The sequence below is a fragment of the Rousettus aegyptiacus genome, unplaced genomic scaffold (genome assembly GCF_014176215.1).
Source record: "Rousettus aegyptiacus isolate mRouAeg1 unplaced genomic scaffold, mRouAeg1.p scaffold_m13_p_12, whole genome shotgun sequence".
Classification (NCBI taxonomy): domain Eukaryota; kingdom Metazoa; phylum Chordata; class Mammalia; order Chiroptera; family Pteropodidae; genus Rousettus; species Rousettus aegyptiacus.
Window position 1 is genome coordinate 21728710 of NW_023416287.1, and position 142238 is coordinate 21870947.

The 142238-nt window shown below is 44.9% G+C and overlaps 5 protein-coding genes and 1 pseudogene across 17 annotated transcripts in view; 2 read left to right on the forward strand and 4 right to left on the reverse strand.

Moving 5' to 3' along the window:
• Window positions 1-238: 238 nt before the first annotated feature.
• On the forward strand, window positions 239-20576 carry RAD21L1 (RAD21 cohesin complex component like 1). 4 transcript variants are annotated; one of them, XM_016148801.2, is made up of 13 exons: window positions 239-382; window positions 1623-1752; window positions 3298-3391; window positions 4760-4866; window positions 6615-6785; window positions 7514-7609; window positions 8555-8665; window positions 10052-10278; window positions 10514-10613; window positions 11447-11571; window positions 13553-13648; window positions 15913-15990; window positions 20140-20576. In XM_016148801.2, exons 1-13 carry the CDS (start codon window positions 239-241, stop codon window positions 20326-20328), a joined length of 1668 nt encoding a protein of 555 aa, XP_016004287.1. In that variant the 3' UTR covers window positions 20329-20576. The 4 variants fall into 4 exon arrangements, with proteins under 4 accessions (XP_016004287.1, XP_036084991.1, XP_016004286.1 ...); XM_036229098.1 differs by lacking the exon at window positions 239-382 and having other exon boundaries at window positions 1620-1752; XM_016148800.2 differs by lacking the exon at window positions 239-382 and having other exon boundaries at window positions 1702-1752; window positions 10166-10278.
• A 6447-nt stretch (window positions 20577-27023) lies between these two features.
• On the forward strand, window positions 27024-64903 carry SNPH (syntaphilin). Of its 5 annotated transcripts, none has more exons than XM_016148909.2 (6): window positions 27024-27146; window positions 27403-27509; window positions 53076-53172; window positions 53795-54001; window positions 57297-57446; window positions 60529-64903. In XM_016148909.2, exons 3-6 carry the CDS (start codon window positions 53123-53125, stop codon window positions 61697-61699), a joined length of 1578 nt encoding a protein of 525 aa, XP_016004395.2. In that variant the 5' UTR covers window positions 27024-27146; window positions 27403-27509; window positions 53076-53122; the 3' UTR covers window positions 61700-64903. The 5 variants fall into 5 exon arrangements, with proteins under 5 accessions (XP_016004395.2, XP_016004396.2, XP_016004392.2 ...); XM_016148910.2 differs by having other exon boundaries at window positions 53894-54001; XM_016148906.2 differs by lacking the exon at window positions 27024-27146 and having other exon boundaries at window positions 27439-27509; window positions 52527-53172.
• Window positions 64904-65442: 539 nt separating this feature from the next.
• SDCBP2 (syndecan binding protein 2) lies at window positions 65443-83407 on the reverse strand. 4 transcript variants are annotated; one of them, XM_016148912.2, is made up of 9 exons: window positions 82834-83407; window positions 74349-74419; window positions 73656-73725; window positions 72816-72916; window positions 69457-69615; window positions 68660-68835; window positions 68410-68581; window positions 66319-66410; window positions 65479-66014 (listed from the first exon to the last, which is right to left on the reverse strand). In XM_016148912.2, the coding sequence occupies exons 2-9, from the start codon at window positions 74400-74402 to the stop codon at window positions 65960-65962; spliced, it is 879 nt and encodes a 292-aa protein (XP_016004398.2). In that variant the 5' UTR covers window positions 74403-74419; window positions 82834-83407; the 3' UTR covers window positions 65479-65959. The 4 variants fall into 4 exon arrangements, with proteins under 4 accessions (XP_016004397.2, XP_016004398.2, XP_036085456.1 ...); XM_016148911.2 differs by lacking the exon at window positions 82834-83407 and having other exon boundaries at window positions 65443-66014; window positions 74349-75799; XM_036229563.1 differs by lacking the exons at window positions 72816-72916; window positions 74349-74419; window positions 82834-83407 and having other exon boundaries at window positions 65481-66014; window positions 73656-73724.
• An 18397-nt stretch (window positions 83408-101804) lies between these two features.
• On the reverse strand, window positions 101805-101920 carry LOC118610554 (annotated as a pseudogene).
• Window positions 101921-104311: 2391 nt separating this feature from the next.
• FKBP1A (FKBP prolyl isomerase 1A) lies at window positions 104312-127940 on the reverse strand. Its single transcript, XM_016148915.2, has 5 exons — window positions 127783-127940; window positions 127659-127706; window positions 110304-110416; window positions 107223-107387; window positions 104312-105403 (listed from the first exon to the last, which is right to left on the reverse strand). The coding sequence occupies exons 1-4, from the start codon at window positions 127817-127819 to the stop codon at window positions 107259-107261; spliced, it is 327 nt and encodes a 108-aa protein (XP_016004401.1). The 5' UTR covers window positions 127820-127940; the 3' UTR covers window positions 104312-105403; window positions 107223-107258.
• Window positions 127941-138198: 10258 nt separating this feature from the next.
• The window catches only part of NSFL1C (NSFL1 cofactor), a 23229-nt gene continuing 19189 nt past the window's right edge, over window positions 138199-142238 (reverse strand). For all 3 annotated transcript variants that reach the window (XM_016148918.2, XM_016148917.2, XM_036229564.1), the window contains 2 exons: window positions 141658-141822; window positions 138199-139876 (listed from right to left, as the gene is read on the reverse strand). In XM_016148918.2, the coding sequence (XP_016004404.1) occupies window positions 139714-139876; window positions 141658-141822 (328 nt within the window). In that variant the 3' untranslated portion in view covers window positions 138199-139713. The remainder of the gene's footprint in view (window positions 139877-141657; window positions 141823-142238) is intronic.

Consider the following 142238-nt stretch of genomic DNA (forward strand, 5'->3'; position numbering starts at 1 on the left):
GGATCTATCATTAGTCTATCATTTTGTATTTTAAATAAGGGTTTCTTCTGTATAAGAAAATAATTTGAATTGATTCATACATTGAATTAGAAGATAATCTGAGTGTTATTTTCATAGAAATAATGAAGAATGTTTTTGCTTACTATAAAATCACACTAAATAGTTTTTGTAATCAAATTTTAAATATCTTTTAAAGTTCTCTCTAGTTCATTAAATACAACTAAGGAATACAGGCAACATGTTCTACACACATGTGCTTATGAGTAAGCGAGGGCCATTGGCCAAAATCTGGCTTGCAGCTCACTGGGAGAAGAAACTCACGAAAGCCCATGTATTTGAATGTAATCTAGAGATAACCATTGAAAAAATTATTTCACCTAAGGTATGTTATTAAAATTATAGTATGTATTTGCCATGACTTGTGGAGAGAAAAGAGATTAAAATACATTACATCATGAAATACATTTCCAAGGAAGTTTTACTTCTCAAATGGTCTCACTTTTAATTCCTATACCATTTATTGCCTGAGCATATACACATATTGGTTTCTGTTGGTAATTGTTTTATATGTTTATCATAAGTAGATTGGACCCTGAAGGATAAATGGCATGTTTTATACATATTTTGTACTCCTTTATATATCCTAACAAAATATTGTATACATAGTAATTACCAAATAAGTATTTCTTAGAAAAATAATGAGCGAATGAATGGAGGGAGGAGAAAGGAGGATTAAGTATAAATCAAAATATATATGAAAACATTTCATAAACAATATAGTATTATGTTCATTATGAAAAATGTAACAAGCTATTAGGATTTATATTAATATATTATTTTAACATTTTTATAGATTAAGTATTTTTCTGCTTGAGAGAGGATGAATTATAATTGAAAACCTACCATGGTTCAGGCAGTGGACTAGACTTTATGTTCATTAGTTTACTTAATCTTCACAACAACCCTATGAGATAGGCTTAATTAAGAATATGAACTTGTGAGTTGGTCAAATTTAATTCCTGCTTCATTACTTAATAGTTGTATTACTTTGGGCATATGTGAGTCTTTTTTTTTCTTCTGTAAGTAGAGGTTGCTGTCAAAATTAATTTAATGTATCAGAAATCCCTAGGACAATGCCTGACACAAAATAAATATATAATAAATTGTAGCCATTATTAATTAATTAAACTTCAGGAAGGTTAAATGACTCAGCAACTGAGCAAGGTTTGAGTCCAGGTCTATCTGACTAGTTTATATTCTTCCTGTGAAACCAATAATAGCAGACTTCACCCAAATTCAACATTAGATTATCTTCATTGAATAAAAAACATAAGTTAACTATTTTACATGGTGAGGTAAAAGTTAAGTGATTTACTTTAAATAAGACTACAAAATATCTGCTTTTTAAAAAAATATTTATTTATTTATTTTTAACATTTTATTTTTTTCCCCCTCTCCCCTTCCCGCTGGTAACCACTAGTCAATTGTCCATGTCCATGAGTCTCTGTTTGCAAAATGTCTGTTTTTTTAAAGAGAAGAAATTCTTATTATTTTGTAATTTTCAAAGATCAGGGTTTATGAATCTAATTTTTAATATTCTAATACTTTTAAATTATTGAAAGGTAAAAATTGCACTTCGAACTTCAGGACACCTTCTTTTAGGAGTTGTTCGAATCTATAATAGGAAGGCAAAATATCTTTTGGCAGATTGCAGTGAAGCATTGCTTAAAATGAAGATGACATTTCGCCCAGGTATATGTGCAATATTGCTTTGTGTTACTACCTTGGTTTCTTTTTGCATTTTTGTTTTGGGGGGACTTTTTAAATTGGCGGCAATCCATAATTCGAGGGTGAGTATAATGAATGCAACTTTCTTTTGACTGAATCTAATTTTCCGTGGTTAAGGAAAAATTGTATTCTTTTAGTTGCTCTTTTTCGAGTTTGTAGGAAAAAGTTATGCTTTCAAAAACTTGTAGTTTCTGTGTATTTACATAAGAAACATACTTAAAGCTACCAAACTTGTGTAAGAAACTCTAATACTCAGTTTTAATGGGTCATTTAGTTTGCCATATCTATTTTTGTCTTTCTGAGATCACTTAGAAATAATGTTATTGACAAAACCCAAATTTCAACCAGTTATTGTTTTCAGAATTCTCAAGACTCTAAGTAGCATGCTCTTTAGAAACATTATAGAACATATTCAGGCATTTGAAAGTGCTAGAGGTTTACATATATCATAGATAAAATGCCTTCAAATTTTAATTTTAAGACATTCATCATTTTCCATCTTGTATTATGGTTATTTAGGTATATGCTTTGCCTCTCGCACTAGTCAGCAGTCTCCTGAAGGCAACATCTTTGTCATATTTAGTTTTTGAATTTCTTAAAGTACTTTTCTCAGTGCCTTGCACATACTGTTCCCTCAGTTAATATTTGTTTAATTGAGGTTGAAAGAGTTTTTTCTTTATTTCAAATATTTGTGGAATCTCTAGGTAGATTTATGATATCAAATATGGTTCATTTGTCCATTATTTCATTTATATATTCCACAAATATTTACTGACCCCGCGTTTTTTGTGAAACACTATGTAAGGTTCTGGGATGTAAAAACAAACAAGACAAATAAGGTCCCTTTTAGTCTGGTGAGGAAATCAGATAAGGAAAAAGATTTTTTAAATTATTACAATAATTATAGATCGTGATTATGCTATGAAAGAATATAAAGAGGACTACAACAGAAAAGAACAGCAAAATTTATTTTAGTTAGGCTAGTCAGGAAAAACCTTTCTGAGAGGACAGAATTTAAGCTCCAACTTGAAGAATGAGAAATACCCAGCCATGTAAAAAGTCCCTGAGGGAATAGCATTCTGGGCAGAGGGAACTGCAAGAGCAAAGGTCTTAAGGTAGAAAAGTGCTTGACTTGTTTGGAGAACAAAAAGGCCAGTATGGTTGGAGTATAGTGAGTGAGTGAGAGAGTGTCATTAGATGGTGCCAATAGGTTTGTAGGGCTGCAGAGACCCTGATTAGAAATTGGGATTTTTTTAAATGTACTGGGGAAGTCACTGAATCATTTTAAGCATGGGAGTGATCTGATCTGATTTTGTATTTAAAATATCACTGGCTGCTTTGTGGAAAATGGACTGAGGAGTGGCAAGAGTGGATACAGAGAAACCAGTTAGAAGACTAAACAGTAGTCCCGTGAGAGAAAGTCTCACTTAAATAAAAGAGATTTAATTGGAAATTTCTTATTTTGTATAGCATCATTGCTTACTGGATATGGTTTTTTATTCTTTTCAGGACTAGTTGACCTTCCAAAAGAGAATTTTGAAGCAGCTTACAGTGCTATCACACTGCCAGAAGAATTTCATGATTTTGACACCCAGAACGTGAAGTAAATTATTTTATTTTCCTTTAGTTTGATTTTCTTGATATTTTCACCTTCAGATTCCATGAACACAAATGGAATGTGATTAACAACCAAATAAACATGTAGTTGATAAAAGCTTAAATTTAGTGTGAAATTTCAAAATATAATACCAAAAATGTATCATATTTGCTGAATGTAGTTTACAGTTTTGACAGTATATGCATTTATTCATTCACTAAATATTTTTTGGATGCCTTCCATATGCCAATGAATAAAACAAAGCTCCTGGCCTCATGAACCTTACATTTTAGTTGGAGTGGACAGACAATAAACAGATAGAGTAGACAGAAATTAAAATAAATAATAGAATGGTTAGGAAAGGCTTTTCTATTAAGTTTCAAACAGAAACCTGAAGGAGGTAAAGGAATAAATCACTCAGTAATGTGGGGAAGAATGTTCCAGGTAGAGCAGATAGAAAGGCCCTAAAGGAGAGCACACTGACATTTTCAAGGAACAATGAGGCAAGTGAGACTTGTATGGAGTAAATGAGCGTCCTAGATCAGAGAGGTAGCTGGGGATGCAGATGATATAGGGTGTTGGGGGCTATAATAAGGACTTTTATTTTACTCAGGGAGCACAGGAAAGTATTGATCAGGAGATTGACTAGATTTGACTTGATTTCAATATGCTCTCCCTGGCTACTTACTATGAGAGGGAAAGGGAAGAAGCAGAGAGCCAGTGAGAAGATCATTACAGTAAGAAGTGCAGGTGAGAATGACAGTGTCCATAATTAGTTCTCAGCCTTCATTTTATCAAGGTGGTAGCAGTCAAATTATGGATATATTTTGAAGGCAAAGCCAACAGGATTGGCCGATTTTATATAGCTTTAAGAGAGAGGAGTGAAGGATGACTATATGATTTTTGCCATGAAAATGGAGTTACCACTTAATGATAATAGTCTAACTAGGGAATGACAAGTTTAAGAGTGGCAGGGTGAAGGAAGTAAATTAGGTTTTGAACATAAGTTTTGAGATGACTGTTATACATCCAAAGGGAGTTAAGTAGGTAGTTGAATATGTGGGTCTGGGTGGGATATATAAATTTGGGAGCTGTCAGTATACAGATGGAACTTCAACCATGAGGCATAAGAGATTCCCAAGGGAATGAGTGTAGATTTAAGAGAGAGTGAGAGGGTGGTGGGGTGTGGGGGGAGGAAGGAAGAGAGAAGAAGAGGAGGAGGAGGAGATGGGGAAACAATTCTATTGAAAAAAGTAAAAAATTTCCTTTATTCTTATAATAAAACCTATTTTGTTGTTGTTGTCATATTACAGTATACTACAAAATCATTGTGTTCTGTTCACAAGTTTTCCCCAATCTTATATTTCTCCATAGTGCTATTGATGTTTCAGAACAATTTACTCAGAACCAAAGCAGACCAGAAGAAATCACACTTAAAGAAGATTATGGTAATGATCTACTTTTCCAAGCTGGGAGCTTTGGTGAGGATATTTGAGAAATTAAAATTACAAGTCATAATCAGTTATATTTGCATTTTTATGGAAATAATTCCAATAGAAATAGCTGTTGCTATGTCAGTAGAAATACCTTCAGAATGAATTTTTCAGTATACAAAGGTAACCCTCAATAATTTTGTCCTTGCCTTTTTCTATTATATGTAGGAAGAACAAGTTCTTAGTAGACCAACAGACCTGAATTTGAATCTGGGTTTTCTCTATTGATGTCCTATGTGATTTTGAGCAAATTATCTAATTTTTCTAAGCCTTAATGCCCTATCTGTAAAATTGGGATACTACTAGCAATAATAGGGCTATTTCCCTTATTCTTTCCTTTAATCCTTCCCATCAGTAAGTAATTTTTTTCTCTCCTTAAAAAACAAACTCAAATCTCGTGTCCTCTAAGAAATGCTTAATATTAGTTCATCCTATTCTGGATTACAATATAAGATTGAAGGCAATGATTATTTCACTAATTTTTTTGTGTGTAAGCTCGTGTTCTTGTGATGCTCAGTGCTAAGAATATAGTGTCTGTTCATAAATGTTATTATCTTATTGACCAAGGATTTTTCTTTTGGGAGCTATGAAGCTGCACCTAGAAAATGTGAACATATCTTTAGTTCTTTTTTAAAAAGTCAATCTTTCCTATTGAGCAAATCTTTAGTCCAGTGCAATGAAGGCTGCTTTTTCAACTCTTTCTGGAAGATGTGTGTCTATAGAAGAATTTTCAATATAAAAAATACTTCATGACTTCCTTTACTGACTAGCACTAATGTGGGTTGTTAAAGGGTGGGAATAGAAGATCAATCTCTGACCCTTTGAAGTTTCAGACTACTGGACCTAGAGATTCAAACCCAAGGAAAGGAAAGAATATGGATTTGTTAAGTGCCAATCTGAAAGCAGGCCAGTTTGAAGCAGGGAGTTTATTTTATTTGCTGCTGTCAGTGTTTTAGGATTTTTCTCCCATTTCTCCATTAGGCAAAATATTTTACCAGTCAGAATTCTAATATTTATACTACCACTCTCTCTCCTGGGTTCAGACCCTGACTCTTGTCATTTATTAGGATATGACTGTGTACATGTTACAAAACCTTTCTGTAGATGTATTTCCTTGTCTGTATAATATTATCTTCTATTGCATAATATAATCAACATAATAAGCACTCAGTTAATGTTAGCTAACCAACTTTTATCTTTTTTTACTGCTGTATCTCTAACCCCTACTATACTGACTAATACCCAGTCATTCAATAAACATTTATTGAATTAATGTTTTAAGCCCATTCTTTACTATTTTACCTACCTTTCCATTCCTAAGGTGGCAGATATGCTCATTATTTTATGTACTCCCATTATGGATAAATTACACAAGCAATTATCCTTAAAATAATATGAAATAATACTTGACCAAGCTGAACATGACCTACCTCCCACTGCCAATAATAATCTTCTGGGAAATTATTAAAATATACCACAACTAAAAACTCTGTTCTGATGTTTTGGTATTATTAGTATTAGTATTAGTATTATTTTGGAAGAAGCGTTAGACTACAAATCCAACTTCCACTGATTAAGCAGCTTTAGTTTAATAATTCAAATAAGTTTGTTAGCTCTCATTTTCCTTATTGGTAAAATGAGGGAGGCTATACAAGATGATATCTGAATTTCCTTCTAACCCTAAAATTCTGTGTTTCCCTGACTAATTCAGGATTAATGATTATATATTTATGTAGGGGAGGAATCTGAAATTCTCAGAAGACACAGCTTCTTTGATGACAACATATTGCTGAATTCCAGTGGTCCTTTAATTGAACATAGTCCTGGAAGTGTCATTGGAGAAAAAACTCTCTTCTATGACAGTGGAGATGGATTTGGAGATGAAGGGGCTGCAGGAGAAATGATTGGTATGCTGTCTGGGTCTATAGAAATTGTATATTTATTTTATCAAATTACTATAGTGTATTAGTGGATTTATTAGATCAAACTGAAATTTCAAATATGCTTCTATGTCTTATAAACCAACACATTTTTTACACAAGTTTTCAAAGTTTATGGTGTATTTAAACATTTAGGCTAGGTCTAAGTAAGTAGCCAACTGTTTAAACACATTTTCTATAAAGGGTGTGAAATACTGCTTGTTTTTATTTTTTAAAATTCCTCATTTTAGAGGGGAAAGAGTAAGTTAGTGTATTCCTCACAAAATTTACTAGATCATATACTAAAAAACATTGTTTTCCTTAACGAATTGTAGGAAAACTATTCTAAAGGATCTGCCAGCATTTATATTATTATTTTGTTTTTATATTAATATTATAAAATAAAAATTGAAATAGAGTAGACAATCCAGGCAGCTTTGTAACAAGGCTATTACCTTGACATAAGTTTAGTAAATATTTCTTGAAATTAAACATCTAAAACAGATTTTTAATAAAGGAAAGGAAAGTAAATATATAAAATTCTATGTCATCCTGCATGAAATGTGATAGTCTCTGTAACCAATCAAATTTAAGTACTTAAGATTCATTCATTTTTGTATCCATTTACAACTCCTTGCATACAATCATGTCAATAAAATTTTAGTGAATAAATGATAGGTTCAACTCTGTATGACGAAAGTATTGTGTTTTTTAAGACAATCTATTGCAACATGCTGAGAATATCCTGTTAGAAGACATGCAATTGAACAGAGAAATTTCCCTGCCTCCTGAGCCTCCTGATACTATAATGGGTATGTTGAAATTTTCCTTTGTATAAAAAGTGAACAGATGCTAATATTCAAATTAAGCCTCAAAACTTCTGAGTTTAAATAGCAGTATACTATAGCAAAAAATAATAAAAAACATTGTTTCTCAAACTCTCTTAATCTGACTTTAGACAATGTAGAGTAGAAAACTGGGTTCTGAGAAAGGTACTATAATGGTTATTTAACCAGGCATTGGTTTATTTGTTATGAGAGCACATTTAAATACTCTGCCAAAATACTGTTCTTTTAAATCATTAAAAAAGTATTAATGTTTGACATTAATATGGCTATTAATTATTAATAGTAATATGGTTTGACAATCTAGATACAACCTGAGAGAAATTATAAAGGGGGGGATATTTTCTACTGGAAATTCATGTGAAGGTACCTCAAATGATTTGAGGTCTTTTAGTCTGATTATTTTAAGAAGTAAAAGTACAATTGGCCTCATTTTGATTTTTCACTCTTTTTGATGTTACGTTTGCTTTCTAACACAATAGTAGAGCTTTAAAAGATGAATAGAGATAGGCAATAAAAAATTAGTTATGGTTTTTTATGGGTCAACTAATAATTAAGAGGTTTAATAGATTAAAAATATTTTAGCAAATGCAATCAAATTTATTATGGTTGGTACCACTGTTTTCACTTTCACTGTGACTACGGTCATATTTAAGTCCAGCCTCATATGTCACGTATGCAAAAGAAAGTAATGATATTCAACTCACCTAAACACTGTGGGTCCCAGATCATATAATATCTGAATCTCTTCAGTTCTATTATATACATAATTCTAAGAATTCAGATGGGCTTTAGTTAGCAATATATAAGTCTTCAATTAGTTTATCTTATACTTGAATTCTCATATAGTCCTCTAGCTTGTAACATAACTATTTTTTTTTAAATAATTCCTTTTATGGTGGTGTTGCTTAGTAGAACCAGAAAATCCAGAGTGTATATGTCTACCTGAAAATGAAAAAATAGATGCAACCACATTATCAAATGAAGAGGAAAGATTTATCCTTGATCCAATTGATGCTTCAGGTCAGTCATTCATGTATTTATTTTTATTTTTGATATCTGCTATGTTATTTACTGTTAGATATTTGAATAACCTATGAAATATTTAGGAGGTAGTCTAATAATAACACTTGTCAGATAATAGAGGAAGAGTGTGATATAAATTTGAGATGATCCTTTCATTATATTTACTCCTGGTCAAATCATATTTCTAGTTTGGAAATCTGGAAAATTTAAGACTGAGTTCAATTCCAGTAGTTTTGAGCCATTACTCTGTGTTGGGAACAGAGATGAAGAAGATATAGTCCCTGCTTTTAAGAAGCTTACGGTCTGTCTAATCAAGAAATAAATAAACATGCAAATGAATATAAAATAAGACATAATAAAAGTTTCAGAAGAGAGAAACTATCTCCTCTAACATTTAACCTCAATCATGTTTTTAGGAATAAACAATAAATATGAATCTAATATATAACTAGATCTTTTAGGAACATCCTAATTTTAAGTAGTATGATAAGGATCTTAGTTTATGAACTCAGATTTGCAAGAAATAAGGGATTCCATTTTTTTTTCTTTACTAAATTCAACTCTGAGTCTCTCTTCCACTTGGCCGACAAGAATTTTAGTCTGCATAGCTGTTTTATCTGCCCTAATCCATTAACATCGAAATTTGGGAGAGGTGTGTAGCACGTGAAAGGGAACCTCTCTGGTCATCAGCCACACCAGTTTGTGGTACCCACTGTCCCAGCCTACATAGCCTCTGGGGTCATTACACAGCCCACCCTCCTGGGATCTTGTTACGTTCTCAGGATTTTACTGAGGCACATCAGCAATCAGTTTCCTGTTCCTTCAGGCTCCATCCGATCACGGATCTTTACTCATTCTGGGAAATCTAATGCTTCCTTCCCTTTTGCATCTTTACTAAGGAAAAGCTTGACATCTGCTTTTTAACTGGTAAAATTACCTATAAGAATGAAATACCATGGGTCTAGCTACCCACTTGGACTTCTGTATGAATTTTAGTGGTTGAGGGAAAAATACACTGGACAAATACAAATTAGTGTTTCAAAAAGTTATGCTGTTATGTAGATATTTTAAAGTACCTCAGAATTGAGTGACTTGCTGATCTATATATCCTCTGCTCAGTTGTCCACTGAGTAGGTGAACAGATTCCCTCCTCAGCATCTTTGAAGAACACCTTACAAAATGTGTCAACTGTTGGCTGCTTAGACACTCTAGTTGAACAAAAGCTTTGTAAAGCATAATTTTCAGTAGGGAGAAGGGAATTTTCTTTCCTATACAACTCCGTAGGTTGTATTGTGGTAGACATTTCTTAGATATGCAGTACCTAGAATATCATTTTACAGAGCTATACAACCAATAACATTTGTGCCTATTTCTTATATTTAGACATTGCTTGGAAAAAGAAAGGCAAAAAGAGGAAGTTGCTCATAGATCCAGTCAAGGAGATTAGTAGCAAAATTATGCATAAACAACTTACTTCATTTACTGACACACTCACAGTTTTGGAACTTGCACCTCCTACCCAAAGACTGATGATGTGGAAGAAGAGGGGAGGAGTTGATACACTTCTGTCGACTGCTGCCCAGGATTTGATTCATACTGAACTGAAAGTGGTAATAGTTTCTATCCTTTTATATGGGTGCAATGTTTGGTTATAAATAAATAAATGCATATTTACACTCATACAGCAGAATTTAACTTGTGAAAAAATACCTCCTTATTTTGAATTAACTTACTGGATGTGTATACATGGATTATAATTTTGACTTTTTAGCATATGGTTGCTTGTATTTTATTGAATTGCTTTACTTGTTCAAAAATGAGAAACAAAAATGTATATTTTTACAGTTGTTTACAAAATGCTTTCTGTCCTCTGGCTTTAAACTTGGAAGAAAAGTGATACAGAAGGAGTCAGTAAGGGAAGAAATTGGAAGCAGAAACATAGTAGGTGAGACATCCTAATTCTGTTGATGTTGAGGGTAATGTTGTAGAAACAAAAATTTCATTTTACACTTCAAAATGAAGATGGGATCCAATTCTATATTCCTAAGTATAAATGCTGTCTCTAGAAGCATATTTGAACTTAAAAAAAAATTGTTACATCAGCATTGTATTTTTCTGCTTTGCAGATTAATTTTTGTTCAAAAAGCTAATAAAAAGATCAAATATATGTACTATGCATACTAATTTTAATCTTACTCTTTCTCACCTCCTCCATCCCCAAAGGTAATACGTATAAACTAACAAAGAAAATTTTTGTATTTAGTAGGATAATGTTTCACTTTTAAGACAACTAACATGAAAAGTCACCTAGCAATAAGACTAACATTTAAATAATACAATTAGCCTGAGTCATAAAAATTTCCACACACCCAGAGGATACATGGAATGTTAATATTGCTGATTATTATTATGGCTAATATAAAGGAATAATAAAAATGAACTTATGTGGTGAGTGAAACTCTGCTTCCTTTTTAAAATCATTAAAACGTGCTGAACAATATACCAAGATGGGCTTGAACTATCCATTTTGTCTTGTGAGTGAATGTATGAGGGTGAGTGCCAAGGGAGTAGTTGATGGAGGATAGGGAGTCTAGGTGATAAAGAGGCTTATGTGAAAGGGGAGGTAAATGTCAGACTTTGGAGCCATAAAGAGTTTATGCACCCTTTGCTTAAGTTCTTGGATTCCAATGTCAAAAGTTTTCTTTTGTAACAATCATATTGCAATTTAAGTTTGAAATATATTTTGGTGAAATCTTGTTTACTTCCTTAATAATTCAGAGGCCTCCAAGATGGAAGAACTAAATTGTCAGCAAGAGTTAAGTCAACCCAAAACTTGGAAAGATTTGACTGGTGGATCTAATTGTAGCTCTCATGAGGCTAGCAATAAAAACATTAACTCTGAGGTAAGTTAACCAGAGAATCATAAAATATTATTATTTTTCTGACACAGATATAGTGAAGGAACATTGAGACTCTGGTATATCTTCTTAACATTTATAGGTTTCATTTCATCTATTATCCTATAGTTTCTTTAGTAAGTAGCAGTACTACAAAATAAAACATGATTTTCATCTGCTGAACAGTGTTTTCTTGAAGTTTAGGATCATAAATCACAAGATAAGTAGTTTCATCCTGAAATAGTATTTTGCATGGTACATTAAATAAATGATTGTACTTGATTCTGGTTATATGCTGAGAATCCTACTAGTCTCACATTCAATATGTCATGGAATCTTTTAGAACTCTAGACAATACACCTATGTTTTAGCTCTGATCATAAATTCATCATTCCTACCTCTAAGAGTAATATGTTTTAGATCCACCAGTTACCTTAGCCTTGAACCTGAAAAATTATCTAAAGATCCAAGACCAAAATAAAATTTTAAATTTTTTTTATTTGAAGACATAATTTTTATTTGAAAAACATAGTTATTCAAAAAACATTTATTTGAAAACATATTTGGAAACAACATACTTTAAAATATTTTATCAGTCATCAGTTTTTTGAATGTACAATTTTAAATATTGTAGTCACACCAGATAAAAATAAACCAGTGCTTTCCTGGTCTGTTCTATCATCACTGTGCTTTGATAACCACTCAGGGAATTCAAAGTCAATCTACAATGAAACTAAATGCCCTTGGAAAGAAAGGCAATTTCATAATGCATTAAAAGAGAATGTGCTTTACTAAATATTTGACAACATACTGGATATTAAAATGTTGGCTTGCCAATACTACTCTCTTCCTTATATGGACTTGGGCACACCCACTGAAAATTCTGATTAGGCAATCTGGTTTAGTCCATCACCTTTTAACATATTAATAAAATAGATTTTCCAGAGTACTTAAAGTGAAGAGATTGATTCATTGGTTCTTCTGAACCTTTTACTCCTTCATCCTACCCTTTTGCTTTAACCTCCAATTTCATTCTTATTCTGCTACCAAAAATGATGAACAGATGTGAATTATAGTCAGAAAAGGGAGCACAGTTAGTTTGAAGGTACAAGGAAATATTGATTCTGATTAATAATTTTCAAATCTTCATAAAATAGAATTTTTATGTAAAGTAACTACAAAATATGGTATCTAAAATGTAGACTAGTCATAGAAATTAAAATAGAAAAACATAATAAGTCTCCACGAATAAGTATATTAAAAAACAAAATGTTACCTCTTATAATCACTAAAATTTTAAAAAGCTGAAGTGAAAAATCAAGTTAACTATTGTAGGAAGCTCTTGAGTTAATCAAGATCATAGATAACAGCTGGGGAATGAAGTTTGGTGACCGGCTGAAGATGAAAAAGGGGCTGACAGCTTCTGTAGCAATGAAAAGGGGAGATGATAGAGAATGGAGAATTCCTGGCTTTCTCTTTTTCCTTCCTCCTTTGTGTCTTCACTCTCCTTCCACTTATAGTTTTTCTTCCCTTTTGCCAGTGGTGGCAAGAATCCTGTCATGGCCCCATTCTTCCTCAGTTTGTAGATCTTCCTCTGCCACTTGGTACTGGCATGAGAATAGAGGTAGAAGACTGGGGCTAGATAAATTTTTCAAAGGAAAGTGGCCTCAGCTAAACAGCAGCAGAGACTTTTGATAAGAAATCTGCAGTGGCAAGAGAAATAGGAGGAACAAGGATAGGAAGCAAGGGGGGATGGAGCGTGCAAGTTCTTCATTCGTAGGAGGCATATGGAAAAACAGGAATATTTAAGCCAGGCTGCCAATCTGTGATATTTCAGAAATAATATTTTAAGAATGTGGGTAGTACTTTAAATTAGTTTTATAAATGAACATTCATGTGATTAAAGCATTTAACAAAATGGGATTGTTCCTGTGATGACTGCTACTATTGTGATGACTTACCTATTTTTTTTTCTGATTTGCTTTAGCAGGATATTGTTGAAATGGTTTCCTCAGCTGTTGAGGAATCCTCTTTACTGAGTGCCATCTTGGCACAAGAAATTGAAAATTGTCCAGTTGAACCGGTAAATATATATATAATCTTGGAAAAGGTCTTTAAAACTTTGTTCCTAAATGTTTAATACCTTCTTTACCTAAAAATTGGTTTTTAGAGCTGTCATGTTATTTCTAAAATTATAATTTAAATTAGTGTGTGAGTGGTTTGATAAAATATATTCAGAACTGCTTTGATTTTTTTTGTCTTTATTTTGAAACTTCAAATAACTTTAAAGGAAAGTGTGAGATTTTTATGCTTATCAAAGGTAGTCACAGATTTAAAATGTTGAGAATCACTTTTTTAAAGTTACTTTTATAACCTCTCTAAAGGAATAGCTATATTAGAGACTTGGACTAGGACATTTGAAAATTTTACTTCATTTAACAAAATATATATGGGCATTTTTTTCGAAAACATCATATGGCTCAAGGCCTATATCTATCCTATATCTATATAAGACTTCTGGAGATCAGAAAAAGAAAATAGTCTGCTCAAAGGGCCACAAGTCAATATCAAAGCCAGATGTAATATCTGACTCGCTTGACTCCATATATGTTACTGTCTTATTTTCTTCTTTCGTCCCAGAGTGCCGAAGGCATTTTCAAGAATTTAATGAATTTTAGCAGAAGTTTCTTCCTAAGTAATATCAAAATGCTTAATCCCTTATGTTAATTTTATTTTTAAATAAATTATCATTATGGTACGTTCTAAGACTATTAGATTGTTTTTTAATATGTGGAAAACAGACTGAATTATCTGGGTAATCTAGGACAAGAATACCTTTTTACCTGAAACATTAAACAGCTGAGCCAGAAGTGGGTTGATTTCTTTTTGCCTTTCTCTTTGCCTCTATAGACACAGGTTATTTCCATACATGGTCAAGCAAACCACAACACAGCACAAATTCAGCTGTTTTAATAATCCACTGGGTTTTACACACAATGGATTCAGCTGAGTGTGTCCAGATAGATCAAGTGGACAGGCTTCAGCAAAGCACACAGACTATTTCTTCTGAGCCTTTTCCCAGTTAGTTTAGTTGTACAATATAGGTGAAGCTGCGGTCTCATGGGTCTTTAACAAAGAGTTCGACCATTGCTTTTTACATTTGAAAACCAGCATTTTCTGTATTTAACAATAAAAAATAACAATAATTGGATGAGCTTATTTATCCCACACAGACCAGAAAGGAATAAACATAAATTGTAGCTAGAGGGATTTGGGAAACTCTTCAGAATAGTGACTATATTTTCAAATTGTCTCTTTGGAATGGAAGAAAGGATACAGCAGAGATAGGACCAGGAAGCTGGTACAGCTGGCGGGAATGGGGACTCAGTAGTCCACTTAGCCTCAAATAATTTAAAATGTCATACAGAATATTCTGGAGCTTTCTGAAATCATCTTGGGGTCCACAAAATTGAAAGCACTTTTAAGTAGTGGCTGGGCTCTAGAGGTATATATGAAAGCTTGACAGTGAATCTGTGATAAGGGTGATACAAATGCTGTTGGGTTGCATGGTCAGAGCTAGCCTAGGAAAAATTATAAAGTAGGTCAGATTTGTGTCACTTTCCTTCCCCCAATCCTTTGTAGGCCTGCTCTTTCATCAGACTCATTGGCACCTTTCCTCTGCCCAGTGTCTGTTCTCAGTTTATAAAGTGTTATTTGGAAAGTGCTGAGAGTGAGTTCCTGTGAAGGGATTTCAACTTTATAATTTTTAAATGTTGAGGTGTTTCTGAAGGTAGTTAAGTTTTAAAGACTATAGAGAATGGATCTTTTCAGATTATATGACGGGCAGTAGGTTGATCATTTTTGGACAAGGCACCCTCAAAATCTAAAATGGGGTTTCTAACCCAATCGTACACAAACTACTAAACTTCAGTTATTGTTAGAGCTCCTGTATCACCAAGTAAGTTCAAATAAAGGCCTTTACAAGGCAGTTTTTCTATAGCTTTATATTTACTCCTATTAACTGAGTTAAGATTGACAAAGGTTGAGATAAATTATAGCCAAAAGTGACAGTCTTTGCTGACTTTACTTTTGAAAGTAAGGACCCAATATCTAGGGTGCTTACTCTGAAGCTCCTTATCAGAAGATAGCTTGGGGAATATAGATGTAATCCTGCAAGAGTTGACCTCTATCTGTATGCTAGTCGTGTTCTATTATCAGCCTATAAGCTCCTTATTTGGCAGGACCCAGTATTACAGTTGTGTTCCTTATAGAAGTTAACACTATACCTGACAAATAGTAAACATTCAGTAAAACTTAAGTGAAATATTTTGTCGATTATTCAAACAGGAGTCATTGGGAAATGAACAAAATATTGAGACAGAGATATGGAATCGAAGAATACTTCAGATGTTAAATAGTTTACGGGTAAGATGGTAGGGTTTATCAACCCTATTTGTTATTTTTCAAGTAAGTAAAACATGATTTCAGTCTTCTAGTTATTAATAAAAAATGAAACTTTTTCATCATGTGTTTGCTGAGGCTAAATTCTACTAGAGTGTAATGGTTTTGAGTGGTATACCCAAGGCTAAATAATGGGAGTTTGTTTTCGGTGCCTACATGTTCTATCAGCTTCTTGCCTATATTCATGCCCCTAGACATCTATTCTATGTCCAATTCTTGTTTTTAGCAGGCTATCAATAAATTTTAACTAGGAACCTTAGTTTATAACAGTTTAAGAGTGAAACAGATAATTTTAAAATTTAACTTAAATTTTTATCAAAATAATACCTGTATATAATTTTAGAAGTGTAATAGTACTATCCTATATTGCTCAAAAGGAAACACAGAAGTCTTTTGTTTTACCTCTTCTTGTCCCCAAGTCCTGCTCACAAGAAACAACTATATTAAGCTATTTCTTTTAATATTTATATCCATATTTCTAATTACATGTTTTTATTTTCTTGATATTTCAGCTTTAAATTTTATCTATTTACTTCATTCAACAGAAAATGAAAATGAGAATTTAGTTAAGTTACATCTCCCCCTTCACCAGTGTATTTTTAGCACATTATTCAGTGCTTATAGTGTCATATTTGTAATAATTTTGATGCAAGTTTGATTATGACAGAGAACCAAAATATCAATGGCTTAAAAAGATAGAAGTTTATATCTCTTTCAGGTAAAAGTACAATTTGGTTTGGCATCTACACTCACAAAGTTGTCAGAGACGGAGTTTCCCTTTACCTCATTTTCTTTATTCTCAGGATCCAAAAGGGCTGACTATCCACTATGTCCACATTCCATTCAGCAGCAAAGTTTCCTTTACAACCAGTAACTGCATGTATCACTTTTCTCCCTTCATTGACCAGTGCTGAGTCACCTTGCCACGTCTAGCTGGGAAATGTAGTCCTTATCTGGCAACCTTGGGCCCAGCTAATAATTCTTTTACTATGGAAGGAGAGGAGAATGGATATTAAGTGACAAAGACTATATAAAAATTACTTCAGATTGAAATGTCATAGTGGAATTACATTTATTTTCTTGTCAACTTTATGGGGATTTTGGTGATGGGGCAGTTAATCATTACCTCATTTTTTCCCTTAGCTTAGTGTCTATATACTCATCCTTAATTCTTTTTCCAAACTCTCTAGCAACATAATAAAACCCCTTTTAGTATGGTCAAATATATCATTGGTTTCATTTTTTTTTTTTTCTTGAAGGTATCCCTCCTGAAGCTCAACATCCTCTTGTTCTAATCGGAATTAGTTGTTCCATAGGTCTACTCCACAGTTTTTATCTTGGGAAATTCCTTTACCATAACATGAGAATTCCTTTGTCTCTTTCCTATATTAGTTCCTTTATATCTTGGTACTTTTATCTTCCTTTTGGTTAACATCCTCTCTTAACTTCCTGAAATAAAGAATGCATAGGAGATACAGACCCTACACACAAGTCTGAAATATTCTTTACCTTTAATTTGTTTGGTTGTCTTTGAACATTGTTTGAAAATAATCTCTCTCAGGTATTGAAGGCTTCATAACCTTTCTGTTTCTTGTATTGTTACTGAAAAAGTCAGATGCTGCTTGGTTGGTCATCATTTGTAGGTGACCTTTATTTTCTCTCTGGAAACTTTTATATTTTTTCTTTATCCTTAGTGGTCCTAAATTTCATGATGATGTGCTTTGGTATAGGTCTTTTTTCATTATTGTGCTGAGCCTGTAGTGGGTTCTTTATTCTCAAAGTTCAATGTCCTTGAGTTCTAGGAAATGTATTGTATTTCTTGGATTTCCTCTTTGTTGTTAATCTGTCTCTTTTTCTGCTCTAGCAAGTGGGACCTGGTGGGTCAGATATTTGATCTTGTAAATTATGCCTTTAATTTTTAAAAAATATTTTATTCCCCACATTAATTTCCTATTTTCCCCCTACTCTCTAGAAGATTTATTCAGCTTTATGTTCTAGTCTATTGAATTTTATCTCTGTTTTCACCTTTTCTGTTTTCCAGTTTTTTTAGTTTTTAATTATTCTTTTGTTTTATAGCACCTTAATCTTTTTATTTAGTTAGCTTCTTAATAGCTTTATTGAAATACGATTAACATACAATACACTGTACCTAATTTAAAGTATACAGTTAGATAAGTTTTGACATCTGTATATACCTGTGAAATCATCACCACAATCAAGATAGTGAACATATGTACAACCCTACAAATTTTCCTTGTACCTCTTGATAATCCCTTGTTAAATCTCTTCCATCCCCGAGCAGACCACTGATCTGCTTTCTCTCAATATTATCCTAAGCATTTTTTATGGATGCAGTGTTTTTTCCTTAAATTTTTAGAAGTTATAGTTTTCTTCTGTTCTCTATATTATCTGTTTCCTTGGCTATTCTCTTGAATGCATTCTCTTTTGTTCTTGAATGTTAGAAATTTTACTCAAATGTTTTGAGTTGTCTGTTTTTATTTAAGAGTAAGACACCAAAAATCTGATTAGAAGTTACATAAGCATGGCTGAGGCTTGTAGACTTGTGGTCATTGTAGTGAGGTAATTGGGTGGTGCCCCGCACACACACACACACACACACACACACACACACACACACACAGATGTCATTCTCCGTAAGTGTTTTCTACTCAGAATGGTCAGTTTCCTGAGCTTAATCTGCAGCTCTACTGATTATGATATCTGGTCATGATACTCATGTTTTGGGAACCAAACACTGGTAAGGGAGAGGCTGACTGTCTTACTGTTTAGAGTATAGAACTTAAATTCCCCACTCCTCCTCCCCAGTTTGTGGTATAACAGTTCTCTACCATCCACAGTGCCTAGTGTCCCAAGGCTAGAGTTTCAACGGTTGGTATCTCTACAAAGGCAACTTCCTGCCTCCTTCGTTTTAGAGGGGTTTCTGGAGGGAACAGAAGAAGCACGTGTGTTCAATCTTGCACATTTGTCCCCTCAGGGTATTTTTCAAAAGAAATCTTGAAGTTGAAAAGGCCATTTGTGCTCTTCTCCAGGGGAAAAAGCTAGGGTATGGGAGTAGTGGTCTCTTGGTTCAGTAAAGTGTTGGAGTAGACCTGAGGTGTCTAACTGCTCCCATGTAGACTTTCAAGGAAGTCACCCCACATCTCCAGCTTATACTTTTTCCCAGGAGAAAAAGTCACCCAATCCATATCATATCTCCTCAAGAGAAAGAGTAAATGAAGGCTTATCATGCCATCTCTGAAAGGTTGCTGAATCTGGGCCACTCCTTTGGTTGAGATGAAGTATGATAAAGTATTTAACTTATTAATTTGTTAAATGTTATAGACTGGCAAAAAACTTGTATATGATATTTCTAACAATGCTTTACAACTATCCAAGGAGTACATTATAGGGATACTGACCAGAGTTTACCACAGTATTTCTAACTAAAAAAACTATGCTTGTATTCAAGGAATCTAATTCCAAGTACTAGTCTTCATAAAAGCAGTTATCTTCATCCATAATTAAACACTTCGCTGTACCTCAATTTGTTCTAGTAGGTTCACAGTTACCATAGTTATCCTGTGGTAAATCCAACATCTTCTTAACCTGTGCAAAGAAACTGGGAGATGTTTACATAGTCATATTACCTTGCCACTGAGATGTTACAAATATGATTCTACATTTACTACTAGAGTTTTATTGTCACCCTCACTCCTCAGTACCTTGAAGGAAAAGAAACCTGTTAGGCTCATATTTTTCATTATTGGGAGACTCCCAAAGTCCTGTGGATTTTTCTCTCCCTGAAAGTCTAAATTGCAATTTCCATGGAAGCCATTTATGTTAACATTCATTTTGTAAAAGACCTAACATTTGTATAACATGTTAGAAATTTGTATAATACTTCAGTTATTTTGCATGCATTTTCTCAATGAACTAAGCTTGTGCTCAATGACCTATATGGCTTTTAAGCTTACTAATGAGTCATTTGCATTTCTCCATTTAAGGATTTCAAAAATATCAATAATTTTGTTGTTAATTATGCATCCACAGCCTGCTCTACTTTTAATCTTCTTGTTTTCTTTTCCTTTTCTTTTTTTCTAATTATTTTCCCAGGAATCCAACAAGATGGGAATGCAGCAGTTTAGTCTGATGACTCTCTGCAGAAATAGTGACCGAAAACAAGCTGCCGCCAAATTTTATACCTTTCTTGCCCTAAAAAAACAGCGGGCTATTGAGTTGAGCCAGAGTGCCCCCTATGCAGATATTATAGCTATGGTGGGACCAATGTTCCATAAAATGTGAAGGAAATCCAGAACATGTAGATTTGTGTCATCACAGGAATTTTTGTATAGATTGTTCAATTTAATGCAGTACCCATCTGGAAGCAGCTGAAAGTCTGATCCATTTCATAGACAGGCCAACTTTCCAATTCTTCTTTGTAAGTTCAGAATAATCTTAGCCAGAACTGGAAACCTGTATGCTTACAGAGATACTGAATTATAGCTAAGTGCCATTTTAACTTAGCTGACTTTAATGTATAGCATTTACCATTATTCTGACTTAAATGTTGTATTTAGAATACATTTTTAAAATACTGTATGCTTTCAAGAAACATTCATGGATGTTTTTTAAAAGTCTGTTTTACATTGAATTATTTATTTAAAATTTATGAGATTAATTCATAATTAACACTTTCTTATTTCCCCACAGACAATAATTTATTTGATTCTAATGTATACCATCCTTGATTTGACCTAGTGTCATGGTTTTTAATCTAATATCTCAATTGAAGGGTTATAAAATTCATCTTTGTTTTAAGCTGTCTGAGTGACTTTTAATCTATGTATAGATTATTTAATTTTTATTCACTATTTAATGATTATTATAACTACCATTCATGTGTCAGCAAAACTGAGTCTACTTCTATGTTTAAAAAAATGAGCATGTTAGCTGTAGCTACAGTTGAAGTAAAGGTCACTAAAATAAATGTTCTTTTACTTAGCGCTTACTGAGCATTTTTTATATTAAAATCATTGTTTTTCTTTTTTCTTAGTTGAAGTTTGTTAGGAAATTTTTATATAATGCTCCGTGGGCTCCAGAGTGTACTGTAAAATGAAGCCTATGATATTCTAAAATACTGTTGTGTCTAGAATTGTGCTATAAACTAAATTCCAAATGGCCTCTTTGAATGTATAACTATAAGATTTAAATATCAAATTGCCCTTTTAAATATTTCTTTTATTTTTTAAGTTAACATACAGAAAAATTGACTTTTTTGTTTTGGTGCACAGTTCTATTATTTTTAATACATACGTATATTCCTGTAACCGCCATAAGCAGGATACCAACAGTAACACCACCCCAAAAAACTCCCTTTTTAGTCACACCCTTCCCTCATTCTAATTCTTGGCAAAGACTCTTCTACATGACTATAGTTTTCTCTTTTTGAGAATGTCCTATAAATGGAGTCATATAGTATGTAACCTTTTGGAGGCTGGCTTCTTTCACTCAGTATGTCTTTGAGATTAATCTGATTTGTTGCATGTTATCAGTGGTTCTATCCTATTTATTGCTGAGTAGTATTCTGTTGTCTAGATATACCAGTTTATTTATCCATTTATCTCTTGAAGGACATCTAAGTTGTTTCCAGTTTTTGACAATTATAAACAGAGTTGCTGCATTTACCTGTGCACAGTTTTTGTGTGAATATAGTCTTTATTTCTCTAGAGTAAATATCTAGGAGTGAGATTGCTGGGTAATATGGTAAATGCATGTTTAACGTTATAAGAGATTACCAAATTATTTTCCAGAGTGGATGTACTTTTTTGCACTCCCACTAGCAATGTATGAGAGTTCCAATTGATATTTTGTTTACTTTATATTTTGAGATAATTGTAGGTTCTCATGCAGTTGTAAAAAAGTAATAGAAAGATCCTGTATACCCTTCAACCATTTTCCCCCAAAGGTAACATCTTACATAATTATAATACACATCACAGGAAATGGATGTTAATACAATGTACTCACTTTATTTGTATTTCACCAGTTTTACATGCACTTATTTGTGTGCATTTAGTTTTATACAATTATATGTAGCTTCATGTGACAGCCACCACATTCAAGAAACAGAACAGTTCCATCACAAGGATTGCTTGTGCTACCCTTTTGTAGCCACAGCCACCTCCCTTTCTACCCTCTTCCATAGTCCCTGACAACCACTAATTGTTCCCCAACGCTGTAATTTTGTCATTAATACAATTGACTTTTGTGAGTTAACTTTGAATCCTGTGACCTTGCTAACCTCACAAATTAGTTCTAGGAATTTGTTTTTTGTAGATTCCTTGGGATTTTCTACTCAATCATGTTGTCTGCAAATAGGGACAGTTTCATTTCCTTCTTTGCAGTCTGTTCCAAATCAAGGATAGCATTTACTCTTTAACCATGAAGTAAGATGTTAGTTATAGCTGGTTCGTGTGTGTGCGTGTGCGCACGCGCGCATGCACATACACATGTAATTTTTATCAGGTTGGGGATATTCCTTTCTATTCCTAGTTTGTTGAGAGGTTTGTGGTTTGTTTATTTGCTTTTTATCATGAATGTATATTGAATTTAGTTAACTGCTTTTTCTGAATTTATCGATTGAATCATGAGGTTTTTCTTCTTTAGACTATTAATATGGTGGATTACACCAATTGATTTTTGATTTTTTAACCCGTTTTGCATTTCCAGAAAAAATTCCAATTTGTCATGACGTATTATTTCTTTTATGTATCACTGGATTCAATTTTCTAATATATTTTAACAGCTTTATTGAGATAAAATTCACATAACATAAAATTCACCCTTTTTAACATACTCAATTCATGGTTTTTAATATAGTCACAGTGTTATACAATCATAAGCATTATCTAATTTTAGTACGTTTTCATCATCCCAAAAGAAACCTCACAGTCTTTAGCAATCACTCCTCATCTCCTCCCTTCCTACAACTCCTAGCAATCACTAATTCACTTTCTGTTTCTCATATAGTATATGGCCTTTTCTGCCTGGCTTTTTCTCACTTAGCATAATTTTGTTAAGGTTATCCATGTTTTAGAATGTATTTGTACTTCATTCTTTTAATGGCTAAATTGATATTCCATTATACATTTTGTTGATCAATTCATCAGTTGATAGACACATAGGTTATTTTCAACTTTTTGACAATTATGAACAATGTTGTTATGAACATTAGTGTTTCAGCTTTTGTGTATACATATTTTCATTTTTCTTGACTATATACCTAGGAGTAGAATTGCTGAGTTATCATGATACCATATCTCTATAATATAGAGATATCATATTATAATTCTATGTTTAACCTTTTGAGGAACTGTCACGTTGTTTCCCAAAGTAACTGCACCATTTTACATTTCCACCAGCAATATATGAGAGTTCCAATTTCTCTATACTCTTGCCAATACTTTGTTATTGTCACTTTTTTCAATTATAGCAATCCTAGTGAGTGCAAAGTGATATCTCGTTGTTTTGACTTGCACTTCCCTAATAACTAATGATGTTAAGCATCTTTTCATATGGATTGACTAATATTTTGTTTAGGATTTTTGCATCTGTGTTCATGAGGAATATTGGTCTGTATTTGTCTTTTACTCTCTTTTACTGGTTTTGGTACCAGGATAATATTGGTTTCATAAGATAACTTGGAAAGCATTTTCTCCCATTTTATTTTTCTGGAAGAGACTGCAGAATTGGTGTTATTTCTTCTTTAAATGTTTCGTAGAATTCACCCATGAAACCATCTGGATCTGGAGATTTATATTTTGGAAGGTTTTAAACTATAAATTCAATTTTTAAATAGTTGTAGGGCTGTTCAGTTACCTATTTCATTTGCCGTGAGTTTTGGTAGTTTGTGGTTTGCAAGGAATTGTTCCACTTAATCTAAACAGGTGATTATGTATATAAGGTTGTTTGGAGTATTCTCTTACCCTTTCAATGTCTGTAGGGTCTATAGTAATAACCCTTTTTTCATTCTAGATACTGTTAATTTATGTCTTCTCTCTTTTTTCTTTTCAGTAGTATTAGAGATTTTGTTTGAGAGATCCACAGTTACTCAAATAATTTTTCCCATGTAATTAGCACATCATTTTTCTCTGATTGCTTTTAAAAGCTTTTCTTTGTTTTTACTTTTCAATAGTAACTGAAAGTTATTATTTTTCTATATTATCTTTATTATTTAGTTTATCCTCTTTGGAATTCGCTAGAGAGCAGGAGCCAGGAGCCTTATTTACTCTGCTCTGTTTTGTTGCCTTTTTTCCATGATTGAACCCAAATCTGGAGTCAAATGGTGGGAGGACAGAAAGAGATGAAAAACAGCAGAGGCTCATCCTTTCTCAGGACCACAGCTGTTCTGATTGGAGAAGTTTCTCCTCAGAGTTTTAGGCACCTGTGTGTTCCTACTGTCACAGCCATCACTGCAGGATTGCTTAGAGGCTGGGTCATGAGATAATGGAGAAAAGACTAAAAAAGAAAAGAAAAATTATTTCCCCACTTACCCGGAGCATTAGGGTTCTCCTTTCCTTATTTTCAAGACAGAACTAGGGAGATTCTCTGGGAGCTCTCACTGTGTCAATTCCCCATTTCTGGAGTTTGGGCTGCCTTGAGACCAGACCAGGGGATACCAGAGGAAACGAAAAGGGTAAATTCACTAGTTTAGTGGTACATCAAATTCTGGCCTTCTTCCCCAACTTGTCTGCTAGCATTCTGTCTTCAGAGTTTTCACGTAGTTGCTCCATGCATTTTGTTCAGGTTTTATTGTGACATTCAATGTGAAGAGTGTGCTTAACCAGAGTTGGGACCAAAATTGCTTTGAAACTGAACAAATAGGAGTATTTCCCAATTAGTACAAAACAAAACAAAACAAAACTACTGATTTCTTTAGAATAGTTTTATGTTATGCTTAAAATTCTCATTTGTTGCAATTTATATTATAATTAAACACTGGTTCTCTTTGCAATCACATGCTTTATGATGCTGAGAAAAAAATTCTTTACTAGCTGAAACCATTCCAAATGAGAGTATTGTCGGTAGAGGTGCTCTCTAGCTTTGGGGAAGCTCCTTGTGGAGATTACTGGGAAATGTAGTCTCTAAGTACCAAGCGGTGGGGGGGGGGAGGGGGCGGGAAATGGGGGACAAAAAAATCTCTTTTTAATGAGGACCTCAGAAATTATCTCCTCATAAACAATAATTACATGGCTTCCTATCGTTTTGCTTTAAGTGTAAAGAAATCACTTATATAATTTAGGTGGGCCTTAGGGCAAATCAAACATTTCATCAATTAACTTGCTAATACAGCATCGGTTTTTTTAAACAGCGGAACTTATTTTATATGGCTTTTTCAACCATAGTTTCTTATCCTGCTACAACTGCTGTACCATTTTTTCCACAAAGTGTGATATAATGATGGTCATCTGATAGGAGAATTCAATGTAATTGAATAGAGGGGAAAATATAACCAATACCAAAAAAATTTATTGCAAAATTATAGGTATTGTTATAGAGTAATGGGTTTACCACAAATCAGAGCTACAGAAAAAGATTCAGCTTTGAAAAGTAACAGTTAATTTAAAATAATTATTTCTTTTTGTACTTTATAAATACTGTTTCTCACCAGGACAGTGTTGCAGGGTCATGATACAAAGTTGGTGAAGTCACTTTATAAATTCTTCTCTTGGAAAAGTCAGCTTAGGGTAGATAGTAGAGGGTACCAAATTCTGCCTTGCCAAGAGTAAACAGAAACTTAAAGACTTAAGAGTCTTAAGAGACCAGGATGGCATCTGGTCTAGTGTTATAGAGACTAGGGCCAGGTACAATGTGTGCTTGCTCTCTCACTCGCTCTGTCAATATTTATTGAGCACCTGATATGTATTAGGCACTATTCTAGGGACTAGGGATCTAGTAGAGGACAAAACAAAGTTCCTTCCCTCGTGGACCATACATTCTCGTGGGGATGATCATGACGGCTAACAAATAGTAAATATACAACACATCAACTGGTGGCGAAATACAGCAAAACTATGGCAGAGGGAGTGGGAGAGGAGGGAGTTATGGTTTTATGTAGGGTGGTCAAGGAAGTTCTCCCTGAAGCAGTGACATTTGAGCAAAGATGAGTGATGGTTTTGAGCAGAGGAATGACTGATCAGATAGTTAGGGCTGGTTAAGAAGGAGGTAGCACCTTCCTTCTGCACCCTGCTTCCCACACGTGAACTATATAAAAAACGGGTCCACAGAGTGAGTTAACATCTCTTGTGGAGAGATCTCTTGTTACATGACTAGAAGTAGGAGGGCTAGGCAGAGAATACAATTTTCTGGACTTTCCCCCCTTGATCTTCCCTTGTTTTCCCTGTGACAGTGATGGAAGACAGAGGGAAAAGGTGTTTCATGAACATTTACGTTAGGTTGTGATTGTTTAGCTTTCCACCTTTCCAATGATTCACCACCATTTTAACTTCAAAGAACAACACCTTCGTTTTCAGATATTTTAAATTCTTGCTATCATTTTTCTTAGTAGCCAAGTGCAGTTTGCATTAAACAACCCTGGTACTCAGAGATACTTGGTTTGGGGAGTGACAAATGTTCCTAAAGGAATTGGGTTCAAATTTCTGTTTAACGTAAGCCGACTGTGTGCCAGGAAGCGAGATTAGTAGCATCATCCGGCGTTAAGGACCAGAAAGCTGAGGCCCAAAGAGGTAAAGGGACTAGCCCAGGTTCACACAGCCTTTCAGTAGACCAACTCGCTTTCGGCGATGCCCTACCGCCCATCTCTAAGCACAGGCTGGTGTTTAGGTGGGAGGGGACGCCACTCTGCGCGCTCACGTCTCTGCTCCCACGCCCTCGGGAACAAGATGCCAACTATCTCTTTAAGAAGGAAAGTGAAGACCAGTCGCTTACGCAGCTGCCGGCGAGCCGCCGACTGGCTCATCCCTTCCATCCACCTCACTTTCCCCCCTCCCCTCCGGCAGCCCCAGCCCCGGCGAGCACCCAGTTAGCCTTCTCCAGCAGGGGCTCCGGAGAGCTGTTCGGCAGCCCCGGCAGGGCAGCCGAAGCCATGGAAGCCTCCGCAGGTAATGACAGGGACCCCGGGGACCTCCGGGCCCACCGCCCAGCCGCGCGGGCCTCGGCCCAGAGTGCCAAGTACGGGATGGGGGGAGGGGAGGCGCGGACAGCGAGGAGGAGCGGACGGAGCGCTCGGCAGGCAGCCTGACCCGCAGGCTTTCTGGCTGCGGCGGCCCAGCTGTCAGCGGCCGCGGGCTCGGCTGCCTGGGAGTCCCCGCCCGCGTTCACCCGCACCTGTCTGCCTTTTTCCCCCCACCACTGCAGGTTGCTGATCAGGGCCAGGCAGCTGCAGCAGCGACTGCAGAGGCGCTGCGCCAAGCCGGGGCGGAGTGGTGCGAGCCGGCGGGGCTGCGGAGGGCCAGTGGGCTCAGGTGAGGAGGCCGTGGCGAGCGGGGAGCGGGCCCTGCGCCGCACCGCGGCGGCGGGCGGGGGCCGTTCGCTGCGGTAGAATCCTCAGAGGGCAGCGGCCGACGAAGGGTTAACTGTGACTCATTCTTACCCTCCCTTCATTCCCCTAAATCCTTCTAATTGCACCCCCCACACCACCACTACCGCGTGTAATTCACAATTAGAGAGCTTATTGCAACAGGGAAGATGCCCAAGGTGGGCGATTAGGAGGTTTTTAGGGACCAGCCCATTCCTATTTGTCTTTCTCTTTCAGCATTTGGCAAACATTTAAGCTTTTTTTCTCATAGAGGAGCAAGGGTACCTGGGGGTGTGAGAATGATGGAACCCCACACCCAACCCAAGGTCAAGTGCCAGTGACTGCCTCTTTCCCATATTCACCCGAGAAGCATTGGGGCTCTGCAGTAGATATGGAAAAAATGTCCATAACCTCTAGAGTGGGAGATCTGAGTCTCAGTCTTCCTGAAGCTTCCATGGGATACATATGGTGCTTTCTCCTTCCACTCCTTAGCAGGGAACTGGGTTGTTTGGAACACCTACTAGCCGGAGAAGCCCCATATTCCCTTCCTCAGCCCTGCAGGTGAGGAGAGGCCTGGTTACACACTGCCTGTTTCCTCTGCCTTCTCTGCCCACCTGGTGGTGTGGGTTAAGCTGGAGTTGCTTCTCAGAAAAGGTGGTCTCTGCAGGTAGGATGGTGTAGGGAAAGTGCCAGAGATTGGGGTTCTAGTCCCTTAGTTTGCTAGTAGGCCACAGTAGCCATTTTAAAATTCTTTAGGCGTGGGTGTCTGTCTGCTCATCTGTTAAATGCAAGAGTTGGATTAGATGGTCTGTACAATTTTAATATGCCACTCAAGTAGCTCTTACATGTCAGGGGGACTGCTCTATTAAAGAAACCCAGAATTTAAACTTGAGTAGATGAAATCATTGGGATTTCCTCAGTTGATCTCTTTTAACTATGGGCTTCTCAAGTGAAACATTGACCTTGTGGGCCTCATGGAACTGGAGGCATCAGACAGTCCAATACTGGCATTCCTGTGCCAACACTACGGTGACCTTTGTCAAGTAACTTCCCTTCCCCAAGCTTCAGTTTCCTTATCTGTAAATATGGGAAGAAAGGTACATGTCTCAGAGGATATGAGGATTAAATGAGATGTATATGGTAACACCTAAAATCATGCCTAGACTTGGCACAAGGGTTCTCAGGGACTTGGGAAATAGACTGGAGAAAGAGAGGAGGGGTAGCTTCTTTGAGCTTTCTCTCCCCACTCCCCCACCCCTCCAGGCTCTTCCATATCCCTGCAGACGGCATCCCTGCCAGAGGATAATGAATGCTGGAGTGTGTTGGGCTGCCTGGCTGAGGGTCTAGGAAGCAACCAGGAGGTACAAACATTTCCACTGCAAGAGCCGTGACATCATTCTAGCAAATGATGGTCCCAAGGAGGTATATATAGCCCAGTACTGGGTTTGGAAAATCTAGGCATCTGAGGGCAGAGTGAGTCCCTAAGGAAACAGAAGCCTCAGAATCTTGTGTGCTTGCAGGGGGCAGGAACCAAGGCTTCCTGATTTTACCTGGTTCCCACTGCTGCTCCCTTGCCCTCTCTGGAGTCTCTCACTAGAATCTCCCTGAGATGAGGCAGTCAAATTTTTGGTGTCCATATATTCTATTCTTTATCTTCCCTCTTGCTCTCATTTTCAGCCTCAGATTTACCCTTTCTTGCTCTGATTTATTCCAGATACATTCTTCCTCTTGACAGCATGATAAAGAAGGCACCCCACAGGATGGGGCAGGGCATTTTGCTGCTGCATCATTTGGGCCAAAAGAAGTTGTGATGTCCCCACCTTCCCTAAATCCCCATTAGATTGGGAGCTTCTCCCAGCAGAGGCCCTGCCTTTCTCCTGAGTCTCCAACCTCTAGTCTGTGGCTAGGCACAAAGAAAGTCCTCAGTAAGTTTGAGCAAATTATATTTCTAAGCCAAGGTTAGGGAGAAACTACAGAAATGTGTTGATGGTATAGGTGAAATCACTTTGAAGTAAGGGCACTGTGCAGGTTGTTGGTTGTCGTTATTATTGCTTTTACTAATTCCGTTATTACTATTGTCAGTGGCCATTAGTGGTTTTACCTTGTCCTCAAGTCAGACTTGAGGGGCCTAGGTGTGCCTGGGAGAGTAGTGACATTGGCAAACAGATGATGCTAAGATGAACATGAAGGGAAGAGGATTTGAAAGAGAGTGATTCCAGCCACTTGCTGTGTTTGGGGGGAGGGGGACAGATAAGGAGAATCAAGTGGGACAAAAGGATGCTCAGTAAAAAATTCAGGAGACCCGGGTCCCAGGTTTCATTCCGCCACTGCCTCATGTGTGACCTTGGGCCAATCATGCATGCCTCCTCTCAAGATCTCTAGGTCTCTAGCTATAAAATGAGTGGGCTGGACTACATGATCCCTAAAGTCCCTTTCGGTTCTGACATTTTGTCAAGTGGATTTTGTTAAAGGAAAATAGGACAATTATTACTTTCAGTATCTTTTATGGAGTACCCAACCATTACTTATCTCAGGTAATCCTCATAACAAATTATACCTATTTGAAAGATGATGAGACTGAGGCATAGAGAGATCGATTTGCCTAAGATTGCACAGCTAGAAGTGGCCGAACTGTTACCTGACACCAGGTCTATCTGACTCGAAGGATCATGCTCTTGCAAAAGTTTTGCTGCCTTTTCATGCAGACTTGCTGTCACAGCTGTGAGTTGTGTGTGTGTTGCATGTGTGCGTAGGGGTTTAGAGAAGGGAAAGCTGTGAAGGATGTGTGACAAGAGATCAGGCCTTTCCCCAGAGTGATTACTGCAGGGGACTTGCTGGGTTGAAAAGTGTGTAAGTCAGTGCTGAAAAGTCTTCCTTTCACCATGAGCTCTGATTTGCTGGTGGGCAATGCGTACCCCTTTACCAAGGAGAATGGCCAGGAATGAATGACAATCATTCATTTTTTGAGCATTTCTTATGTGCCATGCTGTTTTACACAGGTTCACTTATTTATTTCTCAGACGATCCCATTATGTAGGCACTATCATTTACCCAGTTTATAAGTGAGAAAGCTAGGGTATAGAAGCAAAGAGTCTTGCCCGGAGTTACACAGCTAATGTGCTATAGAACCTGAGAAAGTTTAGCTGGGAGGCAAAAAGGTTTCTTTTAGTCTGAGCCTTCTCTCATTGATGGAGTAGCTTTGGGTAAACCAGTTCTAAATGTCAGTGTTCCCATTCCCCAGATGGACTGGATGCATCTACTGACTCGAATAAGGCCCAAATGCCACCTTGTCCCAGAATAGGAGTGGAGGGGATTCCTTGTCTAGCTAATTAATCAGCATTTGTTTATTATTTATTAACCAGGCCTTGGGATAAGTGCACAGGATACAGGAAAGAGTAAGAAAGAATTGATCTTTAGTTCGAGAAGCTCATAACTGACAGTGGGAGACAAATGTCTAAACGTGTAGGGATGATAAACCATCTAGGATCTGTGATAATACTGATATGGGGTATAATGGGACAGGGAAAGGGAGATGGTCTTTCCTACTCAGGGGTCAAGAAGCTTTAGAGAGATGATACTATTGCCATCTCCTTATTTTTGGCACTGAGTTTGTGCGTGGTGGTGGTGGTGGTGGTGATCATGATAAACGTTCTACTCAGCTTAGGACATTTCTGAACAGTTTTAAAGACTTGTTGGCTCTTGACCCCAGCAACCCAAAAAGTGGCCACAGAGGTTGAGGGGCCATTCCAGCTCACTCTGTGGCACAGTTCCAATGGAACTATTCATTTGTCCCAGGTGGGCCAGAACCTTTCCTGTCCTTAGAGGTTTTTAGAGGCAAGACTCTTAAATTCCTCTTAGAAAACCTGTCTAGTGCTTACAGCCATCCAGTAGGCTTCAGGAATTCTTTCTCATATCTGTTCTCAGCATTCCTTCTGTCAGGAGCACCTAATACCTGGAGGGGTGAAGGCATTTACCCAAGATTGCTCAGCAAAGCTGCGATCATAACTCTGGTCTAATGGGGATTGCATTTCTCAGCTGCATGCAGTCTTTCTACATCCAGGTCACAAGGGGACTGAGGTGCCATTTCTTCATTTGATGGGCAGCTCACACTGAGTGGAGGTTTGATGCAGGTGATATGAAGCTCAAGCTGAGGGTCCTTGGAGAGAAGGAGGCTTGTGTTCCCTAGGCTGCTTTGCATCTCTTAATAGACAGATATTTATGAAGTGTTTGTCACATGCTCGGCACTGTCCTCTGAGTAGAGGTGCTGAGTCAACCAAAAAGGGGTATCTGGGAAGCAGCCTGGTGCAGTGGAAAGAGCCAGCACTGAGGAGGAGGGAGACTCCCTGGGTGGCCCAAGGCGAGGCCCTTTGCTTTTCTACACCTGCAAGATGAGAGTCAGAGGTGGTGATTTCTAAGGGCTTTCAAAGCTCTGATTGGCTGACAATTCAGCAACTCTTTCTTCTGTTCTGTAACCACTTTAGTGGGTACAAGAGTGGATAGGATGCAGATAACTGTAACTTGAGGAAGAATGAGATAAATATAACAAGAGGCATGAACAAATGCTCTGTGGGTTTGCTGGAGGGAGAGGGCTTGGGAAAGGCTCAGTTCTAAAGCCACCTCTTCAAAGGTAGGATGAGATGCTGATAGAGGTGGTTTGGGTTTTTTGAACCAGGAGCAGCAGCAGAAGCATGCTGTCATTCTGGGACAGGAAGGCTGGATAGCAGAGCAGTGGTCCTCAGATTTAGATTTCAAAGATCAGTATATTTGGGAATCTATCCTAGGTCAGCCAGCTTTTTATTTTGCCAGATAAAGACATTCAAGAGATACGTAGAGTTCTGTCTACTATCACTATCATATCATTTTAACACCTCTAACCCCAAAGAAAAAAGGATATATATCATCGAGGGGGAAAAAAAAAGGTACTCCTTCAAATTGAATGCATTTTGCTTTATTAAAAACTCACTGCATTGTCCATATTTTGCTCATTTTGTCACAGAACAGTCTCTGGTGTTTGGCTCTGAAGTCAAGCTGCTTGGGTTCGAATCTTGACCAAGATACTTTTTCTCTCAGAGCCTCTGTTTCCTCTTCTGTAAAATGGATAAATGATACTATCTATCTTATAGGGTCATTAAAAGATGTGTATGACATAATACAGCATGTAAATAAAGCAAAGGACCTCAAACCTAGTTGTCTGCAGAAGCAGAACAGGTTGGGCCATTTGGGGATTTATAGCAAATGGCTGGCTTGAAAGAGACAGCTGCTAGCCTACACCCGCCATCCTGGCCGTGCAAGAACGTGGGCCCGATGTTGTCAGATCTTCTGGTTTATGAGACAGTGGTCCGGATGTTTGTTGGTGACATCTCTTGATTTTTTAAATGTGGTCAACTAGGCAACATTTTAAAATATACATTAAAATGCGTCTGTGGCAGGCCATCAGTCTGATGTAAAGTTCTAGATGCCAGGCACGTAGTGCTCAGTAGTTGTCGGCTGAGCATGAGTGCGGAGGAGAAACGAGGCTGGAGAGGTGCTCCTGGGCCAGCGCACGCTTCGTCTGCAAGGCTAGGTAACACGTTACTGTGGCAGCTTGAGAGCTTCTGCTTCTGCCCACCCCCTCCCCTTCCAGCTTCAAAGGCCCTGTTTGTATCCCTTCCCTTTAGCGGCACTGTCAAGATTGAGCCTCTAGGCCCCCAGACACCTCTGTGCCCCACTGAAGTTGGCACTAGCTGGGCCTCCCTACCTCAGGGTCTCTGGAAGCTTGGGCGGCAGCCCTCAGATGAGGGAACTTGGCCGATGGCCTGTGAGGCCTGACACAGAAGCCACCCTTGAGAGACAGGCATGAAGAGAGGCTCTGGCAGCTCCTCAGTGGCAAGGGCGGTTCCTGTTCTTTGGAAGCCATGCTGGCCTTGCAGCTGAGGTTCTGCCACCTTCTGCTTGGGTCGTGATGAGGTCCAGACAGTCAGCTGTCTGTCCATGTACAGCTCTGCCACACGACCACCTCAGAGCAAAAGTCGGGATCTGGTGATGGAGGAAGCCTAGAGCATTCTCAGAGAAGGACCTCGGAGGAGTTCCCAGCTAGGAGGGGGAGCCCCACTGACATGGTTTCAGGGCCTTCTGGGATTCAGACTAAAGCCACTCATGACAGGTTACATTTTTGTGGCTCCAGTTAATGAAATGTTGATCGAGCACCTACTGTGGTAGTGCTTTATCCTGGCCACTGTGGGGGAATGCAGAGCATTTACACCTGTTCATTCAACCAGTATGTATGGAGTGTCTGCTCTGGGGCAGACACCAAGATGTGGTCCCTACAGTCAGGGAGCTTTTTAGCCTGATAAATATATATGGATGGTGCTCACGGCCCGGTTCACAGAAACATTACTCATAGCTGCCGTTAGATTACGTGCCTTTGGAGTATTAGGTGCTAGTAATGTAGCACCTGTTTTAGAGAGTGGATATGGGGATTGAGTGAAGCAGTCAGCCCTGTGCCCACCACACAATGATGCTCAGTAAAAGGGTAGCTGCATTATTGTTAACTTGGAAAACTGGGCAGATCCAGAAGAAAGGCCAAGATGCAGATACATCAGAAAGAACAAGAAGCAAAATGATTCAAGCCCACTTAGTGTATGTTACCCTCACATTACAGAGGAGGACACTGAGGCTCAGAGAGGGGACATGGTTTGTTCAAGGTTACACAGCTGCTATGTAGCAGAGTCTGCACTTAAATGCTTGGCATCGAAGCTGTATTCTTCTAAGCCACATTGCTTCTAAATAAGTGATTAATGAACAAAATAATAAAACCACCACATACGACCGGTGAGGCACAGTGCTACCTGGTGAGGTAGGGACTTTTTACAGTTGAGGAAACCACGACTGTTAGAAAGAAGAAACTGGCCGGAGTTGTATATGAAATGGTGGGGTCAGGTCACCAACCCAGGTATATGGGACGAGGCTTCCCACGCTGTTGGGACAGAATAGTAGTCTTCAGGGCTTAAAGGTAATTATCTGCAGATACTCAAAGTACAATCACAGGAAAGACCCAGGCTTTCGCATGCCCTGAGAGGCAGACCCCAGATAAGCACTTACAAGTGCCATCCAGGGAGGCGAATTTTGGCTGAGTTCCAAGAAGAACATTCTAAACTGAAAAACCATCTAACAATGAAACAGTATGTGTTGAAAGCTAGCTCCTCATCTTTGGGCTATTCACATAGGTCCAGACATTTTAGAAGGAATTTTTGCAATGGGATGGAGTTCGGAATGACTGTACTTGACAGTCCTTCAATCCAGAGGACCTGGAATTCTAGTAGGACTGGTCACAGGTGATACAAGCAGTGGGTGCCGCTGGCATTCCAAGGTGGAAGAATAACTATAGGCTATCTGGGAAGACTTCCTGGAGGAGGAAGAACGAGCACAGAATCTAAAGGGTTGGCAGAATAAGAACTGGGGAAATGGAGAGGAGTGGGACTGTGTAAGGTAAACAAGTTCTGGAGCAGTGAGCTCACCAACATGGTTGGTGGCCCTCAGCAAAGGGCACTCCCCAGTTCTCTTGGGCTTTTTAAATGGTGGAAATGGAGACACAGTGAATCCTGGGTCTTTCCTAAAGCCTCATAAGGAGGCCAGTTTGATAAACACTTCTACCTCTTACCTCCCAGCCAACCCCTCCTCTCTTTATTGTACCACTCACCTCCCTCCCATCCTCCCTTTCAGAAGTGGGAGACTTTGGACATTGAGTCCAACTGGGAGAGAGTCATGCCAAGCTTAGGCTTTGCAGTGAAATGAAAGCTATGGGGCAGCCATGGGGTATCCAACTGAGGCCCTCTTCCTCTTTGGGGCACAGAGCCAGAGAGGCAGGAGCCTCAGCTCCTTCCACTGAAGCATCCTGAGCCTCCTAGGAGCTACTTGCTGCTCAGGGTGAGCACCGGCTTCATTTGGGCCTGGCTCATCTCCAGTTCTGCTGCAAACTAGCCCAGGGCCTCAGACAAATTGCCTTACCCCCGGGCCATGTTCTCATCTACCAAAGAGGGATCAATTGTTCCTGCCTGAAAGGAAGTGGGATGGTCTGCGGACATCCTCTGTTTGGAAGGGCCTTGTATAAAGCAGCCATGGCCCTCCTCTCTATGGTCCTCAGGTGCTTCTCTGCCCCTCTGAGACCCAGTTCTTGTCCAGGTTAATGATAACAGCTACACTACATATCAGGAGCAGGGATGTGTGACCTTATAGTACCCTCCTACCACTTTTGAGGAAAATATTATAGAAGAGAAAATTGAGTCACAGGGAATTTAAGCAAGTTGTCCAAGTTCTCACAGCTGTTATGTGTAGCTGAGCTACCAAATATCTGATACCACTTTCTGTCCACATTCTCCCCTTTTTCTCTCTTTGCCTTCTTGTTTTTTCTCTTTATGTTCTCTGAGGCCTGTGAATGCCCATTCCTCCCTCCTCAGCCCTTAGCTGGACTCTTAAGAGCAAGCTTAGCAACCCTGGGCCTGGTTGGAGCGAGCTGGCCTAAGAACTATACAGAAGGGCATTTTAAAGCTTTGTTACTTCAGAAATGTCTCTAGGGGACCCTTGGATGCATTCTACCCCAGGTCTGCAGTATTCCATCCACAGGTCATTCTTTTCCACCTCAATTACTTGGACTTGCCCCGTTCCCTCTGCCTGAAATTGTTTTGCTACCACTACTGCTATCTCCCCATGTTCCTGTCTCAAAGCCTAGATCAAATGCCATCTTTCAGGAGTCCCTCTTCTGACTTCCACAGCTCCTTCACAGAGCCAGGGCTCTTAGTCACCATGCCAAGCTCTGTGCTCTCAGAGAATGGAGAATACCTGACCTCTCCACACCCTCCTATTCCATGTCCTGCAAAGACCAGGCCATGCTGGATGGTAACTGGGCCCCAGATTGGAGCTGTAGGACAACTTGAGCCAACTCCCTGTTTTGTGGCTTCCTTCTGGAAAGCCCTTCTCCACCCCTGCAGGAAGGGGCTCCTCACTCTGAGAGCTCCGTGCCAGGGAGAGGATGAGCCTCAGGATTCAGTAGGACTGGCAGGAGACAGAATCCCAGAGGCCAACATCCAGATGAAGAAGACTGGGATGTGAGCCCTTCTCCCTGCTCTCTGAGTGGTTGAGAACTGAGAGCACAGACTTTGGAGTTGAACACACTAGGACTGCCATCTCAGTCTCTACCATAGACTTACTTTGTGACCATGGGCAAGTCACCTGATTTCCTGACCCTTTGTATCCTCAGTGATAAAAACAGGCATCATAATCCCAGCCTCATAGGAGCAAAGCCAGCATGACAATTAAGCTAGATTAGAGATTTCACATGTGTAAAACCCCCTGCACAGACTTTGACACACAGTAGGCGCTTAATAAATGCCAGTACCGTTCCATCCATAGTTAGAAAGAAAGAACTTTATAATGCCTCTAGTCTTCCAAAGATCCAATGCCTCTTCAGTCGGTAGTGAGCACCCTTCTCACGGGAGGTATTCAAACTGGGCCTGAGTGACTGCAAAACAGGAATGTTATTCAGAGAAATGGAGCTTCAAACAAATGGATGTTGGGCTTTGAAACCTTCAGATTCTTTCCTGTCCTAAATTCCTTTGATTCTGTGAAGACTTGACTCAGATCTCATTAATCAATTATTAGAAATCAGTTGGGGTTCGGCTTGGATGTCTGTTTAGCACAGATGAAAGAATTCTACTGGAGTTGTGTGCTAATTGAAAGCTTTCTCCCAAGAGATGTCAAGGCTAGAAACAAAATCGGGTCCAAGAAGAGCTCTAATAGATCTCGTGAAGGGAGCCTGACTGAGAGTGTTTGGCATGTGGCTAAGTTCAGGTGAAATTTTGGGAAGGTGACACCATACCTGATAGAACGAACTTTCTAGGGCATGAACTGTGTTTGATTTACCTCTGAACCCCTAGTGCCCAGCGCGAGCCAGGCACACAGGAAAAATAAAACGAGCAAATGAAAAGTAGCCTCTGTGTCCCTAGCAGATAGAAGCCTGGGCCGAGAAATTCTTAGAGAGCCCCCAGAGGCCAGCTGGCAGTTTCGTAAGTGTGCGCGCGTGCGCGCGCGCCTGGCTTCCTGAGAAAGACTCGTCCTGGTGCTGCTGCTCCTTCTCTGTCTCTCCCCTCCCTTCTTCCAGCTTTATTGAACTATAGTCAGCATGCAACAAGCTGCACATATTTAAAGTGTACAGTGGGTAAGTTTTGACATAGTGTATAACCCATGAAACCATCACAGGGAGCTTGAGTCCCTCCCTGAGATCCCATGGGGTGTAGTGTCAGAGCCTGCATAGACTAGAGCCTCTAACCCTAGATTAAGCAGGCCCATGGCTGGGTGCCTTGATTCTTTTATTCCTGTGACCCTAGCAGATTAGGTAACTTTTGCGAGCTTCTCTCACCTTGTCTGTGAGATGGGCACGGCAGCGCCTTCCCGTGGGTGAGAGGCCGGAGCAGAGCTCTCTAGCCAACCACCTCAACTTCAAGGACGAATAGTGCGTGTCAGCACGACCTATTGCCATCAAAAGGCCTTTGGGAGGCAGAAGAAGGGGAGCCACTTTCTATTAAGGAAGGTTTGTCGAGCTCCACACTGGGCTGGGTCTGGGAACGCGCCAGCTGGAGCAGAGCTGGGCAACATTTTCTACTTTGCTCCAGGCTGTGCGGAGCCTGGTTAGGGGCATCGTCTCTTCTGCCAGAGCCCTTCACAGCTCACCAGCAGCACACCTGCTGCTTAAGCCAAATGCCTGTGTATGTGGGGAAACCCTCAAAACATGAGACTTGGGTCCACAGGGGGAGACGTGTGTAAACAGCTTGTGTTCTGTTGGTGTAAGGAGTGCTCCAGAAGGGTCACGTGCAGTTGGGCCGCCATGGAGGGAGCCATGAACTCTGTCTTCTATGAAGCTGTGCACAGGCGTCCATGCTTGAGTTGCAGCTGCGAGATAAGTAGGTGGAAAGAGCTCGGAAGGGCTTTCTAGTCAGAAGGCACCGCGTAGGCAAAAACATGGTGAGTCCACAAAGGGAGCTCAGTGAAGATGGTTGGGAAGAAGATGTCATGGGAGACAAAGCGGACAAGGAAGGCAGAGGTCAGGTTGTCACAACAGCTCTGTGAGGTGGGGGGTGTTATCTCCATTTTATAGATGAAGACATTGAGGTAACAAAAGACCAAGAGCGAGTGCCCTTAGGCCTGTGGGTGGGTCAGTGGCAGAGCTGTGTCCTGGCCCCCACCGCTGTACTCGCTCTCCTGTGTCCCAGGAGAGATGGACGGTGGTTCTCTCTCGGGGCCTCTTTTCCTGGTCCCTGGATAGGATGTGGGTTCTCAGGACTCCCAGATCATCTGGGGCCACCTGACGTCCTTCAGCAGGTGTTTGCTAGGCCTCAGTTCTCAATCCAGCCCTTTCCTGGCACCAGGGAAGACTCTGAGCTGCTGAAGGCATGGTGCCCACCTCTCCTGTGGCCCTTGCAGGCTAAACGACAATTAGCCAGATTCTCAAGCCCAGGTGTTTCTGCCCAGAGCTCACAGGCCAGAACTGCCGCTGCCACTCTGGGTACTTGTGTGTTTTAAGCTGGCTGTATTGCCACACTTGAACAAAAATGGGGTTCCGTTATTAAGGGAGAAGGGTAGACTGACCATTGAGTGAGTGGTGATTTGTGTCCATCACCCCTGACCTACCCAGAGGCCTGGGCACCATCACGATTCTTCCCTTTCCCATGTTCCCCACAGCCCAACTCTTTGGGACCTGGAAGAGTCTATGTCCTAAATTTTTCTCGAATCTATCTTTGCTTCTCTCATTTCCTCTGCTCCCATCTTAGCTCTCCGGGTGCTTCTCATCTCTTCTCAGTCCATTCTCAGCAGAGCTGATACAGGGTTATCTTCTATAATGTGAACCTGGCCTCGTCATTCCTCTGCCCAGAACTTTTTCCTGTAGGCTCAAATGGCACTCCCCCAGCACCCAGCCTTCCTCCCTACTTTCGCTCTACCCCCCATGTTGTCTGGTCTGGCAGCACCCAGCCCCCTGTCGTCCTCCTCCTTTCCCTGCCGTGAATCTGGAGCGTTCTTCTGTTGACAGCTCTGCAGTCCATCCTTCAGAACCCTGCTCAAGGGAACCTCCTCCTGAGTTCTGTAGAGATTCACTCCTTCCTCTGCCCAACCCCTCCCTGACCTATGCTTCAGTTACCCGGAGGACCCAGTGTGATAGATACTTGGTAAATATTGACTGAAATGGCCCTGCCAGAGCTGCCACACGGATAAGAAGTGCTGTAATTAAGAGAGGGGAAAAAGCTTTGGGGGACTTGGTTTCAAGCTTGGAGCTAGGCCGCTTTAGAGCCAGGTCTCTCCAAGAGGCCTCAGTTTCCCCATTTGCCACAAGTCCAAAGGGACACGAAAAGATCACCTTGGATAATTCCTGTGCTTGAGCTTGAACTCTTGCCTTTTAGGAGGCAAGGCTAAGTGTCCATGTTTTCATCGAGTGGAAACACAGCTTATGCACATATGTTATGTACCAGTCAACTGGCAACTCAGCTCTTTAGGAAAGCAGTTTGGTAGCATCTTCATACTTTTTGACCCTATAGATCTACCGGGGACCCATCCTAAGGAAATAGTTCTAAATAAAAAAAATAATAACTATGCATCAAAATATCTGTTATAGCATTCTTTGTGATAGGGAGAAAGTCTAAATGTTCATTGGAGGGCCGATGTTAACTTAACTGTGATGAATGGATTCATGAAATGCAATATTATGCAGCCCATAAAATACTTTTCATAAAGAATATGCTATATTATGGGCAATTCTTAAACCAAGTTAAATTTTTTAAAAGATATAAAGTTGCATATATGCCAATAATTATATAAAACTAACAACCCTTCCCCCAAAAAAGTTTTGTCTATGCTTAGAAGAAAACTAGAAGGGGAAGCAATAAATTTAAGCAGTGGTGTATCTTTGAGTTACAAAACTGGAGTTTTTTTTTTCTTTAAATGGTGTGTGCTACTTCAGGTTATAATAACTACTTCCATAAATATATTTAACGCTTAAAAAAATACCCAGTCAGAGCTAAGGGAGCCTGTTTTAATTCATGACTTGCTTGGGATGAATTATTCACTTCTCTCTGGGCCTTGGTTTATAAAATATGGTAGAGAAGCTAATGTTCATTGGGTAGTGCGTACCAGGCTTTCCACGTACATTATCTAATTAAATCTTCACAATTGAAACACTGTCTTTCAGATGAAGTTCATGGTCAGTCTGCTTAGAACTAGGTTTCCAGCTGTTTCCTGCCCTGGTACAAAGCCCCTGCTCTGCACGCCACCCCAGTGCCCCTTATGATTATGCAGATCTATGCCTGCTCAGGGGAAAAGGCCTGTGGGAGGGACACCTGAGAGCAGTGTGTCAACAGAGCCCATGCAGGAGTTTATCTTACAGGGTGGGGGAGGTCAGTGTTTGCCAGCGGATGGGAAGAAGAGAGCTTTTTGCCGACCGAAGCCAGAGCTGGGTGCTCTCTGCTATACCTCTTCAGCCTGGCAGCCTTTTCCTGAAGAGAATGTCCCCTAGAGCCCAAGTCCCCCATTCTCTGTTACCAGGCTCCTTGTACATCCCAGCACCCTGGATTTAGAGCTAGAAGCCTATAGCTTGAGTCCCAGCTTGACCGCTGATTTGCCACTCATCCCTAGCCTCAGGCTCTCTCCCTATAAAATGGAATTCACTAGACTAGAGATTCCAAACTCCAATATTAGGCAGCTGACAAAACAGCCCAGGTGTAAAAGCAAGAGTGCAGGTGAAGACTCTGGTGAAAAGGAGCCACTTCTCACCCCATCATTGTCACACAGGAATGCAGACACAGAGCTGCAGGATCTTTTGGGTTGTTTAGGATAAGTTAGAAATCTGGGTTTATTAGAATATGAAATCTCTTAATTTATGAATGTTAACTGAAATGAATACACACACACACATACACATGCAGGCCAAAGGAAAGTGATCTACAGGCATGGTAGGGCCTTTGAGCTGCCAATTTGGGACCTCTAGAGTTGCCTGCCTCTAAGTACCTTCTGGCTTTGACCTGTGGTTCCTGGACTCCTGATCTACAAACGCTGTTGGAGATTGCACTGGGCAGAATGAGGCTCAGGCCTGCCAGAGCAGGAAGGTTAGTCTGCTAAGGAAGAGGAGGAGGCCCTAAGTTTGGCTCTTGTACACACCCTAGGCAAATACAGAGGCTTTCAAAGGTTCTCTCCTCTGCCTGCCAGAAGCCATATCCCAGCTGTGGCTTGTGGCTTATGGCTTGTTGTACGCTAGGCGCTATGATTAGCAGCTTGACTGGTACAACTTGTCTTTACGGTCATGACAATGATTAACCTCACATACTGATTAACCTCACATACGTATAAGGAAATTGGCCCTTAGTGCGACTGGCCTGAAGCACATTACTCCCTGCTGTGCTGAGATTTGAATCCAGAAGCATCTGACTCTAAACATCTACCCGCTGAGTTCTTGCATAAGTCCATCTATGCCCCCAGAGCAGACTGCTGATGCTGGCGCTAATGGCAGTGTTTAGTACATAGTGCAGAGAACACACAGGGGAATGCGATTACATGTGCACACTTGTGCATAAACACAACTAGACTTTGTGTGTGCAAATCTGTGCCTGGATAGCTGCGCTCAGTACAGTTGATTCTCGTTATTTCTAATAGTTATATTCTATAAAGCTGCTGCAAACCCTGAATTACTGAACCATCACTCCTGAGGGAAAATACAGGGCTAGGTTCCTGTGAGCCTGTGGTCACAACAGTTTCATCAACTGATCAATACATAACCTTGTTTTGTGTATGTTTCTGTTTAAAGACACCGTCTTTAATATATATCGTTGATCCATTCACACTGAACTCATGCCAATAGCACTAGAATTCATACCTGAATGAAGCTCATCTGACTCACGTATTTTCTCCGTAAGGCACCTGTGCATAGGAACACTAAACAGCACTTTGCACTACACTTGTGGGCCATTTTAAACAGCAAAACCAAGAAAAAGCACAGAAATGTTATAAACATGGCACTTAATAGACCACAAAAAGGACGCTTGTTTACCAGATAAGAAATGAAACCAGAAGACTGCCTTGCTCCACATTGGCTGAGAAATGTGGGCATTAGGCAACTCAAATTTTTTTCTGCTCAGCTGTCTCATTTCCAAGAAGGACTGCGCAAGAATTGCAATTACTGATTGGGGTTACAAATAAGTTTTAGCGAGTAGGTGAATTTGCAAATACAGAATCTGCAAATGAGGATCAACAGTAACTATGTATCCTTCGTCTTTCTCTGAGGGCTGTTGTGAAGATTTGGGGTTATTAACACAACTGATTGGATTTTCTGAGTGTGGGGACGTCATTCGGCATCAGGTGTGAGTTCCCCTCTCAGCGTTACCACCTCCTTGCCACAAATCTTCATCCAAGTTCGCTGGCCTCTGGAGCCCGAGCTTCTTTGGCGGTAGAATGGAGAGAACACCCTTTAATCTATGTGGGCAATGTAAGGGTTAATTGAAAAATGAGATGAGGAGTACCCCAGACAGTGCCTGGCAAGATGCTGATTAGATGGCAGCTTTAAAACTGTGCTGCTTTCATGATTTCCCTTAAGATGCAGTTATTAAGAGTTTGGCACTCAAGACCCTGCTAGATACTGAAGATTCAATCTAGTAGGAGAAACAGGCATACCTAAATAGGATAATGTGTGTTTAAAAAAAAAACAAAAACAAAAAACAAACAAACAAAAAAACCAGACTATAATAATATAAAGTACCACAGAGATTTTTTTGCCCCTTTTTTGATTTGCTAAGCTTATACTTGGATCATGACATCAATGAATGTAGACCTACATATTCATTCAGCAAATATTTATTGAAGGCCTGTGATATCCTAGGCACTGGTCCGGGTGCTGAGAATGAAATAAAGAACAAAGTAGGCAAATATCCTTACCTTTCTGGAGCTTATATATATATATTCTGTTGCTTAATAGACATTGATCGATTCGTGCATGTGTATGTGTGTTTTGTTTTTTGCCGGTAGACCTAAGTAGGTATGAATGATTCTGTAGTCAAGGACCCCTGAGATACAAACTATTCTAATATTTCAGATTAGGATTCAGGAGAGGGATAAAGATGTAATACATATGAAGACTATTAAGAATAAGAGTATACGTAGGTGAATAAATAATGACTATGCATATGGAGTGCTTTCCCTGCACCAGGTCCACACTAGGCGTTTGGCAGCACATTGTTGCCGATCACGAACGTGCTCGTGCCCCACTGTACTGAGCCCCATCTTACAGATGAGACTGAGGCTTGGCGAAGTGAGGCGGCGTTCCCACTGTCACGGAGTTGGCGGGTGGTGGAGTTTGGAATTCAAATCCAAACCCAAAGTCATGGTTTCTCTCTTTAGGCTGGCCGACAAAGGGGAAAATCTCATTGTGAGACGATGATTTTTTAAATAGGACATAGATATTTGCAAAATGTCCTTTGTAAAGTATTTTTAAATGTTCACGTTAGTTTAATTAAGGTATGGAGCAGCTTCTTCAGAGAGGATAGACTTATTGAGAGAGGGATTTATAATTACCCACCCCTTGCCAGCCAGCATGAGCTGTTCTGGGCCCTGTCGAAGGCTCTGGATCTTGGTGAAGGTGAAAGAATTCAGCTCGATGTGGAAAATGCCATTGGAAATCATCTGGACAGGAATCAGCTGTTGAGGATGGCAGGAAAGCTGGCAGCTGGAGAGAGAGAGGATCTGGGAGGAGAGATGAAGGATGCTGACATGGGATCGGCATGGCTCCTGGGCTAAAACAGGAACAGTTGGGTGAGCTGGCTTAGTATCTCCTCTTAGAGCCCCCAGGAGCCTCAGAGAGGTAGATGAGAGTTGGCTTCCAACAGGAGCAATGTGCTCAGAGTGGCTAATGAGACTGGAATCAGCTGGCTTTCAGCCCTGTGTCCCTGCTCCCATAGCTCACGCTGTGGCCTTTGGCAAGTCCTCTGTTTTCTGCTTAGAAAATGTGGCAGTTGAACTAGATTGCCATGAAATGACAATCTTCAGTATCTAGCAGGGTCTTGAGAGACACAGAGAGAATAAATATGGATATGAATGAGAGAGAGAATGAGAGACTATGATTAAGAGTGAGTTTATGTGGTTCCCTGTTTTGGATTCCTAGGAAGATGGAAGCTCCCTGATTTCAGGTTGACTCGAGCTATCTCCATGGAAAGGCACAGTGATCCCAAGCAGTTCGGATGACATCGCCACATCGCCTTTGCCCTTTGGTCCTTGTGTTCCACGAGTCCTCTCATGCCAGTGAAGCATAGCACGCATAGGGTGACTTGGGTGAGCTCTGAGGGCACCATCTTTCCTCTGTATTAGGATCCTCCTTGCAAATTCCCAACGGACAGTCCTCTTCCTTTACAGGAAATCTCAAGCAAAAATGTTTCCTTTAGCATTTATTTTAGGGAGGTCTTTATTTCTCCTAAAGAATCAATCTGCTTCCTGCTCTCCCTTAACCATGAGAACAAAAAGACTGGGCATGATTTCTTTTTTTGCATCAGTGAGCAGGAAGCTCAAAGTCAAACCTGAATCTTGTCGTTGCTGCCATGATTGTGTTTGTGGTCAGGCTGTGGTATTCCCTTCTTCTAGGGCCTTGGTTTTGATGTATATTTTACTAAATGTCACTTGTGAGTTGCCTTAAAGTTGGTGGAACTTCTGGCTTATCACTAGGCTTTCCTTGCTTGACTTCTTTACTCAAAAAGCTACCCTTTATTTTGATCTGACTGAACTTTCGTCTGGATTTAAATGCAAGCGAGGATGGAGGCTGTGGTGCAGAAGTCTCCTCACTAGAGTCAGGAGTCACGCTCCCAGCCCAGGCTCTCCCCTCCATTTCTGGACAGTCTCATCAAATCACATGCTCTTTCTGGGTTTCAGTTTCTCATAAAGTGATTGGCTGTGACAAAGTTACCTAAGATCCTTTTCATCGTAGAATTCTGAGAGTGTGTTAGCCCCTATTCGTACTTGGGATAAATGCAGTCAAGGCACTGACTCAAGGATCCTAAGAACCAAGACAGAGATCTGGAAAAAAGGGAGAATCCGTAGAGATGGAGGCCCCATCTTCTTCCCCTTCCTGTGATGCTTTGGAGCTGGAAACTTGGGAGGAGGAGGCAGGGAGAGGAGCTGGGTTGAGGCCTGACAGCTATATCAGCCAGGAAGCCCAGGGAAGCATATGCTGTGGCCAAGGTTGCTAAAGGGCCTCCATCTGCCAGGAGCCACTTGCCAGGCAGCCACTGTTCTGGGGCTAACCCCACAGCACCTCTGTTTCCCACGCCTCCCCATGGCTGTCTGCAGCTGGATGGTGCAGGGATGGAAATCAGGAGCCTCCTCGCTGCCCCTCCCCATATGGGAGGCCTGCGACACATTGCCCTGGAGAACCACCCTAGGGCCCTGTTGGGGTAAAGCAAAGACTATCTCTGAGAAATGGAAAAGAGAGAATCCCTTCAACAGATGGTGGTATTATTAGCAAGAAACATTCAGTCCTCCAGTTGTCCAAGAACTTCCCCCATTCCCCCATTTATTGCCTTGGCTGGATCCTGAAGACAGGCAGGGTCAGGAGGGTGCATTCCCACGGAATGCACAAGGCAGCTGAGACTCAAAGAGGTCAAGGGCCTAAGGTCACCGAGCCATATGATGTGGCTCGGGGGAGCTGAGGGTCTCTCAGTGGTGGGCTTGCACAGCACCTGGGCTAATGAGCAGGATGCAGCAGCTTAGTGAAAGGGTTGAAAACAGTGGTCCTCAGGGTGAGGGCTTCTCCTTTGCCCACATGGCTGACTCGTGGAGGAACAGGGAGAGATGTACACTGCTTAGAGGGAAGACATGAAAAATTCCTTTTAATAATCTTCCTTGCCCTGCTTGCCCAAAATGTAAGGATGTAACCCCCTAATCTCACCATGGTCTGAGAGGTTCCAGGGAAAGTAGATTTTTCCTCTTTTATGCAGCATAATGATATGTGTCCCGGAGCTCCGTATCATGAGACCTTCATGATGCAGTAGAAATGCAGGTGCTCATGACCCAGAAGTCCAAGGTGCAGCCTTGAATGATGTTGCAGCCTCTGCAGCTTCAGGTTTCCCATGTGCAAGATGGAATAGTCTCCACCGGCCCTTCCTACACAGAGAACTTGTGGGGATCACATGAGGTGTGGACTTGCAAAACCTACAAAAGAGGCAGCTCCTGACCCAGAATCAGGAGCACCAGGGGACAGTCCTGGGGCCCGGCTTCCTGAAGCCAGGCAGAGGGAGGGGGCTGGTTCTGTTGCCGTTCCCTTCTCCTTCCTGGACCATACCTGTCCTTTTACAACTGTTCATTTAAAACATATAGTTTTTAAATTTGTTCCTTATTGAGATATAATTCACATACTATAAAATTCACTGTTTTAAAATGCACAATTCAAGGGTTTTTAGTATAACCACAAAGTCATGTATCCATCAGCACTATCTAATTCCAAAACATTTTGTCAACTCGAAAAGAAACCTCCTACCCATTAACAGCCATTTCCTATTCCTCCTTCCTCTTGCCCTTGGCAACCATCAATCTGCTTTCTATCTCTATGGGTTTCTCTTTCTTGGATGTTTCACATAAATGGAATCATATAACATGTAGCCTTTTATCTCTGGCTTCTTTCATTTAGCAAAATATTATCAAGGTTCATCCATGTGGCAGCATGTGTCCGTATTTCATTATTTTTTTACAGCTAAATGATATTCCATTTTATGTATATACCGCATTCGTTTATCCATTCATTTGTTGGACATTTGGGTCATTTCTCCTTTTGGCTATCATGACTAGTGCTGCTATGAACAGTCCTATACAAGTTTTTGTCTGAACACCTACTTTCTGTTCCTGGGGGTATATGCCCACGAGTGGAATTACAAGGTCATATGGTAATTCCGTGTTAAACTTTTTGAGGAACTGCCAGACTGGTTTCCACAGCAGCTACACCATTTTCCATCCTCACCAGCGATGCAGGAAGGTTCCAGTTTCTCCACACTCTCACCTATGCTTGTTTTTGCCCATTTTTTAAAAAAATTATTACAGCCATCATAGTAGATGTGAAGTAGTATCTTATTTTTGGAAATACAGATTTTTAACCTGAAACGCCCTTTTTAAAAAGTAGTCTTACTTCAGACCGTCCATATGTAGAACAGATGCAGGAGGAGCCTCTTCAGGTGCATGGAGGAGGCCCACCCCTCAACAGTCCCGCAGGCGAGTTCCCTTGGTGGTTTGAAGACCTCTGGGCTTGATGCCCTCCAGGCCCTGGAGTGTCATTCTGACCACCAGAGACTTCCTGTGTGGCAGCCGCCTCAGCCCACAGTCCCATCTTGGTTGCCTTGGGAAGCCAGGCAGCATTTGGCCCAAGTGTGGGTCTGCCCTGCCACTGTACTGGGGACGCCACAGTGAGAAGTAGTCTAGTGGTTCCCATCTATGGTTCCAGCCCTGAGGGCAGCGTGGGCAGGACACAGGAAGCAAGGTAGACACATGCCACCACTGTCTCCCTTCCCAATCCGGGAAGAAAGGTCTTGGGTTTTCCTGATAGTACAGAGGAACATGGTGGCTGATGAGGTTATGAAGCCAGTGCAAGGCTGACTGAACTCCTCGGCCGTGAATAACCCTCATAGCACTAATCCCCTGAGATCCAGAGTGCGGCTGCTGGAACACTCCCAGGCCCGTCTGCCATCTCCCGCTTCTCTCCACATTAGCGTTCTAGGAGAACCAGGCGCTCTGAGGTTTGACAGGCAGAATGTTCTGCCTTCTAGTGTCACCTTGGCAGAAAGAATCCCCACTCCTCCCAAGTTCTGTGCTGTTGGTTGCAATGCTCTGCTTCCCACAGCTATCAAGAGGCTTGAGTCATCAGACACAGATTGTTCTGTTCCTTTGGATGGATTTTAGGATAGCTTTCTTCTTTTATTGATGGCTAATTCTTTGGAAAAAAAAAAGATAATTTATGGTATATACAGGGACTTTCACTTAGCCAGAATATTAGATTAACCCAAGGACCCGGTTTGTCTCCTGTGACTCGCTGATTCAGTAAAATGCCATAGTGTCTCTTTGAGGAATGCAGCTTTCCAGTTTTACAGATGTGGAAACTGAAACCCAGGAGTCCTAGTAATCGAAGGGGAAGAAAGGATCGATCAAAAATCTATCGTTTCATTAAGAGCCCTAGAATTGTAGAATCAGAGAATGTTGGATCCAGAAGCATCTTAGAGAGCATCTAATCCAACCCTTTGGTCTATCAAACATGCCTCTTTAAACCATTGTGTTACTTACAGTTGTGTGTTGATTGTGTTTATTTTTATGAAATTCTCCAGAGGGTGGTGTTTCAACCCAAGGCATGGCATGCTAAGTGTTCGAGACAGTAAGACAGTAAGTTCCAGGACATGATTTATGCATGAGGACAGGGCAGGGAAGTTGCTATAGGCTGGGCAAACAGCCTGTGCAGAGATGTGAGAGCAACTAACAGGGCTTTCCTGGTGTGTGTGGTGGTGGTGGTGGTGGTGGTGTGGGGTGGGGTGGGGGGGAGTCAGGTGGCAGCTGAGAGCAGATTGGCAAGGGTATAGATGAGAGTGCCTTGAATGCCAGGACCAAGAGATTTCCCCCTGATTTTTACTTAATCAGGGGCCTCTGATGAGGTTTAAGCAAATTCCAGGCCCTCTTCTCCGTTGCTTCTGACCCAAGCCCTTCTAATTTCTCACCTGGGAGTATTCGATAATCTTCTAACTCATCTCCCTGCCTCTGTTCTTGTCCCTTCCCAGCCACACTCCACAAAGGCTCCCTACACCCAGGGGCTTTCTAAAACGCAAATCTGATTACGTTCCTGCCTTTTACAGGCGTTCCATGGCTTCCGTTGCCTGTGGAACAAGATCCTGGTTTATGTAGCTCTGTTTGGCCTGATCCTGCCTCGTGCAGCCTCACCAACACTGTGACTCTGCCCTCACCAGGCCCCCTCGTTCCCTGAGCAGCTGTGCTGCTGAATTACTCACCGCCTTTACTCAAGCGTCTTCCTTCCCACACACTTTCTCTTCCTGGTGAACTCCTATGCATCCTTCAAGACCAGGTGTAAAGTTCCCTTTGGAGAAGCTTTTTCTGTCCTTCCTGAGGCCACCATTATACCTCGAATGCATTTCTGTTTTGAAGTTCAAACTACGTTGTAATTATGTACTTCCAAAATATTGTCATCCCCCATTGTTGAGTGCTTATTGTGTGATGGGCACTGAACTGAGCTCATGCATATATTATCCCATGTCATTCTCACAGTAACCACATGAGGTGCATTCTGTCATAGCCTCACTTACAGATGAGGAAGCTCAGACTCAGAGAAATGGCAAGACTTGTCCAAGGCATGTAGCTGGAGGGCGGCAGAGCTGCGATTTGAGTCCAGATCTGTTTGACTCTGTGTCTGCACCTTCCTTCTCCTGTTCCCCGGATCCTGCTATATCCCTTGAACCCCCATTGTAGATCCTCAGGAAATTCTGGGCAAGCGAAGAACTGATCAAAAGGGTAGATACAGCAGGGTTGCCATAGTGTGGCAGGATGGGGAAATGGAGGGAGGCTGGAGTGAGAAGGGGCTGGGTTGACTTTGGGGTTGAGGTGATGAGAGACTATGAGCCCAGTCCCCAAAGCTAAGGGGTTCCTTTCCATCCTCTATTCCAAGTGGCAGTCTCCTGCCACTCGGGGACAGGCCTGCGGGACTCCAGACCAAACAGGAGGCATGGTGACAAACACCATGGCAACCTGCCTCTTCTCTGGGGCCTGGAGGGGAGGAAGGAACTGAGAGAGCACACGCCGCACACTGAGGCTTCTGAGCAGGATCCTGGGGAGGTGGCTGCCTTTGGGCCTGTGTGTCTTCTGCCTTCCCACGAGGGACCCCTGCCTGTAAGGTCCTGTCTCAGCAGGGGAAATACCACTTCCACCTCCGTCCTGGATGAATGGCTGGCTCCGGCCTCCCAGGAGACTGTTGGCTCCAACTGGGTTCAAACACCTCGCATTCCCACCCCCGGGGCCAGAGAGGAAGGAAGAAGGAGCCCAAGAGGAGGAGGCTTGGGGTTGCCAAGCAAGGTAGGGGCAGGGACGGCAGGGACAGCTGGGACAATGCCCTCATTGTACCGAGCCCACACACAGCTCCAAGGCGAGCTCAGCTTCTTGCCTGCCTCCCAGACCTAAGCCCAGAATTCCCCCTGGCCTTTCCTAGCTCCTTAGCAACACGCACCCAAGCCGACTTGGAGGAGTAAGTCCCGTCCTCAGATTGGAGTCTCTGCTAAGAAGTCCTCCTGAAGGCACAGCCTTATTTTTGCATCTTCCTAAAAGCTAGAAGGGAAGGGGTGATGATGGAAGGACACCGGTAAAACCAGGCCGGCGGGGCCGGGAGACAGAGTCTGCTGGACCCCGTGGGAGCCTGGCCCAAGTGTGGTAACAACTCCCGCCTGCCTCGAAGGACTGGTATTTGAAGAAATGGCCCAGGGCACACAAAAACACTCAGGATGGTCGCCTGGACACAAAAGGGTTCAGTCAATGACAGGTGGTCTTTAAAGCTCTTGCCCACACATGAGGAAGGACTCTCAGCCCCTGCCCCACTCTGGCTGCTCCTAGTTCAAGGCCTCCTGTGTTCAGGGGGCAGGAGGCCATTGGTGGCCTTCCTGACACAGGGGTGGGGTGCTGCTTTCGCCCCAGCCCCTGTTCCGTAGTTCCTCTTCCAGGTGCCAGCCCTGTAGTTCCAGGAGGCCCCGCCAAGGCATGATGGGCAGGACGCGTTGCCAAGCAGGAGCGAGCTGCTCGGGTGACAGGCGAGGTGTCGGAGGCTCCCGCGCCGGCACCCGACACCTTGGGGCAGACAATACTAGCTGTGTCCAGGCCCTCCAGGGGAACAAGCTGCATCTGTGTGTCACAGCCAGGAAGGAGGCCACCCGAGTAGTGCCTTTGTCCACTCAGGAGGCAGCCCCGCTGTTGGCCAGGATGGCCGGGCTCCCCAGAGGCCCTGACGTGGAAGGGGCGGTGCCCTGCGCCTGGGACTCTGGGGCTGAGATCCAGCCCCTCAGCATCTGATGCTGGCCCTGCTGCACACTGGGGATGTGACTTGAGCCCGTCACTCCCCTCTCGAATTCCTCATCTGTAAAGGGACTAATCACAGCACTTCCTCATAGGGTTGTTGGGAGGAGTCGCTGGCGTAATGTATGTAACGTGCTTGGCCTGGGGTCTGACATCTAGTGGGGCTCGATGAACGCTTGTTTCCCAGCATGGAGGAAGGTCCACGGTACCATGTCCTCAGCCGAATCTCCTGTAACCCAGGCTACTGTCCCTAGTCGCTGCTCTGAGCATGGAAGAAGGGAACTGGGGTCTCTGGAGCTGACACAGGACTAGCATGTTGGCTGCGAAGAGCCTAGGCCCCTCTACCCTGGACTCCAGGAGCTCTGGGCTATTGCCCAGCGAAGTCCTGCTCCCCACAGCAGCCAACGCCCAGACCAGCATGGGACCTCTCCCCTCTTTAAACCCCCGTAGGGCCGCCCTTAGAGCCCGTACCCCTTCCTAGGATGGGAAGGGAGCGCTACCCACTTGTTAAGAGGGCCAGGGATGGGTCTCTGCAGGCGTGGTCACTTTCTACTGGGCCCAGCCCACCAAGACACCCCCCTAAAGGAGGTGCCCACTCCAGTCCTCATCTGCTATGAGCCTGTGCCCTGAGGTCCTGGTGCATGCCAAAATCAGCATGCGCTTTTGCATGGATGAGTGCGGGCATGCCCGTGTGCAGCACGTGTGTGGGAGGGCCGGCCGCATGTCCTGCATCATGCACAGGTCGCATGAACGTGTTCGCTGAGACCTGTGTCGCATGTCTTGGAATGTCAGGGACACAGTACCTTTCCGTGATCGTGTATCCACATGTCTTTCCACACGTGTGCCAGTATGTTGGTCTGTCTTGTCTCCCCTGTAGACGGGAAGCCCTGAGCCACGTGCCAACAGGTACTCTGGGAAGTGACGTCAAGACTAGCTCAGCATAATTTGGGGTTTCTGGTCCTGCTCCAGGAGTCCTCCAGCCTGAAGCGCCCACCGAGGAGGGAAGATTGACCAACACAAGGGTGGGGGTCCGAGTGTCAGGGATCGGGGGACCCGGCTTGTAGTGTGAAGGACTCGGTGCTGCGCCGGCAGTCACGAGGCCCTGCCCCGATGCCTGTGTGACCTTGGGCGAGGCCTTTGCTCTCTGTGGGGCACGTTCGCTCATCTGGAGAACACGGGGTTGGACTGATGATTTCTGGCTTCCCTGAGGCTCTGCCAGTTATTTAAGTCGGGTATCAGGAGCCTGCTAAATTCGTTGGCGGAGGCAGCCGTGGTCAGAGCCTGGCCTGCCAGGACCACGCTCAGCCCTGGGTGTCCTGCTGAAGGGGGAGAGGAGAAGCCATGCTGGGCAGCGGCCCCAGCGAGAGGATGACGTGGCCTGGCCCAGCCGTCCCCGCGGCCCCCCCAACGCGCCCTCTCTCCTCAGCCCCGGGGACACCACCCATCCCACCTCTCACCCGGACCCGCAGCCTCATGGCCATGTCCCTGCCGGGCAGTAGACGGGCCTCTGCTGGATCCCGAAGGTGAGTCTCCCCCTTGCCCAGAGCCTAAGCCTCAGAGGTGAGGAAGAGGGAGGGTCTCTGTTCCCACTCTGCCACCAACTGGCAGTATGTCTTTGAGCAAGTCGTTTCCCTAGTTTTCCCACCTTTAAAATGGGCTCGCTAACACTCGCCTCCTCCTGGAACTATTTAAGGGCTCAAATGACATGGTGGATATGCAGTTCTCTGAAGACTTAACCCGGGGTTCGCTGCCATCATCAATGCTGTTGTGTGATCTTGACGATTGCTGGAGGGATGTCATGCAGTCTTGCACTCAGGCTCACTCGGCCTCCCTTGGTTTCTACCCCTGTGCGCCTCTCCTCCTGTCCTTACTCCTGCCTGCTCCGTTCTGCTCCACCTCTGTCGCAGCCCACGCAGAGACCTCCTCCTCTGGGCTCGGGGGACCCTGAAAGTTGAGGCACCTGGTAGGGGCAGACGGGGCCCCACCCCTGGCCTGCAGCCCTGCCCAAGCTCCAGCCTTGTCCTGGGAAGCCAGGAGAACCGTTGTCCTCCTAGCTTTCCATCTTGATTTGCACTGTCTGTTCTGTCACCCCTGTCTGTGCATCCCCCTCTCCTTTCTGCTTCTCTCCCGGCGGTGACCCCGAAGTGGGGGCCCTTTGGGCCGCAGCGGCCTGGCGGTGTTCGCCCAGTGTCCGCAGCTGCCCACAAGCCAGAACGAGCACCTGCCTCTTCTTCCTGCCTCCAGGCGCACCTCTCCACCCGTGAGCATGCGGGACGCCTACGGCACCTCTTCTCTCAGCAGCAGCAGCAACTCAGGCTCCTGCAAGGGCAGTGACAGCAGCCCCACGCCCAGGTAACTGGCCCCTACCCGCCCCCGGCCTGGCCTGGCTCAGCTGTCTGGGAGCCTGGGTGTCCTGGGAAGAGGGGAAGGTGCATGTTCTAACCATTCCCAACACTCACTGGCTGTGTAACCTTGAGCAGGTGTCTTCTTCTCTCTGAGCCTCAGTCCCTGTCTGTAAGACAGGTGTGATAATATCCAGCTGCATATAACCATAGACAGTGGCATCGACAAACTAGCAATGATGCTTTCAGAACAAGGGGCAGAGACAGGCAGCTCTTAAAGTGTCAGGGACCCTGTCTTCTGTCTTCCTGCCCCATCGTTCTTGGTGAAAGCTTTTGTCCTTGTCATTACAAGATGACTCCTATACCTCCAGGCATCAGGGTGAAATCCAGGAAGGAAAACGGTAAGAAGCCCAAAACCTCCCGGTTCCCAGACCCCAGGGGCTCATGTTTTCTGACAGAAGACAATTTCCCCAGGAAATTCTGTCTACACCTTGCTGGCTGGAACTGGGTGATGTGACCAACTCTGGCTATAAAACCAGGTAGTACAGAGTGTTAGTGTTCTCCCTGGTGCAACGTCATCACAGACAAAACTGGAGTTCTGTTGGGTAAAAGGCAAGAATGGATACTGGAAGGCACTTCCGGTGTCTGCCATCCTCCTTGTCTCAGGGGGACACTTCGAGGGGGGTGGCAGGGGACTTAGTTTGGAAAGCAAAATGTGTTACAAATGCAGCACATGCTAAGTCGTACTCTCACTAAGGTGGGCCCAGACTCAAAAAGCAGGATGGGGTGAGGAGGCAGGTAAAGGGGAGCTGTGAGTCCTCGAAGACCGGGAAGTTAGAGCTATAATGATCACGCCTACCTGTTGCCCCAGCTTTGAAATACAGCTAGAGTGTGGGCTTGGGATTCTGTCGTTTCCTGTCTCCAAGTCTCTATTCCATATCTGTAAAATGAAGCTGACAACTTGAAGGCCTCACTGGGTCAATAGCTGTAGGTGGCCCATAACTGGTAACTGCCATCATTAGGACTTTGGTCCAGCTTGAGAGTCGTGGGCAAGAGAAGGCCAGGAGACTCTGGTGCATAGTTCCTATGGCCAGAGCACCCCCCTGAGAAGGCTTCACGCCCTCCAGTGGAGAGTGTGTCATTTATGTGAAGTGGTCATCTGGATCCTGCTGAAGGAACAGTTCTCAGAGTTTCCCACCATGACACACTTGATGGGTGACACGTGTGTGCAGGACCCATGTCCCAGCATCCTGCCTGTAACCCCATCCCAGGGCCCGAATGAGATCGATTTGTTAACTTACATTTTGAAAAGTGTGTGATGGGCAACTTTAAGACTTTTTCCTTAGCAGCAGATTCTTGTAATGCGTGTCCTAACTACAGCCCGTGGGGGCAGTCCCAACCCTGAGGCTGACAGCTGCTTCTGTGGAAGGGGCTTCTCACCCACCATGGGAGCTGCTGCTGCTGGATCAGCAGTGGCGCCTTGGCTGTGGCCTCACTGAAAATAGCCAGCCATTCCAAGGCTTAAATAGCCAGAGACATGCATTATAGTATACTATAGTTTTATTTTTTTATATATATATATGTATGTATGTATGTATGTATGTATGCATATTCCCACAAAGATAGAGCTCGTGACTGAAAATGTATGAGTGTTAAATGTCACTTTGGGGAAGAAGACTCATGAAAGCAAATGGGAAAAGTTAAAATAGTTACTTCTTCTCTAATCCTCACCTCTTCCTAGTTTAACTAATCCTGGTTCCTCCACCCCTGGATGTGGGGAGAAGGCCTCTTTTTACTCATGTGCATCTGTGCCCCTCTAGCCGAAGTCCTTGAAGCGTACCAGGATGTGTATAGGACCAGCCCTGGGGCTTCAGGCCATCTGAGGTCCATGGCTCTTGCTGGCTTGCTTCTCTTTTGGAAGAAATTTCTTAGAGCCCCCCAGAGGGGGAACCCTCAAGCTCCCACCCCATGCCACCCCTCTGCCCTTTGCTATGAAAAAACAGGCCCATCTATGACCTGACTAGAGTTAAACCTAGGGACCATGAGGTGAACATGTATTAGAGAATCATTCCTTTCTCTCCACCTCTATCGCCACTTTCTCTTCAACAGTGTACAATTCACAAATACTTTTTCCCCAGCACACATGACACAGCTTCCACAAACCTTTTAAAACTGCCTCCAACTTGGCTGCTGCAGCAATGGGCCTCATCAGAGCCTGTCTTTTCCAGGCCCATAATATGTCATTGCCCTTTCCTAGATCTGGGAGTCCCTGTCCCATGAAGGAGCAGAGTTGAGTGGCAGCAAGGCCTCTGCCAAGTCATGTGAGAACATGCCCGGGTTTTTAAGCCGAGATCCAAAGGGGTTTCTTTATGGAAAAAACAACCAGCGGGCAGGAAGCTGGGAGTCAAGGAGGCCGGGTCATGGTCGGATGGTGGAACTGGGGGGCCCTCCTTCCCCGGGTGAAAGCCTGGGCCCTCCCTCCTCCACTGGGTAGGAATTTCTCCTCCTCTGCACTGGTGGGACCGGGGTGTGCTCACCGCATGCACACGTCTATGCACCCCGTGCTGCTGAGCAGAGCGTGTGCGCATGCGCCACCTCAGGATACGACTGCTAACAAGTCGATGCCCAGAGCAGCCGATGTTTACACATATGTTCGCATGTGCCCTGGAGCAAAGGGTCTGAATGCATTTGAACACATGCGTAGGCAGGGGTGCTAGTACATGTGAGTGCCCAGAAAGGTCACAGCGAGATGCTGGGGATACACGGCCATGGGTGTGTATTCAACTATGCGGGCGTGCAGGCACAGATGGCCCGGGAATCAGTGTACGTGCAGTGTACATGCAGCATGCATGCATGCAGATTACAGGGAGGGAGAGGCCCTCCCACCCCAGCCTCCAGCCCCAAACTCGTTCTCCGGGTTGGGAGACCGGGCGTCTGAGTGCTCTCTCGGGTGTACCACTGGGGCTGGATGGAGGGAGGTAGCGTTGGTAGAGTGCCCGGCGTGGTGTCAGGCTTGTGCACATGCTCTGTGGTGTCTCCCCACCCCCAACTAGAGGAGCCCTGAGCTCCCCATCCTCACGCCATGGTTTTTGCTCAGAAGAACTCTAGTAAAACCCGCTTTCCAGAAGTGCTGGGTATTCTCCTGCCCACACAAGTCCTGGCCCTTGACGGGAGGCCTGACCTGGAGCCCTGTGGTGCCATGGGACCAGGATACTGCGGCTGGTGTCGCCTTGCCCCCTAGAGGCACGGCGCCTGTGCCTTGCCGCCCTCTCTGTCCCTCCCTGCTGACAAGCATCCCCTTGCAGGCGCTCCATGAAGTACACACTGTGCAGCGACAACCATGGCATCAAGCCGCCTACCCCTGAGCAGTACCTGACCCCACTGCAGCAGAAGGAGGTGTGCATCCGGCACCTGAAGGCCCGGCTGAAGGACACGCAGGACCGGCTCCAGGACCGGTGAGGGGGACCAGGGACCGCACTGGGCGGCCCTCGGGACATACCACCAGCTCCACACACTGAGGAACCAGGGCCCTGGGGCATCTCTGGGAGGAAGAAGTGGCCGGGGGCTCTTTTCCTAGCAAAGTCCTATTGGAGCTTATTTCCAGGGCCCCCACCTGCCCTCGTCCCTGCCTCAGCTGCTCTCTATGACTACTTCAGGTGGCTGCTTGAGACCAGGCCAGGAGCAGTTTCCCCCATGAGGGCTTGTCGGACTTCCCCGCCAGAGCACTGCTCTCCCAGTGTTATGCTGGCAGCCCCTTCGGCCTCTTATCCCTGGCTCCATTCTGCCTGGGGAGTCGGAGCACAGGGCACTCTTCCTGGCTTCCCTTCTCTGGGAGAGAAACGATCCATTGGCCCCACTTTGCTTCCTCCCAGCGAGTCACCAGGGGGCTCTTGGCCCACCATTCCAGGCCCCAGAAGCCTTCCTTCTCATCTACCCATTGATGATATGTGATCAGGAGAAACCTTTTACTGAGCTCCCACCCAGACCAGGGGTCTCCCAGGAGCCCCACCAGGCCCATCCGAGCACATTCTTTGGAGCTAAGGACCGATCTGCCATCCCAGGCAGTGTCATCTTTATGCTGGAAACTTCAGGGATGCCGTTTGACCTCTTTGTCATCTTAACCATCTTCTCCGGATTGTGTCTGTTCAGCAGACTGTGAGCTAGATGAGGTGGTGTGTGGGGCCCTGGAGGTCAGGGCAGGCCACCGTGACCACATCTTCCTTTATCTTTTCTTTTTGTATATAAAACAATCTTATTGAGAAGTAACTCACATACCGTACAATTCGATGGTTTTATTCTAGTCACGGAACTGTGCGACCATCACCAATATCTAATCTCAGAACATTTCATCACCCCAAAAGAAAACCCCACTTGCAGGAGCAATCATGCCCCGTTACTCCCCCAGCCACCGTGGTCCCTGGCAGCCACGGATCTGTCTTGATGGTTTTGCTATTCCAGACATTGCAGATAAATGGAAGCGTATGATATGCATGGCTTCATCTTCCTCGACTAGAGCTCTACCAATCCAGTTTGGATTTGCTGTGGGTTTGAACTGCGGGAGGTTACAGGTGGCATTCTGTGGCTCTCCTTGTTTGGAGAGCTAGGGTTTCTATTTTTATTTCCCTTCATCTTCTCAGTGATGCCCTGGGTTGGCTTGGCTGTTTGCACTAATGTCCTCAGGAAGCAGACGGCCCATCTCCCAGCTTCCTTTCTAGGGCTGGCCCTGCAGCTCAGAGCGGGCCATCTGCCCTGTGTGGTTTGGGCAGAATGCCCTGTTGTGGGCATGCCTACACCTCAAATCCTTAGCCGCTCTACCTGCTACCCTGGCAGGAACCTGTGGCAGTCCTTTACTTGCTGTATGGTCAGTCTCCACACACACTCCTTATATTCAGTTTGATACCTGCCATTCTCCCAACAGCCTGCCTACCTGCTAGAAATTCATTTATACTCTGTGCTCTCATATGCCGCGTCCCCACTCCCTGCGATGCCCTTTCCCCAGCTTGCTTCCTTGGCAAACTCGTCCTTCAAGACCCAGTTCAAATGCAATGTCCGAGGCAGGGCTGCGAAGCCATTAACTCCCTGGGGTCCTGCCAGCTCCAAGGAGAGGAGGCAGGGACCTGCTGAGCCGAGTATGTCCAATTCTTTCTTCCAAACTCACTCTTCCTCTCAGGGCTTGGGGTCAGTGAGGAGGTTCGTCTAGAGTGAGCCCCCACCCCGAGGTGAGAAGAGTGAAGAACAAGTACCCCCATACCTGTCAGCATGGCTGCTGCCGCCACCCTGAGCAGCTCCGTTCCTGCGGCCATCCCACTGCCACCACCGAGTCGTGTCCTGTTAATGGCCCACCCGCTTCTAGATGATGTCATTGCTGACCTGCGTGGCCACTGCAGACCCTCAGCCCGGGCCCTTCAGCATATTGCAGCACGAGATCCCTGGGCCCGTTTCTGAACTGAATTTCTAATCTGACTTTGAAAAATATGTGGTGCTTGACCTGGGACCATCACTCTGCTGGGCTCGTAAACCCCGAAGCGACATCGTGCCATTTGCGGATTTAATTTACACAAATGCAGGGTTTGGGCTGGGCGGCCGCGTGTGGGCCATCTCACTGAGGGGTGCACTAGAGGAGAGACACCCAGCGTGGGATTTCCGGCCTCATGCATGATTTTCCTCACCACTTTTAGTCCGTCCAGTCTCACCCTGGTTTTACCTCTGGACTTGTAGCATCTTTTTCTAACTCACCTCCCTCCCCTTCACTCCTGGAATCACCTGTGACTCAGGGATTTAAAAAGCCTGAGAGTTTCTGGGCAAGAGTCTGCCAACTGTCTGGTTTGCCTGGTGCCTGCCTCTTCTCTCAGGAGTAGCTCTGTGCCTTTTTCATCCATCTTTTTGGCCTTCTTCTTTATAGCATCTACAAAAAAGAAATGTCTAGACTGGATAAAAGAGGGGCACCCCGCTTTTATCATTCTCCTCTGGTTCATCCACTACTTCTCCCTGCACTTGAGGGAAGATGTAAAATTATCAGCTTCCCCCCAAAACACAGAAGGTAGTAATTTCTCTCATAAAAACAAAATGGTCCACCTCCCTCACCCCAGGGTCTCTAGCCAAAAATCCCTCCATTTAACATTTCCACAACTGACTTTAGTAGGAGGCCACATCCCTTTCCATAGAACAGAGATTTTAGGTTTCATTTTTATGTTTTATGTCGATTTCAATATAGATGTATTAGGTTTGTATAGTAGTGGCATTTTAAAATTGAAAAGTTTTATTATCTAGTCTCGTCTGTAGGTAATGTATCTAAATGTGGACAGTCGCCAAGGAGGAGGCCTTTCCTGTCTTCACCCCCTGGCCCTGCTCCAACCCCATCTCACACCCCCCTTGGAATAAATAGGGGAAGGAAGGAGACATTGAGCGGCTCCTTTCATTTTTAGCTCTGAGCGACACCAGTGCAGGCCCTCCGACCTTGGTGACAGCCCCCTCCCTGCCTGTCCTTGGTGGCGGTGCCAGGTCGGGAATGAGCATGTATGTCTCGTCCGCTCACAGGGACACAGAGATTGATGACCTTAAGACACAGCTGTCACGCATGCAGGAGGACTGGATTGAGGAGGAGTGTCACCGTGTGGAGGCCCAGCTGGCCTTGAAGGAGGCCCGCAAGGAGATCAAGCAACTCAAGCAGGTAATCGACACTGTCAAGAACAACCTGATTGACAAGGACAAAGGGCTGCAGAAGTACTTCGTGGACATCAACATCCAGAACAAGAAGCTGGAGACGCTGCTCCACAGCATGGAAGTGGCCCAGAACGGCACGGCCAAGGAAGACGGCGCTGGGGAGTCAGCTGGCGGGTCTCCCGCCCGCTCCCTCACCCGAAGCTCCACCTACACCAAGCTGAGTGACCCAGCTGTCTGTGGTGACCAACCCCCTGGGGACCATCCTGCCTCCTCTGCTGAGGATGGGGCTGACAGTGGCTTCGTGGCAAATGATGACACAATGAGCCGGACGGACGCGCTGGAGGCCAGCAGCCTGCTGTCATCGAGGGTGGACTGCGGCCCTGAGGAGGCCTCACTGCACAGCTCCTTCAGCCTGGGCCCCCGCTTCCCTGCCAGCAACACCTACGAGAAGCTGCTGTGTGGCATGGAAGCTGGCGTGCAGGCCAGCTGCATGCAGGAACGTGCCATCCAGACAGACTTCGTGCAATACCAGCCTGACCTGGACACCATCCTGGAGAAGGTGACCAAGGCCCAGGTCTGTGGGACAATCCCTGAGTCAGCGGACAGGTGTCCGGAGCTGGATCCCCACCCCACAGGGCCCAGAGACCCCAATTCAGCAGTGGTGGTGACAGTGGGTGATGAGCTTGAGGTCCCAGAGCCTATCACCTGCGGGCCTACCCCATACCGGCCTGGTGCCAACCCCAACCCATCGGTGAGTGTGGCGTGCCCTGCGGAAGAGGAGGAGGAGGCAGCCGCGGCCGAGAAGGAGCCCAAGAGCTACTGGAGCCGCCACTACATTGTGGATCTGCTGGCCGTGGTGGTGCCGGCCGTGCCCACGGTGGCCTGGCTCTGCCGCTCCCAGCGGCGCCAGGGCCAGCCCATTTACAACATCAGCTCCCTGCTGCGGGGCTGCTGCACCGTGGCCTTGCACTCCATCCGCAGGATCAGCTGCCGCTCCCTGAGCCAGCAGGGTCCGAGCGCAGCAGGCGGTGGCTCCCAGCTCTGAGGAGGCCTGTCCCGGCCACTGGCTCCGGCAGCCTGACCACCGATTGTAGGGGTGCCGTCCTCCCACTCATGGAGCATCATCTTATTTATTTAGTTTTGGGTTTGGAAGTTTTTTTGTTTTTTTTTTGTTGTTGTTCAGAATGTTCAGTGTCAAGGGGCCGGGAGTTGGGGTTGAGAAAGGGCATCGCAAAGCTTGGACAGGAGAGGCAGGGACAAGAGACCTAGGGCAGGGAGGAGCACTGGTTGGGCAGACTGGAGAGAGGGAAGGCGGCGAGGTCCTCACCCCAGTCCCCATCCACCTGGCCCTTCGCAAGGGCAGCCCCTGCTCAGGAAGTCTCTGGCGTATTGATGTGGGGAGGCCGGGCCCAAGTCGCCCACTGTAGCCTCCTCACCCCACAACCCTCTACGCCCTTTGCAGTTCCCTGCTCACTCCATGCCTTCTCTCCCAAGCCACCCCTTGCTCTCAGCCCGACTTCTGGGCCAGTATTATCTCCTCACATGGAGGCAGCTGCAGCCCAAAGTACAGGCACCTGACCCAGAACTCCAAGCAGAGTCTGGAAGCACTGGGCCAGGGCTGGAGCTCTAGCTTCCTCAGGCTGCTGCCCACTTTAGGATTCAGGAGTGTAGTCAAGGTCACGGGCTGGAAGAAAGGCGATGACGGGCAAGAGCTGGCAGAGGGCAGTGTGCGTTCTGTATCTGTCTGTTCATCCTGGACCTTCCCCTCGATCCATTTTCCTCCTGGCTTCTGGGTGTGTCAGATAATTCTTCCTGTGAGAGCTAAGCCAGATGGGCTCATTGCAGGGATTGGAATGCTTCCCTCCAGAGAGTCCGCCAACACAAGAAGAGGAGGCAGGGGCTGCCTGCTCAGGGGGTTCCTGCAGCCCCCTGAGATGAAGCCCTGGGAGGCAGGGCTGGACTCAGCAGGCGTGAAAAGCAGGAAGCTGTCATAGCTCCTGGAGCTCACCCTGAGTTTCCCTGGGGACCTCAGCCCAACTTCCGTTTCGCACTTTGTATGCTTTGGGGCTTGGTTCTCATGTATCCCAGGATCTCCTGTGAAGTGGCTGCTTGCTTTCTAGGGCGAGGGTTCCTGAATCTTAAACCTATTTGCCTGGTGGGGGATTCCAGCAGGAGGAATGACAAGACAGGGTACTGAAGCCATGTTGTCATCAGGCCAAAGCAGGGTACCCTGGGATATTTGCTGCGTGGGGCCCGGGCAGGGCCGGTGGGAGCCCTGCGGCCTCCCAGCCCCAGCCCCAGCCCCAGCCCCAGCCCAGTGGGCCTGGAAAGGTTCTCTGTTCCCACTTCTTCCCTGGGACCACATCTGGGCCCCCAGCAAAGCTGCTGACATTTTTTATTACCATTATTATTTTACAAAGTAAACCTGCTCCTCCTTGCCTGCAGGGCATACACCCATCTGGTCCCACCCCCTCTTCAGAGTTGGGACCCCCATTTAGGGAAATTGGTGGGACCCTATGTTCTACTCACCCCTCTGGCCTAAGGGACACTCTGGTTCTCTGCCAAGGTTGCTGGCCCACCTCTGCTGCTCTGACAGCCATTGCCTGACTTGTGGGCTCCGCCCTTCCCTCCGTGCCCTCTACTCGAGGGTGGGGGCACCTGCATGCACTGGGAGTGGGCGGCCAGCCCAGCCATGGGGGCGACAGCCCCCTCTGCCGCGCTTTGTGCCTCCAAAGCTCCCCCACCTCAGTCAGGGCCTCAGACCAGCCATCCTTCGTGGAGCACGCCCCGCTCCAGCCGACCCAAACCCAAACTCTGGGGCCTGGCCAGGGCTACCCTAGGACACTGAGGTCGTGACGTGGAGGGGCAGTGGACGAACCCAATCCAAAGCCAAGCCGGGACTGGCCATGGACCCAGCCTCCTGTGCCGTGTACTCACAGAGCTGCATAGAGTCTCCTTAGAAATAGTCAAAGCTTTGCTGAGAAAATAAATGACTCTATCTGACAACATAAAATCTATATATATTTTTCACCACTGGAATTTAGTGGAGCTGCATAGCCTCTCTGCTCCTGTCTGTGATTTGCTGTCTGTGGCCTTCCTATTGTGTCTTGTGTTTCGGTGGACGTGGTCAGTGCTGGGGCCATAGTCCATACTGTCCCTGCTGCTGGAGAAGACGCCGGCGAAGGGCTGCCCTGGGCCCAGACCCGGGGCCTCCGGATGAGGTGAGTGGGGCCGGCCGCCGCCCCCTGTGCCTGCTCTGGCCGGAGCCCTGCCCGCCTTGCCCACAGTGTTGAAGGTCCTCTCTTTTGGGGCGTCTGGCAGGACCTTCAACAGGTTTTTCTTCACGTCAGTGGAGGGCGGCTCCCTGGCCAGCCCTGGGACAGGCCCCGGGCCCGTGTGGGTCGTGGTCCCGTGGGGCCCGCGTGCGTGTGGTGTGTGTGCTCAGTGTCCGCATCTATGCAAAGGTGCAGCGCTGCCTGTGCGGCTCCAGGTGGAGGAGTCACAGCGGCCTGTGCCCCCTGACTATGCAGGGCACGGAATGTGGGGCTGGAGGGCAAGGCCAGGGGCCGGGCCGTTGAGTGCTCATCCTCCAAATACCTGCTTAATACCTCCTGTTGGGCTGCAAACTTTCCCTCCTGCCCTCAGCTTCTGGAGCAGCAATCTCTGGGGGCTCTCCTCTCCCCAGCCTCTGGCCACAGCTGATTAGATTCTAAGGGACAGTGTTCCCAGGAACCCCCTTCTGGGACTGCTGGTCCCTTGGAGCCCAGCAGCCAGACATGGCTTCCCAGTTGTGGGGCCAGGCCAGAGCGGCCCTGCTGCTCCTCTGATCCAGGCTCAGGCAGGAAACAGAGTCGGGGGCCAGGACTCTGCACACAGAGCTGGCCTCAAGCGGAGTTTACAGAATATCTCCCAAGGGGATAACTTAGCTTTTCATTGAACACCCTTCCCAGTCGCCACTAGCACAGGGGTATCTGACAGCGCCTTGGGGAGGGGTGGGCAAATGACAAGGTTCTGGGGCAAAGGTCTACCGAGGGGCCTCTGCCCAGTGAACTCAGATCCCCTCTCCGACCTAGGGGCACAGTGCAAACAAGTCACAGTGCACTCTTATATTCGGCCATCCCCTTGGCAGAATCCAGGGGATCCGGGAAGGAGGGAGGTGGGAGGGGTCTTCACTTTTGTCTTCTTTGTCCTTTTGTTCAGACAGAGTTGTACCCGCAGCAGACAGCTCTGGATTAAAGCATGAAAACACACACGACCCTAAGCCTGTTTTCTTTATATCGTCTTGGGGTGGGGGTGAGGGGGCTGGGGCGAAAAGGGCTCACACTGCCCCGGCCTGCATGGGAAGCATTACGTGCACGCTGGAGAAAGCTGAGCAGCAGAGATCTTTTCCAGGGTCAAGGGAATGAGATGGCTGCACGCCGCCTCAGCCCTGCCCTGTAGCCGCTGTGGGCAGCTGGGACCCACGCGCCTCCTGGGAGTCAGAGAAAGGCCCTAGGGGCACCTCCCTTGGTCCCCCTGAGTGTGAGACCCTGTTGCACTCCCTCCTCTCCAGCCCCCCTGGGGCAGTTCCCATGCCTATCCTGCACATGCAGAAACAGTCCAAGGCCCCTGAGCAGGGACGCTCCAGAGCCAGGGCCCCTCTTCCAGAGTCTCACGCTGGTTCCCACTCTAGTCATTCCTGCCTCCGACTGGCAGGCAGCATGTGACAGTGGCAGAGCCGAATCACTGCTCTCAGAGGCAATGTGTAGAAAAGGCCTCGGTCTCATGACTGCTTCAAAGAAAACCAGCCCCGGCGCGTCATGGGATTGAAATTCTGGAGTTTCCAATTACTTTTGAGGAAGGAATTTTATTTAAAATCAAATCTTTATTCAAAAAACAGTGAAGGGTTACAACTATATACAGTTTGTGACAAAGGTCAAGTAAAGGAAAAAGAAAAAATTCTCACGAAGGTATTTCTGTTCTTTCAAAGCATAACTGTTTTTCTGGTAAGGACAAAATCTTGAAAAGGGACCCGGCTGCAACCTCGGGAAGTGTTTAGCCGGCCTGTCTACATGTCCAGCATTTAAACCAGCAAAGAGAATCCGCTGCCTGTGGGCCTTGCCCCTGCCTTAGTCCAGTTAAGAGTTTGAGACATCAAGGAGGCCTGTGTGATAAATGACAGATGTGGTCTGATGTCACTGCACCTGGAACACGCCCCTGTCAAGACATCCCTGCCCCCAGGCGGCAGGCCTCTGTCACCCGTCATTCTTGAAGAGTCTTCCTTTCCTGCAGGAGGGTGGGAGGGCTGAGCTCCCCTCCTGTGGCTTCAGACATCTGGGATGGAGTGGTCCATGGTGTGCTGGAGTAGGGTCGGAGACAACCTAGATACAGCAACAATGACAGTGGCTAAAACCGGCAGTGCCTCCACGCCACCCCCACCTGTCCGCAGCCTGTGCATCCCATGCGGGCCTTTACTTTTATTTCTAAGAAGCCACCAGCCACCTTGAAGGCAGAGAAGGGGTGGGAGGGACAGGCTAGGCTGTGCCCTGCGTGAGCCTTGAGGACCTGGGGCAGCAAGGAGGTGGGAGGTAAGAAGGAAGGAAGGAAGGAAGGAAGGAAGGAAGGAAGGAAGGAAGGAAGGAAGGAAGGAAGGAAGGAAGGAAGGAAGGAAGGGAGCAGCCTTACTTTTTGACCATGTGCTCGAAGATCACGGTGGGGATGATGGTGAGGGTGACAACATTCCCAGCCTTGGCCAGAATCTCTGTGACCTCTTTGTCCTGGAGAGGAGGCAAACAAGCCTGTTTTCTTTATATCGTCTTGGGCGGGGGGAAGGGGGAGACCTCTGTGGAGGGGTAAGCGTGGCCCCTGCTAGAGGATGCTGCTAACACCTGACTGCAGAGGCAGGGCTGCCCCTCAGGTGAGGGTCCCAGGCAGACAGCCCGGTGAGGCCTTGCTTGAGCAAGAATGTGGGCTCTGAGGATCTCCTTGGTAAAATGAGCATGCTGCCCCCCATCTCACTTCGAGGGCCGGTTATGTGGGCCCAAAACATAATAGGGCCTCACACACGCTACTCCCTTTCCTTCCTCCACAGAGCCCCAGAGTCTCACCAAGCCCACGCGTTCTACCCCATCTCCCTGGCCCCGGTCACACTCGGGTCCTGGCCCCAAAGCAGGAAGAGAATGACGTTGCAGTGAGGGACGTCAGGCGTACCCACCACCTGCTGGGCTCCTGGTGGCCAGCCAGCCTGAGCCGAGCCCACGTGGGACATCTCCCTTTTACATTTTGCTGGCGCATAAAAAGAGCAAGACCTGCAGAAGCCATTGAGATCCTGGGGAGAAGTGATAAGTCTATGCAAAGTGTGCCAAACAGTCCAAAAGCTAAAGCTATGGCAACAGAAGAGCCTCTGGCCTTTACTCAGACACAGGTGGCCATGACTTTACTCATATCTCTAACTTGCTTTTTGTTTTCTTAGTTGTTCCCGGATAAATGGGAGAAGTGCTAGATAAGACTAGTGATGGCCACAGGGTGAAAATAGAAAAACTTTGAAAAGATAAATAATCTCAAGAAGATAGCTATCTGGAACCATTCAGAAAAGGGCCACGCCCAGTCCTAAGAGCCTCACAACACCTTGCTTTGACAAGATAACCGGTAAGTCTATAGTGAAGCCTTGAGCCCTTAGGGAGGATGAAAGGGTCTGTACCACATATAGAATGACTGCTCTTGAGAATAATTAAAGAACTGTGACGCTTTGAAGGGAGTGAATTCACTAACATCTGAAAGAGCCAGCTACTCAGAACTGGTATCCGTGTACTCAACTTTGTAGGTATAGTGCATTCCTTTTGGACTGTCATGCTGATCCCTGAGGGGTGGGGGGGATGCCACAGGGGAGACCCTAGACAGGTATTAGGAAGAACCTCCTGATCACAATGCTCATGAGCCACCAGAACAAGCCTCCAGGGAGGGTAGGGGAGGCTGTCAAGCACAGGGAAGCAGATACGTAACAGGGATGGCTTGGTGATGGCCCTTGTGAGGGGTGGAGAACTGGCTTAAAAGACTGCACCATCTATGGAGTGAGCGCCACCGCCCAGGCCACTTTGGCAGGGGAAGCCCTGCCTCGTGAGACCAAAGCCCTGGCTGCAGGACGAGGAGAACCTGCACTCTAACTCACAATTGCGATTGAGAGCCGCTCTCAGTCCTGGTGGCATCAAGTCAGGATAGAATCACTTTCACTGTTCACGGACCAAAAGCCACATGATTCTTCATCCTCCCTGGTCCATTCCCTGAAGGCATCCACCCCTCAGTCCATATCCATAGCACTGACTCAAGACCACTTGCTCCTTCTTGTTTTTCAAAGGCAAAACTTGCTACACACACCCTCAAAAAATGAACATAGGTCAGAAATGGATTTCTGAATAGCAATTTTCTAAAATACTCCTGTTACTGAACGGGATCCAGGATGCTGACAGAAGTGCCGCCCAGAGTAGGGAGGTGTCCATTCAGCCAGTAGCCACCCGGGCACCTGTGTCCTCACTCGTCGTCACACCTCTGGCTTCGATGTGTTAGTATCAATAGATAATATTTACTGAGCACTTACTATGTGCCTGGCACTGTGCTCAGAGCTCCATGCACCTTGTCTTATTGAATTCTCGCAGCAACCTTAGGATGAGGAAACTGAGGCTCAGACGGGGGCAGCCGCCTGCCCGCAGACAGGGACCCTTCCCTCACCCGGCAGCCACCTATGCCTAAAGTTCTGAGGCAGAGCTGGCCGCCACCTACCTTCAGCCCGATGACATTCTGCCCATTCACTTCACACATGTAGTGGTTGGTGACGAGCCCGTTGCGAGCTGCAGAACTCCCTTTGACCACAGAAACTACTTTCCCCTTCTTGATGACGAAGCCAATGTGGCCCTTGCTGTCCTTGTGCATGGTGACAGTCCGCTGGAATGGCCTGAGAGGAAGGGACAGTTAGCTGAGCCCAGGGCTTGGCTGGGGGTGGACAGGGAGGCCCCTGGGGCTGGCTACTCACCTGTCCCGAACCACCATGATGATTTTCTCGGCCGATGCCCTCTTCACCACCCGGTGGGCTTTGTCTGTGCTCCACCCGGCACAGTCACGCCCATCGATCTGCAGGATCTGGTCCCCAAAGCGCAGCCCCACGAGGGATGCAGGGGTATTGGCCTGGACCAACTGCACAAAGAGCCCCTGGGAAAAGCAGGCCCCAGTCAGTTCCCCTCACCCTGAGCCCAGGGCCCTCCTCCAAGCTGTTTGTTGTTCCTCCCCGGTCCTACGGGGTACTGGGACTGCAGCTCTCCCAGCAGTCACACGGGTTACCCCATTACTCTGGGATGAAAACACTCCAGGTCACAATGCTAGGAGCAGCTGAGTCAGGATTTCAATCCTGGCCGGAGCCTATACCCCCAAACCCTGGACCACATGGCCTCTCACGGCGACTTCCAGGCCCTAGCTTCCACTGTCTACAGACAGCAGCCAGCAGCCAGATCCCTGTGACTTGAGGGACAGGGGGAAGGGAGGCTCTGAGCGACAGGAGCCCATGGAGGGGCAGGTGTCTGGTCCTTGCAGCAACACAGAGCCAGCACCAGCCCTGTGGTCTTGGGGGAGGGGGTTGAGAGGAAGAGCCTAGGATTGGGAGTTAGGTGGGCCTTGCTGCCAGCTGGCTTCATGCATTCCTCACTGTGGACAGCCCCCACCGCCCACGCCACCCTGTGGTGCAGCCAAAGCCCTGAAGGCACTCAGAGCGAGGGACTCCAGAGGCTTAGGACTGCTGATGGGGCCCCTCCTCTCTTGCCCGGCCCTTAGTCCCACCTTATCGATGGCCCGCAGCCGCAGCCCCGTCTTGCCACGCTCATCCTTGCACAGGTGGATCTCACGCACCCCTGGCTTAATCTCTGCACGCCGCACGCCCAGGCTGTTCTGGGACACAGGTGCTACCATCTGGCCCAGCGAGGGGCCCGAGACCGCCATCTGCAGACACCAGAGGAGGAGGAGGGGTCAGCCGGCCCCTGGGGCCTCTCAAGGATAGAGAAAGGAGGATAGAATGGTCCCTGGGGCCCACCCCACCTCCAGAACACACACTTCTCTGCTGGGGCCAAGAGGCGACATGGCTCCTTGACACCACTAGAGGGCGTCAGAGTCCTGGCCCCTGAAAACCATGAAACTGGGGAAAGAGTAGTATACGGAAAAGAAGCCCTCGATTTTCCAAGACAAATTGGTATCAGGAAAAGGCTCTTTTAAAATTCACTTAAAAATAAAAGATAGGTTTCACAGGAATAGTGAGCAATGGGTAAAAGGGGCCTCGGTTTGATGTTTGTCTTGGAAGAAAATTAAGCTAGAAGTATAAATGCTTTCTCCCTAAGACCCAGAACAAGGAAAGATGTCCAATCTCATCACTAGTATTAAACATAATACTGGAAGAACTATCCAGAGCAATAAGGCAAGAAAAGGAGATAAAATACACACAGCTTTGAAAAGAAAAAATAAAATGGCCCCTATTTGCCAGAGACAGGATGGTCTACTAGAAAATTACAAGGAATTTACAAGTAAACTCCTAAAACTAATAAGTAAGTTCAGCAAGGTCACAGGATACAAGGTCAATATACAAAAATCAAATGTACTTCTATATACTAACAATAGGCATGTGGAAACAAACTAAAAATATAATACCGTTCATAATGACTCAAAAAAATGACTTAAGTGAAAAATCTAACAAAACACGTATAGAAATTGTATGCTGAAAATTACAAAACACTGATAAAAGATATCAAAGATGATCTAAATGAATGGAGAGATTCTGTATTCATAGATTGGAAGAACATAGTTAAACTGTCAAGTATCCCCAAATTGATATACAGATTTAATGCAATTTCTATCAAAATCTCTACAAGATGTTTTCTAGATATAGGTGAGATTAATCTGAACTTTATGTGAAAAGACAAAGGAACTAGCATAGCTAAAACTATCCTGACAAAAGGAATAAAGTGAGAGGAGTCAAACAAATCTCAAGACTTATTATATAGCTACAGTAATCAATAGTAGGATATTGGCAGACGGACAGACACATGGATCAATGGAACAGAATAGAGAATCCAGCAATAACCTCACACAAGCTGGGCCAACTACTTTTATACAAAAGTATAAAGAAAGTTCATTGGAGAAAGAATAGTTTTTTCAATAAATGGTGTGGGAGCAAGTGAACATTCAAAGGTAAAATGATGAATTTTGACCTAAACCTCACATACAAAAATTAACTCAAATTCATCATAAATTTAAATGTGAAACATGAAACTATAATGATTTTAGAAGGACATGAAGGAGAAATCTTTAGAATCTAGGGCTTGGTGAAATTTCTTAGGATACCAAAGCGTGACCCACAAAAGAAAAATAAAATCAATTAATCTGACCCCATCAAAATTAAAACATTTGCTCTGCAAGAGACCCTTTTAATAAGATGTAAAGAGATGCTACACTCTTGGAGGAAATATTTACAAATCACATATCTAAAGAAGACTCTAGAATAAAGAATTCTCAAAACTAGACTTAAAAAGTTAAAATTTTTAAATTTCATTTATCATACAGCCTAGCAATTGTACTCCTGGGCACTTACCCCAAAGAAATGAAAACTTGTGTTCATACAAAAACCTGTACACAAACATCCGTAATAGCTTAGTCTGTAATAGCCCCAAACTAGAAACAACTAAATGTCTTTCAACAGGTTAAACAAACTATGGCACATCTATACCATGGAATAATGCTCGGCAATAAAAAGGGATGAACTGCTGATACACACAGCAACCTGGAAGGATCTCCAGGGCATTATGCTGACCAAAAAAAGCCCGTCCAGAAAGGTCACATACTGTAGGGTTCCATTTAAATGACATTCTGAAATAACAAAGTTATAAGGATGGAAAACAGAGGAGGAGTTGCTAGGGGTTGCGGGGGCAGACACGGTTATCAAGGGGCAGCAGGTGGGAGATGGTTGTGGTGGAGAAATACCACTGTATCTTGATTCACTGGTTACATGACTATGCAGGTGATAAGACAACACAAAATGATAGATCCACATTGTATCAATGAAAATGCCTGCTTTTGATATTGTACTGTTCTTATGTAAAATGTAGCCATTGGGTAAAGGTTACAATCTTCCGTACCCTTCTCTACACTACTTTTGCAACTTCCTGTGAATCTATGATTATTCAAAAATAAAAAGTTAAAAATAAATAAAAACAATTAAAACTTGTAAATATCAAATGCATTCAACTGTCATATTCGTAACAAAACTTAGATTAGATGCATTTATGTCCTAATTTTTGGAACAAAGAGGGATTAAATGAATGGACTAAAATTGAAGTATGTAAACACAGCCTTCTTGGCTTCATGTTTGTACTTCACAGCATGACTATCAAAGGGGTGATTTTAGAAACATGTCGGGTCCCACATGTCCCTGGGGTCTCACATGTCCTCATCCTAGTTGACTTTCTTTTGTGAGATCCTCATTTGTCAGTGGCTTTGTGTGTGGTAGTGGCAGTTCTCATCGTCACTTCCACTAACTTCGTGAAATCCTCCACCTTGGCGAGATTTCCAGTTGCACTTTGCCATTGATTCTCACGGGCTCAGGGAAAGGCTGACAGATAAGGACACTGATAAATGGCCGTGGGGAGGCTGGAGCTAACTGGGAGGGATCCAAGTGGGGACTGAGTTTATAAGTGAACAAATTTTCAGGAGTGATTGTTTCTAAATCAGGATTGGATTTCTGTTGCTCCTGGAGAGCAGGAATCAAGACATATTATTTAATTTGGGAACCAGATCTGGGTGACAAGCTCCTGCCCCCCTCAGCTCTGCCTGTCCATGCAGCTGCTCTCAAGTCCTTCATGAGACGCCCAGGCTCAGGCTGGGTTTGATGTCCCCTTTCTCATCCAGCAGGCTGAGTCAGCAGCCTGAAGCCAGAGGTCGAAGGGCAGGCCAAGTGACCCTCAACCCCAGGCCCTCAGAACACCAGGAAATACCAAAGCACTTTTACTGAAGGCTCAAAATGAAAAGTACCATCAAGAAACAGAGCTGCAGGAATGTTGGGAAAGAGTAGATTCAAGTCTGTTTTCATGCCAAAACCAAGAAAGAGGAAGAGCTGAACCATCTGTGTCCATATCAGTCAAGGAATGAATACCTACACTGGCACCTTCTGGAATCTGAGGCAGGTTCTGTTGGACTTCCTGGCTGGAGAGGGAAAGACCCATGTAATTTTCCAATTCTTTCAGGTTTGGGTACAAAACTGATGGGAAATGAGGAAGGAAGAAGAAAGAGATTACTCTAGAGCATGAGCTTAGCCCCATCTGCCTGGCTCCCATGAGGTTGCTCGTTTTTATTAAGAAATAGGACCTGGACATGCTGTCTGTTCCAGAGAACATAGCATATCCCAGGTACACAGGTGCTGTGGGAGAGGAAGGCAGGGACACTTGCTGGTGATGTGGCCCTCTCCTCAGAAGGTCTGAGGGGCAGGGGTCTGCCTTTTCCAGGAGTATCCTGGGACACCCATTTCCTCTTGTACCACTTAACTGACTTTTGTTTGGCCCCGCCAGACAGCCAACACAAAGTTCAGGGCTCGTGCTGGGGCCATAGTGCCCGGCTCTTAAGAAATTCACAGACCGAGGGAGGCAGGCATCTGATCCAAATGCAGCCGGGGGGGTGGGTGTGAGTGGGGGGAGTGTGCCTGGTGAGGAAGGGAAGAGCTGAGCCTGAGTTCAAGTTTGCTGCCACAGGACCTGAATCAAGACTGCCACAAACAACTCTAGGGGCTACCACAAACATACTGGTCCCCTCATGCGGCGCCATAGAAGATGGCCGTGAATCAGAGAAGTTCGTGTCCTCACCAAGCTACACTTTTTCCATGTCCCAAAAGGGTTCTGGTGACGGTAAAATGAGCAGGAAACACACGGCACAGTGACACATGAGAGACCAGCGCTCAAAAATGGCCACTCTCGGTCAGGAACACCCCCACTCCACTCACTCACCTGAAGGCTGGGAGACCGCTGACTCCTGGACTGGCAGGGCGAGCATCCTGGGTGTGGCGCTGGCCTGGGCCTGGGGAGGGGTGGTGGGTGCTGGTCAGCTGTGGATGGGACCCCTAGGGACTCTTGGAGCCTGGGGGTCAGGGCATTATGTATGCTGGTAGGCCCAAGGGGAGCATCCATGAACTCTTGAGGTCATCTGTAAATGTGCCCTCTGCAGATGTCCATGTTTCTGGGGGAGGTTCTTCTCCCAGGGCCCCACGACCCACCAAATGTCCTGCCCCGTTTGCTCCCTGCAGCAGCCAGAACTCCCAAGCAAGTTCTCAATCCAAAAGTCCCAAATTCTCAAAACCCACTGGGACCATAGGTGGGACAGAAGAAGGAAAGGGCTTCTAGGGGCCGAGCAGGCCAAATGCCATGCTCAGGGGCTGATTCTGGAAACCTGCCCTACAGTGTGGGGTCGACCCCAACATGAACGCAGGGACAGTTGGGACAGAGCAGGCACGAGAGAGGCCTGTTTGCAGCTGTTTGCTCTCTTTCACTCCTGCTGTAACTCCATCATCTTGGCCTCTGGGCACCTGCTCCACCCAGCAGGCTTTGCAGTGGTGACCTGCATGCCTGGGGCCCTCAACACGAGCCTCCCTTAGTTACCCTGTGGGTAATCCTGAAGGCTCCATCATGGGCCTGGCAGCTTACCTGAATGGCTTGGTCCACCTTCAGGTCCTCCAGAGATGGGTACAGGGCAGACATGGCTGCCTTGGAACACTCTGCAGAGCACAGAAGGTGAGGAGGGGTGAGGGGTAAGAGAGAAGGCGTCAGCATCCACTACTGGCCCACATGTGCCGCTTAGCGCTCTCGGGATGAGAAAGATATCAGGAAAGCATAACTATCTCCATTTTGGAAACAGGGGAGCCAGGAGTTGCACCCAAGTCTGTTTGGTTCCCAAGCCCGTGGTCTCCACTCTTGCAGAATTCCATCCCACCACATTCACCCGATTCTAGGCTTTAGAACCCAGGCCCAGGGGACCACAGGACATGCTGGCCAGGAAAAGCAGGACTAGGGGCCACGTCCTCCCCTGCTCTGTTTCCAAGATCAGACGGGCTCACGAGGTCTGATCACTTGAGACTTAAATTCAATCCAGCAGGTGCATCGTGAATACCTGCCGCATACTGACCCATGTTAGGGGTTTACGTGGCATCGTCCCACATCTACACAGAATTCAGTACAGTGTCAAGTGGGTGGGGACTTACTATCACAACAGAAAGGTAGCAAGCTCTTTAGAATTCCTTCCCCACCCCACCTGCACCCCCTTCACCTCTGAGCATTTGAGTTCCTACTGTATACCACCCATTTCTAGCTTTAATCTTGGTAAGACCAGTGGACATTCTTAAAAACAGGCACACAAACAGTGGCAGAATTTAAACACTCAGCACAGTATTGCTCCTAAAGGATGCGGGAATGGGGGCTTGGGGGAGCCATGAACATTTACTAAACACTTTCTGACTATCCCAGGTGAGAATCCTTAGGACCTTGGAGCAAGGTACCCAAAGAAATTCAAAAGAATTACTCGAAAGTAATGCTTTATTTCCTTCCTGGGTGAAACGTGAGGAAGGAACTACTTTCGGAAGCTTGAATTGAGTTTTGTCAGGCCTCCAGGCCTTTGCATTTGTTATTCCCTCTCTCTGGACTACCCCTCCACCCCTTCCACTTCCCGCCTGGCTAACTCCTAATTCTTTTCAAGTCCCAGACCATTGGACTCTTCTTTCAGGAAGCCTGCCTTGATTTGTGCTTTCTCCCCACACCTCACCCCACGTCCTTACTCTTGGAGATTATTCACTATTCCTGTAGTTGTCTCTTTGTCTATCTACTTTGTTAGACTAGGAGTTCTGAAAGGGCAGGAACTGGGCCTTCCCGTTTGCGGAAGCCCTAGCTCCTATCATGGACACTAACTCAATAATATCCCCAGAAGCAATGCATTCTGCCTGGGAACCCACTTTTCGCCTTTGAAGTAAAGCTCCAACGTCCTAAGGACATCTGCCTTTCTAGGATGGAAACAAGGCCCACAAGTCACAGATGTGTTTTGTTCACCATTCACAGCCCTGTTTTTTGTTTTTTATTTGAATTAGTGCCAACATTTAAAAATACGCAAAAACAAAATTTTTCCCTTCTAACTTGTATTGAAAAAAAATATTTTTGGCAACGCAAGAGAAGGTATCAGCGCACGGCAACACTCGGCCAGGGCTGAGCTGCTGCCTCCTCCTTGAGGTGGCTGCACGTGCTTTCTTATTTCCCGAAGTTTTTCTTTTCCTTTTACTTCTTTCCTTTCCTTTTCCTATTACCTATCCAGCCAATTTACACTGCCTGCTTGGCTCCTAGAGGCAGACGGTTCCAGATCCTTGCCCTGGCCTGGCCTTTGGTGCAGAAATTATCATCTCAGGAAAACAGGGATTATCACAGGAGGACAGAGAGACTGGCTTTGACTTCCTTTAGACCAACTAGGGGGACCCCTTTGCCTATGGCCTTCCCCACTGTGCACACACTCTGGGAGTATTTTTATCTTGGGACAGTCCTCAGCAGGTACCATCTGCCAAAAACATGCCGTGCCACCAGGATGACTCATGAATGGCAGATGTGAAAATCAGAGGCCACCCCTGCCCTGCTTTTTCTTACACTTAAGCAGCAGAGCAGTTATATTTTAGCAGCTGCCTTCGGGGAGAGATGAATCTGAGGTCCACTTCCTGGAAATCACTCTCAGGCCAGGACCACACAACCCTTTCTTTGTATCTGGGATCCTTTCACCACTGCCACTTTGATATGGGACATCGCTGGTAAAATTCTTAATCTTTTAGCAGGAAATGATAAGGGATCTCTATTGCAGAGTTCTTTATCTTTTTAGTAAGCCTAGTTAAGTTTTTCCCCCTCCCTTCTTTGAGAAAAAGGCTCTCTCCCTCAAATCCCGATAATTGCCCCAAAACTGGTGACTCAGATCCTCTGACTATGGATAAGGGTCATTGGAGGACATTGTTAGCAGAAATGGTGTTAGGCCATACAGGGCCCTTAGAGTCTGAGAGGGGAGGGGACTTTAGACCAAAAGTCTTTTCTTACTCTTTAAGAAATATATTAACCAAGCCTGTTTCCCTTTACTCGCTTAATAGATAAATCAACAACAGAAGTTAATAGGTACATGATTTAAATAACAAGTTTGTATCCTCTTTCCCTTGTCTAGGGACTGAGGCAGCACATCGGCAGGAAAGCCAAGACCCTACCCTAAGGCAGAAAGAGAAAGAGCTCTGTGAAACCCCAATAGACAGGGACAAGGGCCCTTCTCAGCAGGAAGCAGATACAGAAGAAGAGACCTCCCTTCTCTCAACATCCATACCAATAAAAGGGGGTTCATGGCTCTTAGAGAAGAGTTAGGCAGGAAAGTTAGGGGATTTTGGGTCTGCTGGCAAAGACACTGGGGTCATCCTATCCTAGAACGGGTTCACCCTAATCCACCCACAATTAAACAAGCCAGAAGGCATTTTTTTAAACTCCTACAAAGAAACAAGTAAGCAGAGAATTAGGTATCAGTTTAAGGCAGTCACTCACACCTGTGCAATGAAGACCCCCAACAAACTTCAACTCACCTGAGCCTCATTATACCGTCATTATAATATGATGCATACACCCAGAAGTTTATTAATATCATTATAACAGACTGAATTCTGGGAACAAACATGCACAGAAAGCAAATGATGAATCACTGAGTCCTGTCAATCTTAGTTGCCAATCAAGGAAGCCCACTCTAAGAAACCACCCACAGCAAAAAGGGATAAAAACCCTGAAGTCTTTGTTACCAGGCCTTTTGAGTCACACTTCTCTTGCTCAGGCCCAGTTCCACATCTGGAAGTGTACTTTCCCTTCTAATAAAGCTTTTCTTTTCTGCTGTATTTCAGTGTCTTGCTCAGGTCTTTGTTCGAGACATCAAGAACCTGGACAACGTGTCAAGAGAGGATCCCCACTCTCCGGTAACACCTTTACTGGATCTCAGTTTTGGGGTCTGAGCAGAATTAAGAAACAGATAGTCCCCTGCCTTTGGGCAGCAAATATGCTCTGTGTTTCATTCAATTATCTATCTACTCATTCACATTTGAGTGTCTACTGTGTGCTAGAAACCCTAGATCTGTTTCAGTCATGCTGGTCCCTCTGCTTGGCATATCACCCTTCTCTATGCAATGTTCTTTCAAGGCTCAGCTCAGATGCTACCTCTGTGGTTGGCTTTCTCAGGCCATGCGACCCCCTGCTAGTCAGCTGGGCCTTCTTGTGTTCCTAACCCTGATTTGTTCTGCCTCTACTGTCAAACTATTTATCATATTGTATGATTAATATTTGGATATTTTCTCATACTAGACCCAGCCTCAGAAGGGCAGGGACTGTGTCCTGTTCACCACATTGTGCCTCCCCACTGAAGCAGTGCCCAGCATATGAATGCTGGCAAAAATAATTTGACTGAATAAATCAGTGGTTTTCCAAGAAAGGGAATGGAAATATGTGTGGGCATTTTCGAGTATCACAGACTGAGGGGACACTACTATCCTTCAGGAAGCAGGGTGCACTGATCTGGGCCTCTCATAATACACAGACCAGTTCACCCCACAAAACCATCCTCGGTCTTGCATAGCTTTCTAGTATACTGCCAAGCCTTCATGCAGGCAAAGCACCTGTTTATAAACTCTCTCACATACAAATACAATGAGGTTTCCCCTGGTTTTAATAAATAATATCCAGAAATGCATATACCAGGTTGAGGGAAGCTATACTTTATTTTGCTCACTATTTTAGAAAACCTGTCAATCCTTCTCACCACAGGTGACTCACCAGAACACACCCATATGTTTGTAGCTGTCACAGTGATTTCACGTCTGTATACAAATATATTTAGCCTCTGACTTAAGATGTCAAATATAAACTGTTGCCAAAATTCAGTTGAATATCGTCTCCTATTAAATCCAAATTTACTCGTTTTAGGTTAGGTACAAGCATGATCAGGTTTACGTAATCCAGTCTGAACTTTTACATAGTGAAACACATATTCTTATTATAAATTACTTTCATTGCCCTCATTTCTCCTATGTAGTAAAGACAGGGCATCATATTAATTTTTTTTACCCAGGGGGAACCACAGGTATGGACGAACCGGCCCTCTCCCTCAGCCTCAGTTCCCACTTCGTGAAATGGGAGCAGCCAAGCACTAACTCCATCCACTGGAGCATCGGAGAAAGCCCCAACGGCACCTAGGGCCTGTTCTTCACCGAAGACACAGTTTCCCAATCTGTCACATCCTTCCGTGAACCCCAAACGACTCCCACTCCAACCCAACCATCCCTCGAACCCGGCCGGAAGCGACCTCTCCCGGTTGCTATGAGCCACAGCGACTGCGCAGAGACGCCTCCAGGCCGCTAGGGCGCGCTGCGGCATCTAGAGTGCGAGTGTCTCGCCCACCTGGCCTGCGTGCGGCTACGAGCGGCTCCCAGGATGCTCCACACTCGGGGGGTGGAACGTGGAAGGTTCTTCGCTGTATCGGCTGTTGGCGTGGTGGGTTACTAGCGTCCACCTGGCCTCTCCCTTTTTTCTAGCGCCCATGGGTGGTGCCGGCACCCACAAGACATTAGGTAAAGCAGCAGAGTAGGAGATAGGAAGGCTCAGTTAGGCTCCACAACCCTCTCCCGGGCTGGAGGCTGCGCGAGTCAAACTGAACTTTAAAGGGGCAAGTGTCTCTTGGCCTCCCGACACCCCTGACCCCTGAGGGCCATTTACGGCCTCCGAAGGAGGGTGCTGACTGATAAGGTTCTATATTAAGGCACCTGAGGGAGGGGAGGAGGGCATTAGTCGACCCGCTTGCGCTCCCCGCTGCCTGTTGCTCTAACCGAAAAGAAAGCCCCCCTCGTTCCCTACGATTTCAGAAGCACCTTCAGCCCCCTATTTCCCACCCTTTGTGACGTCGCAGTTTCTCCCACTCTCGAAGTGATTTCTTGCTTGGTCCTGACTTCTGGCTCGGTGCTGAGCTGCAAGTGCCCTGCCCCACGCCACGCAGATTCACGCTGGGATCCCACTCAGATGACTGAGTGATCTGAGCCTTTGTTGCCCAGGGTAGGGGACTTGTGCTTGGCCGGGAAGATCACTTCTCACAGGAAAATTGGACCCACTGCCCTTTATAAGGGTTTCAGGCAGTCGGGCCTATGGAGTGCAGGACAAAAGGTTAGCGCAACCAAGAAGCAAGTCCCACTGCAAGAAGGAAGGGGACCCTGAATGGACCGTAAAGTACGGAGGGTTCAGGAGGGTGGAAGCGGTGTTTACTATTCCAGGGATAGGGAGGCCCGGGCCTAAGAGTGGAGCTGCCTTCCAGATCATCAGTATTTTCTGAACTCATTTTCCCCCAGTTTTGCTGCCCCTGTGCAGCGACCACACCAAATCTAACTCATGGTCTAAGCCAGAAATCTGGGAGTTATCTTCAGCTCTTGTTTTTAAAGTCATACCCAGCTCTCGACCTCAGGAGCGTCTCAAACTTCAGCTTTGCATTCAAATCTCCATAACCTGACTCCTGGTACCTTGTCTCGTCTCACCTCCTCACTCTTCCACACTTCACCCTGCATTTCATTCATTCCAGAGTGCTTGCAGATCCTAAAACTCACCCTCCTTGTTCATGCCTCCATGCTTTTGTGAGTGCTGTTCCCTCTATCTTGAATGCCATTCATGCTTTCTCCCTTCCTCTAGTTAATCTAGTAAATTGGAGCTCCTCCAATTCCAAGCTTTTCCCCAAATCCCCACACCTACAGACTCCCTTCTCTAGATCAGACTCACATATTCACCTATTTGTCATTAACTTCACTAATATTAATTAAGCATCTACTGTTATCAAGGCCTTTGGCATGTCCTAGGTTGAATGTCCCCTGTGTTGTATTCATTTGCTTGTCTCCCTCTCTGGTCAGGAATGTTGCTGATTTGTAGCTCATTTCTGAATCCCCAGTGTTGAGCCTAGTGCTTGGCACACAGCAGGTATCCAGTTACTATTTCTTAAAGGAGTGGAAAAACAGACAACAGGGAAGAGAGAACCCAAAAAATCCTTTGAAGAAAAACCCTGGGCCTAGAAAGGGAGAAAAAAACATTGCCCTAATGAGGTAGTTTGAAAGGCTGGTTCCTACAATCTGATGGTGGAAGAGTTTGCTAAGTTCAGTGCTGATGGAGTCCCGCAGTTAGCCCCTCAGAAAGGAAAAGAACCCATCTAACCCATCTCTCCCAGAGGAACATTCCTTTCCTACTGCACTTTTGAGAATTCCCATTCCTGAGCTTCTGTACTTTCTGATATTATAAGAAATAACAACACCCACAACAAACCAGCAATCAGACCCTCAGATAAGCAGGGCTGAAAAGGGGTTGTCAGCCCCCATCTCTGGACTTGGAATGAGAACACTTCTCTGGAACACTTTGTTCCAGAGAGCTGAAACTAGGGGACTCCTACTTGTTCCTGTGGACAACTCATCCATCGTTCAGAAGACTGTGAGGGAGGGACGCGTGGGTTAGAGTGTCAGAGGAATAGCTCCTGGAAGGCCAAATTAGCCCAGGGATATAGTGAGTAGGAAAGAAAGAGGCTGTTGCTAGGCCACCGGCACATACCCACCTCCTCCTCCCAGGGTGTACTGCCTGCTGGGGTAAAACCGTGGACTTCTTCAGGGAGTACAGACACTCCTGAATCCAGGCCCAGGAGAGGCGGGCCAGGACTGGGTTCAGATTGCTGCCTCTGACTTGTGAGAGCAAGTCCCTTTTGAATGTCATTTCTTTTTTCATAATATAGGAAACAATACTTTCATCAGAGTCACTGTGGGTTTTGAAAGATTCTTAAAAAGAGATAAGCTATGTATGGAAAGCTGTAGCACAGTATCTAGCACATAAAGGGCATGCAGTAATTGTTAGCAGTAATTGTTAGCTATATTGTTCATTCCTTCAGTACATTTACTGAGCACGTAAGTCCCAGTACTGTTCTAGGAACGGGGATAACACTGAACAAAAGAAATCTGCCTTTGAGGAGTGTTACTTTATAGCTGGGTAGATAAGTGTGAGTGCTGTGTTAGATGGTGGGAGGGGATAGGGAGAAAGATAAAGCAGGGTGGAGGGTAGAGAGCCTCACAAAGTCCAGAACAGCCTCACTGCTTGGGGGGTGGGGGAGGGTGATGGGTGACTTTTGCGTAAACGCCTAAAGGGTAGGGAAGAGCATTCAGGCTGAGGGCATGGCCCTGCAGTGGCCCTGAGGTGGGAGTGCCTATTGTGTTTAGGGAACATGTGACCGATGAGACAAGTCAGTGTTTCGGAGGCCGGAGTAGCAGGAGAGGAGGATGGAAAAGTCGTGAGAGCGGTCAGATCCGGGAGGGCTTGTGGGTCATGACAAGGACTTGGCATTTACTCTACTGAGATGGGACCCACTGGAGACTTGAGCAGTAGAGTGACATGGTCTAACTTCAGTTTAGCAGGCCCCCTCTGGCTAATGTTTGGAGAACAGAGAGGCCAGGATGGAGGCAGGGAGCCCAGCCGAAAAGTGATGGTGGTGTAAGAATTGTTATTAGTTTGGACTGCTATATGTAAAGCAGCCAGTGCAGTGCCTGCCCAGCACATCAGCCTCGTTTTAAGTACCGTTTTCTGTGTAGACGGCACATGATGGCCCCTTATGTCCATTATCTGATTCAGTTCTCCTGACTTCGTGGGGATATTTCTAGTCTTCAAATAAGGAAACCAGTTCTTAAACGCTGGCCCAGTTCCCCAGCAGGTTTTCCTTGCTGTGGTAGGGAAGTTGATAGAAACAGCTTCAGGCAGAGAAGTAGTAACAGAACCTGAGGCCTGCCCTCGCAGTTCAGTGTGGAAATCAGCTTCTCTTTGGCCTGCGAAGGGTCCACTTCAAGGAGCAAAGTGTAAGTCCCATCTTGAGCACCCTCATAGGCAGAAGGAGCCTGGGGCCATCATCCGGATAAATATCTGTCCTCAAACCTGGCCCCAGGCTGGGGTCAGAAGAGGAAACCCCAGTTTACATTTTATTCCCAGAGTGAAGCACCTTGAAGGGAAACTGCCTGGGAAGTCCCAGGAGGGTCAGGACAGGATGACAGCAAGTCTTGCTTATCTCAGTCCCAGCCTATAGGGCCCCGAATCTTACCTGCAGGCCAGGAGCTGCTGTTCCTCCTTCAGTTCTGTTCCAGCACCTGCTGAGTCTGTTTCTGTCTCTGGAAGGTGGTGGCCCTTTTCCTATCTGGGCTCCTACTCTGGGAAGGGTGGTGCCCTCCCCTGAGTCAGCTGACTCATCCAGGACTGGGACAGGCCCGGGGAATTCTCCATGGCTGGGTAAACAGAGGTGTTTACCCAGGTGACCAGGCCCAGCAGAGAGCTTTGGCCTTAGTCTAGATGCGGAAGCGGGGTAGGGACACACATAGCTGCTGTTGAGAGGGGTTTGAACCAAGACTTCTTGGCCTTGAGGAAATCAGGTTGGGATTGGACACTCATCTTGAACTTGAGGGCAGTTTGATGGGTTTCCATAGTCAAAAAATTGTGACCCAGCATTTCCTCTTCTGGGAATTTGTTACAAGAAAACAAGTAGGCAGTGAAATCCCAGGGCCCATCTCCAGGTTGCTTATAAAAGGGAAATCTAGAAATCCCAAATGCCCGCCCGTGGGGTCTAGCTAAATAAATTAGTGTCTGTGGAAGATCACACAGCTTTCAAAATTGTTTGAGGAAGAAGCTGTGAGGAAATGTTCCTGAAACACTGGCAAGATATTAAAAAGTCAATATTGTGATGCTCATCTGTGTTTTTTCATTGTTTTTTGAAAAGTGGATGGATATGCATTGAAAACACTCTAGGACATATACTAAAGTGCGGAAAATCTGGAAGGTGGGATTGTAGGTGTGGTTCTTGGTTTGTACTTTTGTGTGGATTCCAAGGTGCGGTTTTATTTTGCTTTGAATGCTTATGATTTTTGTAAGAGGGGAGCAAATTAAATTGTTTTAGAAAGAAAGATTAATTGTCTCCAGGAAGTGGAACGAAGGGGCTGTGAGCTGGGATGGGAGGGGATATTTTTTATAGCACATTTTTTGGTCCCATTCATTCATTCATTCATTCATTATTTATTTATTGGTTTGTTTTTGGTCTCTTTTAAATTTTGAAGAATTTGAATATATTACCAATCTCCAAAAATATTCATATAAAATTAAACAGAAACAGGGGAGCAATTTAGGTCCTGGTTGGGTTGTACAGAATTGCCTGTCACACTTAATGCCTGGGAAGGGACGGGGGACCTTTGCGCTGGGTAGTCCCATAGGAATGACACACGGCACCCACATTGGGTGGGGTGAGTGTCAGGGCTGCTCGCCAGGCAGGCCCAAGTCACAGTTCCCATGACAAGCCTGGGTGGAGTTGTACTACCCTTGAGTATCAGATTCTGACCAAGACCCCAGGTGATGCTGGGCCCCTTGGTCCTGCAGAGGACATAAATGCCACCAGCCTCTGAGGAGCTTACAGCCTAGAGTCTCCACATAGGAAACAATAATAACAAGAAAGACAATGGAGCATTCTCTGCAGAGCAAGAGATACTGCCCCAGGTGCTCTAAAGACGTCATCTCAATGGCCCTTTCATCCCTGTGAAGCAGGTGTGAGAGGCATAGTCCCTCCCCAAAGCTGGAAAGTGGCTCTAAAGTCACATTTTCTCTTCTATGAGATAAATGCTGGCTTGAAGCTGAGATGTAGACACACCCCAGGGCTGAGCCACATGGTCCTGAAGCATGAGGTAAACCTTGGGTGATGGACCCACCTTAGACCAGGTCTTCAAGGTCAAAGAAAAGTAGAAAATAGAGACCCTGACTGAACCAAGTGACATCCTGCCCCTTCCCCTGCACCCTCCTCCCCCATTTCCATTCATTCAGTCATGGTCTGAAAGCACCTTTAAGAGAAAATGGAAAAGGAAACCAGCCCAGAAAGGTAAAGGACTCATCTGTGGTCACACAGCGTGTCAGCACAGATCTGGGACTAGGATTCAGGTCCCCTATCCCAACAAAACGCAGGGGCTCTTTTCCATTCTGTGGTGTCCCACACACCTCTTATCTCTGACTTCTCCCTTTTCCAGCTACCAAGGAGCACTTTCATTGGGCATGACCTTGCTCAAAGTTTTCACTGGCTCCCTACTGAAAGGTCAAGGAGGATGGGTCAGGACCAAACTTCTATTGAGGCCCCTCTGGTCTATCAGCCCCACCATCTCAGCCCTAGTACCTTTTCAACCTTGTCTCCCCCACACCTCTATTCCAGCCAGACTGGAATTCTCTCTACTCACACCCACTTCACACCTGTTTCCTAAATGCCTTTCCCCTGCCCCCACTCTACCTAGACAAATCCACTAAGCTCTTCTTCCAAGAAGCTTCCCTGATCATCAGCATTGTGGCCTGTCCCACCTCTGAGCTCCAGATCAGATTTTCCAGTTTGTTCTTTGATAGTAATCATTGTGTATTCCTGTGTACTGTAGGCTATCCTTAGACCCTAAGTTCCTTGAGGGCAGGGCTGAGATATTCGATCTATGGCTGTTTGATCAGTGGCTATTTTCAAAATAAAAATTGAAACCTACGCTGATATCAGGATTCATTTCTGCTTGCTTATACATTTGTGTAAACAATCTTCAAAAGTCTAAAATGGGTCCAAAATAAAGCATACACTCAAACTCCCTTACTGCACCTCTGGCAGGCCTGAGTGAGCAGCTGAACCCATAGGCAGCTCAGAATTCCCACAATAATGCAGGCGGCTACTGCCACCCGGATTTAGCCCATGAGGTGATTGAAACCTCTTTGTCACCTGAGGGGTGCTCTGTGAGAGCAGGGGCTTGTCTACGGAATTCTTACCCCTAGGACCAAGCACCATGCCAGACACACAGCAGGCTCTCGGTAAGTATGTATTGAATGAATAAACGCCCCTCCTGGAAAAACCAACCACACTTATAAACTTAATGATTCACTTATTTAAAAGATGGGTTGAGCTGGGACATCGGATCTGAGTCCCAGATCTGTGACACTGCAGTTACTAAACCTCTCTGAGCTATAGTTTCCACATCTACAAATGGGTATATTGGTACCTGCTTTACGGGCTTGTGCTGAAGATTAAATGAATTAGTCATTACAGTGCCTAGGACACAGCTAGCACTCAGTAAGTGTTAGTTTCTGACTTGTTCGTGGAATCAGTCCACCTGTGTTACAGAAATACAAGTTACCTGGTTCAAGTGAAAATGCTCTTACCTGAAATGGGGAATAGTTGGTTGCTGGGCAGAGAGAAGCACCCGCTGTGCATCCCTGCCCTCTGTGGAACCTGGATGGAGAGGCAAATCCCAGGTTATGTCACCACAGCTGTATCCTCACCGTCGAATGTTACAGGAGCAGCATCTATTTGTTGGGCTCCTCAATGCTGGGCGCTGTGCTGGGTATGGGGGGTAACTCGATCTCCTCTGTTCACAGCAGCCCCAGAGGTGAAGCCCCTTGCCCAAGTCCACACAGCCCCAAGTGATAAGGCCTTGTCTGTGAACTGAATGGGGAGCTGTGTGGGCTCCAGGAGTCTCCCATCTCAGAGGTTTCCCAGCTGGTGGCTGAGGGCCTTCGTGGGTTGGAGGCCCAGCGGGCTGATGTCCTGCACTCCCTCACACTTTTACTCCTCTTATTCTCACTCAACCCCTTGACTGGGCGCACAGGTACCTGCAAGAGACTGTCCTGTAAAGCTGCCACAAAGTGACTTCCTGAAGGGGGCACAGCTTATTGCATGGGCTGTGGAATCCCAGCCTGCCTGGGCTCAAATCCCTACTCAGGCCTGTGATCTTGGGCAAATGGTCCCACCTCTCTGGGTTTATTTCCACACCTGTGAGATGGGGAAATGATTTCACTTTGTATTTATCAGATAAAGTACTTAATGCCTAACTCATGGGAAGTGCTAACCAAATTCGAACTGTTATATATCCATCCACATTATTGGATTATGGCATTATCCAAGTAAGAAAAATGTATCCAGTACTCTTCTAAATGTGATCAAAGATCGAACATACAGAAACTGCCTTTCTGTGCATCCTTTCTGAACCATAAGTTTACATGGGACTCTGCCTGAGACGGTTACTATAGAAGCTTCCAGCGAGAGAGAAGCTAATGTCCTGCGAGGCCCCACTGCTGTGATGGCCCAGCCACCTGGGCCCTCGCCTCCTACATTCTTTCCCTCAGATCCTAAACTTCTCCAAGTGCAGTGGCCTCAGCCACCTGCAGCAGAGAGGCCTCTAAGCAGGGGACATTTGTTAAAAACACAGACCCCAGGGGCCCACTCAGCCTTCTTGCACCCAACTTACCTCTTCAGGTGATTCTGACACAAACAACAATGTAAGCAGTACTGTTTCACTCCTTCCTGACCCAGTTTCTTCTCAAATCCAATGCCTACAATGAGCTAGGTATGGGGCTTTCCATCCCTTGCCTCTCTGAAAGCTGTTGGAGTTGTGACAGATAAGGACACGGAGGCTCAGAGGTATGCTGTGGGCCCAAGATCACACATGTAAGTTGTGGAACTGGAGTTCAAGCCCAGAACCTGCCTGCTTTCCACTCGCAAAGGTGTGCCTTCCCATTAATGTGGCTTGTGCCACCCTGGATCTGGGCCTGGGTCTATTTTGTAACTCTCTGGTGAAAGTGGACCAGAGGCACAGGAGGAGCATCTGCACACAGGCACCTTGGGGTAGGTGAAGGTCAGCAGTTCAGAGGACAGCCTTAAAAGGGGGTGTCAGCAGTGAGCCTAGGGAGCCAGCGGAGGTTTGTGGACACCCTGGATTTGTGGTCACCATAACAGAAATGGGCTGTGGGTGACTTAAGCAGGAAAGGAACTTATTCAAGGTCACTGGGTAGCCCACAGTCCTGAGGAATCAGAGAACCCAACTTGGAAGTCTCATGGCCTTAACCCCCACGTTGGAGCATTGACATGGCGGCCAGTGCCCCTGGCACCCAGACTTGTACTGGGTGGTTCACACCTGGTAGCATCAACCCCTATCTACAGTTTACAGATGAGAAAGCTCAGGTGCAGAAAGATCACAAGGCATGTGAGTGGTGGGTCGCGCTGTTGAATCCAGGTCTATTGGACACCTGAGCTGGGGCTCCTGACCACCAAGACATCTGTCATTGCTTTTTGCTTTCTGTGACTGAGACTAGCCCACGCAGCCAGGCTGCACACTTGTCTTTCCCCTGCCTCCTGCCTGCCTCCCAGCTCAGAGAAGGATGACTCCTCACATCCACGGGAGGGAGGGAGAGCTGGTATTAATACCCCATTTTAAAGATGGCGAACCTGAGTATGGGTTGAGGGGGGGGGTGTTGTCTGGCTCATGGAACAGCAGGGCTGGGGTCTCTCCCACTGGGCTTCTCTCACTTACTCTGCTCCACACCTCGGGGATTCCTGGCCACCCTTCTCAACGCTGCTTGGAGAGCCAGGTGGGAAAACCCTCCTTGTTCCTACCTTCACCTGGCAAAGAGTCAGCTTCTGGGGAAGGTGGGGGTAGTGGTGGTGGTGGTGACGGTGGTGGCTATGGGGGAACTTGGGCAGGAAAAGGAAGGTGAAGAGTATTCTAGAATGTATGTTCAAAGCCCCACTTTCAGTGTCCGAGTTGCTTTGCCCAAGAGTTGCCCTTCTTCACAGTTGGAGCAAATGTCCTCAGGCCCCCACAGCCAATCCAGAGATAACTCTTCCAGGCCCCTTCTGCGACTTACTTATTTTGGCAAGTCTTTCCTAGCTGGGCACAAAACACATGAGACTCGTGACACGTCTTCCTGGAGAGTCAATTTTACAGATTTTATATGAAGCATTTATCATATACTAATACCTCTTCCCGGTAGTCACAATTCTCACACTTACTGTGCACTATCTGCACCACCCAGCTGCTGGTGCCGCAGGCATGACAGCTACTTTCCAGGCATCAGGAACAAGCAGCAGCAGAACGAAAGCAGACCTCTCGCTGAGTTGGCCTCCTCCAGGAAGCCCACCAGGAAGTCCAGGTAGACGTCGACTTGCTTAGTCAGGTGACAAGAATTACGTGGCCACACAGCTGCATGAGAGGCTGGGAAAGTGGAGGCCGTGGGCTGGACACGTTATCAGATAAGATTAAGGTTCTGTTACGAGGTAAAAAAGGGAGTACGGATATCGGGTAGGCAACAAGCAGTCTCAGCCACTCATGCCAAGAAATGCTCAGATCCAACATTGAGGAGTCAGAGGGCCAACTCAGCCTCGCCCCCGCTGGAAGACTCTTTGCCCTACTCTGATGAATTCGAGTGGGTGAATTTGAGAGCAGGAGCTTGGCAAAGAGGGGTTTGGGAGAGGCAGATTGGAGGGGGCTTATTCTAAGACTTGTGTGCTACAGGAGCACAACATATACCTAATATGTCTTTGGAGGTGACTTTATTTGTGATGGCTTTGGGGCAGTTGATGGAGATTATGGGGGCACCCGAGCCCCCCACCCCTGCCCCCCTTGAAACGAACAGATCAATTGTTCTGTGTAACAAGATGTGGGGGTTCCTGTGGTGGTTTACAAGACTGGTAAGCAAAAAGAAGGGAACAAAGAAGGAAGACAGTGTGATGGACAGAGGCCAGCAGGTCTGTGACCTCCAGAGAGTCTCCTGGGAGCGTGAAGGCAGCAGGAGGCACTCTGAGAGCAGGGTTAGGCTTTGACGCTGTGGTGTGAGGTAAGCCCCAGTTCCTTCTCAGACCTTGAGTCCACGCCCTCTGTTGACAGGAGGTTGGCTCTTGCACCACAAACACATGACACGCTGCCTGTGTCATTCATGTCAAGTCAAAACCAACCTGTGGACACAGATACGCTCACTTCCCGGGGTGGGGGTGGGACGGAAGCACATCAAAGGCCGCTGGGTCCTGGTCCTGCCCAGTGCAGACAGATATGCTGCTAAAGCAAAGCTCGATTCACTCTCCAGAAGTTCCCAATTAGCCAGCTTCAGTCTGGTGGCACAGTTCCTCTTCAGAACAGAGAAATGGGGGAGAGGGCAGCAGAAAGACAAAAGCATCTAGAGATCACGAGTTATCTCATTAATCTGCATGGGCATGCCATTCTGCAGATAAGACAAACTGAGCTGCAGAGGGGTCGAACAGCTTTCCCACAGTAACCCAGCCAGCCAGTAGTACGGCTTGGGGAAGGAGCCATATCTGTCTTCCTAAGCCAGTAGAGGAGGGAAACTGGGGCACGGAGAGGGAAGGCCCTGCCCAAGGTCACATGGCAATTCAGTAGCAGTCAGGATGCAAGGACTCCATCCAGATCCCGGTCCTTCCAGCTAGCTGCCAGCCTGGGAAAGCTGCCCAACCCTTTCACCCACTTTTGCCTGGTGTTGGGGGAGGAGAGGTGGTTGTAGGGAGAGGCAGCATGATGTCCTGAGAAATCCACTCAGGCGCGGACACTAGGGGCTGAACTAGTCCCCCTTGCACGCCAGGTGGGAGCGGCATTCTGAAAGCTGACCTGAAAGAGACAATACCTCTGAGGACAGGGGGGCTCACAGTGGGAAGCCCGACATGGTGCTGCTCAGCCTCCAGTACGAATGATCTCATTGAACCCTCATGAGGCCCTGTGAGGTGGGCACCTCTGCTGTTTTCTGTTTTTCCCGGGAAGAAACTGAGGCGAGTAGGATTGAGGCCCCAGGACTCGCAGTCTAGTAGTGCTCACACTCCCCAGGTAGGTGCTCCAGGCAGGAGGGCCCTGGCTGAGCACCCATAAAGGAAGGGTGAGGAGTTGGGGGGGGGGGACGCCCAGAGCCCGGATGCTTTCCCAGCCTGGACTGGAGCTGCTCCCGCCGGATTCCCGGAGCAGCCAGAGCAGGAAGGCAGGAACAATGGGCAGCCCGCGGCAGCGGGGGGCTTGGTTCCGGAGGCAGGGTGGAGCCGGCTGTGGGAGCCTGGGAAGGAGGACGCTGCACAGACCAGCAAGATTAACACTGGATGCCAGGACCCGAGTCAAACGCCTTAGCTGGGTTCTCTCATGGAACCCTCACCTTATCCCTATTTTTAGCCCCATTTTAGATGAAGAAATTGAAGCACTTTAAAATGCCGAGGTAAGTAAGAGGTGAAAGTGAGATGTGAACCTAAGTAATCTGGCTCCAGACCCAATGCTCTTAACCACCATAAATTTTACACACACACACTCATGCTACATAACATTTTTTTCTCATAATTTCCCTTTTTCACATCATTGAGAGCTTTCTATGTCATAAATATTGTTCTCAGTTACCATCCTTGTTTAAAGTCCTACCGCGCTGGGAAGATCTTGTCATGCGCCCTGCTCCCACCCCTACGTCTTTCCCACTTGCTGAGGGGCCCGCATTTCCACCGCCTATGTCCTGTCACTGAATTTAGGTATGCTTTCTCTAAGTTGGTGATGAGAACAGTGGCACCAAGGGGTGAGCTGGCGTGTGCTTAATCCTCTCCTAATCTCCATCAGAAATCCCTCCACCGCCCCAAAAGACGCACCACCTAGATAGAATGAGGTGCTTATTATGCAAACGAAGCTTTAAGACAAGCTCCGCCCACTGCCAATCAGATTGCCTCCCCAAGCCCTTCCCACAGAGAATTTACCCCGGACGGCCCAGCTGGTGAGTTCGTGCTTGCTGGGTTCCGGCTTTGAACACCAGATGTGGAAACACAGCGGAGAAGTCTGGAAGAATCAAACCTGGGAGGCTGTTGCTGGCAGCCAGCCTGCCTCCAGTGGGAATAGAGCCGCTGTCGAGAAGGCAGAGCTGGGGGAGGAGAGATCAGAGCCGGCTGATGTAGCTTAATCCCTCCAATCCAGCTGTGTCTGAAGCCAACTGCCTACCCCTAGGCTTTTAGGTTCAAGAGCCAATGAAATGCCTTTTTCACTTAAGCCACTTTGAAGTGTTTTCTGTTGTTCATAACCAGAAGAATCTTGACTGTTTTGCTGAATTTACTTGATTTGATGGCATCGCCAATTATAAGATTTTTAAAAGGAAAATTTATCTAATGACAACTTCTGAATAAAAGAAGCATATGAGGGATGCCCCTCTTAAAAACTGTCAATAGTGTTTTTATTTATAAAATTGCACATCATGGTTTCTTTGGGTGATTTGATCAAAAAATTCTTCACATTTAGAGTCTAAACTTTCTTTGGATGAGTTTGGTAATTTTTACTTCTAATTGCATTGCCTGGCCAGTGATAGCCTTCTGTGCACTTAATAAGCTTTTATTTGCACATGGCACCATTTTAGAAGTCATTTTAAGTGAAACTTAAGATCTGGTAAAATTCCATTAGGCTTGATCACAGCAGACAGACAAACACCTAGGTAGCCCTTTGCTGGCTGCCTGGCACATCCTCATTCCGGAAATGTTAGGGGTGTGTGTGGCGGGGCAAGTGTGGTGTGTCAGAACTAGTTATGACCCTAATTGTCATTTCCTGTGAGTCAGGCACTGAACTAAGCAGAACAGAGGTATGACAAGGGGCAAGTCACATCGCCACTCAGGTTCTCAATTGCCACCTCTTTAAGTAACAATAATAGCTTCAGAGTTGTTGGGAAGATTTAATGAAAAAAAAAAATTAATGTAAAACTCTTAAAACGGAGTTAGCATGTAAGAACAAAATCATTTTAATTCTCACAACTACCCTTTGAAGTCAATACGATGACCCTACTTTATGGTTTAGGACACTGAGAACAGGGCCAAGAACTGGCATGTCCAAGGTCACTCATCTGGGAAGAGGGGGTGGATGTGAGACTCTAAACCACATTTATGTTCTTAACCATAATGCCAGCTGGACTTCCAGCCAGGCGTTGGGCTCCTAACCCTAGAGGTGCAGGGGACCTTGCAGGTGTAGTTCTTAGACATGGGGCAAGGAAAAGTCATACTCATTGCTCACTGACCAGACCACTGTCTCAGCCTGGTCTGTGGAATCCTGGGCCTTTGAAAACTCCAGAGAGGGAACTCCATGTCCATATTGTCAGAGTGACAGGACTTGAGCTGGAACCCCGTTCCCCCATCCCTCACATGGTCCTCATGCTTCACTGCCCTCCCCTGTAGAGATCTCTCCCAGCATCCCATCCTCCAAGGAGCCCTCCTTGACCACTCTGGTCCACGTCCTTGTGCCTTGCTCTGGCAGGGTCTCAACACTTACTGGTATTTCAGACATGCACTTTGGAGTCAGGCCGACTTTGAGTTTGAATCCTCCTTCTGCCACTTACTGTTATCATCATGGGTCCATTTTACCTCCTCACTGAGCCTCAGCTTCCTCACTTGTAAAATGGGCTACAAAAGCCCATCTCATGAAGTTGATGTGAAATTTCGGGTGAGGTCAGCCTGATGTGGAGTTAGCCTTCATGCACCAGCTGTTTACGGCCCCCCTCCCCCACCCCATGCAACATAATTACTGTCAATAATAATCACAAAATGAGTAAGAATAATGGTCAGAAAATAGACAGCGAAAATTTTCTTTTATTGGACTTCACACATATATAATTGCGGCAGTGAAAAATAACAAACTAAACAAATACAATGTTAAAGTACCAAAAAAGAAAAACAAAACAGTAATGAATACTTTAAGTTGCATTAATGTCTTTTTTGGAAAAAGGAAAAGCGACACATTAATAAACACTTGTAAAAGGGTGAGCCCATGAGGTTGAGTGTGATTTGCACACAACGACAGCATGGGGTCACTCCAGTTCTGTTTGCTTCTCACAACCACAGTGCTGTCACTGCTTGTTTCACATTTGCTGTGTAAATGTAGGCGTGCGTGGCACACCGGACGGAGACCCACCTGTGCCTGAAGTTGAGTTTAAACATTCCAAATTGTTATCAGAAATGCTGGTAGTTGAGTCAGGATGTGTTCGGAGCCAAGTGTATAATGAAGTTGAGATTAACTGCCATATGGAATGCAGTGTTTATTACAGGAAAAGTAGTTTTAAAATGTGCTGATGTATTATTAAAACGTAACAATTAACTGCAGTGATTGTTTAGAACTTGGACTCACAAAAGTTTTTACGAGGAACAATTTAATCGATGTTGGTTAGACTTGCCAGTGCCCAGCGATAATAAAAAGGAGGCCACTTTTAGTGGTTTCATTACTGCCTCTAAACTCTAGACAATGTCCCCCTCATTACCTGTACCAGATGGACTTCCCTCTGCCCACACTCAGTACTCCATTGTGCTCAAGTTATGGTGTCATTTTGATGATCCTAACCAGCCGTCACCACTGGGCATCCCCAGAAAGGGGTGAATGAGGGAGGGAGCCCAAAAGGGAGTCACTGCTTCTGAGTCCTACATGCTATGTGTCTTCAGGGAAGTTACACTTTCTCTGTGCTTCAGATGGGATGGGTTATTCTTTCCCTGCTTTACTCAACCTGAATGAGGAAACAATCAGGCCTAGAGATAGAGACAAGTGACAAAAGCATGTCTGCTCCAACTCTGGGCACTCTCTAGGAGTTAACCCATGCTAGTGCTGGCTGAATCACGTCCATCTCCCCTGCTCTTACTCCTGCTCCAGCTGCCTAGTTATCCTTAGACTTTAATGTTCTCTAGCGGCCCCTGATGTGGAGGGGCTGATCTCTGATCCTCTGGATGACTTCCAATTCCCAAAGACCCTATGGCTGCCACTGTGGCTACCTGGCTACCTCTTTCCCAGCCTTCCCAGTGACCAGCTGCTGCAGAGGTCCTAGAACCTGGGTTAGGGCCTGAAATATCTTTTTTTGATCCTGTCACATAGCTTTCTCCTTTTTCCGGTGGACTGTGCTGTAGCTGAGGTTGGTTAAAAGGCAGCCTCATTCCCTGCCTGGAACCTCTGTTCCCTTCCCACTTTCAATCTGATGGCTGTCGGATCCACTGCAGGGCTGTGGGAAAGTGGGCTGCCAAATGTATACCAAGTTTTACGTTCATTTAACCAAGGGTACAGACCTAATGGGAGCAAGGTGGCCACAGGGCAAGAGCAGATGCAGCAGGTTGTGGTTCAGCTTCTTCCCTGCCCCTGGGTTTTCCCTGTGGAACCTCGCGCAGTTGTTGCTACTTTCTCTGAGTAGGTAAGATGCTTCCAGAGCAGAGAAAGAGGATGAGTTATTGCTATGCCACAAAGCCTTTTGTTTGTTTTTTAATTGCGATATAATGGTCATATAGCATTTTATTAGTTATCAGGGTACAATATGATTCGCTATTTGTACATATTGTGAAATGATCACAATAAGTCTAGTTAACATCCATCACCATCCATAGTTACAAAAATTTTTTTTGTGATGAGAACTTTTAAGATCTACTCTCTTAACAACTTTCAAATATGCATACAGTATTTATAAACTAGAGTCATCATGCCCTACATTACTCCCCCATGGCTTAAGTATGTGTAAGTTTGTACTTTTTAACTCCCTGCCCCATTTCATTCCCCTCTCATCCAGTCCTCCCAGCAACCACTGATCTGTTCTCTGTATCCGTGAGCTCAGTGCTTTTTTTCCTTCATTTTTAAAAATTTCACAAGTGAGATCACGAGGTATTTCTCTCTGTCGGACTTATTCCACTTAGTGTCATGCTCTCAAAGTCCATCTATGTTGTGGCAAATGGCAAGATTTCATTCTTTTAATAGCTGGATAATATTCTAGTGTGTGTATTACATTTTCTTATTCCATTCATTATTGATAAAGACACTTAGGTTGCTTCCATATCTTGGTTGTTGTAAATAATGCTGCCAAGAACATGAGGTAAGTATCTTTTCGACTTAGTGTTTTCATTTTCTTCACAAAATACCTAGAAGTGGGATTGCTGGGTCATATATAAAAAAAAATCATTAAGTCCAATGTCAAGGAACTTACCACCTATGTTTTCTTCTAGGAGTTTTATGGTTTCATGTTCTGCCTGCTGAGTCTATCAATTACTAATTGAGGCGTTGGTATCTCCAACTATAATAGTGGATTTCTCCATACAGTCCTATCGGTTTTTGCCTCAGTACTTTCTGTCACTCTGTTGTTCAGAGTATGCAAACTAAGGATTTTTATGTCTTCTTTAAGAGTGATCTTCGTCATTATGCCCCTTTTATCTTTGGTAATTTTCCTGACTCTGAAGTCTGCTTTGTCTCAAATCAATATAACTACTGTAAATTTCCTATAAAGTAAAGGTATATCCCTTTACTTTTTATCTGTCTTTATAATTAAAGTGGGTTTCTTGTAGACAACATACAAGTGGGTCTTTTTAAATATTTTTATTTATTTATTTTTGGCGAGGCAACCCTTGGTTGACCTCACAGATTGCAAAGACCTTGTCAGCTTACAATTCCTTATTTAAAAAAAGAAATTTTTTTATGCCTACAGCACTTGGTCTTCCTAGGTGGTCTCCCATTCAAATAGTAACTAGGCCCGACCCTGCTTAGCTTTCAAGATCAGACAGGATCAGGCTTGTTCAGGGTAGCACGGTCATAGACAATGAGTCTTTTTAAAAATTCAACCTGATAATGAATTTTAATTGGTCCTTTAATTGGTACATTTAGACCATTCCCATTTAAAGTAATTATTGATACAGCTGGATTAATATCTACCATGTCTGTAACTGTTTTACATTTATTCCAGTTTCTCTGTTTTTTTATTTTATCATGCTTTTCCTGACTTTTCTGGTTTTAATCTTGATTCCCTTTTCTTTCCTCTCAGCATATTAATTACTTCTTTTAAAAAACTGTTATTGGTTTTCCTAGTGTGCAATATATGTTTATAACTAATCTAAGTCCACTTTCAAATAACACTATACTTCATGGGTAGTGCAGGTGCATTACAACAGAGTATTACCAATTCCTCCCTCACATCCCCTATAATATTGCTGCCATTCATTTCACTCATCCATATGCTATAATCGTCCAGTTCATTTTTGCTATTATTACTTTGAACAGTTATCTACATGATTAAGTAGGTATGCAAACAAAGATATTATTTTACTTTCATTTCTTACTTTTCTGATGCTCTTCCTTTCTTTATGTAGATGTGAGTTTCTGACTTATTTCATTTTCCTTCTCGCTGAAGAACTTTTTATATTTTTTGCAAGGTAGGTCTACTGGCAACAAATTCCTTAAGTTTTGGTCTGTCTAGGAAAGACTTTATTTCTCCTTCACTTTTGAATGATAATTTTGCTGGGTACAAAATTCTAGGCTGGTGGGTTTGTTCTTTCAACATTTTAAATATTGCACTCCATTCTCTTCCTGCTTGCATGGTTTCTGATGAGAAGTCCAGTGTAATTGTCACACTTGTTCCTCTACAGGTATTTGTTTTTGTTGTTGTTGTTTGCCTTTGGCTTCTTTCGACATTTTTTTTTTTTTTTTTGTCTTTGGTTTCCTGCAGTTTGACTGTGATATGCTTAGGTGTAGATTTTTTTGGTGTTTATCCTCCTTGGTATTTTCTGAGCTTCCCAGATTTGTGGTCTGGTGTCTTTCTAAATTTTGCAGAACTGTCGGCCACTACTACTTCAAATGTATCTCCTGCTTCTTTCTCTCCCCTTTTCCTTTTGGTTTTCTCATTATGTGTATGTCACACCTTCTGTAAATGCCCCCACAGTCCTCGGGTATTCTGTTATAGTTTTGTTCATTTTTTCTGTGCTTTATATTTTATCTTCTTCAGCTTTATTGTGATATAACTGACATATAACATTGTGTAAGTTTAAGGTATGCATTGTGATTTGATACACATATATTGCAAAATGAGTACAATAGGATTAGTTAACACCTCTATCACTTTCATCATTTTTTGTGTGTGTGGTGAGAACATTTAAGATTTACTCTTAGGTACTTTCAAGTATCAAACTGGTGCCTCTTTGCAGTCAATTCCCCCCATCACAGGCTTCAGACAAGCACTGATCTAATTTTTGTCACTATGGATTAGACTTGTCTTTTCTAGAGTTTTGGATAAAGAAAACCATACAGAACATACTCTTTGGTAAGTCTGCCTTCTTTTACTCACTATATCTGTAAGATTAAACCATATCATTGGGTATATTGGCAGTCCATTCCTTTTCACTGCTGAGTAGTATTCCACTATAATTTGTCTGTGCTTTCATTTGGATTGTCACTATCATCTGCTCTTGCCTGACAGACACCAAGAGCCAAGAGACCACAGCTGCTCCCCCTGCCACTGCTGCTGCTGCTGCTGCGGTTCTGCTCTCAAAGTATCTGTTCTTTGATTCAAGGGAGGAAAATTTTGATGCATCACTTAGTACTCATTTCAAAGCATGGGTAGGATAAGATTTTAGAGTAAAAGGATGGCTTCTTCTGGATTCTTGAATTGATCTGCTCCATCATATACTAATTACATGCTCAGACCAAAGTACATAAAAAAAGTCATTCTCTTGCCAGGGAATTTTAAGGGGTTGTAACCTTGGTCTTGTATTGCTGTATGTATCTTATGAGTTAGTAACAGGAATATGCACACATTCATTGTCATCATATGCAACAATAACTACCAGATCGCTGTCCTGCACAACTATTTCCATCTTGCATACTGAATATCTGGTGGCTTGTTATTAGTTGAGTACCTCACTAAACAGTCTTATCCACATCCTCAGGATGAGAGGCCACATGGGAAGATGTCTAAAAGTGACACATAAAGATGCGGCAACATAAAGTAAAATTCTTTGAGAAGCTTAATGTTATTTTCCACTGGACTGTCTTTTTCTTTAGAATTGTCTCTGAATTTAAGGTAGAGACTTCTGTAATATTTTGCAAATATTTTCTCTCCATTATGGTCCATCTTTTAACTTTGTTTATGGTATCTTGTATGATATAGAAGTTGTGGTGTTTTTTTTTTTTCTCTCTCTCATTTTTTGGTGCTCACATCTACTAAGGTTTTGTTTCTTAATTAAGACTCTGACCACTCAAAGGTTTAATCTTATTTTTTTCCTTAAAAAAAAAAAAAAACAGTATAAGCAATTAGTGCAATATAGTGGTGACTATAAGAAGAGAGAACTAAGAATTTTAAATAGTTGTCCCTAAGGAGTGGTCGGGGAGTGAGGAGGGCCAGGCAAAGAACTGCTGCTTCCCTGTTGTGACTCTTTCCCTCACAGCCCAGCCTGAAAGTTACACTGATAAAGCGTATCTTGAATCTGACCACTTACTACCCTCATTTCTACCAATAGCTGGCTCACTGGTATCCTGCTTCCACCCCTACCCCAGTTTTAGTTATCGTTTCTATGAAATAAACCACTTCAAAGTCAATTTATTAAATCTCGTAATTATGTGGTTTTCCTGAGCTGAAGGTGTTCCTCTGTTCATGTGATATTGCTGGGGCTGTGGACATCTGTGGGTTCAACTGGACAGAAAGTCCAGGTGGCTACTCAACCTGGCTGGTCATTGGTGCTGGCAGCTGGGTGGGTCCTCAGCTGGAACTGTGGGCTATGGGCCTCAATTATCCTCCATGTGGCTTCTCTGTGTGGCTTGGACCCAAGAGCAAGCATTCCAAGAGGAAGGAAGTAGAAGCTGGCAGTCTTCTTAAGGCCTGGGCTTGGAAGTTCCATAACATCCCTTCCAGTGCCTGTTAATGGTCAAGACTGTCAGGAGGCCAGCCCAGACTCAACAGAAGTGGAAGGATCATTGTGGGGTCATCTTTGGAGACTAGCTACCAAGATCCCCTCTTCAGGTAATTTTCCAGTTTCCACAGACATGCTTTAAAAACAAATAGACATTAGTCCTCTGCAGAAATCCAGCAATGGCGACATTATGCTCACTATAACTGTAATGTTAATGCCCTGCCTTACCTGGCCCCTGCCCAAGTCTGTACTTCGAGCCTCTGCTCTCCTCATACTGGTCTGTTTTCCCAGCACTCCTAACTTACCATCCCTTCAAGTGGGCTGGAAAGCCATTGCACTTGCTGTTCCATAGCCTAGAACGGTTTTCCTCCAGTCTTAAATTGGCTATTTCACTCTACTCACTGCTTTCACACTCAGGAGAGCTGACATTTATTTATTCGTGTTTTGGGTCTTCACTACAATGCAGGGTCTTTGCCGGCAGTGCCTTTCTCTGTCCTATCCTGGATTCACTCCCAGCACCAAAGCAGCACTGACAACAGGGATGGCATACCATAAATACTCTATGGTTAACTAAATTTATTTTGCTAAATCTTGGGGCATGTGTTGCATTGAGAAATATATGAATTAATTCCAAACTAGGAAAAACTACAGCGGTAATTAGCAGACAGATGCAATAATATACCAGTCTTACATACCCACTGGCAAGTATTTCTACCTTCCTAATAAAAGATAACAGCTGTTTTCCTGTGTGTACTATGGGGCAGCTGCTGTGGCAAGCCCAGCCTCTGACGGGTCCGTAACCAATCTGCCCCACGTATGCATGGAACTCAGGGAACTAATCAGACACACTCTGGGTAGAAGCCAGAGAAGTGCTGCCCTGGGCATTTTAATTTTAATCCATTTTGGTATCAGCTGTTCCTCATTATCTCACTGAATTTAATTAGAGGGCTGACTGAGAATCCCTAAACTATGGTTCCTAAGAAGTCAGTTTAGTCCAAGGTTGTCAACCAAAAGGAACCCACATTTATCCAGGGAGCAGGTACATGTTAAGGGCAGAATTCTTAACAGACACACATCCCATATGTGTCAAAGATAAATCTAAGTCCAAGACAAAATTAATAAAGCACGTTCATAAACTTGTAGTCAGAAAATCCTTCTCCCATCACCTTTGTTTTAGCAGAGGTTCAAAAGTGTTAGGGAGTACTCAAATACTGACACAGTGTCACTGGAAAATATCCTATTAGGGTGGGATTTGTGGAGTGAGGGAGAGGCTAACAGGTCTTCTACTACATTTGGCCATCCAAGGTTAGCTGCAAAGAGGCAAGCAAGCAGTTTGGGGTCATTTTGAAAGAGGAAGGGGTGGAGGGTTTTTTGTAGCCAGCCATTTCCTGCAACAAGTGGGGGGTCAATGTAATGCCTTTTTGTAGTCAAACTGTCATCATGGTTAATAGGGAGGGCGGGTGTGTGTAGCTACTGTAGCAGAAAGCTTCTCATATGACCATCAAACTTAAAATAATTACCATTTTAGAGTTGGAAGTTATCTTAAGTTCTTCTGGTCACTCTGACCCAACACCCAAGCCTCAGCCACCACCCCAAGTCCATTCAACAAGTGGAAAAACTCAGAAACACGGTAATTTGATGTCTAAGCCTTAGCAGAGGTCAGAAGCAGAATTAGAAAATCTTCCTGAAACCTAGGACTGTGACTATGTTCATCATGTTCAGAAATAAAGGAAAAAATAAAAGTATCAACATAAGCCAGTTTCAGCTGGGCCCACTGGTGCCCCTACTTCTTTAATAATAGATCTCTGATCTTGTTCTGGAGCTCAGGGGCTTTGGGGAGCCTGGGCCCTACCCCATCCCTAGTGGGAAACGGAGAAGGTGTGTCTCAAGTGGTCCAGATCAGTCAATTCTCCAGATTTAATTCTGGCCAATGAACGAGGGCAAAGTGGTGGGTGGGTGGGAGGGTGTCAGGAAACATTGTGTAAGACTTTGAAATAGGTTCCCCTCCTTCCCGATAACTGAACGATAACTGAGCGTTCCATCTAAGCAGGTGGACTCCTGGGTCATCTCTACCTTTCACTCTCTTTAAGCTATTTTATAATTATGTAAATTGAGGGCAACTGATAATCTAGTCAATTCCTGTCTAGTGAAAAGAAATGCAAATTGCATCCAGTGGAATGTTATTGATTATTGTTCTGTAGATATTGGATGATTTTGCCAGTTTTGTATCAATTTCATTTTTGCATTTCTACTGGAATTATTATACGGCAGGTCCCTGAATAATGTAGTTTTGTTAAAACATTGATGAGGGAAAAAAAATCGACTCAGCTGGGGCCACTGTCTGTGTGGAGGGGAGGCTGTATACTCTCCCCATGTTTGTGTGTTTCCTCCCACATCCCAAGAGGTGCATGTTAGGTGCATGGTGTCCAAATTGCCCCAGTGTTTGTGTGGGTGTGCGGGAGAACATCCTGTCTAGGTGAAGTCCCACCTTGTGCTCTGAGCTGCCAGGAGGGGCTCTGACCACCAGGGACCCCTGAACTTGGTAAAGTTGGCTGGAAAATAATGATCCTACTTGTTTTTATTCATCTTTTTATTCTTTTATTACTTATTATTAATGCCTACAGCACCTGACCTTCCTAGGTGGTCTCCCATCCAAGCACTAACCAGGCCCGACCCTGCTTAGCTTCCGAGATCAGACATTGGGCTTGTTCAGGGTGGCATGGCCGTAGACCATGGACCGTGGTTCCACTGAGGTGTGAACGCAGGACCTTCTGCATGTAAACCAGATGTGCTAACTGCCACACTATGGAACCACGTCCTAGTCATCTTTCTTAAATATAAGTATAGCTCACATTCATTTTAATGTTAAAAGTATTTTCAGTGTTTAGAAGTTTGGTGATGTTTTTGTGACCAGAAATATGAAGTAAGAATTTAACTCTTGCTTCTATCAATTAGACTATGGTATAATTGGTTTCATTACACTTCGTTTTGCTTTAAGTTGTAGTTTCCCACAACCTATGGACAACGTGAAGTGAAGGCTTACTGTATATTTGCTCTGTGTATTCTTCTTTAAATCAGAAAAAATGTCTTGCTGGTTCTCTCATTAATGAATTAATGAAATAAAATCTTTAACCTGTTCATTTTTGTATTTGAATTGTGATTTCAGTTAAAAGTGTTTATCCTTTAACCAGGTAGTTAACTAAATTCAGTACATTCATTTGATTTACTTACAGCCCTCTTAAAATAGTTATAAAGACCATATGGCAACATGGACTAATACTCTTGATAAAATATTAAGTGGGGAAAAAAGCAGAATAAAAAATTTGTACTAGGCTACGATTAAAATGAAATATTTTAAGTCTCTAGGACAAGAGTTGAAATGGAAAGAGAAAAAAATCAAGGTCTGAATTGTTAGGGTGGTATGATAAGACTCTGGAGATTTTTTTAAAATCCTGGTTTGTTTTTATTGTTCTCTGTTACACATTAAAACTTAAACAGAGGCCCTGTATGAGTTTTCTACTGCTGCTATAACAAATATATATATATATAAAAACTTAGTGGCTTAAAACAATACAAATTTATCATCTTATAGTTCTGGAGGTCAGAGTCCAAACTGAGTCTTGCTAGGCTAAAACCAAAGTGTTGGCAGGGCTGGTTCCCTCTAGAGGCCATAGAATTCATTCCCTTGCCTTTTCCAGTGTCTAGAGGCCACCAGCATTCCTTGGCTCATAGTGTCTTTCCTCTATCTTCAGAGCCAACAGCACAGCATCTTCAGACATCTTTGAGTCATTTAAGGACTCTTGTGATTACAATGGACCCATCCAAGTAATCCATGATAATCTTGGGGCCCTTAAGGTAAATGCATCTGCAAATTCCCTTTTGCCATGTAAGGTAACAGATTTACAGGTTAAAGGAATTAGGATGTGGGCACCTGTGGCAGGCATGGTCCTACCTCTCAAAGACCCCTGCTCCCGATCCATAGGATTTCTACGAACTTAAGTTCAATGAAAACTAACAGCTTGCCTATGTGCCTGAGTGAAGGAAGGTACCACACTGAGTGCTGAGTGTAGGAAGACACAGTGTAGATTCCTATTTAAATTAAATTCTGTAACAGGCAACACTATGGTAGAAAAAAATTAAAACAACTGTTGCCTCTGGCAGTGGGTGAGGACTGGCTGGGAAAGGGGATAAGGAAACTGAGATGATGGCAATGATTCTATCTTGATACTGATAAATATTAATTCTAATAATATGAATTTAGGAGGAACTGTAGTGATGTCTGCCATTTATTTTGAAATATGATACAAAAGGATGGATTGATAGAGGGATGGATAAATATGTGATTAACAGATATAGTAACATGTTTATGGTAGAAGCTAGGTGGTAGGTATGTGGGTGTTCACTGTAAGAATCATTTGTTAACAATTTTTATGAAAGAATTTAGGAGAAAGTAAGATTATGACCCTGAAATATTACTCTAGTGACTTAAATAAAGGAATGGGTTTAATGAAAAATCATTAAGTAAGTCCTTGAACAATCTCTCTATTTAAAAACAATAACTCTTCATCAGGGCAGTTTTAGAAAATGTCTAAAAAGGTGTGGGAGCATTTTGGGTGGTCTCTGTAATGAGGAAGGAAAGGAGCATAACCAGCATATGCAGAACAGAGGCCCAGGAAGATACTGCGACCACCCGGCCTGTCCACCTAGCAGAGGACCTCCGCGCCAAACGTCACCGAGGAGCACCAATTTGAAACCACATCTTCCCTTAGTAACTCGTCATCAGTTTGCTGACAGCACACCTCCATCTGGGTTGTGGCTCATTTCTTGAGAGTTGGTTACATCTCCCAATTCTTGGTAACCCCAGCATAGTGCTCTACCCGGAGCATGTATTTAATAAACATCTGATGACGGTTGAGGGGGTGCTCCCTATGAACCCAGCCTGACCTGCAGATAGTCCCCTCCAGGAACGAAGATGCAAACCTACTGCCCCACCACCCAGAGGCCAACAGGACAGAGTGTCCCTGCTGCTGCAGCTCTTCTGCCCAGACACAACCTCCAACCCCATTCCCCTGCACCAAACGGCAGGGGGCGGCATCTGAAAGTAACTACCATCACACAGAGCTGAGAAAAGCCAGCGTAAAGCACTTTTATTGCAATAATAAAACTTAAATCATATGTAGTGCAGGGGGTGGGGGGTAGGCAGCAATAATTTCTCTCACCAAATCACTACACAGGACAGCAAAGGAGTGAGAGGGGGGAAGGAAAAGCCAGGAAACTTTGAGATCAGCGGGTGGGGGGGAAGGGTGGCTAAGCATCAAAAAACAGGAGATGCTGAAGCTGTGATGACCAGCATCATTTTCTTAAGACAACACTCAAGGATTTGTCATGATGGCTGGGCTTTCATTGGGTGTTAAGTTTCTACAAACAGCACCTTCAATTTAAACTTTCGATTAAAGTTCTTAAAATTTAGGAAGTGGAACCTGGATAGCTATGAAATTATAAAAATCCTGATATCCATTAGAAAAATCACAGAATGGGGGGAAAAAAAGCCAGGCCACGAAGAAGGCTTCAGAGGTCCCTGCTGGCCCGGGGACAGATACCTGTAGTGTCCAACATTGCAGTGAAAACGATTTGCTTTTAAAAGGCAGAGGGTTTAAGGGGAGAATGGGATGGGGCCAGGGAGGCAAGGGCTCTCCCCATCCCTACTTCAGTTTTGGGTAGGGCTCTTAATTCAACCCAAGGACATCTCTCAACTTGGAGAATAACACGGCCCTCAACAGCGCCTCAAATCTGCTATGGCTTTGCAGCGCAGCAGCAAGAATGTTTAATATATAATAGATAAAAATTTCATCAAAAAAAATAAAATAAAATAAAGATTCTTGCATCCCCCCCACACCAATTCCTAGTCTAAAGTTAACCCATTACTTGTGCTGTTAATACTTGACTAATACTTAATTGGAAACCTAGATCCAAAAGACTGAAACTGAATCTTCACCCCAAAACAAAAACAAAAAATAAAATGAGTAACTTGAGGTTTATGGCATATAGTTTAGGTCAACACACACACGAGGATAAGGAGAAGAGCAAAGCTGGGTGAAAGAACACATTCAGTCGGGGTAGATGTTTATACAAAGAGTGTAGTGGAACACCAGGAAAAGCTCCGTACGAATTCGCATGTGCGCGTCTGGGGGCGCCAGATCCTGCCATGGCACATCTGTTGGGGACAGAAAATTTGTGATTTCCAGTAACTCAGTGCTCTTTGTGTGCTGTGGACAGCCATAAGGATGGCCACCATACCAAGTCCCTTCCCCAATAGCTACAAGGTCTTAACTTACACCAAGCCACTTCTGCTTCAACAGGAGAGAGCTAGCTGGACTCCGGCTGGATTGCAAAGTTAGCAACCTCCTGGCCGCTTAAATTGTGGCTTTTTTTTAACTCTAGGATTAAGTTTACCTTGTTGAGGAGCAGGAGCGGCAGTGTTCCAAGGTGTGGCCTGGGCATCAGAAGAGTCTTACAAGCTTCTCAGGCTACTTAATGTGCAAAGCCCTGAGCTGATATTCCCCATGTTGAACAGACTTAGAAAATGTCTGTGATCTTCATTCATACACTCAAACCTGTAACTTTCTGGGTTTGCCCTGGGTTTTCCCCTAAGGCCCTTCCAAGAAGCTCTGAGATGTTCTCTGGCAGTGCATGGGGCGGGGGTGGGGTGGGTGGGGGGTGGGTGGGTATAGGCTGGGGTGACTTAGCAGCCCTTCAACTCTCTCTCCTTTCCTTCCCCACCATCCTACCAGATTTCCAAATCGGGATAACTCCAAGGATCCCTCAAGTATATTAACATTCAAAGGACTCAACTCTCAAAGAACAGAAAGAGGCTTTGGATTAGGTGTAGACCTTTGGGCAGGGGGAGGCTCTGTAAAGTGTCAAGGGGTCCCTCCTGGTAGGGATGACAACTGGAGAAGCCAGAGGCATCGAACCTGACCAAGACTGCATGACCAAGTGTGCAGGGCTCAAACCACTGAGAGAAAATAGCTAATAATAATTGTGAAAAGCTCCTCTACTTAAGTCCAAAACTGGATAAGGTTTTACCATAACAAACAGGCTGACAGCCGCTTGTTGCAGCTTTCAAACAAAAGCTCTCTCACCCAGCCCTGACCGTGGTCCTCTGGTCCCAGGAGCAAATGTAGAGAGGTCTGGGGCCAACTGGGAAGAATATGACAGCATTCATGTGTTTTAAAATTCTAGTACCCACATGAAAAGTTATATGCCATTGGAACAGTGAGTTTGATTTCCTAGAAATAAGGGTAATGGATGGAGAGAAAGTCCAGGAAGAGAAAGCAGGAAAGGGGCTCTGGTCCTAGTTTGCCACTACCTGGATGTGACCCTGAGTCAAGCCTTTCTCTTTTGGCCTGTTTCCTCACCTGCTCCACAGGAAGGCTGATTCAGGTCCCTAAGAGCCCTTGCTAGGACTGTCTAAGAGAATCCTTTACACTTCACAGACATCCTCTGGCCTCATGTTTCAACCCACTGATAACAGCTGGCCTCTGGCCTTGACTGTCCTGGGCTTGCTCCCTGAGCAGATGGCCCGGGTGGTAATACCTCTTATATCATCTAACAGGTAGTAACCATAAACTATAGATGAGGGAGGTGCACAAACTAGGATAGGGCAAAGTCATCAACAGTCTTCCTTCTAAAGAACCAAAATGTTGGCAGTAATAATTTGGCCTACATTCCCAACTCACAACTGAGTTTTAGCTTAAGGCACATATAAAAATACTGCATTTAAACAGCTACCATCAGTTACGCCATCCCCATGAGTTATGTTCAAGAACATAAGCCATCCTTTCCCATAGGGTAACCAACTTTTACATTCCGGGTGCACACTGCTAACTAAAACCGAAAGTACATCCAACAGAGGTAGAATGTAGGGGGTAAAAACCCTAGTATTTTTGGTTCTTTCTGTTACCCATCAAACATTGGGCATAACACTGGAGGAGCAAAGGTACTTAAAGGTCCTTTAGCATTAAATTCCTTACCCAAGAACAGGGAGCTCAGGGAGGAGGCCGTTCCTGTCATTCCAGTTTTAGAAGCTCCACATCAAAGACAAGAGTGGCATTTGGTGGGATGATGCCTGGGTGCCCAGTGGCACCATAGGCATAGTCTGGGGAGATGGTCAGTTTGGCTCTCTGACCCACACTCATCTGTGAAGAGAACAAGGAAGAAATAATCAGCTGGACACACTCCCGAATTGTCTCCCTAAGGAGCAAAGCTGTTTACCTGAGTGTCTCTTGGCCAGGATGGTGTGACTAAGACATTCCAGTGACTATGCAGCAGCCTAGGCACCAGACACCCCGCTGTGCAGGAAGCGGAGGCTGGCAGTCAGCCTGGATGGCCCGTGCATGTGTTTCCAGAGGAGTCTCATGGCAGATCAAAACCTCTCTCAATTCCCAAAATGGTCTGGCCCCTAACCTTTCCACCCAGGTGTTACTGACCTGACTCTAGGGAGCCAACACTTCAGAAGAGTCACTACCTAGTTCTTCAGTGACCTGTCTGTCAAAGGAAATGTGAAGTGGCATCTATGCTCTTGAAAAAGGAATAATTTGATAAAAATCTTGCTTAAAAAAAATGACACACAGTATTATTTGGGGGTAGCTTACTTTTCTGTACTTTCTATATATATATTCATAGTTCAGAAATATAAAAAATAGTTTAAAAAAGACTGATTTTCTGGGGTACAAAGCAGCATGTGCAGTATGCTACTACTTGTATAAAAAAGAAAAAAATATTTACATATTTGTACCCACCTGTGTAAGCCAGCATTTTTCTATGGAGAGGACAGAATATAGTGGCCAGGGCAGAGAGAAAAATTTCACTTTAAAAAATATATTTGTACTTTCTTCATTTTCTAATCAAATACACACATAAATTTAAATAGCTATTTTCTGAAGAGTGAGCAGGTTCTCTGCTCTCTTTCCACCCTTTAACCTCTCTTTTAAGCCTCCACGTGTGCATTCCTGGCTCTCTGACCCAGCGTTAAGAAATGGTGACTAAAGAGGAAGCAGCACGCTGCAATAAAGTTTCGAAATGCAACACAGAAGCCTTGCTTCCTAGAGCTCCCTTCAGAAATGGGGACATGTTGGACCAAGGTGGTAAGACCATTAAAAGCTTCTGACTTAATCTAATAAAATACAAAACGATCATAATTCTTTTACCCACCAATTCTACTTCCAGAATCTTCTAACAACCCAAATGCCCATTACAAGGAGAGTGGTGTCAAAGGCACATCTACACCATAGGTTAGCCACTAGAAAGAATATAGTGGCTTTAAACGTACTAATATGGAAAGATGCCCAAGATACATCATTAGATGAAAAAAGCAAGTTGCTAAAGTAGTACTTGTGGCAGGATTGTATACCTGTAAACATGTAAAGCCAAAACAATAATAATCTCAGATAGGGGAAAAGGACATAAAATAATTTCCCTTCTTCTTGTGCTGGCTCAAGAAATATTCTGTGGAGAAGTTTAAAAGAAGATACTCTATGTAAGTCTCAGACCACCCAGACTTCCCACAAGCGACAGAGCTGTGACTGACCCCAAAGCACACTGGGTCCAGGGGAGGCTAGGCATCTTTCCAACACTCCATCATGTCTAGCCAAGTCTGGGATGTGAAATAGGCTGATAACACTATCTCAGTGGCAGTTACGGCTCTTGAAACACACAATTATTGTTCCAGTGCTGGAACAGCCACAGAAGATGAGTTGTGGTGTGAACGATGGTTGGCACAAGAGATGGGGGATGGGCTACAGACCCAAGAGCAGGCCAGACAGAGGGGGAGGGGGACGGGATGAGACAGAAAGGTATAGCTGGTGAGGTTTCCAAAGGGAAGTAAACCACGAAGATCTTCTCTTTGTACTACCCACCCTCTGCCCTGGAGGGATAGAAATCCAGACACCTGAGGCTAAGATGGCTTATAGTTTCTGAAAGTTAAGCAATTTAACTGGAGATAAATCAGTGATATTTTATAGAGGAAGTGGAGCCATGTCTATTCTGGAAAAGAGGAAGACAGAAATCTCTCTCCACTTTGGTTAAATCTCCAATTCTCTTTGGTGAAAATTAAGTATCCATAATGAAGGGTCTAATTATAAAGCCCCCTGGGTCTCAGGCCACTGTAAACATTCCTTTATCTGGTTAGTGCCAAGAAAAAATTCCTGGGCTCCACAGAAGGAGAGCATCCAACTGAATTTTTGGCAACCCTGGGTCCCCTATTGTCTAGTGGGAATTTCATCGTGTTGGCAGAACAAAAGCTGTTTACACAAATGGGTAGGGGAGAGGTGAAGAAACAGATTCAAGACAAACAAAATGACTTTCTCCATGAATATGACCTCTCAGAAATGATCAGACACAACATGGTCAATAATAAGACAAATACACATTAAAACTACACCAAGATAACATGTCACTCATTATACTATCCTGTAGCCAAAAGTTTAACAACGCACTGTGCTGGCGGAGTCAGGCACCTTCAACCGTTGGTGGCAGTTCGCAGTGTAATCCCTATGGACGGCAATTTGGCAATATGTCAAAAGACAGTGCACACAACCACTGAGCCACTCACTTCATTATTGAGAATTTGCCTAGGGAACACTTGCACAAATGTAAAAGTCCATACAAGATTAGTCACTGCAGCACTGAGCAAAACACTGAAAATGGCCCAAATGTCCACCACTAGGGTACCGGTTAAATAAAGTATAGCACATCCACCTAAGGAAACACTATGCAGCTGTTAAGAGAGCTCTTTTTTTTTTTTTTGGTCTCGGTATATAAAAGTGTCAAAGATAGAGTAAGTGAAAAGGCAAGTGCAGAACAATGGGTGTGTGTGTGTGTGTGTGTGTCTAAAAGTTAAAAAAAATGCATATGTTTTTGTAGATGCTTAAAGAAATTCCATAAGAAACATTAATAACGGGAGTTACTTTCAGGAGACTGGAAAGATAGGGTGGGATGGGAGTGGAAGTTTCACCTGCACCTTTTTTGATATTTGAACCATACGAATGTCCTACCTATAAACATAGTTTAAAAGGTAGACATTAGGAAACAAAACAAAACAAATGAGAGCATACCTGGGCAACCCCTTCTTCCCAGCCTCGGATCACCTCCTGCTTGCCTAGCACAAACTTAAAGGGCTTGTTTCTGTCCCGGGAGGAATCAAATTTCTTTCCATCTTCAAGCATCCCTGTGAAAAAGGGCAGTTGTAACATGAGCAACAAGGAGTAATGACATGAGGAAAGTCAGAAGCCAGCAGCAGAATGCAAATCCCGGATGCCAGCACCGAGGGCCTGGCAGGATATCCTAGGCCTGAGGACGGACTGCAGTGTCCAGGGAGGACTTCCTGTGCCCTGAGTGGGCCTCAGAGAAGTTGAAGTAGTCCCTTTATCCCGGGCTTGTGAATGCTCTTAATCGACTCCAAGCAGTAAGTGGACCACCAGAGCCTATATAGGTCTGGAGAAGGGGGAAGTCTACACATTCCTGGCATGAATTTCTAGCACCCTATGGATTTCCTCCCAAACTAACTGCGGGCCCTTTAGACACACACAAAATGGCTGAAAGTCACATACAGTAAAAAAAGCAATATCCCTTTCCCAATTCACCTGTCATATTTTACAGAAATTTGGGCAGTGTCAGAACTGAACTGAATTGTTACGACACCAACTGGTGTAGGAGAATTAGAGAAGTGACATTGGAAAAGACACAGAAAACCTCTTACTGGTGACTGCTAACAGCTCTAGTCAGTTCTGGAAGCAGTTCTGTGGGCAGTGCTTCTACTCCAAGTCAGGGACTGGGTTATGCACTTTCCATGCATAAACTTTTTCAGTCCTCCCCATGCACTGTCCCCATTTCACAGGTGAGGGAAGTGAGGCAGAGAGAAGTGAAGCAACTTGCTGAAATAGTAAAGCTAGATTTTAACTATGTTCACTCTACTATCCCAGTTTCTCAGCAGGCAGACTACCAGAGGCACTCTCCATCAAAAGTGGGAATTCCAGAGATGGAGATGCCAGAGGATGAGAGCCACGAGAAAAGAGAAACAGATATCTGCAACTCCTCACCCAAAAAAGACCATTAGCATTGGTTTCTACAGAAGTCTGTGTTAGCCAATTGTGACAGCTGTGACTGAAGTCCTAAAAACACTCGTATCAGGATCCCAGACTGGAAAGAGTCAGCCAATTGTTGCCACAGAATTAACATAAAGCTGATTCCACTGGAGGTTCTAAGCATGGTTCTAAGCACCACTCAGAAGGCCCAGCAAAATACAGAATTCTGTTGTGTATTTTTTAGAGGAGGGAAATCCCAATATAAAAAATGTCAACACTTTTAAGTGGGATGGGGAAGCAGAGATCAATTGAGAGCTTTATCGCAGCCATCAGACTGCCTGTACTTTGACAAAATAGGAAACGGGGAGGGAGGGGGAATGGGAACTGCTGTCCTAAAAGAGCAAGAGGGGAGCCAGATGTCCCGGGGGCAGAGTGGGTGCTCTACTGCCTAGAGCTAGGAGATGGAGAGAGAGGCAGGAGGATGGGGATCTACCCCTGCCAAGTCATTGCAGAACCAAGCACTATCATCCCAGAAAACTAGCAAGTTGGGGTGTCCACGAAGCTCATTCCTTTACCAAAACACAATCACTACCTGATAAAAGAAATGAGAAATGGCAGGACTTGAATAGTTTTCCATAAATGAGTAACTGTGAGGTCTCCACTCTCCACATTATTCACTGCAGACATCCCTTTTCACCCATTTTGAGCTCTACTTCATTCACTGAATCCAACCCAACAGAACTCGGCTTTAAAGGTAAGAACAGGCAATGAACAGACAGAATTCTCAGATCTTTTCTCTGGCCAGGCAGGGTTTCTTTTTACCCACCCTCTTGAGATGGCTTTTAACAAAAATAAGAGAACCAGCTCCTAGGCTCAGTAACCTGCTCAAGGTCAGAGTCAGTGAGCAGTGGGGTCTGGCTCTAGCAAAAGGCTTTATTTAGCCCAATGGGACTGTGAGCTACTAAGGAGAAAGACCAGAAATAGCCTCTTCTTGGTCTGCACTCTTTACAGCAGACCTTGAGTAGAGTCCAGGGGCTTCCTGGGGAGCCATGGTGAGGAACCCCTCTAGAAGAGCCAAGAATGGGAGGGTCATCCCTGGCCCCTGAGCCCTAACTGTATGCAGTGGCTGGCTAGATTAAACTCACAGAGAGAATCCTGCCCAGAGGGCCACCTGGAACCCGGGCTGTGCCAATTTTGAGACTTTGGGAAATTGAGATTCAGCATGTCCACCTTTCCTCCCATTCTGATTATCAACTTTCCAGGAGTAGTAACATTCTGGCCCAGTAGATGAGCTAGAATCAATCTATGCCCTTCTCTTGTCCTGTATCAGGGTTAGTTGGTGAGCACATGAGCCAGTTTGCGCACTCGGACCAATTGTGAAGTCTACTGGAATCTTGCAGAGGCCTGCCTCATTGATATAAAAGAAAAACACATTAAGGAAGAAAGCTCCTGCCCTCCTTTCCCGTTGAATGTTATTGTCTGAGGATATGATATCTGGAGCCATGGCAGCCACCTTGTAACCATGAAAAGGTCAGGAGTGCCATAGAGTGTTGTTCCATTAACCTGAACCAGCCCCAAAACACCTCCCTCAAGATTTGTGTTCTAAGGTGATTAAAAGCCTTAAGTCAGGTTTTCAGTTACTTGCAGCTGAAAGTAACCTAATTGGTATGAGGTAAATCTTTACTTGACATTTCTCTCTCTGGAGCACTGCCATGATAGGAGTAACAAAAATGGAACTCAACCCACACCACAGAGAGCAATCACTGATTTTGATGACAGACTAGAGTGTTGTCAGGACCCAGGACACACATAACATGTATAATCAAAACAAAATTTACATGTTACGTTACTATATGGCAAGGGTCCGCAACCGCCAGGCCGTGGAGAGTATTGGTCCCTGGCCTGTTAGGACTGGGCTGCACAGCAGGAGGTGAGTGACAGGCTAGCGAGCGAAGCTTCATCTGGATTTGCAACTGCTCTGCAGTGCTAGCATCACCGCCTCAGCTCCACCTCGGATCATCGCGCATTAGATTCTCATAGGAGCACTGGTCCCCGGTGCCAAAAAGGTTGGGTACTGCTGCTATATGGGACACACTTCTCATTTTTAAAAAGAATGCTGATTGTGACTCCTAAATTTATCTCATGATATACTAATGTGTTGCAACTCAGAGTTTTAAAATACAGTATACCTACAGAGAATTATCCTATCTCCTGCCAAATCTGAACATACTCCCTACAAGGGCAAGATGGTATTTGATTGCAATGAAAAACCACAGGGTACTGAGATATATTCCCTATACTCTCCTTTTGTTCCTGATCAAATACATTAACAAGCAACCTCCAGATATTACACACATCCATCTCACTTTGCCTGAAGGTGAGATGCTTTATGGTCTGACTGGCACGCGGCCGAGAGCACAAGGTTAGACCCAGCCTCTACTTGCTTCTGAGCCAGCCTAGAAATCTGGATGCTCTTCAACGAAGAGACCGTGGGTCTGGGAGAATGTCCTTCTAACCCCAGCTCTCTTAAGCATTTCTGGGACACTGAGGGGTGAAGCCTCTTCCTATTATTTAAAAACCCCATAAATGCCAAGAAGGAGGATTCCTGAGTAGAGAGGCTTTGGGCAGGAGCTTCACTGAGTATCTCATTCTCCTACCCTATTTCAGAAGAGCTGTTGTCCCTGAGAAGAGGACATGAGCCTTGCTCCAGAACTTCAGACCAGTTATCAAGTGTGAACCTCACCTACTTCCTAGAAGAAATCTTCAGAGAAGGGTTGGTGGTGGTTTTGGTAACGGTGGGGGTCCCTTAGGCCTGAGAAGGGGATTTCCTATAATCTAAGTCTAAAAGGTAAACAATATTCCCAGAACTGAGCAGAATGTCACACAACTGGTACAAGCTATAGGGGCAAGGGGGTGCTAGAAGGAGAGCTTACCCCTAAAGGAGAGGAATAGACCATTTTATGTAAGGCTGTAAGCTGCCAGTGGGGGAGGAGCTGATGCAGGAGAAGGGGAAGCAGTGCCTGTTAAGAAGCAGAAATGAATGTCCATACGGTGCTTTCTGAAGTGGGAATGAGGATGGGTCAGTGTTGAAGGCAGAATGTAAGAGAAGCTGTGACATCAAAACAGGTCCCAGTTTTGTTCCAATATGGAGGAACAGGGATCAGATTTACCCTCCCACCTAAACAACCAAAAACAAAACAAAAACAAAAAATCCCAATGAAAACAAAACAAACAACCCAGATAAGTTTTTTTTTTTTTTTTTTTTTAAGACACTAGAGATTGCAGTGAAGACACTGGACATCACAATGAAGGACAGTGATCCCTGAGGGATGGGAAACTAACAAGGTGAGTCTTGTGACTGCCCCAGCTTACATCCTTGGGAGTTTCCAGGGAGGAGGAATAGGGATGGAGCACAATGCAGCTTGAGTCCATAGGACATGTACCAGGGAGGAGAGAGTTATAAAGAAATCCTTAGAGATTTGAAGAGGGTCCCCGTAAGTATTCAGCAGAGTATTAATGCACATGTTTGAGGAAACTACTCAAGGTCAGGAAAAGAACCATCCAAAAAGGCTTCATGAGGCCATGGATAGGGTACTCAGGAAGATCTCGCCTAAGTTAGTGGGGGAATAGTCAACCCTAGACTGAGCACCCACCTAACAAATCATAAAAGCGAGACCCAAAAGGACCAAACTATTTCTAAGTAACTTAAATACTTCCCAGTACAAAGCTCAAGATGATTTATAGAAATAAAAATACCCAGCACCCCACAAGGTAAAATTCACGAGTGCCACATCCAAAGATTACCAAGTACGCAGAATCAGGAAAACGTGACCCACAATGAGGAGACCAATCAATTAACTGACACCAACTCCAAACTGGCACAGATGTTAGAATTAAAAGAGAGGGACAGTAAAATTCAAATTAAACTTCCAGAGATGAAAACTACAACGTCTAAGATGAAAAATTCACTGGACTTGAACTAGATATCCATAGGCAAAGAGTAAAAACCTGGATCTATACTTCACATCATAATCAGTATCAACTCAAAATGGATAATGGACATACATACAAACAAGAAACCTACAAAACTTCTAGAAGAAAACATAAGGAAATAATTTTCGTGATTGAGGTGTAGGCAAACATTTCTTAGATATGATGCCAAAAAGCATAATCCATAAAAGTACAAATTGAACTTCATCAAAATTAAAAACTTCTGCACTTTAAAAGATACTTTTAAAAGAATGCAAAGTGAAACCACAGACTGGAAGAAAATCTTTGCAAACTGTATTATCTGATAAAGGACTTGTGTCTAGAATATATAAAGAGCTCTAAAAACTCAACCATAAACAACAAACAACTCTATTTAGAAAGGGCAAAAAATCTGAACAGATACTTCACTGAAAAAGATATACAGAAGGAAAGTAAGCACATGAAAAATGCTTAACATTATTAGTCATTACAAAAATGCAAATTATTACCATTAAGAAACACAACTACTACCAATTAGAATGAGTACAATGAAAAAGACTGGTCATATCATGTATTGATGATGGTGTGGAGGAAATGGAATTGTTACACACTGATGGTAGGAATATATAATGGAATAACCACTTTGGAAAACAGCTTGGCAGTTCAAGTTGTACATACACCTCCCACATGACCCAGCCATTATACTCCTGGATATTTATCCAAGAGAGATGGCAGCCTATGTCCATACAAAAAGACGGATATACAAATGTTCACAGCAGACTTACTTGTAATACTCAAAAACTGGAACAACCCAAACATCTGCCAACTGGTGAATGGATAAATAAGTATATCCATACAACAAAAAACTATTCGGTAATAAAAAGGAATGAACTATTGATACATGGAATGACAATAATCTCAACGTAATTATGCCAAGAGAAAGGCAGACAAAAAGAGTACAAACTAATACCTGAAACTAATATATTAAACATCTATTGTAATTGAAAAATTAAAAGAGTACATACTGTATGATTCCATTTATATAAAGCTTTGGATGCAAACTAATCTATGTTGACAGAAAGGACACAAGAGGTTTTTGAAAATGGGAAGGGGAGGTTTCAAAGAATAACGAAGAAACACATCAAAAACTTATGAAATTGTACAATTAAATATGAGCAGTTTACTGGATGTCAATTATTTTTTTATAAAACTTTTTTTAAAAAAAAAGAAAAAAAGTGAGATTTACCAAAATTCTACATGTTTACCCACTACATCAAATCCACCAATAGTTGGCAAGGTGCTTCCTCTATTTGGGGAAGGAGCAGATAAAGTGGGCAGCAAGTCAGGTCTCAGCAGCTGCTCCCATTCTAACTCTGGACATCTCTGTGCCAGGACCTTCAACAGTGAAACCACCTGCCAAGTTAGTGCCATAACTTCCTAGAGAAAGTATGCTCTGCTGAGTAAGGCAACTGAGGTTACAGTGCAGACATGACAGCCGACACTCTTTAAGCTCCAAAGGCCATGCAATGAAATCACCAGCTGGATCTTCTATGTGTAAAACTGACTGATTTCGTTTCTGACTACACGTAAATCTATATACCTTGTGACCCAGAATCTGCCTGGGTTAGCTCCACATTCTTGATTTCAAGAACTGTCTCGAGGTCCCAGACCTGGATTCAGAGTTCTATGTCCCTGTAGCACTCAGCTCAACCCCTGGCACTCACAACGCTGGCACTCACGAGCACTTTCAAATTTGCTTCACTTGCATGATTTTTAAGAACCACTAGGGCAAGCACGAGGCTTCCATATTTAGATCTCTTCCCTATATGGTAGGAAGAATCTGAGGAGTAATCCCAGAATGGCAGTTTTTACTTTTAGCAACTTGAAATTACTAATCAGTGAGAAAAATGTGAAAATTTGGGGGTCTCTAGTTAAAAAGCACAAGACCATGAAAGGAGTGAAAGCTATGGCTGCATGAGGGGCTGTTAAAGCAGCCTCTGGCTGCAGGGCAGTTAATGTCACCTTCATCTGTGTCTCCTCCCAAACTGCTTAGCTGTTCTTTTGGGGGAAGAACCAGACTCAAATCCTTGGACAGAGAGCAGGAGGGCTTAAAAAAAAAGAAAACAGAAAAGAAAAGAAGGGAGTGAGGAAGGGTCTTGAGTTCATCTCCCCATGGGCAGGCTGCTCTTTCCTGCTGCTCTTCTGTTTGAAAGGGTTCTTGCTCAGAAGGAACCAGCAGAGGCAGACTTGGTTGGCCAGCAGATGCTGAGCAGAGTACCCCAAGACTGTGTTGCTCGTGCCCGATCCAAGTCACAGAAGCAGTGGTTAAGCCCCAAGGCTAGGATTTGAAGATTTAAGAGGACAACTGGGTTATTATTTTGCTAATAAGCCAACAGAAATGGAGGCACTTCCAGTGCTTTCTGCTTGGTGGAAGGCAGATTACTTCATATCCCCAACTGCTAAGGGAAGATGACTGAAGAGGGCACCTGTAGTTATGGCTTTAACACCTGTAGTTATGGCTCATGACTCACAATGTGATTTTCAGTTGCTGATGAATCTTTGCAGGTGGTTTTCATAGGCAACATTTTACAGGGTCCAAAATATGCAAAGATTTAAGATTAAAACAAAAAACTAACAACTAAATCAAACAATGAGAACAATAAAAAAAAAATGACCTAAACTCTAAACTCTCAAAACAATATAAAGCTCTTGCCATTTACAGTTGAGAGAGGGAGAAAAGATTTCTACATTCAACTCAACAGGTAGTTTCTTAAGTACAAAAGTGCAATGGTTGAACGGAGGTGGGAAATCCAAAATCAGTCTTCATTTTCTCTGCAGATTTGCATCTGAAGCCACTTGGAACATTCCCAGATGGATACACTGACCTAGGTACAAATTAAGATTAGCTGTTCCCCTTCCTTACTGTATGCAGAAGCTCTCTCAAACACCTTTTACTTAATTGCCTCGGCAGACTCTTGTAAGAACCACAGCCTGCCCCAGCAAGGCGAAAGCTCCTTCATACCCCAGTCTCTAGTTCATCCTCACTCCTTTCCTATGTGAGTTTACGCTTACCAAGCATCTGTTGGCTATGTTTATTCCCAAATCTGTTTATGTCAGTTTTACTTACTGAGTATTGATAACGTAATTAAATAGCACATAAACAAATGATATGTGAGTGTGACTGCTTGGAAAGACTCAATAAAGGCAAGTCACTAAAAAATATTGTTGATAAATGACTGTGTGTGGGTGAGACTAACGTATGTATGGAGAAAAAAATCTTAAAAATCTAGAAAAGCCTGGCATTCAAATGACCGCATAACAGTCCTTACTCTACTTTAAAAGCCAAAATTAGGTTTTGCAAGAACCTTGATGAGAAACTCCACCAGAAGAGCCATCCTAAAAGAAAGATATGGCCCTTTAGCCAATGATTTGTTGGGATTTGAAATAAAATATTTACCGTAGCCATGCCACTTAGGATTAACATGCCAACTATCCACTTGTCCCAATCTTGATGAGTGAAAAGAAATTTTACGAACTGAGGTAGCTAAGAGATATTAACTCAAAGCTCATGTCTCATCCTGTGCCTGGGCCTCTGAAGTTGAATTCACAGAGGAAACTTCCTGAATCGGAGCTCTGAGAGTCCACACGTGGCATGATCAAAGGTGAAGAGCTACCCAACGAGAAAACCTGCTTATTCCTCTCCATCACATAAACTGAGTGCAAGAATATTTCCCATCTGGAAATGCTTGCAACCTTCAGCTAAAATTTCTTTAGATTCTATGACCAAAAGTGTATTTTCAACGGAGGACCTGTGAGGGAAGAACACGCAGGACCCCAGAACGCAAACCAGAGTGCATGACCTTCTGTACATACCTTCCCATTTTCCACTTATAATATAAATAAGAGACTACTGCTTTATGTCTTATGGTGTGAGCGTGTGGGTGCACAGAAGGAAACACACTGTTTAATGTTGGCTATCTGAAAATGGTAGAAGTACGTATGATCTTTAGCTTTCTTTTTTCAGTTTTCCAGCAAACACAGAGGCAGAAGGTTATAGGGTACAATGGTTAAAGGCATGAGTTCTGGAGCTTGACTCCAGATTATTATAGTAATTTCCTCCCTGGTCTCCCAGCTTCTGCCTTTGCTCTCCTAAAGTTTAAACTTGACAGGGTAGCTGGAGGGACATGTTTTAAAATACAAGTCAGACTCTATTAGTCCTCTGCTCAAAACCCTCCCATGACTCCCCATCTCACTCAGAACAGAAGCAGAAGTCTGTAACATGGTCTACAAGGCCCTGTGACAGGTGCCACCCTGCACCGCCATCTCTCTGACTTCTTCTGATTACTGTCACACCTCTCCACTCCAGAAACATTGTTTCCTTCTGTTCTGCATTCGAACCCAGGATACTCCCACCCCGGGGCCTTTGTCTTTGCTGTTTCCTCTGCCTAAAGTACTCTTACCCAGATAGTCACATGGATTATTCCTTTACCTCCTTCAGATCTTTATTCAAATGTCACTTTCTCACTGAGGCTTTCACTGATCTAAAATCTCAAACTTCTCTTGTCCCCTCCTTAGTTAGCACTTACTAATGCTAATGTATAATATATTTTTGCTTATTAACCATATTTGTTATCTGTTTTTCCCATTCCAGTATAAATCTATGATGACAGAGACCTTGCCTTTTTCACTTGCATATTCTTGGTACCCAGGACAGCACCTTATACATAATAAACAGTCAATAAGTACTTATAGAAAACCAAAGGCACCTTTCCCCCACTTCAGGCCTTCACACACATTGGCAAGCCCTTTCTTGCCAGAGCCATACACATTCAAGACCACTTAGCACTTCTAGCCCCAGGTATGGGCTGCTCAAGGCACTCCTCAGTAACACTAAACACAAGGGAAGGCACTCCTTACAAGGTACGCGCCTCAGGGGGAAGGGTGAGGCATTCCCCCAGCTCTTACCACATTGAAGAGTCTGGTGTGCTGACCTGTGTGCAGTGGGTGTAAAAAGGTAGGAATGGTCACAATTTTATTAATCCACAGGGATTGGGCAAAGTTTAAAATGTTGTAAATGTTCTTTTTCTTATTCTAACCTAAAGGAAATAGGGATATTATACCAATCATAACAAAGAGTGTGGGTTTTCCCCACTGTAGCTAGAGTCTAATGCCAGATCTTAACTGACCACTCATTCAAGTAGTCACTGAGTACGCTACTCCATGCCAGGCACCGATGGGGAGAGACCTTGGAGAACACCACTATTGTGGATCTGGCCTCCTGGAGCCCGCAGTCTACTGGGGAAAGAGGAGATATAACTATGCACAGTCTGACTGTGAGGAAGGCTAAGGAGGAGATGGACGGGTACCTTGTTGGAGAATCAGAGGGTGTGTGTGTGTGCGCGCGCGCACACGCATGTGTGAATAACCACTATAGCCAAGGGTCAGGGAAGACACCCCGAGGAGGTGTAATTTAAGCTGTGATAACAGCCTGCTTGTGGTGGGAAGTGGGGGCATCTAAGCAGAGGGGGAGACCTTCCTGGGGGCGGGGTGTGGAGGCTTGGGGTGTTTGAGGAACTGCATGCAGGTCAGGGTGGTTTGAACTCCTGAGAGGGCAAGAGTAAAAGGCAATGAGAGCAGAGACAGCAGAGATCGGGAGCTGATTATTTCTTCCACTCTCCCCCTTTCCTCCTCCTCTTTTTTGCACTGCTAGAATTTACCTGGCTCAAGTTAAAGGGGAGTGGTGGGAGGAATGTGAGAACTCAGTTCAGTGCCTTAGCAGACATAAAAAAAAAAAGAAAAAAAAAGTTGGAGAAGAAAAATAGAAATAAAAACAAGCAACCATTGCCATGAACATCAAAGGGAGAACTGGATAGTACATGCCTAAGTTATCCAAAATACCTCTGGCCTTTTCCATGGGAAATAGCAAGTAACAATACCATTTTTAGAAAAAAATCTGAAGGCAGACAAATGATTCCCCAGTTTACAGATATGATGAACCCATTAGCACTTCACAATAATCAGTTTCAAACCATCAAAAATGTTCAAGTTATAAAGCCTATGGATAAATTGGTAAATTTTTATATAAGTTAAATAAAGATGTTAATGAAAACAAAAGTCTGAGACCCACTGAAAGGAACCAGAGCCCTCTGGTTCAATGACTGATGCCACAACCAGAGCAGTGAAACCAAGAAGTGATTAAGGACCAGTAGGAATGTATCAAAAAGGTACTAGAGCCAGCTTGAAGGGGCTCCCACTGGCCAAATTTGGGACATTATGAGAATCAAAAAAAATAATACCAATGATTTTAAAGGCCCTGAGTAAAACTGATGAGTCCATAGTATACTAAAAACAAACAAACAAAAAAATAGATTTGGGGCAGGAAGTCACTTGCCACCACTTAGGATGACTATAAAACCAACTCCTCACTTTAAAAATTGGTAATTAAAGGAAAAGAATTAAGCTTTACCCTTTTTTATAGAATGGCAGCTAAATAATGTAGATAGTACAAAAGAACTTTAAAATCACCGCTTTGGAAATAATTTCTTCGGGTACAAATTATCCTTGGTGTAAGTACTAGTAGGGGAGAGGCTGATGAGGAGGGTATCTGCAGGATCTGCAACTACACCAAAGATCTGCGCATTGCAAAGGGGAAAATGTACTTTTACAAAAAAAAAAAAAGATCAAATTTAGCATCACAAATAGTGATGTTCCCTACCAGATGCTGAGTACAAAGTACGCAGCAGCATGCATGAAGTCTTCACACTCAAATGTTTAACCAGAAACTATCCAGACACTCCGACTTCCAGTTTATAGGAAATCAGGGTGGTAGGAGTTAGACAACACCAGGAGAAAACAATAAGACAGATGTGGGGTAGTCTATAAGATAACGAGTCTGCTCTATATGAAATACCAAGGTCACAGATGTGGAGCAGTCTATAAGATAACGAGTCTGCTCTATATGAAAAACCAAGGTCACAGATGTGGAGTAGTCTATAAGATAATGAGTCTGCTCTATATGAAAAACCAAAGTCTTTAAGAAAAAAATCAATGTGAAGACTCTTCTGGATTGATTCTATGGACATGATATCCAACTGTAATGGATAAACCTCAGCTGAATCGTATTTTTAAAAAAAGGCTATTCAAAAACACTTTGAAGACAACTGGGGTAGTTTCAATATGAATTTGAGATTAGATACTACTGAATCATTTCCAATTTTCTTAGATGTGACCAAGAGGAGGTAAGAATATTCTCATTCTTAGAGCATGCTCAAGTATGTAGAGGAAGAGTGTCACTGATGTCTGCAACTTTAATGGCTCGGCATCCCCCCTACCCAAAACATAAATTACAGCTGTATACACACACACACACACACACACACACACACACACACACACACACATTCTGTAAGTAAACAGAAATTATCAAGATGACAAAATGTCATTCATTGTGGGCTCAAGGTGGTGGGAACATGGGTATTTATTGTTCTACTCTGATTTTCCCTATGTCTGAAACTTCACAAATAAGAGTTGTGCATACACACAAGGATGCTGTGTGGCCTTTGGCTCATTTAAGACAAGTGAGCCTTCTGCTCTCACCTGTGGAAGGAGAGAACAATGGCACCTATGAGATCTGTACTTTGGTGATCACAATCCCAGAGGAAAAGAAAAATGTTTCCATAGCAAGATCTATTTTCAAAATGTTAAAATCCCACAATGTTAAGAAAACTTGAAGAAAAGGACTAACACCTTAACTGGTCCAGACAGCCACACTAGCACAGCCCAACCCTGCCCCTCTCATACCCACAAGAAACAAGTAACACTAAAAACCTCCCTTGCTTCTCAAATATAAGAGAACTGCAGCTTTCTTAAAAGCCAATATAATCTGTAGGCAACGTGTAGACCTGTTTTATGATGACTCTTAGCTCAGATTCATTTCTTTTTTATAGGTGCCTATTTTCTCATCTGTAAAATAAAAAGAGGGTGAGGTCTCTGTCCATCTGCCTCCACTGATCCTAAGCATGTACATTTGGGCCACTCCAGGAGCTGCAGTGATGAGACCAGAGCTCTGCCTTTCTCCCACTCTAGATATCACAGGCAGTCCCAGCTGGATGAAGGACCAGAGGGAATACATCACCCAATACCTGGGACACCGGGAGCCTTAATAACAGCATCACTGTCGTTGCTGCCCCTTACAAAATGCACTTGCCCCAGCAACTCCTCAGTATGTGTTGTCACTCCCATTTTACAGATGGCACCTCGAAGCTGAGGAAAGTGGGACAATTTGCCCAAGCTCTCAACATGTTATGTGGCAGAGGCGAGATGCAAATCCAGCAAAGGACCCACATCCTTGGGGACCATGTCTACCAGACACCACCTCTGCCCATTTGCCCGGGTTGGCACACACGACACACCCATGATATAACCAGGGACCTGTTTCTGCCCTTGCCCCCAACAGTTCGAGGTCCACATAGTAGCCAGAAGAGAGTGGGCCCGTTAAAACCCTAGTCATCTCAAATGATCCTACGTTATTCAGAAAGAAAGCCAATGTTCCCATACATTGGGAACTCCAAGACTCCACCATCACCTCAGCTCTTACCACTTTCTCCCTCACACAATCCATTCCAGCCGCAGTGGTCTTCTTGCTGTTCCTCTAATACACCAAGCATGCACCAACCTCAGGGCCTCTGCACTAGCTCTTCCCTCTGCCTAGAATACTCTTCCGCTAGACACTCACTCCATTACCTCCTTTGGGTAAATATTAAAATGTTATTTTGTCAGAGGCCTTTTCCAACCACCCTCACCATGCTTTAAATCTCTCTACAGTGCTTCTCACAACCTCATGCTATCAGCCTTGGCACCCAAGATAAGACTCACAAGATCTTTGTCTATTTAGTTCACTGGCCATGTTCCTAAAGCCTGGCTTGTTGCTGTTGCTCAATAAACATCTGCTATAGGAAGGGTCCTGTTGCAGCCTAGCCCAGTTATAGCCATCTACCTGGAGATGGCACGGGGAAGCCATCTGAGGAGTCTGCTGGGGGTGAGCCTTCCTCCAGACATCAGATCAGCAGCCAAGAAATACCCAGCAGGGGAGTGGATGGGATAAAAACAGGAGAGGGGAGTCAGAGGCTAAAGAAAACCAAGAGGCTGGAGGGGGTGCTGCAGGCACCTGGCTACACCTGCCCTGGGAGCTCAGCTGCCAAGTGGATCTTCTGAAATGGGGTTGAGGAACCCTTGGTTTTTCTCAGTTAGAAGCCAGGCTCTGACAAGCCTGATCCCAAGTACAAGATGTCAACTACTATTTAAGAGGATAAAAAAAGAATTCCTTCAATCCACCTGAGGCTGCTCTGACAATGGCAGGCACGTGACCTGCTTGCTGATGTGAGTAAAAGGGATGTACGCCTAGTTCTGTGTCAGGACAAACTCAAAGATCAAGATGACAAAGCTACTGGAGGCAAGGGGAGAGCTGTGAGAATCCACTTGCTCCTCAAGGCACATATCTGCCAGGTTATCTTTCCACCTCCTTCCTCCCACCTCTACACCTGTCATGCTGCTAGGAGGTGCTTGGCTGCCGACAGTCAAGTTTTCATTTTCCCTTCTGGCACCACAAAGAGGTGGCAAAAGCCTTTCTTTGAGGCCATGCTCATGCTGTGCTCTGCTAGAGGCCACACAGAAGGAACCAGGGGAGCCCTGAGAGTAGCATCAGGGCTACCACTAGCAGACACCAATAGCATTTAAAACATCCCTGTGGTAAAAATCAGTCTGTGCTATGCATATCACAAGGGGCTGAGATGGGATTCTAGCAAGCACCTTAACTTTCACTGTTTCTTTGGACCTGTCCCCAAATCAGCAGTAGACGACTAGATTAAGAGTGTTCATCTGACCTTCTGAACCTGGGTCAATTAAATTCTTCCTCTTAGGAGCTGTAATCATAGGAGCCACACAGCAGGCAATCTGAGCTAGATACCCAACAGGAGACAGAGAAACTGGACATGGGGGTGAGGAAGGAGGAGGGTGGGAGGGCACACAAGGGACTTCCCCCATCCACCACTTGGGAGAAGCAGAAAAACAGCAAACTAATAGGAAACTATTGAAGCAGCAAGGTAAAGAAAAGCAGAGATTAAAACTAGGGGTATCATGAGAATTTCTTCTGCCTTCACAAGGTGCAGTGGGCTTCCTGGCTTTGAAGACCCTCAAATCTTATGATCCACACACCCATCATGTTCCCTCAAGATGGATTCTTCAAAGCCAGTTGCTTAAAAGCTGTAACTGCTACAGATGAAATCTCAAAGTGCCTTACCTTACCCATGTCTCGCACGCCCCCACAGGTCTCAAACAGGTTCTTCCTGGGAGGCTGGTGGCGAAGCCCCACAGAAACAAAGCCACTCGCCCGAGAACAGCCTATTCTGTGAGCATGAGGCAGAGATGACTTCTCACTATGGCATCTTTGTAGAGCTTATCAAAAATGAAATTTAAAAGAAAGCTTTTGTCCTAATGCACACCAGGGTCCTGCTGCTGTTCTGGGAATGTGTGGGTGAGTGCCACCCTCAAGGAAAACACAGACTTGGAGAAGAGGCGATAGGAGCCCTGATGGTGTTCTGGGTCCCACGACCATCTGTTCTCTTAAAGAAAGGCTCCAGACATGCTGTGTGGGGACATTTCATCAAGAGGCACAGCGAAATGTGGGTCTGCCTACATGCTAGTGTCCAGTCCTGCCATCAGCACCAAAAGATGAGTAAGCCAAGGATGAGGGGTGGGACAGATGTAGCACACCTGTGGCTACTTACAAACTGTAGGGCGGGGGTATAGGGGCAGATGTCACCTCATCACTTGAATCCCAGTCTCTGCACAGTTGGCTGTGGGAAGTCAACTACCCATTCACTCCAGCAATATAAAAGGCAATGGTTACTCTTCTCATCCCAGTGATCAAAAAACAATCAAACTGACAAGCTTTCCTCCAAACTGACTCGGTGCTGACCGTGGCTTACAAAGACAGTTACTTAAAACGTCAGAACCACTTTCCAGTTTTGTTCACAGGCATGAGACTCTTCCCCACCAAGATAGGTTTCAAAACCTCCTCCTCCTCCTCAGTAGCCTTTTTAAAGGTTCTAGTTCTTAACTCCTTCTACCCCCTGCCCCCATTTCTACCCATGGAGAAGGAAGGACCAGATAAATAGCCAGAAACATAAAAAGAATATGGAAGAATGTTAGTTGTCTTATACCCTTCCCAATGAAAGTCATTCATTCACTCCCCATGATCTGAGAGTGAAGGGGAGTGCTTATCCCTAAGCAGGATGTTAGTTGTCTTATACCCTTCCCAATGAAAGTCATTCACTCCCCACGATCTGAGAGTAAAGGGGAGTGCTTATCCCTAAGCAGGTCAGTCAGAAATTCCTACAGCCTACTACCCAGGAGGAGGAGGAGGAAGAGAAGAGAGGGAAGGTAGAGAAACAGAGGAAGGAGGAGAAGGAAGAGGAAAGGGTGGGAAAGAGAGAGGGCACATGGAGTCTCCGCCCTCTCAATCCCCCCCCCCCCCCCCCCCCCCCCCGCCCCCTCCTCAATACAAAGCAGAAGGACCTTGTAAGGGCATGGAGTAAAAAGATGGTCTCAAGACACACGACTCTGATGTCTGATTTCAGCTGATGTTACAATTTCCTTTGGCTTACATTACCGTTTGTTATCCTAACTGGGCCTCAGTTTCCTTATCTTTAAAATGGGGATAAGAAAAGCCTTTAATCCTAGAAGAGTTGGAGGACTAAATTATATGTTCTGTCAGCCTGAGCCATCACTGCCATTGAGGCCTGGATGTGTAAGTGGCTCAAAAGTAAAAAGAGGAAAAAGACCGTGCAGATCTAGTTCCTCTAAGGCCAAGCAGAACCAAACCAATGAGTTAGGTACTGGAACGTTTCTCCACCCGCAGCGTAGGGACGAAGCCCGACTTCACGGGGAAAGAGGCAGCTCTGCAGACTGGGAAGTACCTCGCCCTTTTTATCTCCATCGAAGGGAGGGCCGGAAGGGGGAATAGGGTGTTAACCGAGACACAGAAATGGTACATATCCTTTCTGATGCTCCCTGGCCGGGCTCTGCTCATTCCTGAGCGTGTGACCTTGGGCAAGTGACTTCGCCTCCCCAAACCTCGCTTTCCCCATCTGTGCAGTGGGCATACTGGAGCATCTGAGGCACAGAACTGCTTGTGAAGAAGGGTGAGATAACGCCTGGCCCGCGGTCAACGCTCACAAGCGCCAGCTCAGACGGTCTCCGGTACCGCAGGCCCCAGGCTGCCCCCTCGGGGGCGCTGCCACCGCCCAGGCCTCAGCCTAAGGCCACGCGGGCCTCGCCGTCGCCACGCCCCGGGCCTTTGCCCCCAAGCTTGCCCCCAGGTCGGGGGGGCCCTCCCACCCCGCGGTTCCTCCGACTCACCTGTGTAGTGCACCACGCAGGTCTGGCCGCGCTTCGGGAAGGTGCGCCCTGAGGAGACAGACAGACGGGTGAGCGGATGCGCGCGGCAGCTGAGCTCCCAGGATCGCCGGGCGCGCCTACTCACCGTCTCCGGGAGAGATGGTCTCCACCTGCACTCCCATGGCGGTGGCGGCGGACGCGGGGCAGGCGGGCGGTGCGATGGGCGGCGTGGACCAAGACCGGACTTGGCGGTGGTTCCGTGGCTCTGCCTAGTCCCTCCGCGCAACGCCTGCGCACGCGCGCGCCCCCGCACGCCCCGCCCTGCGTGCGCGCCCCACACGGCGTGCACGTCCCTGAGCCCAGGCCGCGGGGCCCGGGAACCGGAAGCCCGGAAGCCTCGAGGACTTCGGGTGGAGCCGTTTAAATGGCCGTCCCGCCTCCCCACCGTTACCCTGTCTGTGTATCTTGCCAGGACGGCATCTCTTTAACCAAGTTAACACATCTGAGAAATGGGAGAGATATTTGGGGGTTTGCAAGCGACTGACTTTGAGCAGATTCACACTTCTAAGTACACACTTATCCTGCTAAAAGGACGCTTGTGAGAAGTCAGTGCAGATGTGGATACATGTTAGAGTTCAATTAATGGTTCAAGATAATGAGCTCCGCTTTGCTGCATTGGAGGAGGAGTCAGTATTTACACTGGACTCATTCGTTCCATTGATACCCCTATTGAGCACCTATATACCATGTACTGTGTTAGGTGCTAGGGAAACAGCAGTGAAGGAGACAAACAGTCCCTGACCTCACAGAACTTACATTCTGGTGAGGGAGAGACCACCAAATAACCACACAGATAAATGTAAAGTTCAAATTTAGAAGTACTGTAAGAGCCTTTATGCTCTGAGAAACATAACAGAGATGGCTAACAGCTTGAAGTGTAGTGAAATGCTTCCCTGAGGTAGCCAGGTTTATCCAAGGTCTGAGAAGTTGACCAGCTTTGTGTGTGTTGGAGTGGGAGAGGCAGAAAGAACTCGCAGAGGCATTGTGGCCAGAAGGCACATTGTGATACAGCCTAGGACTGGGGTCCCCAACCCCTCGGATTTGGGGACCAGTACTGGTTGGTGGCCTGTTAGGAACCTGGACGCACAGCAGGAGGTGAGCAGCTTACAAGCTAGCAAAGCTTCATCTGTATTTGCAGTCTCTCCTCAATGCTGGTATCACTGCCTCAGCTCCACCTCAGATCATCAGGCATTAGAGTCTCACAGGAGCACTGGTCCCTGGTGCCAAAAAGGTTGGGGCCCACTGGTCTAGGACCTGAGGGAGGCAGATGTGGACTAATCCTTCTCTGAGTCTCCCTGCATGTGTTCCTGATGTGTTTTAAATATGACCTCAATTCTTTGACACTCTTCTCATTACCTGTGTCCCTTTCCCTCTAATCTCAGTGAACTGAAGTTGCTGTCTCTCATAACAATACAGAGGCGGATAGGATGGCTCTGCTTCATAGGCTGTCCAGAGACCCATGCGCCTTCTACTTATGCCTCTCTATCCTAGGATCCTAGTGTCCTATGTGATTGCTCCAGATGATATTCCAAGCTGGCTACCCAGCATATATACATCCCAAACAATGGAAATGGGAGAAGGGGAGTGTAAAGGCATATCTCTCTCCCTTTAAGTGCATAACCTAGAAGTTGCATATATCTCTTCTCCTCATACCTCATTGGCTACAACCCAGTTTTATAGCCAAATTTAGCTGCATGGGAGGCTGAGAAATGTAATCCTCATTCTGGGTGGCATGTGCCAACTGAAAATGGGGGTTCTGTGCCTATAAGAAGAAGAGAAGAATGGTTATTAAGAGACACTTAAAAGGGAGAGCCCAGCAGTTGCCAGAAAACTGCCCACCCACCCACTGTCCAACCTCAGCCACCTATAGAAAGTCAGACTGCAGAGTTTTGAGTCCAGACTTTCCTGAAGCCCAACAGCACATGTTTTCTCTCACTTTCATTCTACGTTCCAGTGGTTCTTTCATGGCTCTGGATTGGGCATCAGTTCAAAACAGATCTGCCTTTGAGAGTCTTATATCCAAACCACAGATACAAGACTTTGTTTCCCTTTACCTGTGGCAATTCACCAAGAACCTCTTGTTCACACAAACTTTTCTTCGCTGCTTTGAGGAAAGGAAACGTGAGTACCATTTCAGCTACCAGTGGTGACAGGTAGCACAACCCTAAGATGAGTTGGCCACCAGGACTGATGTGTGCTGTGCAACACAAGGGACACTTATTAAATGTTTGTAAGAAAGTAATGAATCCTACCTTTTAATACCACATTTTGTCCATTTGAATGTAAACCATTTTTGCCCTTTCCAACATTCTCAAATTGGAGGTCATCCTATTATCAGAGTCAGAAGAAACTTTTTAGCTAACGTACATCTTACAATCATGGTGAATTAGAACAGAGGGAAATATGTGCTTCAAGGGTATTCCTGAAGCTCACAAGTTCAATATCACCTGGAGCAGTCTAAACTTCACAACGCAGCTTACCAAGACAGTTTGTGAAGGCTTTTCTTGTTTGTTATCTGAAGGGCTTAACATAATCTGGTCACCATACTTTTAACCACAATGATTTATGGGGAAGGAAACTTTAGGGTCATATTTTTAAGATCTTTTAAATAACTGGGAGAATTCCTTTCCATGTTGGTTTTGATTCTATGTTCATATATAACCATGTTGTTAATTTTTCACAAAATTATTTTCTTAAGAGACTTGATTTGTTATTTTAAGCCTAGTTATAATTAATAAAAATGTTAAGTGTTCAAATCTTTTAAAATCACCTTTTAGCAACTAGAAGAACTTATGACAAACACAGTGAGTGACTCTAAAAGGTGGGACTGGGGAAAAAAGGCAGGAGATCTGACTTTTCATGTATAATCATTCTGAACTTATTGAATTTATTTTTCCTCTCTCAGTATATTATTTTTATGGCTTATAAAGGAGACAGAGAGCCATCCGAGTCTCAAAGTGTAAGCATCCCTGATGACAAGGGAAGTGACTCCTTCCTTGCAGCTTCGAAATCTGAAAAATAGAGCTTCGATTTCTTTGATTTTATCCTGTTTCCAGTTCATTCACTTCCTTAAACATGTAGGTTTGTATCTTTCACCAAAAAGGGAAGTTTTCAGCCATTATTTCTTCATATGTATTTTTTTCTGCATTACTTCATTTCTCCTCTCTCAGATTCTGATGACACAAACATTAGCTCATTTGGATCTCCCACGGGTTCCTGAAATTCTGGTCATTTACCCCCAATTTGTTTCTCTTTTTGTTCGGATATGATAATTTCCGTTCTTCTATATTCATGATCACTGATTTGTGTCTCTGCCATCTCCATTCTTTGCACTTATCCAAAGAGTTTTTAAATTTTTGCTTACTTTATTTTTTACTTCTAAGAGTTTCATTTTGTTTTTTATATGTTCTACTTATTTATTTAAACTTTCTATCTTTCCATTTGTTTCTAGATGGTTTGCCCTTACTTGGTGGAGCATTTTTATAGTAGCTGTTTTAAAGATTTTGTCAAAAAATTTCAACAGCTGTGTCATCTCAGCATTGGCATCTTTTGATTGTCTTTTCCCATGTGAGTTGAGGTTTTCATGTTTCTCCATATATTCCAAATAATATTGGAATATAGCCTGGACTTTTTGAATCTTATAATACTCAGAGTCTTAAAAATCCTATGGAGAATGGTGATATTTTTTGTTTTAGCAAGCAATTGACCAAATTGGCTCAGGCTGTGAGTTCTAAGCAGACTTCTGTGGGTTTGACATCAATGTCATTACTATTTTCAGAGGCTTTCCAATGCCATTTGAATCTGTCTCATGTTTGTGCCAGTCAGTGGTCTATCTGAGACCTGGGCAGAAGTCTATCCTGTAGTAAGTTCTCTACATGAGCTGTTTAGTGTTTAATTCACACATGCTCATCAGGGGGATGAGCCCAGAAGTTCATAAACAACTTTATTAGGTTGCTGTCCTGAGCTCTTTCCTCTCTGATTTTGGATTTTCAGCTTCCAGACTGTAAGAGAATAAATTTCTGTTGTTTTAAGCCTCCTAGTCAATCTGTGGTAATTCACTACAACAGCCTCAGGAAACTAATAAACCACATAAAGCCAGAAATGTGCTCAGGTCTGTTTGGCCCTAATGGCTCTGCTGCTTCCTCGGTACTGTGAAGCCACAGAAGAAGAAAATAAATGCTATTCCTATAGTGGACACAAATGAAGGTGGAGTGAGCATGGGGAATTCACACAGGATCATTATATTTGTCTTGAGGAGCATGGTGTTCTTTTAAAATATTGTTATTATGAAGATCGACTTTGCTGCATGTGGTAGTCTCAACATACTTATTGGTTCAGGCTTCTAAGTAACTGAGGATCCCAGTAACTGTATCCTGAGGAGAGGTAGTGGTCAGGAACAAGGTGAGGGATGCGCAACAGAGGCTTCTCAGAGGGGACAATCATGCTGACATGAAAGTAATATCAGACAGGCTAACAGATTCCAAGTACAGGAGCTGCTAGGTTAGAGTGCCACTCAGTCATAGATTTAGCAGGTGGGAACACATCAAGCCCAAATGGATTGAGACAGTTTGTTATTAACATAGACAGCAAAAGAAAGATGAGCAAGGATGTCAGTTCTCCATATCTGTTGTCCACAGGATGACACTGAAACAAAAGGGGACAGATGATATGCAACAGGAATGATGGGGCCCTAATTCCAAGCTGTAGCTAAGGAGTTTGACAGCCTGCAGCTGTATGCTGCTGGGAGGGGGGCAGGGTGGGCTGGGGTGGGGTAAGGAAGCCCTACCTCATCAGAACCGTGGCGGCAGATGAGAAATGACCTATGACTGCATCATCCCTGAAGATAGAAATGGCCTGTGGCTGCTTCTCTCAAGACCATCTGCCTTCTCATGTTCTAGGAGGTTCCCTGGGTGTTCCACTAAGGCTTAGGTCAGCTGTGCTTAAGCCTTGCCTACATGGCCTAGGTGGACATGTTCAAGGTTGTCAGGGTACCAGCATGGAGCAGTTCCCCTCCAGATATGAGCCCTTCACAGGGAAGAAGAAACACAAGGGACTCTGTGAAAGTTCTCAGGGCGAGGAGGGTTGTGCAGTGGGAAGAGCTGTGGGCAGGGAGGCAGGAGTTCTTCATGTGCCTGGCATTGTTCTAGGCTCAAGGATGTCATAGTGATTAGAGAAGACATGGTCTCTGCCTCCATGGAGGCTCTGGAGAGAGATCTAAAAGAAACACACATATATATGTTAAATGATCAGTCTAGGAAGAAAATTAAGGCAGGGTAAAGGAAAGCAAGGGGTCATGGGTATTATTTTAGCCAGGGTGATCAGAAAAGGTCTCTTTGAGGACATGGCATTTGAGCAGTCACCTGAATGAGGTCAAGGCAAGCTGTCACACAATCATGGAAAAACATTTGTGGCAGAGGGAACAGCAGATACAAATGTCCTGAGGTTTGAGCTTGCTAGGTTAGTACCAGGAGCAACCAGAAGGCCAATGTGGCTGGAGTGTGTGTGTGTGTGTGTGTGTGTGTGTGTGTGTGTGTTGGGGGGAGGTGGGAGTGGTGGTTGAGTTATTGCAGTGAGGCCTTGCTTTTAATTCAAATGTGATGGAAGTCACTGGAGGGTTTTGAGCCAGAGAGAGCCAAGATTCAATTTGTTTCTTTACAGCTTTCCATCTTTCACATTTTAACAGAACTTACAGTCTATCTAGCCTGTTAACATGGATTATCTGAAAGATGGGAATGATTACTTCTGTTCCAAGGAAAGGAAATTAACGCTCAAACAGGGACAGTGGCTTGCCAAGTGGGATCAGCTTAGCCAGGATTGGGTCCTAGGGCAGTCAGTGTCTGTTCTATCACAAGTGCCTGTATCTGCCCCCCATTTCCCACCCCAGTGGCTAGTGGCAATAATCACTGGTGACATACAGAATTCCTCACATTTGGGAGCCCTGAATCTACACTTGCCTAGAGCCTGTAGTGTTTTAACACAGAGGGCTGGAAGGGGCAGGAGTGAAGATTTTGGGAAGGGTGTAGTGCCTGGGCTAGGACATAAATGTCAGGGTCAAGGATGTTCCCTCTGGACTAATTGCTCACTCTCAGGCCTCAGTCTCCACCTCCTTTCTGTTCCCTAGAACATGAACTCTTGGGTCTGCTGTCTGGGCCAGGCTGTGAGCTTCCTGTAGCATTGGACAATGGTGCTGGGCATGTTTGCAGCAGGCAGTGGTGTCAAAGGAAGAACACAGGATTTGGGCAGGACTCTGTATTGCCATGTGCTCCTATGTGACATTGGCAGGTGGCCTTACTCTGAGTGTCAGTCTCTTCCTCTGTAAAATGAGATCAGGCACTCACGCATTATTTGAGGGAATATATGTTAGTGTGACCTTTCAAGAAAGCAGTTTGGCAACACAAATCCATAGCGTTAAAAAGCACTTACTGGACTTCTGGTCAGACAAGATCACATGGACCCATTTCTCCCTGCTCCTCCCTGTTAAGCACAATGATAAACCAAGAGGCAACCCAAGGAGGACTCCAGTAGAGGAAAGTAAACTGATTTGGATGCCTAGGACTGGAGGAACACTAAAGAGGCAGGGTGTTTTATGTCCCCCTACTCTGCAGAAGAAGGAATCCTGATCTGGCATTGCCTGACCCCAACCTTACAACAGAAGGCAGGTATGCAGCCTTGGATTGAATGGCAACCCCTGTGCTAATGTCAGGTGCACTCAACACCACAAGATAGAGAGATGGGGAGCCTCATTAACAATAAGCATGCAGGGGAAGCACTCTCCTTCCCACAGAGAATAATGGGGGTGAGTAGGTGGAATGACAGGTAGGAGGGATCCCACCATAATAAGCCACTACAGCAGATCTGACACCTCCCTCCCCACCAAGAGACCTATGATGGCCGGCCCTGGAGAAAACCCTTCCCCCTTATGGCAGCAAGAGCAGAGGTCAGTGGGAGACCAAGTAACACCAGACAAATTAAGCAGACCAAAATAATACTACAAAGCCTCTGAAAACCAAACTGCGATTGGAACCACAGCCCATAGTTCACCTGTGCATTAAACCTAAACATGGTGAGTGCCTGCTAAAATATAGGATTTAACTAGGACCTAGAGTTTCTGAACATAAGAGACAAAATGACTAGGATACAACTGAAAACACTCATTATAATAAAACTCAAAAGATCAAAACTTGAATGACAAAACAATCAATTGACTCCAACACCGAGATGAATTAGATGTTAGAATTATCTGAAAAATGTTTGAAAGCAGCCATCATAAAAATGCTTTGACAATCATTACAAATTCCCTTAAAATGAAGGAAAAAATGAATATCTCGTCAATGAAATAGGCATTATAAAAAAGAGTCTTCAGTAAGAACTTATGTTTAATTTAGATATAGATATGGAAGGTTACATATAGATATGGAGGGTTATGTATATTTATGGATATATGTATATTATGGGTTAGTAGGCAGACGTATTTCTCTTTGCTCTATTAGCTGAGATGGCCTAAAAGAAAGATACCCAAAGAGCAGTGAGCTCACTGAGTGCCCAGATCTTGGTTTCTAATATAATTCTCCAATTAAAGAAACCAGGGCTCCTTGGAAAAACAGCTGATTCTAGGACTGCAGTAGTAAACAACAAGATGACCTTGGAGCACCTTGTTATGATAGAAAGTAATAAAGTGCTCAAAAAAGCCAACTCACTAAACAAAAAACGAGGATCTGGCAAAGAGAGCTGGGAGGCGGCAGGCAAGTGAGAGTGGAGTGTCCTAGAAGATGGTGGAAGTGGTGGAGATAAAGGTGGATGTGGCGGTATAGGTAATCGTGGGGATGGGTAGAGGTGATGGTGGAGGAGTGGATGCCGGGGGAGGAGGTAGTAGAAAATGGCAGGGATGCTGGGGGAGGAGGTGGTGCAGGCAGTTTTGCACGTAGTTAGATGCATTTCATCTTGTGATCACTTGGAAATAGACTCTCTATTGTGGGATCCTCTGACCCTCTCTAAGGAGTGTTTGAGGTTCTGTAGCGAGACTACACTAAACTTCTTCATGAATCATCCATTTCCTTGTGTCCACCCCCTCAACTGTGGTACAGACAGGCCCTCACTGGAACCACCTGACAGCGGCCAGCTGAGTTACTATAACTTGGCCCCTGACCTAACTACTCCTACAACCAAAGACTTGGGCAGGCAGTCGGGGATTCAGATCTCGGTTCTGCCTTTTACTTGGTGTGTGGCTTAACAGTTAAATCTGTTCAGCATGCTAAGTCTCAGTGTCTTACTCCATAAAATAGGCTAACCATAGTACCTTTGGGTTGTTGTCAAACTACATGAGGTAAGGTAGGGCATTGCAGAAAGTTGTGCTCAAATAATGATAGCTGCTGTTATCATCAGTGATGGTTAAAGTCCTGGTCCTGGCATCGAGGATCTCAGGAGCTCAATATGGAGGGTAATTGGCCCTTAATAACTTCCACGTCCAGTCCAGGCAGGGCAGGGGAAGTGCTGGGGGCGTTCCTTTCACACCCTGCTTTCTCACCCCACCTGTACATCTGCTTTTAGCTCTACCTTCTCTTAGTGTCTTTGCTAGAAGAACCTGGAAGCCTTTGCTGGAAGTTACAAGTATCCTTTAGAATGATGCCCTCCTGTGGCTGAATAAGGACCTGCTTTGGGAGGAAGGGAGGGAGTGCAGTTACCTACCTAAGCACTTATTACTGTATGGGGTCCTTTAAGCATCATCACCTTCATCTTTTAAATAGAGAGGATTTTACAGGTGCGTCTAACCATTTAAGTTATTTTTTGAGAACCTACTATGTGTCAGGTACTGTGCCAGGTGTTCAGGGTACAAGAGTGAATACAAAAAACCCCTGCCTTTGTGGGGCTTATAACCCAGTGGAGGGAACGAAGGAAAACAAACAGTATGTAATGCATCAGATGGAGATAAGAAAATAAAGCAGGACAAAGGGATAACAAGTGATGGGCAGGGACCACATCCTGCGGGGCTCTTCAGGGACCCATGAGAAGGTCACTGTTGTTTATGTGAGATGATGGAGGCTGGGCCTTGGAGATCGCAGGGGAGGGATGATGAGGACTGGATTTGGAATGCATTTGCAACAGAACCTAGAGAACTTGCTGATGGACGGGACGTGAGGTGAGGCATGGGCCGCTGAGATGTAGTCGATACAGCACAGGAGCTTACTCAGCCTGGGACCCAGACTGGACACTGGAAGTCGACAATGTGTTTTCTGCTTCCCTGTCCTGGCCTGAGAACAGTGGACCTAGAAGAAGTGGGAATGGGAGGCTACAACTATAGCCCAAGACACGAGCAAAACCCATTTTAAAGAAGGAAGGCCTCCTGTTATTTGGCCCTAGGAGCTAGTCCCAACAGGTTCCTTCTCAAATGCTAGTGGTTAGGATAGAGTTGCAGGGAATCCATACTTCTGTACCAGGTACTTCCTGGAATGAGCTCAAAATCAGCTTTAAGGAGTACCTAGTGGGGTTTGGCAAGCTTCATACTGTGGGCACACAAAGGGGTACTGCTGCTCTGGAGGGCACTTTGGCAATGCCATCTAAAGCCATAGACGTGCTCAACTCTTGCCTCACATGCCTGTTTCTTCCTGTGGTCATTGCCTGAGAAAGCAACCAGTTTTGCCCCAAACTGTAGTTCCAGGGTTGTTTAGCATGGTGAATAGTTTACAAGACCAGACAGAAACATCACACGTGCTCCATGGTAGATATCAGTTTAAGCTGAACTTGTTAGAAAGAACGTCATTGTGACAGTCTTTTTCAGTGATGAATTTTGGGTATCTTTTCATCAGGAAATGTCTAAAGTGTTGCAATATATTCTTAGCCCCGCCCATTTAATGCCCAGAGGTTCCCTTACTTGCCAATTTTTCAAACGATCCAAAATACTCCCACCAGTAACAAAATGCCTCTAATGAGAACGACTGCTCTGAATTCAGAAGTCCCAGAACCAGTGGCTGTTGAAAATCCTTTTTAAACCTGTGAGAGCTTTTCTGGGTGGATGGACCTTTCCCTCTGAGCCACCCCAAAAACTAGGACTGAAAATATCCTTACCAGGCCGAATCTGGACCACTGTGATCCCTGGCTCTATGGCTGGCAATAGCTCTGACCCTGGGCCAGATAACCAGCTGGTCTGAACTGTGGTGGTTGCAACAATTAGATCCCTTCCTAGGTGGGAATCCCAGGAGGGCTTGTATTTTTCTAGATGCAGGTTTTGAGAGGTGCTTTTGTGATCTCTTCTGGTGTGAACTAATGAACTTAAGCAGAAACCCTCAGGCAGGGTGGGAGGGGGTCAAGTGTGCATGCACATGGTACACAGTGGTCAAGAATACAAGCTTTGGAAGCAGACAGACCTTATCACTTAACCAGCTGTGCAACCCGGGCTTTAGGTTTCCCACTGTAAAATGAGAATGCCGTGAGGCGCTGAAGTCCTTACAATGGCTGCTATTACACAGCTTCTTCAAAGCAACCCATTAAAAAGTACAAAACTCCATTGTCCTCATTCTGGATTTTAATGGTCAAGGTAACAATAATTTACAGTTTTTCCAAACCTACATTTCGTTTCCACAGTTGCCTCCACCTGCTGGACACACCGTGGCAGGCGCTGCAGCCCTCGCCGTTTGGGATTGGAATCACCAAGTCATGTCCCCTTCTCGCACATGCCTTGGTTGAAACCCAAGCCCTTCCTCAGTTCTGGGTGGTAGTAGTGTTGATTCTTGGCTTGTGGTAGGGTGTGAAGCCAGAGTGATTGGTGACGACTGCTTGGAAAGAGGACTGAGGCATATTATGATTCAAAACCAAGAGATTCTGAGTCAGTGTTGATTATGTCTGTATTCCACGTAATAGGGAGGTGGAAAGGCTTCCAAGACCCCAGTGAACTGCCTCTCCCAAACTTGCACAGAAAACAATTGTGGGGGAGGTCTTGACCAGGCTGGACTACTGCTGAAGTTGCTTCAAGTCCAAACAGGGCAGGGCAGAGAACTGTGAGGCAGAACCTATGCACCCAAGTCAGGCACTGTTACCCTAAAAATTTACTTAGCAGAGGCCTCACGCAAATGCTAGCACAGTAAAAGGAGCTGGTAGCAAGGGAATCCCACTTCCAACATTTCATTTGCCATGCACATCATTAGTGAATAGCTTAGTGATTTTTTTTATCGTTTTTCATGAAGATACTAACTCTTAACTCATTTGGTTTGGCACAAGCTGTTTCCCAATGAAAAGATACCCATCTTCCTCCTAGGCACCAATTTCTGCACATGGACTAAAGCAATGACAGAGCAGAAGAGAATCACCAGGCCGAGAGCAGCCTGGATGATGAGGGAGGAAAGGGCTGGGGCAGGCAGGTGTAATTGGAATCTCAACTGGAGAAGGCTTGGGGAGCTATTGATTTCCCAGCTTTTGAGCGAAGGAGCCAGGGAAGTATTTATTTTCAGCAGAAGTTGTGTGCATCTAAATTCTGACTTCACACTTCAGAGGACTTTTGCTGCTGCCTGGATTAATCTGGGAGAGAGATATGTTCCTGAGGGAATAAATGGCTGCAAAGCCTCTTTCTGTAAGTCCCCCCACTTTCTTTTCTGTAGAGAGAGAAATCCTCCACTAATCATTGTGAGGGTGGCAGGTGGACACACTAGTGGATGAGTATTGTGTACCACATGCAGAGAGTATGGAAGGAAGGCTCTTCCCTCACACATTGGAGATAAATATGATTTTAAAGCAATCAAAGCCTGCTTCAGTGGAAGAGGTTCCGTACAACATGCTGGTGATAGTCCTTCAATTTTTTTGGTTGTTTTTATTTTTTTCTTTAAAGTCCATTGATCGTCACAAAAACTGAGGAAATTTAACTAAGGAGAAAACAAATGTCCAACAGAGTTCTAAGAACCCAGAGCTACGGAGGAGACGTGGCACTGGACTGCTGGGTGTGTAGAGGGGTGGGAAGGGCAGTCCCAACGGGGCAGCTGACCGTGGGGGACATAGGAGAAAGGCGAGGTCGCCCAGCAGGGCTGGGTGGTTATGTTAACCGCTGCACGATGACGGCATTGAGCAGGTTGGCTTCCTTAAGGGTCTGGTTCTCATCAGCCAGCTCTTTGTTCGGGAAGGTAGTCATGAGGACAAAGCTGGTGGCAGCCATGGCCGGCCGTGCATCCACAATGAAGAGTCGGATGTCACTGATCCTGGTGGAGCAGAGGTGAATGGAGAGGAGGGTGAGCAATGATGTTCTCTGCTGTCAACAGACTCCCATCTCCCCTGGCCCCATCCTTCTCCACAATGGCCAAAGCTCTTTTGGAGGCATGTTGGCTCCCTTGCCTAAAACCCTTCATGGATGCTCTCATTTTCTTTAAGAGAAACACCAAGCTCCTCACTGTGGTCCCAAGGCCTAATTTTATACCACATTCCATCCCCTTGTTCTCCTTTCAGTTCTTCATCATGCCATGCTCCCTGCCTACACTTGGGTCCCTCTTTCAGGAGGGCTCCTCTGCCTGATCCTTTTCCTGTAATCCTAATCAAGCCTTGGTCAGGCCTCAGCTTGAATGCCACGTCCTCAAGGCAGCCTTCCCCCCAAGCTCCTGGTCTTCATCCCCTATCTTGCTTCCATGGTACTGATCAAGACTGTCATCCAACAATTCTGAGATATGATTAATGTCTGTCTCCTCCTGTAGACCATGAATCCCACAAGGGAAAAAAATATTGTCTCTTTTGTACATCACTGAAATCATTAGTGAGAAGAATTGCTGAGGGTCAGCAACTCTTGAATGCCAGGAATCCCTTCTCCAGACACTGCCTGAGTCCTGAACCTGGTGATCATAAAATGGAGTCACTGGAAACAGACAGCCTTCTCCCTTAGGGAGCTTAAATAAAAGTTTCTTACTGTCCCAACCCTTAAAATCCCTGCAGTCCACAATTTGGCACATCTAAGAGACTGGACATCCATGATGCAATCTGAGACTTTCATCAAACAGACCCCTCACCCAGCTGGTAAGCACTTCGGATGGGCTGTCCACCCTGGGGAGTAAGTAGCAGTCATGCTAAAAAGCTGGAGTTAATGAGTGAAATGAAACTGAGGCAAAGAACTCAGATGAGTGAAATGGGTTAATCCCCTTAAATGCAAAGCACCTAAAATAAGGTACAGTGAACAGTTCCTACACATAGAGGCTTTGTTGAAAGAAATTTTCAACAAAGCCTCTATGTGCTCCCAAGGCTTGTTTCACAACTTACCCCACATGTGAACCTTGTCATCACTCAAGGACAGTCAAATCATTTAATGAATCCCCTATGTGCATTCTAGCTGGCCTATGATTGAGGAAATTTAGACACTGCTATTTTAGAAAAAGGAGTTGACAAATATCTTAAGTGGCAACAACCCTCTCCTGCTAATCATGTCATCGGCCTGTGCCTCAGTTTTCCCATCTTTAAAATGGGGGAGGCACATTTTGCTTTGATCTAGCCCAGGTGATATGAACTAGTAGAGCAGATATTCTAGAATTCTCAAAGGTCGGATCTAGAAAAGACCTTAATTAATATACTGCAGTTTCAGAGGTCCCTCATGGGGATGGAGGTGGAGGAAGCCATGGGTGGAATGCTGGCATTGTGTCCCCTCTCTCCTCCTTCAACCACAGCTGTTCAAATTTTGTTCGACATTTTGTCTTTAGCATGAGATTTCCTTTGACCAGAGTTTGGGGGCTAAAAAAATCCCTTAGGAATCCAGTCCCCTAATTTTACAGTTGAGGAATGAGACTCACAGAAGGGACGTGAGCAGTTACTGGCCACATTTATGGAAGTGCAAACCAGAACCAAAGGCCTTGGATTTGTATACCTTCCCAACCCACTGCCTTCTTTGGGGAAAGCATGGAGTGTCTGCTGGTGTCAGGAGGAAGAACAGCTCCCTGCCTCCTATCCATTTGTAGAAGTCTCTGGGACATGCCTAGAATAAGACAGGCCAGACAATACAAGGTACCTGTGGCTGTGGTTAAATTTCTGTACCAGCCTCCCACCGTCGGCAAGCCGTATTTGGATGTTTGTGGTAGGCTGTGACTCGTCGATTGCGATGGAAGAGCTAGCTTTGGCTTCATTTTCTGCCTGTTGGGCTGGAGAACTGGTATTCAGCACCTGGGGGGCAGTGCTGAGGAGAGAGAACTGTGTCAGGAAATGAAGAGAAACAAGGCCCCTAGCAGGAGGGGAATCCTATCTCAGATTTTTACTGAGCCTTTGCTGCACCTGGCACTATATTTGGTGCAGCTGATACAAGGAATGACCAAGACAGAATGCCTGCCCTCATGCAACTCACAGGTCCAGCAGAATTCATCTCAGACTCTGAGTTACTGCCAGCTCCCTCACTTCTAGTAACCTTGGGCAAGATACATAACCCCTTCTTCCTCAGTGTCTTCACCTGAACAAGGGCCTGAAGGGAAGAAAGTAGTATGAATGAAAGCCTGGGGTGGTAAGAGACTGAGGCTGCAGGACCCAACAGACTAGGATGAGTTTTAGCCTCAGTGAGAAAGGCTGAGGGCAGAATGAGGAGGGGGCACTCCAAGTCTA

What these genes read in the sequence shown, in the direction of transcription:
- RAD21L1 (XM_016148801.2), top strand. Translation starts at nt 239, where the DNA reads ATGTTCTACACACATGTGCTTATGAGTAAGCGAGGGCCATTGGCCAAA. An exon ending in AAAAAATTATTTCACCTAAG is followed by an intron (nt 383 to 1,622) that starts GTATGTTATTAA and finishes AATTATTGAAAG; the next exon opens with GTAAAAATTGCACTTCGAAC. An exon ending in GCCTCCTGATACTATAATGG is followed by an intron (nt 7,610 to 8,554) that starts GTATGTTGAAAT and finishes GGTGTTGCTTAG; the next exon opens with TAGAACCAGAAAATCCAGAG.
- FKBP1A (XM_016148915.2), bottom strand. Translation starts at nt 127,819, where the DNA reads ATGGGAGTGCAGGTGGAGACCATCTCTCCCGGAGACG. An exon ending in CTGCGTGGTGCACTACACAG is followed by an intron (nt 110,417 to 127,658) that starts GTGAGTCGGAGG and finishes CCTTTTTCACAG; the next exon opens with GGATGCTTGAAGATGGAAAG. An exon ending in GGGAAGAAGGGGTTGCCCAG is followed by an intron (nt 107,388 to 110,303) that starts GTATGCTCTCAT and finishes TTCTCTTCACAG; the next exon opens with ATGAGTGTGGGTCAGAGAGC.
- SDCBP2 (XM_016148911.2), bottom strand. Translation starts at nt 74,474, where the DNA reads ATGCTGACGCCTTCTCTCTTACCCCTCACCCCTCCTCACCTTCTGTGC. An exon ending in GGCTGCGGGCCATCGATAAG is followed by an intron (nt 68,836 to 69,456) that starts GTGGGACTAAGG and finishes TGCTTTTCCCAG; the next exon opens with GGGCTCTTTGTGCAGTTGGT. An exon ending in AGAATGTCATCGGGCTGAAG is followed by an intron (nt 66,411 to 68,409) that starts GTAGGTGGCGGC and finishes CCTCCTCTCCAG; the next exon opens with GACAAAGAGGTCACAGAGAT.
- SNPH (XM_016148906.2), top strand. Translation starts at nt 52,991, where the DNA reads ATGCTGGGCAGCGGCCCCAGCGAGAGGATGACGTGGCCTGGCCCAGCC. An exon ending in GACAGCAGCCCCACGCCCAG is followed by an intron (nt 54,002 to 57,296) that starts GTAACTGGCCCC and finishes ATCCCCTTGCAG; the next exon opens with GCGCTCCATGAAGTACACAC. An exon ending in CAGGACCGGCTCCAGGACCG is followed by an intron (nt 57,447 to 60,528) that starts GTGAGGGGGACC and finishes GTCCGCTCACAG; the next exon opens with GGACACAGAGATTGATGACC.